Source organism: Stenella coeruleoalba (genome assembly GCF_951394435.1).
Source record: "Stenella coeruleoalba genome assembly, chromosome: 5".
Taxonomy (NCBI): Eukaryota; Metazoa; Chordata; class Mammalia; order Artiodactyla; family Delphinidae; genus Stenella; species Stenella coeruleoalba.
This window is the reverse complement of record NC_137150.1, coordinates 142466338-142585620: the sequence shown is the minus strand read 5'-3', so window position 1 is coordinate 142585620 and position 119283 is coordinate 142466338. Positions and strand designations below refer to the sequence as shown.

The 119283-nt window shown below is 47.9% G+C and overlaps 2 protein-coding genes across 14 annotated transcripts in view; both read right to left on the bottom strand.

The window, feature by feature from the left end:
- Positions 1 to 1391: 1391 nt before the first annotated feature.
- TRAPPC10 (trafficking protein particle complex subunit 10) lies at positions 1392 to 88490 on the bottom strand. Of its 7 annotated transcripts, XM_079922540.1 has the most exons (25): positions 88245 to 88490; positions 61736 to 61817; positions 57975 to 58110; positions 49058 to 49254; positions 46541 to 46732; positions 44699 to 44894; positions 42418 to 42529; positions 39724 to 39971; positions 31941 to 31955; positions 31707 to 31853; positions 30988 to 31102; positions 29921 to 29997; positions 29051 to 29142; positions 26615 to 26755; positions 26209 to 26321; positions 22905 to 23419; positions 21947 to 22088; positions 19686 to 19844; positions 18643 to 18872; positions 11307 to 11407; positions 10080 to 10206; positions 8855 to 9025; positions 5141 to 5318; positions 2485 to 2679; positions 1392 to 2170 (listed from the first exon to the last, which is right to left on the bottom strand). In XM_079922540.1, the coding sequence occupies exons 1-25, from the start codon at positions 88309 to 88311 to the stop codon at positions 1932 to 1934; spliced, it is 3987 nt and encodes a 1328-aa protein (XP_079778666.1). In that variant the 5' UTR covers positions 88312 to 88490; the 3' UTR covers positions 1392 to 1931. The 7 variants fall into 7 exon arrangements, with proteins under 7 accessions (XP_079778666.1, XP_079778660.1, XP_079778662.1 ...); XM_079922534.1 differs by lacking the exon at positions 46541 to 46732; XM_079922536.1 differs by lacking the exon at positions 46541 to 46732 and having other exon boundaries at positions 18643 to 18749.
- A 14081-nt stretch (positions 88491 to 102571) lies between these two features.
- AGPAT3 (1-acylglycerol-3-phosphate O-acyltransferase 3) overlaps positions 102572 to 119283 on the bottom strand; it is a 107693-nt gene continuing 90981 nt past the window's right edge. For 4 of the 7 annotated variants that reach the window (XM_079923192.1, XM_079923194.1, XM_079923195.1 and 1 more), the window contains one exon: positions 116324 to 118661. In XM_079923192.1, the coding sequence (XP_079779318.1) occupies positions 118573 to 118661 (89 nt within the window). In that variant the 3' untranslated portion in view covers positions 116324 to 118572. Of the gene's footprint in view, positions 103210 to 108491; positions 108648 to 114040; positions 115747 to 116323; positions 118662 to 119283 lie in introns of those variants that run through there. The other 3 variants (XM_079923197.1, XM_079923198.1, XM_079923196.1) reach the window with 3 other exon arrangements.

Below are 119283 nucleotides of genomic sequence, written 5' to 3'. Positions count from 1 at the left end.
AAGTCAACCAAAAATCAGGGAAGCACTGACTCACATTCCCACTCCAGAAGGTGAGAGGGAACGCTACATCACACACGGAGCAAGGGCGCCTTCCCTGGGCTCCGGGGCTCACCACGTGGATGAGAGGCTTTTCTGACAGAATCAAATATCAAAGATCTCTTCATTCACAAGGCTTGGTGGATCTGTAGGGCAATCATCAATTTTTACAATAAAACAAACTTACGTAAGAAACCCTAAACTATCATTAGATTCTGAACTTCTAATTTGCCTAGTTTATTAGTTTTAAACTGTACATAAGGAAGGTAAATTTCTGAAAAGTTTAATTAAACATACAAGCATTTATCTTCTTTGTACACTTCTCCAATTTCTACAAATGAAAACCATGGTGGGGGGCGGCAGGGATCACCACCTTCATCCGTCAAGCGAGCTAAGGACCGCGCACAGAAAGCAGCTGCTCTGCTCTACGTTCACTTTGCCCTGCGCCTTCCTGCTCCACACCTCCAGCAAGTGGCATATATGCCAGGACAGTGGCAGCTGCTGCAGAAGGCTCCTTCTTCCCTACCGCTCACATGTCTGAGGTTACTCATGAGGACCCACCCTCTGCTGGACCGGCTACATTCGCATTAATCTGGTCAAGTTCAATTTCAACCACACTTTCCCAGTGAATTAAGAGTTCTCTAATTCTTATGTACAAAAATACATCGCTTTGGAGAGCTGGAAAAGGTTTAATACATACAACACTTATTTACAAGCTGTGACTTTCACACCAATAAAAACAAACACATGTTTATTTTGTCCTTGATTTTTGGTGCAACTTAAACATTACATCAGTTAGTTTGTACTTTTAAAAATAATAAATCGACCATATGTACAATTAAATGTACAACCTAGAGCAAAGTAATCCTTTTGCATGGTATGACTGCAATGTAGTGGACAGCAGAGAATAACAGTCCAAGACTTTCGTCCTTCCTACACCCAGACTAGAAATACACTGAGAAGACCCCTCTAATCGTCATTGAAATGGAACCTCTTAATTTCTGAGACTTAAGGTGCAAAAGAAAAATATTCATCATACAGTTACATGTAAAGACTAGGTTTAAAGGCGAGAGAAAAACAACGTAGTAACCCCCACAGACACTATGACAATTAAAATAAATACATACTTAATTCCATGTGCACGTAATACCTAACCCACATCGGGGGAGGAGGGAGAAAGGGTTCCAGAAACACTTACTTCCGAATTATTTCAACACCGAGTTCCTTCTCGTGCCCTGGTCTAGTCTCAAAGTACCTTTAACATGGCTCCAGCGGATGAATGCTCCAGGTCCGCCCAGTCTGACATCCCAAGGCACAGAAGGGGTTTTGTTCTTTCCCCACCCCCCCCCCCAGCGCCATCCCCCTGCCCAGAAAGGGTGTTATTCTAGAAAAGCACAACTAGAGGATCTGGGGTAAAGGACTGTGTTTTACCCCTTAGGAGACATACAAATCCACCTGGTCCAGAGATCGGGCAGCCGTGTGACCAGAAAGGCACACACGTGTCACTAACAGGCCTGCAAGGCCTGCTGCGCGCCTACCTGAAAGAGCCCTGGGCTTCCACAGAGAACCAGCAGATGACAGGCTGCTCAGGGGAGAGCGCTAGAAGCTCTTTCCTGAGCAGAGGGTGAGGGAAAAGGCGGGGCTCTGGGCAAACACGGGAGGACAGCAGCACAGGCACGGGGCGATGAGAAAATAACAAGGCATCTTACACCCCAGACAGCACACAAGTAACGATGCAACCCAGCTGACCAGCTGTACACTGCAATTCTCTGATGCGTCCACGGCCAGACAGAATCACCAAAAGTCTGGTTAGAGCGAGACAGTTACAATCGAGTCAGGATCCCTTCGGCGTGCACGCGCACGCGGCCGGTCTGGGGACTGAGCCCTGGGCGTGGTCACGTGACGCTGACTTCGAGAACATGGTCGTCTTGGCTGGGAATGACCAGGACCTGCGTGCCCGCGCTGGCGTTGAAGGCCTGACCGGGGGGCAGCGCCCGGAGCCGGGGCATGGGCAAGCCCTTGTGCTCGCTGCTGGCCACCGAGCGCGTGCTGCCCCTGCTCTGGACGCTGCCGCTGTCCAGCTGGTCGTCCACGTGCTTGTCCACCGAGAGGCTGTCGTTTTCTATCCAGCTATCTGGAAAGCGCACAGGAAGTGAGATGGAGGCCGCCCCACGCCGACCTCTCCCCACCCCGGGGAGCCGCCAGCCTCCCGAGTCGCCCTTCAGGGCACAAGGATGTCGAAGGCGGCCTCGCCTTTGAAGAGAATCCAGCGCCTGGGCCCTGGGCGGACTGCTCTCCAGGCCAGGGCTCAGGACGTGTAGCCCTGACTAGCGTTTGGCCCTGGACACGGGCTGTTAAGCAGCAAGGCTGTCCCCATGCTCGTCTGCGGCCGCTCCGCACGGAGCTGCCCCTCCCACACGGGCGGTGCCCTCACCGCACAGTCCTTACCAGCATCCAGTTGTGACGAGTGCGCAGAGTGATGGGGCAGGTATTTAAACAGCCTGACGTCGGGGAGGGGCAGGTAACCCGCAAAGAGGGGCATCACCTCCATGCGGACTCTGTGAGTGGCCCGAGCAGCCACAGGCATGGAGATGACCCCGGAACTCTTCCCGCACACCGCCCAATTGCTGCTGTTGTCGACAACTGAAACAGAGAGGGGAAGCACCGTTTTCACCCCAAAAAAGGACCTTCAGTGCTCACACCAAATAAGGAACATCAACAGGCTCACACTCCACGATGAGAAGTCCAGAACCGGAGCGTATACTCTGTGTCTCGACGCCTTGTAACTGCACCTCAAGGTAAAACACATCTGATTTAATAAGGAAGATACAGGTGGGGTGCACAGGGAAAAGTCACTTTTTCCCCCTCAAGTTAATAAATGAGCAGCGATTCCATTCTGCATTCAAATCCCCCTGAACGCGCCGTGTGACGCTTCAAGAGCGCGGTCGCTCCGGCTGCAGAATGGGGGCGGGGCAGGGACGCTGGCTCCTCTGGGGGTGGGTCTGACCCCAACCCTGCCAAAGGCAGCTGTGATGGGATGGGAAGAAAAGATGCAGGTAAGCACTTAGCTCCTCTACGCGCACCTCGGAGAGGCTTACTATATGGCAGGCGCTATTACGAACACTAACTTAAACCACAGCTGGGATGTAATTCAGTGCGACTCGAACACCTAACTGAGCAGTCATTCAGAAGTTAAGGAGGACAGCTGTTGCTTGTCCTCGAGCAGCAGGTGACCTTGCACAGAGGTCAGAGCATCCCTGCCATGGGACACAAAGCAAGAGCCCAGAAGCCCATGACTAGACGCTCCACGAGCAAAGAAGGGGCGGCAGAGGGCGAACTTCCCACAGGTGGGGCCGGGGGGCCTTGGAGGACGGGCAGAAGCCAAAGCAGCATCGCGGAGGGGCACACCGGAGCAGCGGTTCTCCGAGCTGGTCCTCGGGGCACCCGGGAGGGCACGTCCCTGCCCTCCTCAGTGTTGACACGCCCTCTGGTGGGAAACGCGAGGGCCTGAGTGTGAGCTGGGGCGCCACGTGCACCCAGAGTCCAGGCATTGTGTTCTTCGCCACCACAGACTTGCAGGAAAAGACCGCCAGTTTTAGTTAAGGATGCCCTCACGAAGCAGTCAAAATCAATTTAATTTTATTAATTCAACCCTTTCGTACACATCTCTTTTTCTAACTTTAATTTTGAGATGATTAGAGACTCACAAGAACTTGCAGAATAGTAGAGAGAGGTCCGTGCACCCGTCACCCTGCTTCCTGTAACATGGGAAGCAGGCCTGGCCACAGCACAGGCCGCCAGGCCACTGAGCTCCCTGGGGCCTCACCAGCGAGCTCGTCAGCCTCAGGCATCCGGCAGACGCCTGCTTATAAATGAATGGCATGAGCCGGGCACTTCTAAGAAGTTGCCCATGATACAGTTCAAAACGCTGATCAAAAGTTAGCATTTTGGAAAACCTGCCTTTGCCACTGTGAGCTTGGCAGGGTCCCGGCACTCCAAGACTCTCGTGATGGGCCCAGCGTGAGCCTGAGACCAGCACAAGTTTGTGGCCCTGAACAACGAAAGGGGCTGCACAATTCAGGAACCGTGTTTCGCAAGTGACGGAGGCGCGGGGCTACGAAATGTGCCCGGGGAAAAGATCCTTCCAAAATGCGAGGCAGATGAAAGGACTGAACGAGACAGCACGAAACGCTCCCTCGTGTGATTTCAGATTCCACGTTGTGACCAGGCTGTCAAAAACGACCGCTTGTTGAGTCTTGGTGGAGTATCAGAGAACATCCACAGTTATCTGAAGGTTGTTCAGAGAGTGCTGCCTTTACCAATTACGAATCTGTGCGAGACTGGAGTTTCTTCATCTACCTTAACCAGTACGGGACATCACCAGACTGAATGCAGCAGACAGGAAAATTCAGTACCTGCCATGAGCCAGACATTAAAGAGATTCGAAAGGCTGCAAAACGCCATTCTTCTCGCTCTATTTACTGTTCTGGAAAATAGTTCTTTTTCAAGAGTATTATCAGGTAATGGCTTCCCTATTATTTTAAAATAAGTAAATAAATATTTGCCTCCTTAATTACTTTTAGAGCATTAATGTTCTGACGCCAATACCTGAGAACCACTACTGAAGAAGCCCAGGCCCAGGAGGAGGGGGGCTGCAAAGGGGTGTCTGGCAGAGACTGGGGAGGGTGGAGGGCCCGGGCATGTCAGGGTCGGGGTGCAGGTGGCGGGTGAGGGGAAAGGGAGTGAAAGGAGGCTGGAGGGAAAGGGCAGGAGCATGACTACAGGACGCCTGGCCTGCTCAGCGACGGGGTCTGGGCTCTGCTCCGGGGGGATGGGCCTGACTCACAGGTAGACAGGACAGGGCAGCTCTAGGCACCGCTGTGTGCTCAGCCCTGAGCCCCAAGGCTGTTCGAATGGCTGTTAGGAGAACGACTCCACAGTAACCAGGCTCAACATCCTGTGGGCCCAGGACCATATCATACACTGGAATATTCAAACGTGCTCTTTCAATTCTAGAACGTTCTGTCTTCAGACGAGGAACACTACACTTTGTGGATGGCAGGGATGAGCACAATAGCCAGTGGAAAGCAGCCTCTAGACCCACCTTCGTACATAAGCTTCGTTGAAAAATAGTCCTCACGTTCCGTCAGCGCCTCATCCTTGTCCGCGTCCGAGAGGTCCGAGAGCCGCGTGATGGACACCTCCAAGGAGCAGAGCGAGCCTGTCTTACAGAGCTCTGTCCCTGGAGGGGGCGATATCTCCGCTCTCACACTGTACAAGGTCTGGGCGAGAAAGGAGAGAGAAGGGCACAGGAGACATAAGCCATCTGAAGAAATGTTGTTTGGGGCCACCACGGTGCCGCCCGCAGACTCGAGAGAGAACGGACCAGAGGAGGAGCTGTGCGTTCGCTGCCCCTGACCGCTGACTCCCTGTAGAGATGATGCCCTCAGGAAGCCCCACCTCAAGAGCCTTAAGCTCTCTTCCTAACGAGAACGCGTGCAGGCATCTCAGGAGGAGGAAGGACGGCCCGTGACCCTGCATGGGCCTGTCACCCACAGTCAGGGTCAGATCCTGCTTCAGGAGCCTCCGCCATCCATCGATCCACACTGATTTATCTGCCCAGGCTGCTTTAAAGCCGATTCCAGACCTGTCACTTCACCCGTATATACTTCAGGATGTGTTACTAAACAGTACGGACGTTTTCTTAACAAAACACAATGCCATTATCACAACTAGCAAAATTAACAGGAGTTCCTTGGAAAGGTCCATAATGAACCTTCTCTATAATGCTTCTTTCTCCGTCACCTGTCTGGTAGTCGCACGTGTTCACACTTGCCCACCACCCGGGACAAAGGCCTCAAGCCCGCACAAGGGATCACAGCCCAGGCCCCCCACACGTGGCTGCCCTCCTTCTGAAGAAGAGAACAGCAACACCAAAGGGGCCGATGGAAGAGGCCCTGGCCCGAGCAGCTCACGGCCAGAGCCCGCACGGTCCGCAAGGGCTGCGAGGGCAGCCAGACGAGCGCGACTGTGCTGAGAGCTGGAGAGGCAGCTCCAAGTGACAGAGTGACGAGGCGGCTGCGCTCCTAAGTGCGTGTCCTCGCACACGGCTTCCTGGCTGCTCTCGGGAAGGAGGGGCGGCTGAGCCTGCGTCAGCAGCAAGGGGCCTGCTGACAGCAGCCGCAGAGGCTGCGGGTACAGTGCCTAGAAGTGAGCTCCCCAGAAATCAACTCGGCAGATTTTCAACAAGGGTGCCAGGACCATCCAACGGGGAAAGAAGGGTCTTTTCAACGAGCGGCATAGGGGCACCACATGGAGAGAATGAATCTGGACCGCCACCTGTCACCATACATAAAGTTACCTCAAAGTAGATCGTAGACTGAAATGTAAAAGCTAAAACTATAAAACTCTTAGAAGAAAACATGGGAGGAAATCTTTTTGAACTTGGGATAAACAATGATTTCTTAGATCCTACACCAAAGTACAAGAAATAAGAGACTAAGGTTGGACTTCACCAAAATTAAAAACTTTTGTGCTTCAGAGGAAACCATCAAGAAAGTGAAAATACAACCACAGAATGGGAGAAAATATCTGCAGATCGTATGCATGATAAGGGACTGAACATACAAAGAAACACTTACAACTCAATAAAAAGACAACCCTACTGAAAAATGGGAAAAGGATATGAACAGACATCTCTCCAAGACGACACACAAATGGCCAAAAAGCACAGGAAAGATACTGAACACCATGGGCCATCATGGGAGACCAGCTCACGCCCACTGGGATGCCTGTGATCAAGGGGCAGCAAGAACAAGTGTTGGTGTGAGTGTGGAAACTGGAACCCTCACAGGTTGCCCGAGAGAATATAAAGTGATGTTTCTTTAAAAAACAGTTTAACAGCTGCTCAAAAAGTTAAACCCAGAGCTACCATATGACCCAGCAACTCCACTGAGGAATCTACCTAAGAGGATGGAACACACACATACACATAAAAGCTTCCACAAGGATTCTCACAGCATTATTATTCATAACAGTCCCAAGGTGGAAACAACCCAGATGTCCAGCCACAGGTAAATGGAGAACAAAATGTGGCCTATCCACACAATGGAGTATTATTCACCCACAACAAAGAATGGAGTCCTGAACATGCTGCAAAATGAATGAGCTCTGGAAACATCCTGTCACGTGAAAGCAGCCAGTCTTGAGAGGATCGCACATAACACGACTGCACCTGAACAGGCGAAGCCCAGGCACACTTGCCTCTGGGTCAGCGGTGGCCCAGGGCGAGCAGAGGAAGGAGGGGCTGAGTGTGAACGGGGCACAGGCTTCTTGGGAGGACGAAAAGGGCGCTAAGACACGACCATGGTGCCGGTGGCACAGCTCTGTCAACACGCTAACTTCCCTGACGTGCACACTCCAAATGGGTGAACTTCATGGTACAGAAATCAAATCTCAATGAAGCTTTTTAAAAAACGTGGTATCTGGGGACTTCCCTGGTGGCGCAGTGGTTCCGAATCTGCCTGCCAAAACAAGGGACACGGGTTCGAGCCCTGGTCCGGGAAGATCCCACATGCCGGGGAGCAACTAAGCTCATGCACCCCAACTACTGAGCCTGCGCTCTAGAGCCCGCGAGCCACAACTGCCGAGCCCACGCGCCGCAGCAAGAGAAGCCACCGCAATGAGAAGCCCGTGAGCAGCAACGAAGAGTAGCCCCCGCTCGCCGCAACTAGAGAAAGCGCACGTGCAGCAACGAACACCCAACGCAGCCAAAAAAGAAAGGTGGTATCTGTATTTCTTATCCTCAGAATACCGGTTTTGAAGAGAGCAATCCACCAGGTATTTTTCTCTGGCCTTTAACTAAGCTTGTTCAGTTCGAAAGGAAAATTTTTCCTATGCTCAATGTGAAAAGGAAGCAAGAAAGACAGAAAATAGTGGAAACTGCTAACTAGTGTTAATCATCATCTGCAGTAAGGAACCCAGATTAAATTTATGCAGACTCTTTACCATACGAATAACTTAATGTTCAGCTGCTATTAACAACACAGCAAAAAGGCACCTGTTTGTCCAACAAAAAGAGGAACTATGCTAGTGATTACGTTTAACTCTAAGGCTAATAAGGAGAGCTCAAGGAAGCAGGAGGGTGGAAACAAATAGTCTTCTGGTTGGAAGGAGGTGTTGAAAAAATTGCTAACGTCAAGAGCTATACAAACACCTTCTCAAATAAAGTGTTTGACGATCTCAGTCGTAAAGAGAAGAAAAGGGAACACCCCAAAAGTTGTGTATCCACATTTTGATTTACCTAACACCAAACCCAATCATCTCAGTACAGAAACAAAACACAACTACTGCCTTTACTCACCTAGGTCTAGGCTGCTTTTAGCTCCACACCTAATGTGCGGGTTAAAGAAAATCTGCTTTAAGTAAGTTTCCATAATACTTTCAGTTTTTCTTCTAAAGAACTAGAGACACAGCGGCTAATGCTCAAGATAAAAGGACTCTAAGAAACGGGTGCAGGACACAACTAAGTCAGCGCTAAGGCAGAGAAAAGGGAGGAGAGGTGGGGTCCTGTCTCTGGAGACGACCGCGCCCAGCGGGAGCCGCGCAGGAGGGCACGAGTGTCAGACCCGCCACCAGACCGGACCTCGGGCTCTAACTAGCCAGTCAGGGCCTCCAGGCCCCAAGTGCTGGGTCTTTTCTGCGACTGGTTGCTTCATTATATTGAAAGCTTTTGTCTGATTTACAGAAGGTAAAGAATATGATGCCTTCTTCCATCTCGCCACCACACAAGCCCACCAGAAAATAAGGCAATACATACCAAAAAATTGTCCACTTGAAATTCGTAAGTATAGGGCTTTAAGGAGACAGACAGCCGCTCCTCAGAAGCTGGGGAGAATCCAACGGAGAACCGGCAGTGCAGGGAGGGGGGAGGCTCCTGCGTCCACTTCAGCTCCCAGACAAAGAACACCGCCTGCCTGCTGTGGATGCGCTGCAAGGGAGTCGGCCGTCACTGCCCGCGCACGCGACACAGGCGCTCAGTCCCGGGGGCGCCTCCCGCCAGGGGGGCGAGAGGGTCGGGGGAGGCGGTCCCCCAGGGCCCGCTTCCCCACACGCCGCCTGCACTGCCCCGCCCGCCTCCCCAGCACTGCCCTCAGCTGCCCTCGAGGAAGACTGCCTCGAACTGGTCAAAAGGGTCTCAGCCTTTGTGATTCCATAAGCTCTACAGCACAGGGGATTATTTTAAAAAGCATAAAGAGCGGTTACTAGTATTCAGTATCCCATACATTCCCAAAGTGGGAAATGTCATCAAACAGTTAAAGGGACATCCTTACACCCACGCCAACTACTGTGTATTTGCCACTAAGTGAAGTGAGGAAGGGAGCTGGCGCCACCTCAGGCAACAGTCCATACCTGTAAGCACAGTGACAGACCTGGGAAGCATTTGAAATGGGTCAAATGCTGGGAAAAACCCTTTGAAAATGCTAAAGATCAGACATCCGTTAAGAAAACCTTTGATCTTCTAAACACTCAGCACTGACTGTCTAAAAACACACGCAACCAATGAACAGAAAAAACAGGGCCAGGATTCAGCCAGACAGTGTGAACGTGAACGTGACTCCTTCACAAAGCTACCCCGACACCTGAGAGCCCGTCGCTGGGCAAGGCAGTCATGTACGCGGCAGCCACTGTTTCTGGCGGTGATGGCGTCCACGCAATCAGCATGAGACTGATCAGGACAAGCTTGGAATAAATCTGTGTGTGGAGTCTGACAAATGTAAGATTTAATTTTTCTAAAAATACAAATATCAACCTATTTCTTACTCCATGTGCTGTGCCACTCGGCCCACAGCGAACCGCAAACATGCACATCGCAGCAACACAGCTGCATGTCAGTGCGTGCTTCCCACTGACCACCAGCAAGGTCGTTCCCTACAGGGAAGGGCTCAGCTGAAGCACACGGTCACTTCCATCAACATCACTACACTCTTGTTCTCCTCTGTGTTCTGCTGAGAGGTTGGTGCTCGGTTCTAGGAAACGGTTACCTGTTCGGATTCCGTGTTCAGCGGTACTAGTCGCAGGTCGGTACTATCACCAGTATCCACGAGATGACTATCTGACAGCTGAAAGTCGAGTTCTGACAAATTCTGGACACACACTTGAACATATTTCCTAAAGGAGAAAAACAATAAGATTTTGCCATTTAAGAACTTTATTAAATACAGTTTGGCTGTATTAAGAAGATGTTCTGTAAGGAATCAAAAAAGTGACACAGGAAAATAAGAACCAGTTGTTAACATGTACTTCTACTTTTAATTTCACGTGTAAAAGTGTCAGAAAAAAACCAAATCTTTCTATGCAAGCTATCTCTTAGGAAAAATGGGTCTAAGAATATTCTGTTTTGGATACTTTATTACACGACTGTAAATGATTTTCCTAAACATACAATAGCTTGCAATGAGTCATGGAAGAAAGAGTAACGATTACTCTTCATCTATAGAAGTAACAATTACTCACTGACAAACCAGGTCAGTACAGAATTCACTTGAATTTCTGTTACACGTAAAGAGGAGTTGTGAAAAGCCAGGCTCAAATAAAGCAACCCAGATTCTCTGTAGAGCTGTTGGTGTTTTTAACCACCACACACTGAGTCTCCTGAGGCGGGGACAGGTGAAGCACAGGATGACACCTGCAGACTTCCTTGTCCAAAAACTGAATCTGAACCTAGTCAAGCCTCTAAAGCAGCAGCTCTCAACCGGCGACAATGTCTGGAGCCATCTGTGGCCCACACTAAGGGTACGGAGGGCGAGGAGTGCCCCTGGCAGAAAGCGGGGGCCAGGGGTGCCGCCAAACAGCCACAACACAGGGACCTGGCCGAGCGTCGGGAGTGCGGAGACCGCAAGCCCCCCTCTAGAGGTGACAGACAGCAGCCGACAGGGAGCTACTTACACAAACCCACGAGGACGTGACCAGGGGAAGCCAGAATGGCAACTGACCCAAGTCTGGCAACGGGCCAATGGCTTGAAAACAGGGGGAGGAGGGATGAGAAGGGATCTCAGAAACAGAGGGGACTGTGTTTGAATCCCACATCCTACAAACCAAATCTGAGTATGGGCTGGGCGCTATAGGACCCAGGGAATTACTGTGAATTTTAACAGGTGGACAGTGGCATCATGGCCATGAGAAAACATGCTCAGCGTCACCAAAGCCAAGCTCTGAACAGTAGGGCCTGCAGGTAGGGGAGCCTGGGAAAGGGGCCTGAGGTCCTTTACCGTGTCCCGGATGACAGCAGGGAGTGCGTGGTCCTGAAGGGCATGCTGAACGTCAGCGAGATGACGGTGGAGTAGATGGACCACGGGCAATCGATGGACACCTGAGGAGAGACGGGGGACAGGCGTTCAGACCCCTCATCACACGGGACAGGCACCGCCACCACCATCCATCCAGATCTGTGGTGGCTGCCCATTTCCTAGACATTTGATGTCTTTACCATTTCTTATCCAGAGAGATAAACCCCATTAAACATATACACAAACAAAGGAGAGAGAAATGAGCCATCGGCACGGTATCAACGGCTCCGAGCAGACGCCGCAGCCCGCAGTGCAGACCCTACCCCGTTATTCTCATGGGCGTGTGGCCATAACGCCAAATGTGTTTTTAATGTGCAGGAGGTTATGACAAAGTGCTTTTAGTCACTCATGTGCAGATTATACTAATCAATCATTAACTATTACAAATCAAGGGAATTACCCAAACTCTTAATCCACAAGACACTGAATACATAACTGCAAACCAATTTGGGGCTGTCGTGTGGACCAATAAGCTATTAACTTCCTTAAGGGCAGAAACCAGTTCCCAAGCTTGTATTTTATTTCCCCCCACAAAGGAATATACTGAGTACAGAACGTGCGCTTATTGTTGTAAGTAGCATCTTTGCCTCCTGAACTCTGTATCAGATAAGGAAGGAAGAAATTTCAAGGACTGAAAATTAAGACATTCTTTTTGAGATCCTGCCTTGCCTGGTATTCTATGCCATAATCCCTTTGAAATGACTGCTTCGATTAGCCTTTTATCCTACTGCTTTTGTGCATTCACTTCTTTTTTTAAAATTGTTCAATTTATTTAAACTAAAAAACAAAATAACAAAAAAACAATTCATCCATTTCTCTCAACCCCTACTCCACGCCTCGGGCAGCCACCAATATGTCCTTATCTATGAGCTTGGTCTTTATTTTTACTTTTTTAGATTCCACATATAAGTTAGATCACATGGTATCTGTCTTTGTCTTCTTTCACTTAGCATAATGCCCTCTAGATCCATCCACGCTGTCGCAAATGACAAGACTTATTCTTCTTTAGGGCTGAATAATATTCCTCTCTCTCTCTCTCTCTCTCTCTCTCTCTCTGTGTGTGTGTGTGTGCATGCGTGTGCGTGCGTGTGCGCGCACGCGCGTTCATCTTTATTCATTCATCCCTGGTGGATGTGTAGGTTGCTTCTATATCTTGGCTATTATACATAATGCTGCAATGAACACGGGGGTGCAGGTATCTTTTTGAGTTAGTGTTTTTGTTTTCTTCAGAAAAATACCCGGAAGTAGAATTGCTAAATTGTATGACAGATCTATTTTTAATTTTTTGAGGAACTTCCACACTGTCTTCTACAGTGGCTGCACCACTTTACATCCCCACCAATAATACATGAGGGTTTCCTTTCTGCCGACACTTATTATTTGTTGTCTTTTTGATAATAGCCATTCTGACATTTCCCTGATGATTAAGTGATGTTGAGCATCTTTTCATGTACCTGTTGGCCTTCTGTATATCTTCTTTGGAAAAATGTCTGTTCAGATTTTCTGCACATTTTTAAATTGGACTGCTTGGTTTTTTTTTTGCTATTGAGTTGTATGAGTTCTTTATACGTTTTGTTTATTAGCCACTTATCAGACATATGATTTGGAAATATTTCTTCCATTCAGTAGGCTGCCTTTTCATTTTGTCAATAGTTTCTTTGCTGTGTAGAAGCTTTTTAGTTTGATGGAGTCCCAGCTGTTTATTTTTGCTTTTATTGCTTTTGCTTTTGGTGTCAAATTGAAAAAATCAACATCAAGGCCCATGTCAAGAACTTACTACCTGTGTTTTCTTCTAGGAGTTTTATGGTTTCAGGTCTTACTTTCAAGTCTTTAATCCATTTTTAGTTCATTTATGTGTACAGTGTAAAGTCCAGTTTCACTCCTTTCTATGTGACTCTCCAGTTTTCCCAACACCTTTACTGAATGTCCTTTCCTCATTACACATTCTTGGATCCTTCATCATAAACTAATTGACCATATATGTGTAGATTTATTTCTGGGCTCTCTATTCTGGTCCATCGATCTATGTGTCTGTTTTCATGCCAGTACCACTCTGTTTTGATTACTATAGGTTTATAATATATTAATAGTTTGAAATCAGGGAGCATAATACCTCCAGCTTTGTACTTCTTTGTCAAGATTGCTTTGGGGACTTCCCTGGTGGTGTAGTGGTTAAGAATCCACGTGCCAATGCAGGGGACACAGGTTCAATCCCTGGTCTGGGAAGATCCCACATATTGCGGAGCAACTAAGCCTGTGTGCCACAACTACTAAGCCTGTGCTCTAGAGCCCGCACGCCACAACTACTGAAGCCCGCATGCCCTAGAGCCTGCGTGCCACCACTACTGAGGCCCACGCGCTCTAGGGCCTGTGTGCCGCAACGACTGAGCCTGTGCTCCACAACAAGAGAAGCCACCGCAATGAGAAGCCCGTTCACTGCAACAAAGAGTAGCCCCCACTCACCACAACTAGAGAAAGCCCGCGGGCAGCAACAAAGACCCAACGCAGTCAAAAAAAAAAAAAAGAAGATTGCTCTGGCTATTTGGGGTCTTCTGTGGTTCCACACAAACTTTAGGATTGTTTCTTCTATTGCTGTGAAAAATCCCATTGGCATTTTGATAGGGATTGCACTGAATCTGCAGACTGCCTTTTACAATATTAATTCTTCCAACCCATGAGCACAGACTACCTTTCCATTTATTTATGTCTTCTATTTCTTTCGTTAATGTCTTCTGAGTTTCAATAAACAAGTCTTTTACCTTCAGGGTTAAATTTATTCCTAGGTATTTTATTTTTTGATGCAATTGAAAATGGGATTGTTTTCCTAATTTCTCTTTCTGACAGTTCATTGTTAGTGTAAAGAAATGCAACCGATTTATGTGTACTGGTTTTGCATCCTGTAACTTTACTGAATTTGCTCACTAGTCCTAACAGTTTTTTGTGTTGGAGTCTTTAGATTTTTCTCTATATAATATCATATCATCTTCAAATAGTGACAGTTTTACTTCTTCCTTTCCAATTTGGATGACTTTTATTTATTTTTATTGCCTAATTGCTCTAAGACTTACAATACTATGTTAAATAAAAGTGGTGGGCATCCTTGTCTTATTCCTGATCTCAGAAGAAAAGCTTTCAGCTTTTCACCATTGATCACAATGTTGGCTGTGGGCTTGCCATATATGGCCTTTATTATGTTGAGGAACATTCCCTCTGTTTTTATCATAAATGGATGTTGAATTCTGTCAAATGCTCTGTCTGCACCTATTGACGAGATCACATGATTTTTAACCCTTCATCCTGTTAATGTAGTGTATCACATTATTTTGTGGATGTTGAACCATCCTTGCAATCCTGGAGTAAATCCCACTTGATCATGGTGTATAATCCTTTTCATGTTTTGTTGAATTTGGTTTGCTAATATTTTGTTGAGGATTTTTGTACCTATGTTTATCAGAGACACTGGCCTGTAATTTTCTTTTCTTGTGGTATCCTTGTCTCGTTTTGGTATCTGGGTAATGCAGGCCTGTAAAACAAGTTTGGGAGAGTTCCTTCCTCTTCTATTTTTTGGAAGAGGTTGAGAAGGACTGGTATTAACTCTCTGAATGTTTGGTAGAATCACCAGCGAAGCCATCTGTCCTGGACTTTTGTTAGTTGGGAGGTTTTTTGAAAACTGATTCAATGTCCTTACTAGTAATCAGTCTGTTCAGATTTTCTATTTCATCATGACTCAGCCTCGGTAGGTTGTATGTTCTAGGAATTTATCCATTTCTTCTAGGTCATCCAATTTATTGGCATGTAATTGTTCATAGTACTAGTCTCTTATGACACTTTGTATTTCTGTGGTGTCACTTGTAACATCTCTTTCATTTCTGATTTTGCGTCCTCTTTTTTTCTTGGTGAGTCTAGCTAAAGGTTTGTCAATTTTACCTTTTCAAAGAACCAGCTCTTAGTTTCACTGATCTTTTCTATTATCTTTTTAGTCTCTATTTCATTTGTTTCTCCTCTGATCATGGTATTTCCTTCCTTCCACTAACTTTGAGCTTTGTTCTTTTTCTAGTTCCTTGAGATATAAAATTAGGTTGTTTATTTGAGACATTTCTTGTTTCTTGAGGAGGGCATTTATTGCTATGAACTTCCCTCTGAGAACTGCTTTCACTGCATCCCATAAATTTTGATATGTTACATTTCCATGCTCATTTGTTTCAAGGTAGATTTTTATTTCTCTTTTGGTTTCTTCTTTGACCCATTGGTTCTTCAACAACATGTTGTTTAATCCCCACATATTTGTGCAGTTTGCAGTTTTCTTCATGTAATTAATTTCCAGTTTCATACCTTTGTGGTTGGAAAAGATGCTTGATATGATTTCAATCCTCTTAAGTTTATTAAGACTTGTTTTGCAGGCTAACGTGATCTATCTTGAAAAATATTCCATGTGTACTTGAGAAGAATCTGTATTGTTGTTTTTGGATGGTATATCCTGTAAATGTCTGTTAAATCCTCTAGTTTAACATATTTAAGGCCTATGTGTCCTTATTCATTTTCTGTCTGGAGGTTCTATCCATTTATGTAAGTGGAGTATTGAAGCCCGTACTATTATTACACTGCTATTCTCCCTTTAGATATGTTACTATTTGCTTTGTATTTTAGGTGCTCCTATGTTGGGTGCATAAATACTTATGAACATTGTATTTTCTTATTGGATTGACCCCTTTAGCATTACATAACACCCATCTTTGTCTCTTACTACAGTCTCTGATTTAAAGTCTACTTTGTCTGATGTAAGTGTAGCTGCTCCAGCTTTCTTCCATTTCTATCTGCATGGAATACCTTTTTACATCCCTTTACTTTCGGTTTGTGTGTCCTTACATCTAAAGTGAGTCTCTTGTAGGCAGCTTACAGATGGGTCTTGATTTTTTAATCCATTCAGTCACTTTGTCTTTTGAGTGGAAAATTTAGCCATTTACATTTGAAGTAATTATTGATAGGTGTGTGCTTACTGTCATTTTCTTAATTGTTTTCTGGCTGTTTTTAAAGTTCCCCTCTGTTCCTATCTCCTTCTCTTGCTCTCTTCCTTGTGCTTTGATGACTTTCTTTAGTGGTATGTTTATATTCCTTTATCTTTTGTGTATTTACTATAGGTTTTGCTTTGTGGTTACCATGAGGTTTATATGTAGTAACTTACATCTATAACAGCCTATTTTAGTTAATAACAACTTAAGTTTGATCCCATTCTAAAACTCCGCATTGTAACTCCCCCCTCCAACATTTTGTTTTTGAGATGTCACATTTTACATCTTTTTATCGTGTGTATCCCTTAACTAATTACTGTAATCATAGCTATTTTTACTGCTTTTTTTTTCCACCTTCATACCAGCTTTATAAGTGATTAATCCACTACATTTATCAAATAGTTACCTTTCCAATGAGATTTATTCTTTCATGTGTTTCTGTTACTAATTAGCACAGTTTCTTTTCATCTTAAATAAGTCTCTGACATTTCTTGTAGGGCTGGCTTAGTGGTGATAAACTTTAGTTTTTACTTGTCTGGAAAACTCTTTATCTTTCTTTCAATTCTGAAGGATAACTTTGCCACACAGAGTATTCTTGGTTGGAAGTTGTTTGTCCCCCACCCCCTCCCCCAGCAAGGTTAATATATTGTGCCACTCCCTTCTGGCCTGCAAAGTTTCTGCTGAAAATCTGCTGATAGTTTTATGGGGTTCTCTTGCACATAACAGATTCTTTCCTTGTCTTTAACTTTTGACATTTTACCTATAATGTGTCTTTGTGTGAGTCTCTTTGGGTTCATCTTGTTTGAAACTCTCTGAGCTTCCTGGATCTGAATGTCTCTTTCCTTCCCCAGGGTAGGGAAGTTTTTAGCCATTATTTCCTCAAATAAAATTTCTGCCCCTTTCGCTCTCTCTCTTCTCCTTCTGGGACCCCTATGATGTGAATGTCTGTCTGTTTGATGTTGTCCCATAAGTCCCTTAGGCCATCTTCCATTGTTTCCAACCTTTTCTCCGCTCTGATTGGACAAATCCCCCTGCTTTGTCTTCGAGTTGACTGGTTCTTTCTTTGCTCCATCTAGTCTGCTGCTGAACCCCTCTAGTGTATCTTTCAGTTCGGTTACTGTGCTCTTCAGCTCTGAGACTTCTATTTGGTACTTTCTTATACGCTTCTCTCTCTTTGTTGAAGTTCTCACTGTTTTCCTCCATTCTTCTCCCCAGTTCGATGAGCATCTTTATGAACATTACTTTGAATTCTTTACCAGGTAAATTACTTATCTCTGTTTCATTAAGGTTATTTCCCAAGGTTTTATCTTGTTCTTTCATTTTGGAACATACTCCTCTGTTTCTTCATTTTGCTGGTCTGTGTCACTTTCTGGACAGTAGATAAAACGACCACCTCTCCCAGTCTTGAAGGAGTGGCCTCGTGTAGGAGATAAACCTTGTTGTTCAACTCTGCCCCAGCTCTTGGCTGTCTCTCAAACCTTTGTGCTTGTCCAAGCAGCCTATTGTATTTCTAGTGGCTCCCAGGAGTTGAGGGTGTGCCAAGACCTGTCAGTGTCCCAAAGGGGAGGGTCTCAGCAACTACCTTCAGGCTGTTTGGAAGCCAGACCCTCAGGCAGCAGCTTTTAACAGTATGCAAAAAATACAGTCCCATGGGACCACAAGCACACACTTCTACCCTTGGGTTGTTCAAAAGCCCTCGGAACTGATATCTGTATTGTAAGACATGGGCAAACGCAGAAAAAGCATGATGCTAGTGCCTGGTTCTGTGAGCTGACGGACTGTGGATTTAGGATCAAAGTCATGGGTCTCTCAAATAACTGTCAATAAATACCAGCACCAAAGCATAAAATCTAAGCACTTCCTCCTTGCTAAGTATGATGTGATGTTTCAGGGAACAGAAAGTAAAAGCACACCGAGACACAGAACCCCCTCCAGCCTAATCACCAGGACAAATGGGCCACAAAGGCAAGGTCACTGCCCTCTAAGCAAAAACTGTGTCTCTACAACAAACCGTCCTTCCTCGAGTTGGGACAGAGAAGTTAAGAGCCTGTCTTTGTCTTTCCAAGATGCACCCCTCATCTAAGAAGGGGTGATTCACAGCCATAAATGCTAAACCCAACCCGAGCTTGTGGTACAGGGACTGGAAACCTGCCACCCCAACAGAAGTCATCTTGTATGTACTGTCTTTCAAAGCAAGTGGGACACGCAGAGGCTGCCCACAGCGCTGCACCGTCCCAGCCCCTCCTTACTTTGTGGTCCATGGTAGCCATGCAGTGGCCAGCTTTTTGTGTGTCCTTATGCTTCCCATGGGGCTCTGTCATCCCCAGCATGGTGCTCTCCCCTCCAGTTGCTGGAGCTGAAGGTAAAGAGAGAACTTGCAGTTCAAATTCGATCATGTGGTATGCAGGCGCAGCCGGCAGGCTGATGCTCGTGACCTTGTCAGACGACTGAACCCGGAGCGCAGCGTCAGAAGCCTTTTCTAGGGAAGACAGGAAAAACCACCTGTGACACAGTCCCCTGTGTCCTGGCTCCCTCCCCTCCAGCAGGCGATGGGCCCAGCGGTGAAGTTCCAGCCCAGCTCCTGCTACTCATACACACACGGAAGAGTGTAACTGGGAAGGATCGCAGAGGGAGGGAGACAGGAAACTCAGGAGCAAACCCCCGAAGACAGAGAAGCACTGCACAAAGGCTGTGCAGCTGAGCTCGGCTCAGAGAACCGTCACCGTGCTCAGTCTGAAGGCAGAAAGGAGACACTTCGCACAGCCCGCCCGAGACCACAGGTGTCCCCACAGGACATGCTCCCACTCCAACCCACCACCAGACCAACTCCCACTGAGAAAGAGAGCTGCATCCTCCCCTCTCCAGACCTCGTGGCTGGGGACTGCGGGAGATGGGACTGTTTTAGGGCTTCCAACCAGTGTCTTAAAAGGCTCATTTGCTTTTTCTTTCTGCTGAGGAAAGTCGAGGAGGGTGGAAGGAGGCCGGAGGCCAGCAGGGCATCGCCATGGAGCGTGAGCCCAGGCAGTAACGCTGCATCACGAGACCACAGCGAGGTCAGCACCGCCAGCCACTGAGCGCGTGCACAGCTCTAAGTCTATTCCCCTCCAAGGTAACGCCCCACCTAGGGGAAGGGTTACAATCCACCTACAGGTGGAACATGGCCATGAAAGAGCTGCAAGGAGAAGCGGGCCTCAGATGCCACCTGAGGAAGGCAGGGATGACAGGCTCCTTATATCCTCACGGTGCATGACAACGCCAAGAATCCACCTTCGCCAGGTGACTGCTGCCTTACCTCTCATGTTGGAGTAGATCACTGCTCTGTTCTCTTCATGACCCAGGATAAGCATGGCTTCTACATTGCTGAGCTGAAGGCTGTCCCCGTTTTTTACTGTATAATGGCCAGTAGTGACAGTGAACTTGACCTTCTGAGGAATACCAGCCAAAAGGCTATCTAAAGGGAAGAAGACAGCAATAAGCATCACTGCCAACCAAGAGCGCCAGTGGAAGGCCTACCGTGAGTTAAAGAGCGCTGCTTCTGCTGCTAGAGGCGACCTGTTCACTGCACACTCTCCATAAGGTCGCCCAGCGTCCACCCTCGGCGCTCACCTCAGTTACGCGGTCTGCAGCGTTGAGGGGGCCTCGCTAGGCACAAAAGGGTCTGAGAGCCTCAGGGACCTTATCACCACTTCAGTTTAGAGAGTTAGCGATTGTGGTGGCAATCGTGTCTACGAGGGTCTCAAAACCTACCCGCTAGCCAGTTATTGAGAGAAACTCAGATAACGACACTAAAGAAAAGCCTAATGAAACCGCATGTGTTGCCGCTATTCAGATTTCCCTCTGGCCTTTCCAGATCTCTGGTTCCCAGCAGCTCGACAGAAGATACGGTACACTTCCTCCTGGATGGAAATGGGGGGCGGCAATGGGCTGAGGCTTTCTAAGAATCGGCTCCAGGGAAGGCAGAAGGAAGAAGGCAAAAGACAAGACACAAGGTGGAGGAATAACAGAGAAGAGAGAGAGAGGGAGGAGAGGCGGGAGGTGAGAAAGGGAGTGCGGGCTGGGGCAGGGCGGGGGCGTGAGCCAGCACCTCCCAGGCTCTCCCAGCTGCAGGGCTCAGCCTTTCTCACAAAAGGTAAAAAACTACAAATAGAACTACCATATAACCCAGCAATCCCACTACTGGGCATATACCCTGAGAAAACCGTAATTCAAAAAGAGTCATGTACCAAAATGTTCATTGCAGCTCTATTTACAATAGCCCGGAGATGGAAACAACCTAAGTGCCCATCATCGGATGAATGGATAAAGAAGATGTGGCTCATGTATACAATGGAATATTACTCAGCCATAAAAAGAAACGAAATTGAGCTATTTGTAATGAGGTGGATAGACCTAGAGTCTGTCATACAGAGTGAAGTAAGTCAGAAAGAGAAAGACAAATACCGTATGCTGACACATATATATGGAATTTAAGGGGAAAAAATGTCATGAAGAACCTAGGGGTAAGACGGGAATAAAGACATAGACCTACTAGAGAATGGACTTGAGGATATGGGGAGGGGGAAGGGTAAGCTGTGACAAAGCGAGAGAGAGGCACGGACATATATACACTACCAAACGTAAGGTAGATAGCTAGAGGGAAGCAGCCGCATAGCACAGGGAGATCAGCTCGGTGCTTTGTGACCACCTGGAGGGGTGGGATAGGGAGGGTGGGAGGGAGGGAGACAGAGATATGGGAACATATGTAAATGTATAACTGATTCACTTTGTTATAAAGCAGAAAATAACACACCATTGTAAAGCAATTATACCCCAATAAAGATGTTAAAAAAAAAAAAAGGTTCTCTGAGGGAAGAACCACTGAGATACTGCTGTGTTCCGCACCTGAGGGCCTTTCCAGGTAGCCAGGGGAGACGCTTAAAAGCATAGAAATAGGTAGTTTAGAGAGATTAGATAGAGAAAGCGCTTTCTTGATGTTTTTTCCTCAAATGGAAGCAGCAAGCGAATAAATCCATTGTTTCTAGCCTAAACCACAGCGCCACTCGCTCCTTAGTGTTTTACTGAAGTGCCACGTGGTCTTCAATAATCTGTTTACACCAACTCCTCCTAATTGTAGGACTTAACAGAAAGGACAGCAGCACTGAATTTCCCAAATGCCAAGCCCGGGGGTCAAGGTTAATCAACACTTTCAAAGGAAAAGCCTTTTGATCCGAGCACAGACCCTAACTACTGTAGCATCCGGCCTCTGAAATGGAACTCTAAGCAGGAAATTGCATTTACTTATGAAATTCTCTGCAGTAGACATCAGCTGAGATTTAGCTCCTCTTTCTCAGCTAATGTTTAGTAAACATGAAAGTAGCAATTACGGAAAAGCAAATATTCAGATGAACAAAAGAGCCAGAGTCAGTTCCCAGGCAAAATCGCCACGCTGCTCTCCAAACTGTCTCTTACAGAGGGCCGCAAGCGTGACGCTGCAGAGAGCCCTCCTTCCACGTGCTCCCTTAAAGGAGCCAAGTGCAGCGCAGAACCCCCGCAGAGCCCCCGCGGCCCACTCACCGGCCAGCGGCTCCACGTGCAGCTGCGGCTCCTGCGAATACACGTCATACTGCACCAGCGGGTAGATGTGAGGAAGGACGAACCACACCGGGCCCACCGAGGCGCACAGCTGCCGCAGCGTGTAGGTTCCCGGCTCCTTGGCCTGGGGGCAAAACCGAGCATTTGCACAGCCGTCCCCGTTCCTGCAGTGACGAGTTTCTCAAGGGGAAGCTGAGCCATAATCTCTGAAGTGACCGCTTTTCTCACCCTCTTTATCCTGCTGCTCTGTGCTAACACGTCTACACGCGGGCTGTTCAAAAGATCCCTCAGCATCTCTCAATTGAGGACTTTCTGAGTAACTGATGCTTAAGTTTGACTTTATGCTTAATAATGCATTCTCAATTTAATAAGCTTTATCTGTGGCTTTCTCTTCTGCAAAAGGTATTTAATGGAGGCAGGGAGCATGAAATTTAAAACCTGCTCTAAGACTAGACTAAAAACACACATGGCAAATAGCTGCACTTTCCACTGGCCTCTTGGGTCAGTGGAACTAACAGAAGCCGCTGCACTGGAGGAAGATCTGTATCAGAACGGGCCAGAAACAACTGTTTTGACATCCATCCGTGCAGCCACAAAAGGAGAAGAGAGTTGAACATGAAAGCGCCACCTTCTCTGAAACTTCCTCATTTTAGCAAATGAGGGTGTTTTCTAATACAAAGGGAAAAGTCTAACTAAATCCAGTGAGAACACAAATAATTACCCATGTCAAGAACTTCATTCAAAATTTATCACCTGCCTTACAATTATATAAGTACAAAAGGTTTTTTCAAAACATCAGTCTGTTTTTCTTTAAGGATAAAAATCAAAGCCAGGTGAACAGGACAGAGACGTCTACTGGATTCCCAGCTTCTTCAGAGGGTTCCTGCACGTGCCACCCGCTCCGGCCCCCCCTGAAGAAAACTCCCCGCCCAACACACACCTGCGTCCTGAACGTGATTGCGTTGGGCCCCGGCTCCAGGGTCACGGCGGTGCACTTCAGCACGTGGGCCCCAGACTCCAGGGCGGCACCCGAGGGCGCTTCCAGGGACGCGCCACTCTCCTGCTTCCTTAGGAGCACGTGGACATTTTTGCAGATAATCCCTGTCGTGTGCAAGGAATTGTCGGAAGGACTTCTCTCAAACATCTCGCAGAGCTCCAGCGCGGGCAGGCTGTTCTGGGATGTGGGGAAAGGCGAGGTCTCTGCCGGGAAGCTGACAATCCCGTTGGCCGTCTTGTGCTTGGTGAGCCACTCGGCAGTCTTCCGGTAGTTGTTTTTCTCGATGCTGAAGTGGACGTTGATGGCAATCTGCTCCGCGTGGACAGGCACGGGCATCTGACTGCACACGGTTATCTCCACGGACAAGACACCACCCACGTGGACCACAGCATTGGAAGGGGTAAAATGGAGGTCTCTCAGTTGTGCGAAAGGATGCATAGGGAGCACTATTTTGTGACCTGTAAACACACAGTGCCATGTTTTACTTCCTAAGTCACACTTCCAGATGCTATAGAGACTGCAGGACTGGGCACCATCGGGCCCGTGGGAAGCAATAACGTGCAAAAGAGATGGTTCAGACCCTCCCAACCTTGTGCCATCTTCACACACCAAAGAGTTATTTGTCAAAAAGAGAACAGAAACACATGCCTAGATAACTCCTGGAAATCATAAGACCTGAAGAAATTAAGGTTTCTAACTCCTGTTTTGGCAAACCCAAGAGAAATACAGGTCAACTAACTCCTCAATTTCAAAACAAGATTTGTAAAGCCCAATTCCTAGAGCTGTTTCAGGGGATCCCACCACCTTCCCACGCACAGAAAGATTCTCCAGTAAAGATGCCCAAACCCCCCTGTACATCTGGAAATGAACCCAGGTGTGTGCCACCCTGTGAGGCCAGCCAGTGAAGTGAGAAGCCAGGAGGGCAGCAGGTCCCCAGCCCCAGAGGCACCGTCAGGGGAGAACCCACTGCATCCTCCAACTTCCTTTCCACAAGCACTGGTGTGTCTAGAACATCCACAAGGCCACTGGACTGACCAGTAAGGGAGACGGTGCCGAGACTGATGCCATAAAATCATAAGAAAACAGGGACAATCATGGAGTATTTTCTTCACGGAGACGCCATGGAAAGCTGGCAGGAGAAGCGTAACCGCACGGTCTCACGTGTGCGCCACACACAGCAGATCCGGCACACAGCTCTACAATGACCAGCCTGGGCACATTAAAGGCTCTAGAACACAAATCAGTACCACGCTGCCCCTGAGAAACCCATGCAGGCGGCTTGATGTGTGTGACGCGCACCCCAGCAGGCAACGACCACAGCAACCCGAAGCCAAAACCTCTGGAAACACTGGCTTTCAAGCAGTTAGCAACCGCTATGGACTGAATGCGGTCCCGCCAAAATTCTTAAGTGGAAGCTCTATCCCCCAGCGGGCCCTCTGGGAGAGAGTTAGGGTTTGATGAGGTCATGAGGGATGCATGCCCTTGTAGGAGGATGCACCAGACAGCCCTCTCCGCCTCTCCCCCCACCTCCCTTCCCCCCACTTCCTCCCTCCCTCTCTCTGAGTCTCTCCATTTCTCCCCCATCTCTCCCTGCACCTCCCTTCCTGCTCCCTCCCTCTCTCTGAGTCTCTCTCTCCACCTCCCTTCCACGCCACCCCCACCCCTTGCCTTGAAGGGACAAGCCAGGAAGAGGGGCCTCATCAGAAACCCACCCTGCTGGCATCCTGACCTCAGATGTCAGCCTCCAGAACTGTGAGAAAATAAACACCCGCTGTTGAAGCGTCCAGTCTGCGGCATTTTGTTATGGCTGCTCGAGCTGACTAAGACAGTGACTATTTTAAATAAATACTCTTCTTGATAAACTGAACACGAGAAGCTAAATATTACAATAAAGTTAATCTTACTACGCGGCAATTCTTAAAGTATATTTGCCAAAACATTTAGCCTGAACCTAAGGCTTTGAGATCTACCTTGCTGTTGGACATTCCCATAAGGAAATACTCAAGAAACTTCAGACGGTGAGACAGTCTATGAGACAAGCGGCTCGATGTCTTTAAAAAGTCAGTGCCTTACAACCCTGTTGTCAAACAACCGCTGAAGGGATGAACACAGTGTGGTCCATCCATACCACGGAATATTATTCAGTCACAAAAAGGAATGAAATGCTGACACGCTACAACACAGTTGAGTTCTGAAAACACTGTACTGAGTGAAATAAGCCGGTCACAACAAACACATGTTGTATGATTCCATTTACGTGAAACACCCAGAGCACACATCTTCAGAGACAGGAAGTGGGTCAGTGGTTCCCGGGGACTCGGGGTAGGAAGTGGATCAGTGGTTCCCGGGGACTCGGGACAGGAAGAGGATCAGTGGTTCCCGGGGACTCGGGATAGGAAGTGGATCAGTGGTTCCCGGGGACTCGGGGCAGAAAGTGGATCAGTGGTTCCCGGGGACTCGGGACAGGAAGAGGATCAGTGGTTCCCGGGGACTCGGGGTAGGAAGTGGATCAGTGGTTCCCGGGGACTCGGGACAGGAAGAGGATCAGTGGTTCCCGGGGACTCGGGATAGAAAGTGGATCAGTGGTTCCCGGGGACTTGGGGGGATGGGGGGTGGTAGGAGGAGGTTGGGAGGAAATAAGTGTGGGGTTTCTTTCGGGTGATAAAAATGCTCTAACACTGACTGTGGGACGGGTACACATGTCTGTGGCGACACCAAAAGCCGCAGGGTCGTATACTGCACGCTGTGAGCCTATCTCAATAAAGCTGTTGTATATTAAAAGGTCAGTGTCTGGAAAAGAGGAAGAAAACAAGATGGAAAGACTGTTCTAAGTTAAAGGAGAACTGAGATACAACAATCAAATGCAGTGTGTGACCCCTGACTGGACAAGTAGGGTCCAATTATTTTGAATATAAAATAAGTTGTAAAAACACTTTTCAAGACAATGGGGTAGATCTGAAAAGGGGCTAACTTGGTAGCCCGACTTAGAACCTTGTCCGTCTGTGGGCAGGGTGGTTAGGGGATCACCTTTGTTTTCAGAAGATGCTACACTGTTCCAGGGTCTGGAGCTGCTCTGAAGTTCAGCAAAAAGAAAAAAGAAAGATATAGACACACATTTGCTACACAGCAAAATGTTAACAACTGCTGAATCTAGGTGGTCAGTATAGAGTACACACGCTGTATTATCGTGTTTGCTTTTCTACGACATCTGAAATTTTTCATAGCAATGTTTGAAAACAAGCCTTACCTGGGCTGTCTGCCTGCTGGCTGGCGAAGCTGAGAATCTCTCTGCAGAAGTACTCCCGCTCGTTCCCAGTCAGGTGCCGGTCGCTGGCCAGGAGGCTGCTGGTCTGAAGGTAGCTGGGTGCAGGGTCAAGGGGCCTGAGAGGACCACGCGCTGGGGCACTGCGCACACAGCCCCTCCAGTCCCCAGAGGGTGCATCCCGACGGGTGTTCCCCTTTTTCTAGGGTGTCAGGAACTCAAGCAGAGGTCAGATACGCTGACTAGGCAGCAGCGTCTATCCAACACAGTACGCGTGTTGAGGCAGGCTTTTCTCTCCTAGTTATCAGGTGCTCCTTAAACCCTCAATGGTGGGCCATACAGAGAGAAAGCAGTCCTCCTACTTCATGAACATATTCAACGTAAAGGATACTTTTCAATTTGCCCAAGGTGTTTCTGACATTCAGCTAGCTGCTTCCTTGTGTGTGTGATAGGCAGTGCCCAGCCCTCAGCCAGGTAATTCTTCAAGGCTCCCTGAAGATAGATTTCTGCCTTCTGGGGAGACTTCTTCCTCCTTGCAAATCAACAAACAGAAGCTTTCATTATGGGGCGTGATAATCAACCAACTCAGACATGACCTTCCACGGCCTGCTCTCCACCCTTGACAGCCCCACACCATGAAGCTGGCGCCACCTGCAGACAGTCCTTCTCTGGCCACCCCTCCATATAAGAAAGAACAAGAAATGAGGAACACCTAACTGGACCTGAGAACTGCGCTCAGGCTGAGAACCCCACACACGCTGTTTGCCCAGCGTCCTACGCGGCCAGAGAGCCTTCAGAGCTGAATCTCCAGATAAGAACGTGAGGGCACCATTCACGATTCCAAGCTGGCCTCAGAACACCAAGCGTGAAGAAAGCGGACGGCTTTGTCCACAGGCACACAACCAGTTATGGAGGAAGCTTCGAAACCTGGGCTCGGGGCCACACTAACTGCTGAGGACAGGCCAACACAGAGTGGCCTACACAGGCCAGACGACAGGGGAGCTTGACTCAAGTTGGAAACTCAGGCAAAAGCGCTGAGCAGGTTTCAAAGATTTACAGAGAACTATGAGGAATTTAAATATCAACATCTATCACCCAAATTTAAACCCTCAAGACGTTCAGAATATAACAAAGTTTAAAACCCAATTAATGAGAGCTTGCCAAAGCTTCAGTGACAACGTGGATGCCCCGGGCTTTCCCAGAGGTTTGGGGCTACTGACTTCACGGGACGAAGGCCAACACCAAACAAGCACTCGCCCTCTAAGCATGCTGGGACAACATCCCAGGCTTACTTCTGAAGCAATGAGAGTTTCCAAATTCTCAAATAAATTTTAAACCTATCAGTTACATGTGTCGGTTTCTATAGACTTTTATGGTCCTCTCCCCCATTATTTTATTTTATTTATTTAATTAAAAAAATAAATTTATTTATTTTTGGCTGCGTTGGGTCTTCATTGCTGCAAGTGGGCTTTCTCTAGTCGCGGCGAGCAGGAGCTGTTCTTCGTTGCAGTGCACGGGCTTCTCATTGAGGTGGCTTCTCTTGTTGTGGAGCACGGGCTCTAGGTGCACAGGCTTCAGTAGTTGTGGCTCACGGGCTCTAGAGCGCAGGCTCAGTAGTTGTGGCGCACGGGCTTAGTTGCTCCGCGGCATGTGGGATCTTCCCAGACCAGGGCTCGAACCCGTGTCCCCTGCATTGGCAGATGGATTCTTAACCACTGCGCCATCAGGGAAGTCCTCCCCCATTTTAAAGGGGTCAGAACCGTCTATATACTTCTTCAGTTACCATCTCCAGCCAAAGATTCTTACACTGTAGAGCTGGAAGGGAGGGCATTTGTCATCCAGTCGCCGTAGACCCAGGCCGAGGGTCACCTGGCTAGTCCATGGTCAAGCTAGAACCAGGACCCAAGTCTCCAGGCCAGCATCACCCCACTGCAGCTCCAAGCCTCAGCTCACAGCACCTGAGGACATGGCTACTGATTTAGTCATCAGATACACTAGCTGGAGACTAAGGAGAGCCGACCTCCAGCCCCAGCATTACTCAGCTGTGCAACTGACTCCCTGCTCCAATCACACCTGAAACACTAGGAAGTTCACTTAGATGATCTACAAATCCCTTCGGAGCCCTGCAATCAGTTAAAGTAAATTATTCTTCCTTGTTTCATCTAATGAAATGACTAACTACAGATTTCAAGATACCATTTCAAACACACATTTCTTTTGAGAAAATGTAAACCTCTTTTCCCTCATAATCTGTATCTCTTCCCAGTGCTCTGAACTAGCAGTTACACTGCCAGCAGGGGTTCTTTATCAAACACGTGAGAAACATGCCACGCTTTTAGTCTTTTCTCTGGAATCCACTCCAAAGCTGGAGCCAGACTAGAAATGCTCAGTGTCTGCACACCCCAGCTCACAAGCACTCAAGGCTCAGCCCTCCCTCATGGACCTGACACATCACGTGCTTCACGTCACTGACCTCGAGGCTTTCAATCCTCTGAGGAGGCATTTAACAGCAACTGGAGAAAATGCTATAGGACACAAACTATGTATCACATATAACAGTACATATATTATCTACATGTGTATAATATTTACATATAAGTTCATTAAATTAATTAAATGAAAGAAAAAGATCAGTAACAATTATTAAGGGTAATAAGCTGAACTCACTCTGGTTTTCAAAGAAATTTTCTTAAGAAGTGATGACCGGTTAACAGTTCACATTTTTTGTTCTACAAGGTTATGTACACTTCACATTAGCTCCTACATAACAAACCTCTTACTACACGTGAGATGTCTGAAATTCAAAGAAAAGTCCAAAATCAATTACATGTAAAACTCCGCCAGATCCTTTCCAACGAACTTAGCGGATCGAATTCTCCCAATACTCGTATACATTTCAATGGTGGCATGGGACAAGTCCTGCGGAAAAGCAAAGAACCAAATAATTCTACTTTAAATTTAATGCTCGACAAATCCTACATTTATTTACCCAAGGCTGAAGCAAAAGACTTCCTTATTAATATAACATAATTTTTTACTTTGTATCTCTTTTTGTGTTATTTGATTTTTATGTAATAGTGATTTATACAAAGTCATTAACTTGTACATAAACTATAAATCATAATAATAAAAGAAACGTGAACTCAGCAGGCACAGAATAATTTTTTTCAAAGTATTTTCCATCTGTGGGTAACATTTTTAATATTTTTCTCACATTCTGGATGACAGAGACAGTATTACAGACTACTGTCAAATGCTGTTGAATTAACCATGACTCGGGAAGGCAGACGGTCCACCGACGGTCTACTGCACTGCTTTCTAAGACTGTCCAAATTTAAGTCCTTTAAAATGAAGTACAATAGCTCTGTTCAGGTTCAAATTGTTCCTCTGTACACAGAAAACCATTCACTATCCTTTCTTACAATTTCTGTTCTACTGAATGAGCAATACCATTGTGAACAAAATTATAAATATCCGAAGATGCTTTTATGCCTATTTATGGCGCCATGGATACTAATAAACCAACTATTCCAGCTTTCATGCACAACTCCCTAGGGTACCAAAGAAACTTCAAAGGCCAACAAGAAGGAGGTTCCAAATACCAGCTCATTCCCAACTCAAAAGGTCACCAAGTAGCAAAGTCTAGTAGAGGGGGGCTTTCTGCCATGGGTAGGCAGGGAAGATTTGTAATACTTACTAAGTAGTGTTTTTCAAAAGCTTCTACTGATGATAACGCTTCTTTGAGTTTCTTATACGGACTCTGAGCAGTGTTGGCTTAAACAGAAAGAAATAAGAGCCCTTATTCATCTTCATTATGTCCAGTCATATGAGTTTACATTGCGCCTCGAAGGTCACAGGTGAAGGACTTTGTCTGATGTTTATGGAAATCACAGACAACCCATTCCAACTGAAACTACGTTATTACTTACATTCTTGCCTAATTAATATACTCATGAAATAGTCTAAACCCTTCAAGTAATACTTTTATCTTTAATTGAGACTAGAATTTTTTAAGTACGTGTTACAAATCCTACAATGAATTAAATTACTTCCAAAATGATTTGATGTGGTCTCAGGTGGAAACAGTGTAATACACACATGGCGCATTTTCCCTGACAAGCGGATTCAATCCAGCAAGAGGCCTCTCAGGCCATTAGGTCCGCTCTACTTCAGCAACAGCTTTGCTAAGTCATACTCATCACGGTGTTCCCACCCAAAAGAATTAGTAACGTTCCTTTCAAAGTGCTTTATTACCTAGGGGGTAATTTACTCAATAAAAGGATCCGTCTGGCCATATCATTAGAAAAATAATCATCTGTAATTCAGAGGAAGCCTGGTGCATTTAAACTTCACTGTGGTCTGTAAAAAGGCATGATCAGCTCATTTACGCCTACAAGAAACTCAGACACATTTTTAAGAATCGCTGCAATTTCTTTCTTTCTTTTTTTTTCTTTGGCCACACCGCACCGGCATGCGGGATCTCAGTTCCCTGACCACGGATGGAACCCACGCCCCCTGCAGTGGAAGCGCGAAGTCCTAACCACCAGACCACCAGGCAAGTCCCACAATTTCTTAAACTATTTCTGACATTTTTTTATGCTATTAAAAGCTAAAATATCCTATGTATTAATCTGGTCAGCTAATAATGAGTGTAATTTCCCAAATGGTGAGTAACTATATCACGGAACCCAAATTATATGTGCCAGTTACAGCCGACATTCTCATTGCTTTCCACCACGTGTACGGGGACATCTCAAAAAGTACCTGTTTCAGGCCGTTCAGCTCCCAAGCCCGCCAAAAGATCAACCGTCCTGTTGAGGTCTTCTGAGTTAGGTCCCTGTTCTGACACAAGTCCACACAGATAGCCCAAGGACTTTAGCTGTTGAGATAAACCCCAAATTTCAATTAATTTGCCGTAAGAGTCAGCAGAGAATTTACAAATTTAAATATGAAGTTAAAACCATCTAAATACTAGAAGAAATTTAGCTTTCCTATCCAAATGATTCTCATCTGGATATGAAAATATATCTTACTGGGATCATTTCCAACTCAAACCTTCTACGTAATAATCCTCAGAGCGGCTGACGTTGGTCACCCCCAGCCTGTGCTGTTCGCCCACGCTCTCCCAAGCTTGCCCCACCTCAACCCCTCCCCCGGCAGGCCTTCCTGCTGCGCGCTCGGGACTACTGTCATTTTCTGCACTTCTGCACACGGCTGCACGCTCACCCTGCCTTGTCCCCCCACCCATTCCTGGAGCAGAAGCCTGCCTTTAGCACGAGCGCAGCGAGCGCCTGATGTCTGCCAGATACAGCGATACTGGCAGGGAACGACTGCATCCACGCTGCTCCTAGACGCACCCTGAAGTAGCCAGAGCTGCCTGTGCAGGGACCAGGTGAGCAGCACTTCTCCAAACAGCTAACTCCGTCCCCCAGCCCCGCAGGCAGAGCCCTGGCCGAGGCTCACATGGGCGCTGGGGCAGTTACCTTCTCTGTGGCGTAGCTCCACAGACCCACGGTGTGGGCGATGTTTGAGTCTATCTGTGCCCGGTCGCAACACCCTTCTATCCTCTGCAGCACCTCCAAGCAGCTCAGGAACACCCAGCAATCCAGGGCACCGGGCGGCACGGAGACCTGGGGGCACAGGCGCGGGCGTGTGAGGAGAGCGCTGGGGGAAGCACTTGCGCCCGCTCGCCCTCCTTTGCCCCTCCAAGCAGCTACCCAGTCTCTGCAAAACTACAGGAAAGAGAAACGGGACCTGTAGAGCAGGCCACCCACGGGAGGAAAGGAGCGATCTGTGTCCAAATACACTATTTGGTGTCATATTTCTGATGATACTGAGTGACCTGGCAGGGATGTAACTTGCAATCATGTACTTTAACAGCTTATTAACAAAAGAAGCCTACAAAAAGGCGACTGTCATCACTTAGTCTACGTTTGAACACTGGTCACCTCTCAGTTTAAAGAGCATGTAAGGTGAAGGTGGGAGGCTAAGATCTCAGATGACCACTTGATCACATTTCAGAAGATCATGTTCAACGCTAGAAATCTAAATATTAAGTAAATATTAGATGATATTTAGGAATTGCTATTAATTTTTTAAGTATAATTATGTTTGTAAAAAAGAGCACCTGTTGCTTAGAGATACAATAAAATGTTATCAGAAATTCAAAAGCATCTACTGTATGTGACTGATTCTAAAATGGACTTCTTTTCTACGTTTCAGTGTTTTTGACATAGGGATGCCTCACAGTCAAGGGCATCTTAACACTCACACTCGGCAGAGTAGACTGTCTTCTTGGTGGCACTAATATCATGAGGTATCTTGCAACTGGTGTCCTAGCTTTGGTGAGACATGCTCGTTAGTCCTATTCAAAGTGGGAAAGCAAGAGGTGCTGCTACATCAGGTGCCAAGGGAGGAGCCGCATGAGCTGCTGAGACTGACTTATGTAAGAAGGGCTCCTTCCACACACCCTGAGCACAAACAAAAGGACGTGGCACCAACTGGAGAGAACAGGGAGTGCTAGTAAATGTTCCTATAAACGCTAAATTGCCCAGTCTTTGAAAAATGAGACAAACTGCTTAGATCCTTTGAAAAAAAATCAGTATAGAAAAAAAATTACATGACCAGAAGCAACTTTCATCAAGTGGTACAACTGACTCTCTTGCCCAGAGTGGAGCGCCCTCAAAGGGACGCACAGACAGCTGGTGGTAGGATGCAGCTCGGGGACCCTGGACAGAGCACGTGCCTCCCCGCAATCAAACTGGGCGAGCTCCGCAGGGCGCGCAGCCGAGGTGGGCGCACGCACTCCAACAAACACACGAGGGGTGCCAACAGCCCACAGGGTTCTCACCCAGGAGCCACACATCTACAGACAGCAGCAGCCCGTGTCCCTGGGAAGGCCGCCCACCCCAGCACCCACGCTGCCTGCACCTGGCAAAGAGCAAGCCCCGCCCCCGCGTGAGGGCCAAGCCCCAGCCGGAACCGTGCGGCGCGCTGGGCGTCTCACAGCTCGCACACCCTAACAGGAAGGGCGCGGGCGCCTTTCCCTGGGCTCCGGGTCCCTCTGGACAATTTCCTTCGTGAACAACAGACATTTCAAAACTGATTCCTTATCACGCACCGTTTAGTTTTCTCCGAGCCTCTCTCTTCTTCTGCTATCAGTGTTACTGGTCACGGCAAGAGCCGCTTTACCATTTTCCAAGCATACAATTAAAGGCATTCTTTTCATTCTCTTTTGCTAAAACTACCTTTTTAAACATAACCCAAATACCGAAAAACCCAGCGTCCTAACGTGAACACGGAGGGGCCGCCCCGTTGGAGGGCCGCGGCCGCCACACGCTTCCCGACACAACATCTGTGCGTCCTCTTGCACCTGTACACGAAATCAACAGGTGGGTATTCTTCGGTGTCTGACTGCTCCAGCTAAACTTTACGTTCATGAGACTCCGGGTTCATTTGTTCCCACTGCCAGACGCCAGTCTGCTGTCTGAACAGACGGCAGTCACCGTTTCCCTCGTACGTGATGGACATTTGGGTTATTTCCGGTTCTAGCAGTCACGAACAACGCCACCACGAGCATCCCGGCACTGTCTCCTGGACACCTGTGAACACCCTCCGTGCAGACCTGGGGGGAGACTGCCGGCTCACAGGGCACGCACAGGTCTGGCTCCAGCAGACACCGCCGAACCGTTTTCCAAAGTCGTGGCGCCAACTCCCAGTCTCCTCGTCAAGGAGGGAGTTCCAGCTTCTCCCCCGTCACTAACACCTGTCAGGTCTTTCCACTTCAGCCACTGGGGGGGCTTCACTGTGGTGGAAGTTTGCATTTCCCTATAATTAATGCGATGGGGCACCTTTCATATGCCTACTGGCCATCTGGATAGCTTCATTTGCCTATTTTCTATGCGTCAGTCTTTTAAGCTGATCTGCAGGAGCTCTTCCCATATCCTGGGCGAGAGCCCTTCCTGACCGCACAGCTTGCGGCCCCGTCACCCCCTCTGCGGTGCTGACTGATGAAGAGAAGCTCTGGTTTCCATGCACTTCCTTTCTGGCCAGTGCCTTTCTGTCCTGTTTCAGAAACACCTGGTAACCTGAAGCATGTAAAGGTGCTCTCCCATATTATCTTGCAGAAGCTTTGTTGTTTTATCTTTCATAGAGTAATAATCACTCGTGGCTGGCGTGAGACTCGGCTGACCCGGAACCGTGTATTCACTGAGCGAGTTTCACCTCATATACCCAGGCTCTACCCCAGCGCCTGGGCTCAGGCCTCGGCTTCCCCTCGGACTCTTCTCCGCGCCTCCTCCTAGCCCTTCGCTTCTCTCCGCCTCCACCTCCAGGTCCTAACACCTTGCACGCGCCCCGGCTTCAAACCCAGCAACGGCTTCCCAATAGCTACAGAATAAAACCCAACCCTCCAGATGACGCGCACTTTCCAAACCTGGCTTCCAGCACCTCTGGAGCCTCCCCTCCAAGCCCTGGCTCACCCCTTAAGTTCTAGCAAGACTAAGCTCCTTCAGAGTTCTTTAAGTGACAGTGAATTTTCTCTGCCTGCAACGCACTCTACTCTCTCTGCACCTGCCACCCAAGCCACGTCCACCTGGTGGATCCCGACTCAGCCCTCCACAGGGCAGGGGTTGGTCTGTCTCGCTCTCTGCTAAAAACACGGCGCCTAGAATAAATGCTTGCTTGGCACAAAACAGGTGCTCAACGAGTAACTGCTGAACGAATGCATCTTTAAAACCTAGCGCACACGAGACCACCTCTGCAGACCTTCCCTGGCACACGTTAGGCGCTGCCGACACGCTCACGCAAGCTGCCCCTCCCTGCTTGACGCCCCGCCACCTCCGAACATTCCGCTCTCGCTGCCTGGCAGCCCCGGGCTCTGACGGCTGCTCACCTGCCGGCCCCACGCGCCCCGCTGTGGGTTTCTTGAGGGTGGGTGGGACCCATTTCTTCCGCATTTGCGGGCCCTCCCCCCACCACTGTGTTTACCACAGTGCCCAGCAGGTTAGCAACTGTTTCTTGAATGGAACTGGGCAGTTCCTCCTCAAATGCTTTCCCCGTTCCTGCGAACCACTGGCTCTCACCGGTGCTGACACCTTGGGCCGCTACCTCCTCCTGTCGGCTCCCGCTGCTCTCCCGGTTCAGGTTCTCAGGGCTCCAGGTCCCACGAGGACGCCACCTATCCCCGTGGGGAGGAGCCCGGCAGAGTGTCTGCTACACAGCAAGTACTCGACGACCCCGAGGCCCACCCCTCGGCTACACCTCTCCTTTTGTCCTCTGCGGGGCCTGAACCTTGGAACAGCAATGCCAGCTGGGCCAGTGGCCTCTCATGCCCGGCACTGGCCTGTGTCTCTAGGTCCTGAAGAGTCCCGATCCCCCTTGGCCTGCCCTGTCTGTGAACATAATGAGAACCTAAGCTCATAAAAAATAAGTCAGTACTGAGGCGAACACATCAAAACAGAAATCCTCTGGGCAGTCATTGTAACAAAAATAAAACGGCCTTCTAGAAAGTATCTTCCTTGTATTGTTCTCGTTTACCAATCTGGTAAAGATTAAAATATACACACAAATTACTTTCTTTCTTACCATAGATGCAGGAAAACAGCACTGCTAGTGTGACTAAAAATGGGAAGATCTTTCTGGAAGGCAATTTGGCGATGTACACTAGAAGCGTTAAAGACACATGCATCCTTGAACTGGCCGTTCTACTTGTATGAATGCACTGCATAAAGATGCCACACAAGGATACACACTCCTGCAACTGCAGACACTGCTGAACAATCCAAATGTCCGAAACAGGACCAATTAAATAAACAGCAGCTCTTCTCCAGACAGAAACGTCACAGACCAAAAAGGGAACCTCTTGCTTTAGAATAAGCAATGACATTTTCTTCTGTATATCTGTCTGTATTTTCCAAATTTATACAGAGAATATACTCAACTCTTGGTAAAGCGGGGGGAAATCTTTTAAATGTTGCAGACAAAAGAAATACTCTGGAATGGAGTCACTGGAGCTCACACAGAACTGACATAGCTTTCCAGGTGTTACTCCTTGACCCCAGCAGCTGTACGGGGTAGGTACAATTTCCATGCTCACACATTTGCAATCGGGGAGCTGGTCCCAGGCCTTAGGTGGCACCCCTGGGGTGTGACTCCAGGCCCCACCCCAGAGCTGGCATCTGGCCACCACAGTGCCTCCTACTCAGAGAAGATACTTTAAATCAACCGATAAGCCAGCCAGGAAGCTGCCAGGGCACGCTTTACAAGCCGCAAGAGCAAACACACACAGCATTTTCTGCAGAAGAAATGTCACAATGAGAAACACGCAAGACGGCTGCAATACTTAGGCTTTTGGCTTTAAAAGGATGAACAACCGTAGCCTAACCCTAGAAGAACCATGTACCGGCTCAGCCTGCGCGTTGCCTGGCGCCCTGGCCTATGTGCCGCGCGGCTCTGCCCGGCCCTGTGCAGCAGAACCCAAGGCTCCATGCCGGCCTCTGGCCGTGGACGTGACCGTGAACAATAATCACCAGAAAGCTAGCCAGACATAGGAAACGAGTCTAGTTTTGAGGGTACAATCAAATGTACATTTCCTGTACATTTAAACAATTCTGAGTCTTGAATTTTCATTGTTTCCGTAAAAATTTGAAGAAACTCTAAGAATGAACTTTTCGGGTTAACTGCCAACTGCAAAGCTTAAGATGTAGCAGCCCCCGCCCCCACACTACCTAGACAAAGAATCTCAGCTGAGAACGTTGAGAGAAGAATGCTGTGTGCGAAGCTCTGCGTGCCCTCTGCAGTGTCATCTTTTGAAAGAAAGAGCCAAGATGCCGCCAGTAAGGAGTGTCCTCACTTGCCTGAAGGATGACAACAGGCTGACCGCCCTGAACTCGCGTCACCTCGTGGGCCCCCGACCCACAGGCAGCCACTGCTGGGCGCCCATCCGCAGGGCCGAGCGGGAAGGCGGGGGGCATCCCGTGCAAGCGGGCTGCTTGGGGCCCAAGCTGCTGGCCTCCGAGCTGCACTGTCGCCCTGCAGCTTGCCCCTCACAAAGGGTGCCTGACTCGGGACGGGAGCCAAGCTTGGGGCGAGAGCGGAAGGCACCTCTGAAGCACAGCAGACAGGACAGGCGGCCCCACAGGAGCGCCACGCCCAGGGCATGCCAGGCGCCCGCCGGGACCAGCGACGGCGGCTGAGGAGGCACCTCAACGGGCCCGGCTGCCCCGTCTGCTGCCCTGACACCAGGGGACACCAAGCGGGGCACGGTCACACAGCACAAGGGGGACAGGGAACGGGAAGTCGTGTCCTCGGGGACCACAGTGTGGCTCCCTCCCCAACTTCAGCACCCTGCTCGCCCTGCAGCAGAAGCAGACAAGCACCAAGAGAGGGGGAGCGCCTTCACGCAGGGAGCGAGGAAAGGGAAGAGCGCCAGCCGGGACGGGATCTGCAGGGAGCACCCGGGACGGCAGCAGCCGCCCTGGACGACAGGCGTCCCGGCCGCTGCCCCCGCCCGCCACCACTCACTCGGTTCTCTTTCCAGCCAAGAGGGTGAAAACTGACCCATTCCAGCGACTTCTACAGAACTCGGGACACAGGCCAAGCCAGGGGACCCACTGCACGGCAAGTGAGCAGGACACCGTCCCCACACGCGGCAGGCAAAGATGCTAGTAGCATCCGCTCCACGCTGGCTGTCCCGGCCGCCTGCCTGGGAACTGAGTGTACCCCGTCCCCGGGCGCCCTGCCTTCCAGCTTCCTTAAGGCCTGGAGGGGAGGAGAAAGAAGTGTGGGCGGCACCCTGCTCCTTGCTGCAGAGCCAGAGGCCCCCCGGTGCTCCCTCATCTCTCTGCAGCCTGGCAGTTGACTGACTAGTCAACCGTCTAAGGCAAGAAACAGAATTTGAAAAAGAGTTTGTGACTGGCTGGGCCCAGCACTGAAGAGGCTGGCTCCGACCACTGTCTGTGGTTTCCCACACCTGCCCCCCATCTGTGCACGTCCGAAAAGTCCCTCCTGGGGTGACCCCAATTTGAAAGCGCCACGGCTGAACTGCTTGGACTCTAATACACATCCCATGTTTTTCCCCAATCCAGTAACAAGACAAAATCTCTAAGTCAGTAAACTCTCTAGGCAGCCATGAACACAGGCGGCCCTGCCCCACTGATGAAGCAAAGCCCCCGCCCACCCCCGTCTGTACAGCTACACAGGAGTAGCCAAAGCAGATTATCGAAATCTACTCAGTGACAGGCAGCCACAAGAATATCATCTCAAGGTTGAAAATGTTATTTTTCCTCATACACTTGATTAGATGTCCAAGGAAAAAAAATAATTCGATAAAAAGTCTTAAATTCTCAAGTTTGTGACTCAGCTAGGCTAGGCATCTCTTCTTTAGAAATTAACTAAAACAGCTTCTCTTCATTTGGGTTTTAAACAACAATGTGTAGACCCCTAAGGCCGTTTCGCACGAGGTGCTGAGCCTGTTATTTAGTTTTCCAGGGAGTGCAAAGCAGAAATTACTACAATATGAAAACCATCCCTAGCGCCGGTCACCCTGGGTCTTCCGTAACTGTGCCCCCGCGAGCCCTGGTGTGGAGCACGACAGAAAGGACAGTAGCCGGGCTTGGAGGATTTGATTCTGTGCCTAGCTATGTTACTTTTAAGTCATCTAACCACTTCCAGACCCACTTTCCTCATTTTTAAAATGGAATTAGACCATCCACTTAGTTCTTTACCAGGGAATGGGGGTGTCTATGAATCCTCTGAAATTATATGTAACATTTTGTATGTGCGTATGTGCATTTTTCCGTGTAAAGAGGTCACTGAAACAAAAAAGGTGAGAACCCTCAGGCTGGACAGCCGTTAACGTTCCCTTACCTCACTAAAATGTTTATGATGCTGTGGCAAGAAAAGAGTTCAGTAGCCCTGGGGGATATTAGTCCATAAAGACAGTATTTCACTGTAAATAAACAACTTAAAGCGCCGCTGACTGTCTCTTTCATGCACACACGCACACACGTGTTCATACGTGCCTCCGTTAAGCTTCCTGCTACTAATTAACACGGCACAGCTTGCTGCGTGTCACTCACATTGTTACCGGCATGTTCATGTGCAAAATCATTTATCTGAAAAGACAGTTCTGAAATAAAACAAACGTCTACCTAAAAACCTAATTCTGTGTGTCCACCAGGTACATGTATTAATCTTTATCGGTGAAGACCAGCTCCCACAGAATAAGCCAAAGTTACCTTAAAAAGAAAGTGATCTAAGAGGCTCGCTTTGGGCCAACGTGAGTGAGCTCCACCGTGTTGAGAGCAGAAATTACATTTTCGAGCAATTAATTAATCAGTGTAAAGAGTAAGTATGCAAATAATATAGTAAAAATTAAGGACATTCACAAAAAGAAAACTCTTTCCTAAGCACATACAGTTCAATGCCTGGGATGGAAGGTTCCGCGTTTTCTACGCCAACAGTCAGGAAGCGGGTAAATGGGGAAAAGAGACCACTCACTTCCAAGAGCTTCAGCTCCTGCACACAGCTGTGCAGCAGCTCTAGGGCGCGCTGAGCCACCTCCCACGGCCTCTGCAGGAAGAGGAGCAGGGTGCACTGGCGAGAGAACAGGTAACTGCGCAGATCTAACAGGGTGGCTTCTTGCCTCTGTATCAATCCGCGCTTCTCCATATCTATGGGCTTTCGGAGGATCAATCCATTCCAGCTCTTCACCGGCTGGCAGAAAAAAGTCAGCCAGTTGGCACCATCTAAACAAACACACATCGTGAAAGGCGCTGACTGCAGATTCCTCCACCTCACTGCGCGGGACCGTGAGCCCTAGTGGACCGACAGGCGGCTCAGCTACTGGATAGGCCCGAAGCGCCGGCCCACCCCTCTGTCTGCGGGGACCCTGTCTAGGGATGCGGGACAGGGTGGTGACCGCAAGGACACCCACTGGGTACCTGGCACCGAGTGATGGGCACTGGGGGACAGGATGTCGGCCACGGGGCACAAGGCCGTACCAGGCCCAGAAGGTCCTGAGCAGGTCAGGATGCAATCAGAGGCGGCCAGGCTGAGGGTCAGGGACACCTCAGGCTCTGCGGTCAGCCGGCCCCAGGAGGAGGGGCGAGGCGCGGGCGGGAGCATGCTGAGTGTGCTGTGCGGCTCATCTTCCTTCATTTCCGCACTTTTCCTGACTTATCTAAGCCTCACGCCTGTCTCAACTCAACCATGTCAATACCTGAGTCATGCTCCTACAGGAAGGGACGGCAGGCACAAGGAAGACGTAGTGGCAGGAAGCAGAGGAGAAAAATTCTTTAACTGTCAAAAATTTCCAATAAGACTCCTCGATTTTAACTTACAGCCCTAAGACTCAAATGTGATCTTAAAATAAATATAAGAATCTACAATAACAAGTCACTCAATCTTTATGAAAATTCTTTTCATCTACCCATCTCCCTCCAAAAGAGAGGTGTCACAGCCACCTAATTCTACGTTCTCTTCAGGAAGTGACTCACGCTGGCACACTTACGTTACCATATGGCTGAAGTGCCAAACACAGCAGAGCATCCTTTACTGATCTGAACTCAGGCTCAGCTGATTCAGGGCCCACTAAGCGAGGCGTCCCCTCCCCAGCAGGCCCCTCTGCCGGGGCCCCCATCCCCAGCACTCTCCTGGCTCCCCCCACATTTCAGGCAGGCCTCTCCTCGGAGAGCCTCCCAGGCCATCTGTCTGACACTAAACAGCACCTACGTCACCCTACCCCTGCACCCGTGTCCTCTTCTGCAGGCCACACTTACTAGTCTCACTACCTGACTTCAAGTCACACTTTTGCTTTTCTGTTTCTGTTTCCCCTTCATGTAAACTCCATAAAAGAAGGAATTTTGTTTTGTTCCCTACTGTATTTAGAACAGGGCCTGGCGCAGAGTGGGCTCTCAGGAAGTATCTGTTGTATGAATGAACAAAAATGAACAATATTATTTAGCTGCTAAAGTTGGTCCAGGCTTACTTTTGGTTTTAAATTGCCCCAGGTTTATTTTAAAACTGAGAGAACAAAGAAATTATGTAACACATAATGTAAGAAACATGTGAGCTATCTGAGATATATATGTATAATATGGATATGTAAGATATAAGAAATGGAATTTTACCTCTTCTAAATTTTTAAAACTTAATTGGTGAATACTTTGCTTTGGTTATATGCTTATGTTTGTGTCTCAGCAAAGTAAGGAGATCCAAACCTGAACTGCATAAAAACTGTTTTGGAGTGGGACTCAGTGGGTGACATTTCATCACTCCCAGAACAAGGGCGGTGCCCACAGCCCACGCTGACTGTCCCAGCACCTCACTTCCTACAGGTCTCCTAGCAGACACTACGGTCGCTCCTTGGAATCATGCCTTTCTTCAGACACTGTGACAAGGGTTCTCAAAAGAAGCCCCAACAAAGATGTCTATCACAGCACTGCTTGTGGTAGCAAGAGCGGAAACAACCCAAATGTCCAACACCAGTGGGCTGAACGAAGTCTAACGAATCCACACCATGAAGCACTCTGCAGCTCTTGTCAGAAACAACTGAGAACCTGATCTGTTAGCTTGAAGAGATGCCTGTGATGGACTGTTAGGAAGAACAACAAGCTACAGACAAAGGTCATGATAATATGATGCCGTTTCCTTCAAAATAAATATCAAGCAAAGAACAGTGAGCACAATTATAAACTTTTTCTTTGTATATGGGTCACTGTGCTAGTTTTGTATTTTTAGAAGACTTTAAGACATCATTTAAAAGTTTAAAAGGAAGATGAACACCCTTTACAATGGTGTCATGTAGGACTCACTGTAATGAACTCTCACATATTACAAAGACAACCTCTCAACAGAAGAAAAAGATTCCCACTCTTATGCTAGCAAGGAGGCACAGAATCAGAAGCATCACTAGCCAGCTGTAGGTTGTAGAAATGACACTTCATATCTAAAAAACAACTTCTTAGACACTTTCATTCCTCAAGATTCTTCTACAAGTGTAAGTGACTAATTCTTAATTCTCATTTCATTTCCTATAGGAACCATGGGAATATACTGTATACAATGTTTTTTAAAAAACAACAACAAAAGATGATTTAATCATTAGGTAAATAAACAGCAGCTTCCATACTATTCAAAAGTGGGGAAAGCTATGTTGAGAAAAGAATTTGTTTCTAAAACTTCATTACTCACCCCCAGCACCAAAGTTGACAACATACTGAGAAAACAGAGCGTCCAGTTCATCGTACTGCACCAGGGCATCTTCAAACTGCTGTAGCATCTCAAAAACAAAGGCAAGTTCCTCCTATTTACCCAAAAAAAGTTAAAAAACAAAAGCAAAAATATAAATCAGTGTTTTGAAACAAGTAGCTATGAAAGATTACAACAGAGAAAAGCATGCAGCATAATGAATAACGCTTGTGCTATACCAAGAAAAGATCAATTTAATGACCACACATGTCAACATTTATGCACACACAGAGAGAAGACCAGAAAGAAGCAGGGAACGACCAACATGATCCCCGGAGTCTCTGCGTGACCCACCAGCAGACTGGGCCTGACTGGTCAGCCTCTCGTCCTCGGTACTTCCCTTGCCCCCAGACACACACGTTTTCAGTAGAATTCTGCTGTACGGAGGAGCAGAATCTTCCCTCCAATTACCTATTTATTTATATCTATATAGACTCATGGACATGAATTTTACCCCACAGGTTGAAACCCAAGTCTGTTAGTACTTATTCTGCTGCACAAACTGCTCCCACTTTGGCCACTGAGGGGGCTCCTGGAGGTGGTGCATACCTTCCGCTGACAGACCTCCACCTTCCTTGTGCACCTCTTAACTTTCTGGTTCTACACGATACTGTATTTTCCCTACACCAGCCCTGGAATCAACCACTTCCACGGAGCCCTGGCACCTTTTATTGGAGAATGCAGTTTAGAAACCAAGATCTTGGCACCGAGTGTGTTCATTGCTACTGAGGTGTCATTTTTTCTGGGCCCCATCAGAGGGGACAGCAAGGAAATATGTGTGTGTGCATTAACCCTCACCTACACGTACCTCTGTATTTGTGACTCTATCTAGCCAGCAGCCATCCAACCATGGGTTCACACTGATTCTAAACCAGCACCACTGGGTTCATTTAGACTCCCTCTTTCCTGGTTTGTTACTCTTAAAAAATAAGTTTAATAAGCTTGAAGGGTAAAGAGACAGGGAAATCTGAAAGATCTGTCATTGATCAATCATACAGGGAATTATGAACACATTCAAATTCCCTTAAGTGACCAAAATCATCCAAATACCACTAAGACAGAAGCATCAGAATAAGAGATAAACTTCAAAATTTCTAATGAGAATTGGTCTTTTATTTATTCAAAATGCATTATTTCTTCAGTGATTAATATACAAGTGATGTTTAAATATGAAAATTACACTTTTTCAGTCAAAACATGGTAAACAAGAACAAGGAACCCAAAGAGCAACATTCTTATCACTCCGCAGTGTTAAGAAGGTCTCCTCCCCCAAACTACTCTATTACACATCACTTTGTTCTCTTAAGACTTTTCTTCTTAAAAGAGAAAGAGTTGAGACTTCCCTGGTGGCACAGTGTTTAAGAATCCACCTGCCAATGCAGGGGACATGGGTTCGATCCCTGGTCTGGGAAGATCCCACATGACGTGGAGCAACTAAGCCTGTGAGCCACAACTACTGAGCCTGTGCTCTAGAGCCCGCGAGCCACAACTACTGAGCCCACGAGCCACAACTACTGAAGCCCGCGCACCTAGGGCCCATGCTCCACAACAAGAGAAGCCACCACAATGAGAAGCCCGTGCACCGCAACTAAGAACAGCCCCTGCTCGACACAACTAGAGAAAGCCCGCACACAGCAACAAACACCCAACGCAGCCAAAAATAATAATAATAAAAAATAAATAATTTTTTTTAAAAAGAGAGAAAGAGTTGATTACAGACCATACTTTTGTAAACTAGAGTAAAGAAACCAGCTTAAGACAATCTTTTATTGGAACCCAAGGTTATAAAACAAAACTACAGAGGAAACGTTCTTGGGAAGTCATAATTTAATCACAGCGCCAGGCACAGAGTGGACGTCTTTATCATCAGGATCATCACGACTGCTGGGACTCCTCTGCCTAAGCCATGTCCACGGGAGACACCCCAGGAGGCCCGAGACGCTAACAAAACCAGAAGGACTCTGAGAACAAGGCCACTTCATAAAAGGCTAGACGCCAAGCTCTGAAGCAGCAGGCAGCTGACAGAATGATTACTCAGCAGACCTCTCTGATCCTCTGCTTAAGAAGCCAAGAGGGTGAAGCATCATTTGTTACCTACCGTATTGTCTTTTGGTTTTAAAAACTATGTCAATATGAATTACCAAGAGAGCTGCCTTATTCATAAAGAATGAAAGGGAACGAGAGAAGAAGGAAACAGCCTAGTTCTATATAATCAGCCAAGTACCTGCACCATGAAATAGTCACAGAAGCTCCAGCCTGGCTCAGTCCTCTTCTCCCTCAAGGTTCTCATGTCATCCTCAAACTTGCCTAGGTTTTTGGTAAAAGACATAAGAAGCAATGTCCTGAGTTTGGTCAGGAAAGCATTCCAGGATTCCTGAGTTCGGGAGGAGTCCTTCAAGGGGTCGGAGAGCACGACACACCTGTGGAGAGATGAACGGACTGTGGAGAAACCACCGCAAGCACAGAACCGCTGCCCCCCCGGCTACCACTTTCCTGGGGCGCAGGTTGGCATCCTCCCTCCCCTTCCTTCCTTCCTTCTTTAATGGGTAGAAAACATTAGGCAGGTGGTGAGAAATCAGATCGGGAAAAGGCTTCATCGTGAACTGATCTAATGCCACATGAGCAGTCAATGCTGTTCCCAAGAGTGCTGCTGTAGAATGGACTGGAAAGGGGGAGAGGGATTTACGATGAGTCTTGAGTCTTAGATCCTGCCCCCAGGGCTCTCTGGAAAATAAGCTGATCGTATCTCACTCAGTTCCCAAACCCCATTTGCCCTGCCCCCTCCAAAAACCTTTTGGTTCCTTGCAACTGACAGACTAAAATTTAGATGTTTTCACATGGCACACGAGGCCCATGACAACACGGACCAACCCAGTTGTCCAGCTTTGGTTCCTACTATCTCCAGCTCAAGCCCACTCAGCTTCTCATGCTCTCCCGTCTTTTTACCCAGCACCTTCCCCGCACAGCCTTGCTCAGCTGACACACCCTCACTGAACCTCTCCCCCAGCCTCGCCCCTGCTGCTCTGCGCTTGGACCCACTGCGATTCCACGACCACAGCAGTCAGTGCGCCCTGGAAACGCCTCCTCTCTTTGCTGGTCTGTTTCTCCCACCAGACTGTGAGCGCCTCGAGACCAGCGTTAATAAATACTTCATAAATAAAGGCTTAGAAAGATATTGCTTAACGTGTAGGTATAATACAATTTCACTACAAAAAGACTTTGTACGCATGGTGCAAAAATATCAAAGGCATAAAATTACAAGTGTTTCCAATGGATTTGGAAAAGGCAGCACATTCATCCGAGAGACTGGAAAAGGTAACTTTCTTTATCCTTGATAACAATAATTCAGAAAGATGAATAAATCTGAACTCAGAAATAACTTTTAAATATTGATGCTATGAGTTTCAACACTCCTCCTCTGTAAATATTTTACCTGAACTACCAGCAAGTAGCAAAATGAACAGATTCTAAGTTTCATTTTCTCTGAGCTCCATCATACCTCTTGGAGGGAGGACTAAAGCTACGGATTATAAATCAGTGGACACAGGGTGAAACAGCCATAGTCTAGGTGGTCCACCAGGTGAGTAACCAGCACCAAGAAGAAGATTTTTAAGTCGGTGGCCGGCTTTAATTCAGTCATTCCATCCCCACTAGATTCTGTTTCTTCCCCTGAAAGATAAAGGGGTCCAGTCAGCTCACTCCTAAGCCCCCTCCCTCAAAGGACTCACATGTGTTTATTCACTATATGAGCTGCGAGGGTCTATCAGCTCAGCAGTTTCTCCTTAAGGCATTCTCAAGGATTATAATCCCTGTTTATTCCTGACCAGACACAGAGTTCTCTACACCTACAAGGGGTAGATGAAAAAGGAAGCTGACACAAACACCAATCACCAAAACGATGTTTTCCTTCAGTGACCTGGTGCCTATCAATCAGACAATATATTCATTACACTCTCTATCCCTTATTATGCCCTTCAACATTTACTGTTTCTACTACATCTTCTTCTTCTCTTATTAATTAATACAACAAACTATGCTTCAGAAATTCACATCGAGCGTAGTTAACTGAGAAAGGGAGAATCCAGAACAGCTCCTCAAGTCAGGCGTGGTGGAGTCTGAGCTGGAGTAGAGCAGCGTCCACATGGCATGCGGCTGCATGGCAAGGAGCTCCAGGCTGGGGTCTCCACCAGTCACGGGGACGCTGCTGGCACAGACAATTAACACACGACCCTCTGCTTCAGCAACACTTAGCAAAAGCCTGAAAATGCACAAAAACTTTCACCAAGCAATTTTCCTTTTAGAGAGTTATCCTAAGGAAATAATTAAGGATGTAGATAACATCTGAGCTAGAATGATGTTTACAATTTTATAATAATAAGTAAGCAATAACTTATAAGTCCAGTGGAGGACTGTATAAATAACTTATAGTGCATTAATACTATGGACTACTATATACTAACTAACAATAATAGTGTAGAAATACATTTACTGTTCAAAGAAAACATTCTGTATTAAGTGAAATCTATACTTTTAAGTACAGACTTGTCAAAGGTGGCTTTGCAAATTCATGAAAATCAAAATGTTAGAAGGCATCTCTAAATACTGAAGATGAAATGCTAAAAATTTTAGTAAGTTAAATTTTTTGTATAAAGAATAATCATTAAAAGCAAGTTAGTTTTAAATGGGCCTAGCAGAAACATACTTTTGGAAATTAGATAAAATTATAACGTAGACAAAAACAATCAATAAGCACTTCAAAAAAATTATTACACAATTTGAACTTTTCGTAAGCTTAGACTAACACACCCCATTAGTACCAATTTATTTACTTAACAAAATCCCAAACAAATATGATTTCTTTTGTTATATTAAAAACCACTCAAGGACTTCCCTGGTGGTGCAGTGGTTAAGAATCTTCCTGCCAATGCGGGGGACACGGGTTCGAGCCATGGTCTGGGAAGATCCCACATGCCGCGGAGCAACTAAGCCCCTGCGCCACAACTACTGAGCCCACACACCTAGAAGCCCGTGCTCCGCAACAAGAGAAGCCACCGCAATGAGAAGCCCGCACACCGCAACAAAGCGTAGCCCCTGCTCGCCACAACTAGAGAAAGCCCGCGTGCAGCTACAAAGACCCAATGCAGCCAAAAAATAAGTAAGTTAATTAATTAAAAAACAAAACAAAACAAAAAAACACCACTCAGAGGCCATTCGGGTTTGACTTTGGGCTCCCCCCGTCTCAGCATTCCCTGTGGCCCACTTCCCCTCAGATGGTAAAGCTGCTCTCTTCCCTACAGGCCTTACGGCCGTCCACTCTTCTTTCAGAACAAAAATGTTAGTACACCTAACCACAGAGAGGAAAAGGACACTCAGTAATGGAGCACCTAGCAGAATGTTAAACTGATTCCTTTGAGATAACTAATGTATGAATAACAGACCACAGAAAAAAATCCCCGGAAGTCCAGATTGAGTGAGATTTCCCTAAGATGAAGTGTAAGCTCAACCATCGAACTCAAACTTCAAATACAGCAGGTCTGAACATGACTGTGCACCCAGCATTGTGTGGGACACAGAAAGGAAGCCCACACGTGGCTCCCTCCCCGGAGAACTGTCAGCTCATCAGGTGGACCTGACACAGGATGTGGTCAAGTGGCAGCCACGTGGCAGGGTCTGGTTGGGACTCCTGGCCGCACACACCCAGGATCTCTTCCCTTAACTCCTCGCACGTCCTTCATTTCTTAGCCCCCAGAGCAGGCCCGCTCCCCTCCTCCCAGCTCTTGCCGCACTCTGGAACCTTCTGTCTGAGCATTTGCCACTGCAGTGACCACAAGTGTGATGACTTGGGTGTGAAGTAATGCCCGCCCCTGCCGCTAGACCACGCAGTATCAGAGCAGGGACGAGGCTCACCACCGCATCCCCAGCGCCTCGAGTGCTAAACTGCCAGATACAGACTAAACTGGCCAGGTGCTGAGATGCACTGGCCGGCACAGCGAGGCATGGACTCTTCACTTCCTCAAGAGACAGGAAGTGAGCTACCAGCAGGAGAGAACAGGGCGCAGACACGGCTGAGCAAGAGGGGAAAGTAAGTCCAGGTGCTGAAGTAGCCACCAAAGTCTCAGGTTCCCTTTTAGAGTTTCTGAGGAAGACTAAACCAGCATTTTATAACTACTTCTGTCTTAAGGAGCTCTTACTAGGTGTTAAGGTAAACAAAACACAGGGTCCCAGCACCAAGAAACGCCCAATGGCCTGCTGTACACAGGCTGCAGACTTCTCAGAGCCCTTCCTGTGCTAACACCCATCGCCGGCCTTCCAAGGGGACCCACCGTGGTCTCTCCCACGGTCACCAGGCCTCGGGGCCTCCCGGCCAGGTAACCCGTTGCAGATGACTGTTCAGAGCTTCTCGCCAGCCGGCCAGGAACTCCACGAGGAGAGGGACCTAGTCTTCTCCTCAGCACCCATCACATGCTCAAGTGTCAGGCATCGGACAGGTGCTCACACAGCAAATATTTACTACCACCCGGAAGCCAGTAAACTGTAGCATCCAGACATCAGCCCAAAGAGGTGAAATGAAGCATACACTTACCTGTCACTCTGTTTATTACAGAAATCGTTTCTTATTTTGTCCACAATAGAGGTCCGGGGCAGGATGTTGGTTTTGTTTCTTTTCTTGGCGTCGTTTTCAACTACCACTATTAACCAGTCCACAGAGCTATGAGCTTTGAGAACATTCTGCCACTTGGTGAGGTCGTCTTTTACTGTAGCTTTATACACTTCAGTATCCTGAAAATAAAGAATTCACTGTGAAAGCAGGTTAATTAATATCCTTTAGTGTATATGGCAAATGTGTCCAATAACAGAAGACAGCGCGCTTTCCTGCTCCGGGATGGGGACGCTGCACAGAAAGCCCGGCGCTGGTCCCGGCTGCTGGCACTCTGGGCAGGCTCACACCACACCCCAGGTGTGCGCTGTCCCCAAGACCAGGGACGCCGGGGGAGGTCTTCCAGCGTTACAGAGGAAGAGGTGGAGAGGCAAGGGCCGAGCAAGCTGCCCACAGCAACACAGTCTGCTAACTAAGTTGGGACTTTAAAACCCAGGTCTGCAGGGCCAGAGGCCATGGGCCCAAGCACAACAGGGTCCCAACACGGTCACAGCCCCGCCTTGATGGGAGAGGCGAGTGGCTGTGGAGCCCTCAGAACCACTCTAACCTCAGTGCCACGTGCAGGCCACGTCAGGGGCAAGGCAGCTTCAGAGGCGAACCCGAGTAAAGAGGACACTCTAGGGCTTTTGAAAGTTGTTCTCATTCACATGGAGCGATAGGGGAGCCGGCCTGGGCCTAACACTCAAAGCTGCTCCTGACTCAGAGCACCACACACCAGCCTGCTAAAGAGCGCACCCCGCCTGCGCGAACGCCAACGAGGCGAGCCTCGGTTCTCTCCCAGGGAGAAGCAGGGAAACAGAAGTGTTCCTTGCTTTGTAACTCTATTTACAACTGACGTTACGCTCCATAAATCCACTAAGCAGATTCAGAGTGAAAAAACCAAGATGCTTAACTCATTTCAATATCAGGCACTTAAAAACCTCTGGAAACTATACTTAGCAGCTACTGTCTAAATACATGCTTTCCCCTCTTTTAATAGAAAGATTCCTTACTATCCTGCTTATATTTTCTCTGGATTTTTTAGTCTCTCTCGAGTAACACTCGTGATTGATCCATGAACGAGTTAAATCTCAAATTCTGTATCAAGTCCCTCCTTTCGTTTAATTAATAAGTGAAAAGTTCCAAAAGGCAGTACTTAAAAATTTTTTAAACTGCTATGTCCTCAGTTTAAATTTGAAATAAGTACAATCTGAAAAACATCTCTGGGTTAAAAATTAAAAGGAAAACCATCCTGCAAAAATCTCATTTCTGTGAATTAATATCAAACAATAACATACACATATACTGCGTATTTTCCATGCAATGGCAGTGCTTAGGACTGGAAGCTTAGATTTTACAATGCTGGTGTCTGTCGAAACCCAGATGCATGACGCCTGGAAAGTGAAACCAAAAGGCCAGGGGGCTGCAGCCACAGAGGCCGGCAGCTTTAAAATCAAGGCGCAGACACAAATCGCAGGGCGGACAAGGGGCGGTGAGGAGCCCTGACAAGCTCCAAGGCCGTCCCGGGGCCAGTTCAGGGCACCCTTCACCAGAATCCACACTGAGGAGAGGTGGCCGCACCCCAAGGGGACACCAGCCCCTCTCCTGGGGACATTCTGGGGCAGCTTGTGGGGACTCTCGGGAAGAGGCCTCGTTGAGCGGCCGGCTGGACAGAGTCCCCCAAAGTTCTGGTGGAATCGGAAGGACAGAACCCAGTCCGTCACTCACGACGGTGAGCAAACAGCAAACATTCCTAAAAAGACTCACTGACTTTGCAGAAGAGGAACCCAAGCTGAGCCACTGAGGTTAAGGGTCTCTCAGGAAACCACAGCCAAGAGAGGAAGACGCCATCACAGGGAAGGAAGGGGGACGAGGGGGTCCTAGTGGGGAGCAGCCGCCTCGGCACCAGAGTCAAGCCAGGTGAGGAGGGCATCACAGCGCAGATGACGAAGGACTGGGGGCTGGCTTGGGGTGTCCCAGGACAAGCAGGGCAAACAGGGCCTCCGAGGCGGGTCATGGGTCACATGAGGTGGGGAGCGGGTGATCCAGCAGAGCATCAGCCCCAGAGCGGGGGGGCACCCACGCCACAGGGCAGCAGGACAGCGGTGACAGGAGAAGGTTCACAGGCAGCGATGATTCCAATAAGCAAACATATGGAGGATATGAGTGCCTGGCTTCTCCAAGCCGGAGAAGGGAGTTACAAGTATGGAAAGGGAAGGAACTATGTCCCAAGTAGTATAATATGACTTGAAGGAAACAGGTGTAACTTACAGTGTATACTATAAACCAGAGTTGCCCAACCCCCCGGGCCAAGGACTGGTACCGGTCCGCACCTATTAAGAACCGGGCCACACAGCAGGAGGTGAGCGACGGGCGAGCGAGCGAAGCTTTGTCTGCCGCTCCCCATCACTCGCATCACCACCTGAACTATCCCCCCACCCCACCCCTGGTCCTTGGAAAAACTGTCGTCAACAAAACCGGTCCCTGGTGCCAAAAAGGTTGGGGACCGCTGCTATAAACCATAAAGCAACTAGTGGAATAACATAACAAAGAGTTTTACTTTTAAATCTAAACTCCTAAACATTGTCAACTTGCTCCAAAAAATTTTCTTAACAGATGGTAATCAAAACTATCAATAGGAACTTCCCAGGTGGCGCAGTGGTTAAGAATCTGCCTGCCAATGCACGGGACACAGGTTCGAGCCCTGGTCCGGGAAGATCCCACATGCCACGGAGCAACTAAGCCCATGTGCCACAACTACTGAGCCTGTGTGCCACAACTACTGAAGCCCACGCACCGCAACGAAGAGTAGCCCCTGCTCCCGCAACTAGAGAAAGTTTGCTCACAGAAACAAATACCCAACCCGGCCAAAAAAATTAATTAAGTAAGTAATTAAAATTAAAATTTTAAAAAACTATCAATAAAACAAAACAAAAGGGCTTACCTGGTGGCGCAGTGGTTGAGAGTCCGCCTGCCGATGCAGGGGACACAGGTTCGTGCCCCGGTCCGGGAGGATCCCACATGCCGCAGAGCGGCTGGGCCTGTGAGCCATGGCCACGGAGCCTGTGCGTCCAGAGCCTGTGCTCCGCAACGGGAGAGGCCACAGCAGTGAGAGGCCCGCGTACCACAAAAAACCAAAACCAAAAACAAAACAAAAACAAACAAAAAAAACCAAAACAAAAAAACTAAAACAAAACAAAAAAACCCCACAGGCTCCCTACTAGAAAACAAGTTTAAGGAAAACAGAACACCATCATCCATAAGGCCCACAAAAACTACACCCAGCAAACAATGCAGGACTTTTATGAAAAACATTATGACACGCTACGAAAACATAAAAAAGCCATAAAGAATGGAGAAACAAACCAGGTTCCCGGAGGAGAAGATTCATGATCATTAAAATTCTTCTCAGATGAACGTGTAACTTTTCCAAGACAATCCCAATCAAAACACCTCAGTCTTTTGCGTTTTTCTTTTCAGTCACTGCTCCAGTTACCTATGGCTTTGTAACGAACCACTACAATACGCAGTGGTCCAGAGATTTGCTCACAGACCTGCACCCTGGAGATTTGGTGGACAGCTCGTCTGCCCCACGTGGTGTCAGCTGTGGCACTGGAAGGCTAGGAGAGAGAAGGCAATGACATGTCTGCTGATGGACACTAGCTTGTTGACAGCATCTGCTGGGGCTGGGAGTGCACACCTCCAAATGGCCTTCCCACAGGGGCACTGACTTCCTCTGAGAATGGTGGCTGGGATCTGACAGCAAGCATCGCAAGAGGACGCAGCAAAAGATATATTCCCTTTTAGGACAGTCTCAAGAGTCATAGTTTCTCTTCTGCCAGTCAGACCCACCCAGATTCCATTGGAGGAAACACAGACCCAGGCTCTCATGGCAGGAGTGTCACTGCCGTGCAGAGAAGAACACGTGGGATGGGAGATACTGGTACAGACATTTTTGGAAAATAAAATCTGTACACCTAACCATCGGATTCTAAAATTCATATGAAAGAGAAAATGCATGCCAGCCAAGAGATTTATTTTAAAAGGACAGATATCAATACATATTATAAAAATGTAATTAAATGTAATTAAAAGTCTGGTACAGGCATAGAACAGACAATGATCAATAGAACTGATGTGTCCAGAATATTGTGCATAAAGGATTCTGCTTTAAAATAAAGGTGATGGGACTTCCCTGGTGGTGCAGTGGTTAAGAATCTGCCTGCCAGGGGCTTCCCTGGTGGCGCAGTGGTTCAGAGTCCACCTGCTGATGCGGGGACACGGGTTCGTGCCCCGGTCCGGGAAGATCCCACATGCCGCGGAGCGGCTGGGCCCGTGAGCCATGGCCGCTGAGCCTGAGAGTCCGGAGCCTGTGCTCCGCAACGGGGGAGGCCGCGGCAGTGAGAGGCCCGCGTACTGCAAAAAAAAAAAAAAAAAGAATCTGCCTGCCAATGCAGGGGACATGGGTTTGATCCCTGGTCTGGGAAGATCTCACATCAGCGGAGCAATTAAGCCCGTGTGCCACAACTACTGAGCCAGCGTGCCTAGAGCCCGTGCTCCACACAAGAGAAGCCACCACAATGAGAAGCCAGTGCAACCCAATGAAGAGCAGCCCCTGCTCGCCACAAGTAGAGAAAGCCTGCGTGCAGCAACGAAGACCCAATGCAGCCAAAAAATATAAATAAATAAATAAAAATTAATTAATTAAAGTTGACATTTTCAGTAAGTGGGGAAAAGGTAGACTATTATGAAATGATATTAGGTCAAGTTGCTCCCCATTTAGACAACAAATTAGACACTGAACCCACACTGCTCCTATCATATACAAAAATAACTTGAAGCTATACAGATCCAAATATAAAACACAATTATAAAAATATTAAAAGAAAACATAGGAGAAAATCAGTTACTATCTTCAGATAGACAAGGCCTTCCTAAACATGAAACACTACTCAGAAACCATGTTTTTGATGACATATTTCACTCCATAAAGATTATAATAGTTATTAATATTCATGCACTAAATAATACATCAACTACCTATATAAAACAGAACTACAGAAGATGCAGGAGAAATAGAAACATTCTAATAATAGAAGACTTTAACATACACACTGTCAGTTAAAGATAGATCAAGTGGACAAAACAAAATATAAATGACTTCAACAACATAATCAGTACAAGCTCTTATGGGTACATATTTAATATTACAATCTAAAAACAAAGAAAATACATTCTCAAGCACACATGGAACATCCAGAAAGACTTTATTAGGTCAGAAAGAAAAAAAATTTTCCTAATAGCAGAAAATATTGAAAACACCACTCTAATCACAATGCAATAAAATTAGAAATGTTAACGTGAAAAAATTTTTAAACTTCCTTCTGGAGATTAAAAAACTTTCTGTTAAACTATTGAGCGTAAGGGGCGATACAAACAGAAAATAGAGAATTTCTGAAAAATAGTAACAGAACACGGGAATATATTTAAATTTACATCTTTAAAGACCTATATCACTAAAAAAGTTTAGAATGAAAATAAATGCATTCCCAACTTAAAAAAACTAGGAAAAGAACAAAGTAAACTATAAGAAAACAAAAGGAAGGAAATAATAAAAATGGAAGCAGAAATTAATGAGATAGAAAACATGCTAATAGTATATCAGATTAATAAATAAAACTCCTGTTTCTCTGCGGGGGGGGAGAAACAACTAATTTACGATGGGGAAATAACTATTGACACAGAGCATTTTTTTTTTTTTTTTTTTTTGCGGTACGCGGGCCTCTCACTGTTGTGGCCTCTCCCGCTGCGGAGCACAGGCTCCGGACGCGCAGGCTCAGCGGCCATGGCTCACAGGCCCAGCCGCTCCGCAGCATGTGGGATCCTCCCGGACCGGGGCACGAACCCGTGTGCCCTGCATCGGCAGGCGGACTCCCAACCACTGTGCCACCAGGGAAGCCCCAGAGCATATTTTAAAAGTTGAAAAAAGACCACTTCATACACCTCAATGAAAAAAAATTTTTAAACTGAAATGTATAATTTCTAAGAAAAATATAGTTTATCAAAATTGACAAATGGCTGAAACAGATCAATTTCCATGGAAGGGACACAGAAAGTGATCAAGGAACTATTCCACAAGAAAGTACCAGGTCCAGATGGTTTCTCAGGAGAACTCTAGCAAACCCTAGAGACCAGATAGTACTAGTGCTACGTAAATTGTTTCAGATAGAGAAAACAAACAAAAACTTCCAAGTTATTTTTATGAATCAAGTATAACATTGATACCTAAACCTGATAAACACAGCAGAAAAAAAAGTTATAGACCAATCACTTGTGAATATATTGATACATGCAAAAAATCCTAAATAATGTGAACAGACGCCAATACCACATTAAGAAAATAATACTCTGACCAAGTGGAATATACCAGGAATGCAAGTATGGTTCAATAATTAGAAACCCATTAATGTAATTCAACAAATTAGTAGATATAAGTGGGAAAAATCATGATTATCTCCACCAGGTATGAGAAAGGCTTTAACAGGATTCAACAGTGTATTCCTAATAAAAACCCTCGAGAAAATAGGAACGGATGCAAGTTCCTTCACACACTCACTCAAATTTACCTTATTCCCATAGCCAGCGCCCTACTGTGGGGAGACACCACAGGCATTCCCACTGAAGTCAGGAACAAGGAAAAGATACCCACTGTCTCCGCTGCTACCAGACAATGTCTTACAACAGGAAAAGCAATTTGAGGCATAAGAATTGAAAAGGAAGAAACAAGACTCTGCAGGTGACAGGATAGGGTATCTGGAAAACCCTAGACTTTGGGGCCTAGAGAACCAATGATAAAACTAACTCAAACAATAAAAGAATCCAGTAAGGTTAACATGAAAAAAAATCAACGTCTTCATATACAAAAAAAATAACCAACTAGAAGATACAATGGGAGAGAAAACCCCGTTGACAATAGCAACTAAAAAGTAAAATACTTAGAAAAGTAATTTGATACTAAAATCCATGTGGAAAAATAAACATGCCAGAGCAACTAGGCAAACACTGAAGAGAATGACCCCTGGGAAAGGACCAGCCCGACCAGGTACGAATGCGGACTGTCAGTCTAGGGAAAGCACGAACTGCAAACAAAGTCTGCACTCTTCATAGCAGGTTTGTTTCTGGCTGTAGCACAGGTGTAGCAATTCTGAAACTACGCTATGCATATTGCAGGACTGAGCAGGTGAGGGAATGTGTTGATGCGTCAGAGCCAGGGTAGACATAAACACGGAACAGGGTAAGGCAAGAAAGAGCCCTGTGGGGTTAGAGGCTAAAATCAGAGGCATCAGTATCAACTCATGATTTCTAAGACACGTGCTTCCCTAGCCCCGTGTAGTCAAAAGGCATAGAAGCGGGGACCCTCCCACAGTGCCAGGGAACCAGGGCTCTGTGAAAAAATGGCTGATTCCAGCACAAGGGTAGCAAAGGGACAAGAACCCAGAACACCTTGCTGTACCAGAAAGCTAGGAAGTGCTCAAAAGGCATAGGAGCCAGCTTGAAGTGACTCTCGCTGGCCAAATCTGGGACAACTTGAACACCAAAATAATAAGGATAATTGACTATAAAGCACTAAATAAAACAGAAGCCCACACAGGCTCTTCCCCAGAGTAGAGCGCTGACTGATAAATTGGGGGGAAGTGGTATGTGCAAGCCTTGGTAATGACTGGTGCAGGAAGAATCATCACTGGGGGCTAAATCTGGTCTGGAGTTTGGAGGGGTTCCCGTGACTGTGTGATAGGGGTGCCTCCCTGGGCATAAACTGTGCAAACAACATGGCTTATGCTGAACATCTGCATTCCCCCAGGAGTCTAGCCACCCCTGGAGTTTTGCTGTGTGTCAGGCGGAGGCTGCCTATGTGCCCGGTCCAATAAAAACCCTGGGCGCCAAGTCTCCAACGAGCTCCCCTGGTGGACAGCATCTCACATGTGCTATCACACTTGTCCTCGGGAGGAAGCACATCCCACGTGACTCCACTGGGAAAGGCTACAAAGCAAGGTCAGCAAAGGCAAAAGGCGCACGGGGTGAAGGGGAGAACAGGTGTGAGCTCTGAGTCCTCTCTCATTAAAACTAGAAAAACTACTTCTGCATCCTCAGTTTCAAGTTAAAATGTCACAGCATGTAACGATTTACGTATTTTGTATACTGCTAAATGCTTGTTTTATTAGAGTCAAACAGACAGGAAGAAATGACCCACAGAATTTTCTATTCGTTCATGAAACAATAATTCCATCAAGAATGGGTTCACAAACACAGAACTGCCAAGTACGAGTGAAGGCCACAGTGCCCGCAGCTGCAGCGTCCCTCACTCGATGGGCGTCCCAGAGCGCCTCCTGCACCAGACACGGATCGTGAGTTAGGAGACACAGTCCCCTGCCCCCAGAGAGCCCGCAAACCAGAACCAGAGACAAACAAGGATTTGTAAGTACAGTAACTGTCATGATGGTGAGTACAGGGTGTTATGAAAACAAAGCTGAGTACAGGGTGTTATGAAAACAAAGCTGAAAGTAAATATTAAAAAGACCTAGTGCCCACTAGGCTACAGTGAGATGGCTCACAAGAACTGGAAACACAAGTAAGACTATATTTGGTGATCACCACGAGTGCCCCGCGCTGGGCCAGAGCAGAAAATAGGCCACGGCAAAGCCACATCCTTGGCTGAAGGATGGAGAAAAGAGAAGACTACCAAAAAATTAAAATTAAAAAGTAAATTTCAAAAAGTATAGCTGTCTTGGCAAAACCCAGACCTCTGAAACTTAACCCCATTCCAAGACACGTTCTTGTAACTTTCCCTTTAAATGATACTTACACAGCATTCCGTCCAGTAAATGTGAAGAAAGGGGAATGTGAGCAGAGCCTTGTTTCCTTCTTTGGGCAGCAGCTCCTCTTTGAATTGAACGAAGTTAGATTCCAGGTGAATCATCTTTGGAGCTCGGCCATAGGACCTATAAACAATTTTTAACAAGTCACTGAGAAAAATGAGAATGTTTAGCAGAAAGAAAAGCAGAAAACGACAACAACAATTTAATCACATCTATGAGTTCAGAAGTACAGATAGGGCACTAAGCCTGAACTGTAGCGATTACATACGCTATCCGAAAAGACGCTGTAACTTATTTAAACACAGCCCACATGGACATGTCAAGGCTCCCCATAAATCTGTCGGCTTTACTTTGCTTGCAACACCGACTTCTGGGAAAAATGGATGTTAACCTACAGTCACTATAAAAGAAGATAAGAGTCTCCCAATTGTCAAAAGTGCTGTGTGAAGCTATCAAAGCTTTAAACTGCTCTAATACTTTTGTGACAAACCGTATTATCCAAAAAAGAGAACTGTCTGGTGAAAAAGAACAGGTTTCGTTCACGTAGCATAAATAAAATAGTGGTAACCACCCTCCTCCATGTTTTCTCAACCCAAGAACAAAGGACACACAGAGCAATCCCACAAGCTGCGCTCATCTAATCTACGGCTATCAGAGGGCATGGGTGCTGTTTTTATTGTACTTGTAGAAATAAATTATGCTACATACATCTTTTTTCCATACCTCTATTCTTCACCTCTAGTAGTTGTATCTCTTTTAAATATCTATAGCTGGATTTTGTGCTTTTTATCCAATCTAAGGAGTGTCGGTGATTAATAAGCTGAAACCAACCAAATTTAATGTGATTATGCTTGAACTTGTGGATTTTCTATTTCAGGCTATTTTTTTCTATCCTTTGAGAGATTAATCAAGTTTCCTTTTTCTCTGTTAGTTTGAAAGCTTAACCATCTATTTCTTTTCTGCTGTTGGTTACATTTTAATTTTTAACATGCATAAACTTACATTTCCCTCTCAAAGACTGCAGTAAACGTCTGCCTCTCCTTGAACAAGACAAAGCTAGTGCACTGTCTGCTCTCTGCTTCCCTCCACAATCTGACATTTTAGATCGTTTGATTCGTAGAAGCACTGACACCACAGTGCAGCACAGCACTTATGACTTGCTTGCTGGCCGCTGCTTCCTTTATCCTGTGAATTCATGGTTCATTTTCCTTTTTCTTGAGATACATTCCTTAATTAGTTCACAGAGAGTAGCACAGTTTCTGATCATACATGTCTGAAAATGTTTCCCAACGATCTCCATCCGGTGGCAAGCAGCAAATATACGACGTGAACAGCACCCTGGAGAGAACACGTGTGGCGCCACGCGGCCAGAGTGGCAGTTCAGGGCCCCCGGCCATCCTGGGCCCAGCTGGCATCCTGTCTCTCCCAAGGCCCGGGGGAGGCTGAGGCAGTCTTCCCGCTTGTATGAGTATGAGCAATACAGAACTCCAGATTCAGAGGTGCTTGCCCTCCAGGCCCTGCTTCAATGCTGCATTTCATGCTGCACTTTAAATGCTCTTAGAGGCTGCAGATGCGCTTTTTCTTTTCTCCCGGTTGCTTGGCGTGGCTTTTTGTTTGCTTTGTTTTGTCTTCATTCTGCTTGACATTCAGCGGCCCCTGCAATCCCCGAACTCACTGCTGGAAGAATTTTGATGCCAGTTCTCCAAGTATCGTCTGTGCTCCGCCCTCTCTATACTCTCCTTCTGAAGCATCTTCTACAGGGACATTGAAACTTCTGGACTTGGCCTTCGCGGCTCAGCTCTCCTTTCACGCCTCCAACTCCAGCTCTCAGCATTCGACTCGAGTTTCCAAGCGCAATCTCCCAACTCACTACTTTGCTTTTCAGCTACACAGCAGTTCACTGCATCAAGTAAAGTTTCTGCTTCAATCTTTTCCCCCCAAGATCTAATCAATTAATTTAAAATTTTATCAAAGTAAATATATATACACTTTAACATGTCAAGTAGTACTAAAGAGCTTTACACACACACACACACACACACACACACACACACACACACACACACACACACACGGCAGAGGGAACCCTGCCCAGGCCCTTTCTACCCCTCGCCTACCAAGGTCCTGGGCCCCGGGGCCCTATCACCTGTCAGGGACTCGCCTGCTTCTCAGGGAGCCACCTCTGCAGACACAAGGGCTCGGCTTTCCCTCCTATTCCTCTGTCCATCCTCCTTCTCCCAGAGAGGCGTCCACGTCTCTGCTGCTGCCACTTCTGCCCTCCTCTGTCCTTGAACATTTCTCATTCTCTTTTCTCATTTAGTTTTCAAGAAGGTGAAGAGATGAAAATACATGTTAAATCTATGCAGTGTCTCTATTTCATTTTTTTCCTCATAACCCCCTTTCCTGTTTCTTCTATCTTTCTGAATGTTTAAATAACGTATACTATTGGAAACCCTTTACAGATTACTCCATTTCTTCAGGTATTAAACTCTTCCGTTTGCTGGACTATTTTCTCTCATTCACAGCACTGGGCCTCTTGAGACGTTGAATAATTTTTCTGTAAGAGAATTCTCCCACATTCTGTACACTCTTCATATTACATGTAGGTAATTAAATACATTCCTTGTAACACTATAATCGGGCACAAAAATTAGACTAGATTCAACAGAGAGCCCGGGTAAGTCATCTAGAATGTTAACTCTTCAAGTTAGTAGATTACAAACTGGTGATCAGAAAGGAATAACATAGCAAGAATCAGAATTACATGAACATGAGTAACAACAGGAAATTCTTCATACACCTTGGTTAAAATCAGATTACCAGTATTAACAAGTCACAATCCAAACATTTTCTACAAATAATATCTAATCTTACCAGAAATTAGTCTTCCAGTAAGATAATTCAAAGTCAATTATTTCCTCAGGACAAGTCATTAGAGGAACAATTACAAACAACAGGGCAAACGGGAGGATTGATCTGGTTTCCCTCCTAATTTTTTTTAATAAATTTATTTATTTTTAATTTTTATTTTTGGCTGTGTTGGGTCTTCGTTGCTGTGCGCGGGCTTTCTCTAGCTGCGGCGAGCAGGGACTACTCTTCATTGCAGTGTGCGGGCTTCTCATTGCAGTGGCTTCTCTTGTTGCAGAGCATGGGCTCTAGGTGTGTGGACTTCAATAGTTGTGGCACGCAGGCTCAGTAGTTGTGGCACGCGAGCTCTAGAGCGCAGGCTCAGTAGTTGTGGCGCACGGGTTTAGTTGCTCCTTGGCATGTGGGATCTTCCCGGGCCAGGGCTCGAGCCCGTGTCCCCTACATTGGCAGGCGGATTCTTAACCACTGTGCCACCAAGGAAGCCCCTCCTTCATAATTTTTAAGTAACATCTTTCTGTGCACTTTCTCACCCTTAAGAGAAGAGCCAGGAGGTCAGGGCAGAGAGAAGGTCTCATAAGACAGCAGACAGAGGCACATGCTCTAATGTGGAATCGGAGTGTGCGTCTCCTTTCCAAAATGCCATGAGGAATCAGAAACCATTCCTACAAAAGTGGGCCTTCAGCTCAGAAGAAGTGTCCCATTTCTACCATCCTATGTCTTGTCAAGAAAATCAACACATTCCTTAGAGAAGAAGGTCCACAATTACGTGGCTCCACTCAGTTTCCTGAGAACTTAGCCTTTAACTCTTACTACTTCACTTGCTCACACAAATGCCTACAAAACGAGGAGGGAGATGCAGCGAAAACCAGAGGCACCATACCTTCTCCATTCCATTGGTTCTCTTGGAAGCTGCTGGGAGAGCGTCGGATAAATAGAGGTAAATAAATTCTGATCTCCAGCACCTACAACAGGAATAAAAATGGCATTTTAAGGTAAATATAGGAAAAATGGACTCTAAAATTTATTAATTGGTATTTTTAGGCAACTTAATAATTTAGCAGAATGACATCACAAAACAAGATTTTTTCATATCTTTAAATAAGTGGTCTCAAGAAAAGCCAGCACTCGACATGTGACCTAACTAACCCTCGCCCGGCCTCTCTGAGGTGGGTATGATTCTCCCCACGAGGAGGAGGGGGAGGGTCAGGAAAGTGGAGTCACCTGCCAGGGTCTGACAGCTAAGGAGGCGGAGCGGGCCCAGCTCCAGCCAGCCTCACCCCTGCGTCAGCTCATACCGCTGCTGCTCTCTTCAACTTGGACAAAACAGCCATGAAACTCCAGGCAGAATAGGAAACCCGGACAAGTGAACATGAGTTTCTTCACCAAAATAAGCTCGATACGCGTCCAAATGCCACTAGGAGCCGAGCCGTACAGTACGCTCTCTGTGCCCGTGCCACCCAGGACACCGGACACGCCTGCTCTCGTCGAGTCCACACAGGAAGTCCTGGAGGCAGACCCGACCTCATGGCCAAGAAGGGGGAGCACAAGCTGGCTGGCTGCGGAGACCAGTGAGGAACCCAGGAGTGTCTGAATTCACATGCTAAGCTGTTAATTCAGCTCTTTCATCCTAGCTTTGACGGAACTGAAAAATCCACTTAGCTCTCATAAAATTATAGCATAACCATTTCGCACTTAGGCTTAAAAAGTAGATGACTCAAATTCTTATACTCAGAGGATCCTCTAACTTTAAGCAAAACCATTTTCCATTTGCTTTTCTACTGATCTTAAAGAAATCATTGGGGATTGATGTAGGCCATTAATACATTTGCTTATTTTGCTATCATGAGCCCCCCCAAAAAACCAAAACAGGGGCTTCCCTGGTGGCGCAGTGGTTGAGAGTCCGCCTGCTGATGCAGGGGACACGGGTTCGTGCCCCGGTCCGGGAAGATCCCACATGCCGCGGAGCGGCTGGGCCCGTGAGCCATGGCCACTGAGCCTGCGCGTCCGAAGCCTGTGCTCCGCAACGGGAGAGGCCACAGCAGTGAGAGGCCCGCATACCGCAAAAAACATGTGGTTTTTTGTGGTTTTATTTTACTTTGTTGCAGTTGTTTCAATTATAGTTTTATTTTTCCTAATATATCTTTTATCTTTCCAATTTTATTTTTTTATTCTTTGATATTGTACTGCACCTCTTTTTTCTTTCTTCCTTCCTTTTTTTTTTTTTTTACCGTGCCACAAAGCTTGTGAGATCTTGGTTCTTGTGGTTTTATTTTACTTTGTTGCAGTTGTTTCAATTATAGTTTTATTTTTCCTAATATATCTTTTATCTTTCCAATTTTATTTTTTTATTCTTTGATATTGTACTGCACCTCTTTTTTCTTTCTTCCTTCCTTTTTTTTTTTTTTTTTACCGTGCCACAAAGCTTGTGAGATCTTGGTTCCCAGGCCAGAGGTCAGGCCCGAGCTCCTGTGGTGGGAGCTCCAAGTCCAAACCACTGGACTAACAGAGAAACTCAGACCCCTGGGAATATTAATTGGAGTGAGGACTCCCGGAGGTCCTCATCTCAGCACTAAGACCCAGATCTATCCAACTGCCTACAAACTCCAGTGCTTGACATCTCAGTCCAAACAACCAGTAAGACAGGAATACAGCACCACCCATCAAAAAAAAAAAAAAAAAAAACGACAAAAAAATGTTACAGATGAAGGAGCAAGGTAAAAACCTACAAGACCAAATAAATGAAGACGAAACAGGCAAGCTACCTAAAAAATGAATTCAAAATAATGATAGTAAAGATAATCCAAAATTTTGGAAACAGAATGGAGAAAATACAAGACACATTTAACAAGGACCTAGAAGAACTAGAGCAAACAAACAGTAATGAGCAACACAATTACTGAAATTAAAAATACTCTAGAAGGAATCAATAGCAGAATAACTGAGGCAGAAGAACAGATAAGTGAGCTGGAAGGTAAAATGGTGGAAGTAACTGCCAGGGAGCAGAATAAAGAAAAAAGAATGAAAAGAATTGAGGACAGTCTCAGAGACCTCGGGACAACATTAAATGCACCAGCATTCGAATCATAGGGGTCCCAGAAGAAAAAGAGAAAAAGAAAGGGTCTGAGAAAATATTTGAAGAGATTATAGTTGAAAACTTCCCTAACGTGGGAAAGGAAATAGTCAATCAAATCCAGGAAGCACAGAGAGGCCCATACAGGATAAACCCAAAGAGAAACACGCCAAGACACATATCAATCAAACTATCAAAAATTAAATACAAAGAAAAAATACTAAAAGCAGCAAGGGAAAAGCAACAAATAACATCCAAGGGAATCCCTATAAGGTTAACAGCTGATCTTTCAGCAGAAACTCTGCAAGCCAGAAGGGAGTGGCAGGACATACTTAACTAAAGTGATAAAAGGGAAAAACCTACAACCAAGATTACTCTACCCAGCAAGGATCTCATTCAGATTCGATGTAGAAATTAAAACCTTTAGAGACAAGCAAAAGATAAGGAAATTCAGCACCACCAAACCAGCTTTACAACAAATGCTAAAGGAACTTCTCTAGGCAGGAAACACAAGACCCACAAAAACAAACCCAAAACAACTAAGAAAATGGTAACAGAAACATACATATTGATAATTACCTTAAATGTAAATGGATTAAATGCTCCAACAAAAAGACATAGACTGGCTGAATGAATACAAAAACAAGACCTGAATTTGTGCTGTCTACAAGAGACCCACTTCAGACCCAGGGACACAAACAGACTGAAAGTGAGGAGATGGAAAAACATATTCCATGCAAATGGAAACCAAAAGAAAGCTGGAGTAGCAATATTCATATCAGATAAAATAGACTTTAAAATAAAGACTATTACAAGAGACAAAGAAGGACGCTACATAATGATCAAGGGATCAATTCAAGAAGAAGATATAACAATTTAAAATATTTATGCACCCAACACAAGAGCACCTCAATACATAAGGTAAACACTAACAGCCATAAAAGGGGAAGTTGACAGTAACACAATAATAGTAGGGGACTTTAACACCCCACTTTCACCAATGGACAGACCATGCAAAATGAAAATAAATAAGGAAACACAAACTTTAAATGACACATTAAACAAGATGGACTTAATTGATATTTATAGGACATTTCATCCAAAAACAACAGAATACACTTTCTTCTCAAGTGCTCATGGAACATTCTCCAGGATAGATCATATCTTGGGTACAAATCAAGCCCTGGTAAATTTAAGAAAATTGAAATCGTATCAAGTATATTTTCCGACCACAACGCTATGAGACTATATATCAATTACAGGAAAAAAAATGTAAAAAATACAAACACATGGAGGCTAAACAATACGTTACTAAATAACCAATAGATCACTGAAGAAATCAAAAAATACGTAGAAACAAATGACAGTAAAAAAACACAATGACCCAAAACCTATGGGATGCAGCAAAAGCAGTTCTAAGAGGGAAGTTTATAGCAATACAATCCTACCTCAAGAAACAAGAAAAATCTCAAACAAGCAACCTAACCTTATATCTAAAGCAATTAGAGAGAGAACAAAAGAAAACCCCAAGGAGGGAAGAAGGAAAGAAAAGAAAGAAGGAAAGAAGGAAAGAAATCATAAAGATTAGATCAGAAATAAATGAAAAAGAAATAAAGGAAACAATAGCAAAGATCAATAAAACTAAAAGCTGGTTCTTTGAGAAGATAAACAAAATTGATAAACCATTAGCCAGGCGCATCAAGAAAACAAAGGGAGAAGACTCAAATCAACAGAATTAGAAATGAAAAAGAAGTAACAATTGACACTGCAGAAATACAAAGGATCATGAGAGATTACTACAAACAACTATATGCCAATAAAATGGATAACCTGGGAGAAATGGACAAATTCTTAGAAAAGCACAACCTTCCTAGACTGAACCAGGAAGAAATAGAAAATATAAACAGACCAATCACAAGCACTGAAATTGAATCTGTGATTAAAAATCTTTCAAGAAACAAAAGCCCAGGACCAGATGGCTATACAGGCGAATTCTATCAAACATTTACAAAAGAGCTAACACCTATCCTTCTCAAGCTCTTCTAAAATACAGCACAGGGAGGAACACTCCCAAACTCATTCTATGAGGCCACCATCACTCTGATACCGAAAGCAGACAAAGATTCACAAAAAAAGGTATCTCTGATGAACACAGATGCAAAAATCCTCAACAAGATACTAGCAAACAGAATCCAACAGCACATTAAAAGGATCATACACCATGATCAAGTGGGGTTTATCCCAGGAATGCAAGGATTCTTCAATATACACAAACCAATCCATGTGATACACCATATTAACAAACTGAAGGATAAAAAATCATATGAAAATCTCAATAGATGCAGAACAAGCTACTGACAAAATTCAACACCCATTTATGATAAAAACTCTCCAGAAAGTAGGCATAGAGGGAACTTACCTCAACATAATAAAGGCCATATATGACAAACCCACAGCCAATATCGTTCTCAATGGTGAAAAACTGAAACCATTTCCTCTAATATCAGGAACAAGACAAGGTTGTCCAGTCTCACCACTATTATTCAACATAGTTTTGGAAGTTTTAGCCACAGCAATCAGAGAAGAAAAAGAAATAAAGGGAATCCAAATCGGAAAAGAAAAAGTAAAGCTGTCACTGTTTGCAGATGATGTGATACTATACACAGAGAATCCTAAAGATGCTACCAGAAAACTACTAGAGCTAATCAATGAATTTGGTAAAGTAGCAGGATACGACATTAATGCACAGAAATCTCTTGCATTCCTATACACTAATGATGAAAAATCTGAAAGAGAAATTAAGGAAACACTCCCATTTACCACCGCAACAAAAAAAGAATAAAATGCCTAGGAATAAACCTACCTAAGGAGACAAAATACCTGTATGCAGGAAACTATAAGACACTGATGAAAAAAATTAAAGATGATACAAACAGATGAAGAGGTATATCATGTTCTTGAATTGGAAGAATCAACACTGTGAAAATGACTCTACTACCCAAAGCAATCTACAGATTCAATGCAATCCCTATCAAACTACCAATGGCATTTTTCACAGAACTAGAACAAAAAAATTTCACAACTTGTATGGAAACACAAAAGACCCCAAATAGCCAAAGCAATCTCGAGAAAGAAAAATGGAGTTGGAGGAATCAGGCTCCCGGACTTCAGACTACACTACAAAGCTACAGTAATCAAGACAGTATGGTACTGGCACAAAAACAGAAATATAGATCAACGGAAAAGGATAGACAGCCCAGAGATAAACCCACACACATATGGACACCGAATTTATGACAAAGGAGGCAAGAACATACAATGGAGAAAAGACAGCCTCTTCAATAAAGTGGTGCTGGGAAAACAGACAGCTACATGTAAAAGAATGAAATTAGAACACTTCCAAACATCGTACACAAAAATAAACTTAAAATGGATTAAAGACCTAAATGTAAGCCCAGATACTATCAAACTCTTAGAGGAAAACATAGGCAGAACACTCTATGACATAAATCACAGCAAGATCCTTTTGACCCACCTCCTAGAGAAATAGAAATCAAAACAAAACTAAACAAATGGGACCTAATGAAACTTAAAAGCGTTTGCACAGCAAAGGAAACCATAAACGAGACGAAAAGACAACCCTCCGAATGGGAGAAAATATTTGCAAATGAAGCAACTGACAAAGGATTAATCTCCAAAATATACAAGCAGCTCATGCAGCTCAACATCCAAAAATCAAACAACCCAATTCAAAAATGGGCAGAAGACCTAAATAGACATTTCTCCAAAGAATATATACAGATTGCCAACAAACACATGAAAGGATGCTCAGCATCACTAATCTTTAGAGAAATGCAAATCAAAACTACAATGAGGTATCACCTCACACCGGTCAGAATGGCCATCATCAAAAAATCTACAAACAATAAATGCTGGAGAGGGTGTGGAGAAAAGGGAACCCTCTTGCACTGTTGGTGGGAATGTAAATTGATACAGCCACTATGGAGAACAGTATGGAGGTTCCTTAAAAAAACTAAAAATAGAACTACCATACGACCCAGCAATCCCACTACTGGGCATATACCCTGAGAAAACCATAATTCAAAAAGTCACGCACCACAATGTTCATTGCAGCTCTAATTTACAATAGCCAAGACATGGAAGCAACCTAAGTGTCCATCAACAGATAAATGGATAAAGAAGATGTGGCACATATATACAATGGAATATTAGCCATAGAAAAGAATGAAAATGAGTTATTTGTAGTGAGGTGGATGGACCTAGAGTCTGTCATACAGAGTGAAGTAAGGCAGAAAGAGAAAAACAAATACCATATGTTAACATATATATATGGAATCTAAAAAAAAAAAAAAAAAATGGTACTGATGAACCTAGGGGCAGGACAGGAATAAAGATGCAGACGTAGAGAATGGACTTGAGGATACGGGGAAGGGGAAGGGTAAGCTGGGACAAAGTGAGACAGTAGCATTGACATATATACCCTACCAAATGTAAAACAGATAGCTAGTGGGAAGCAGCTCAGCTCGGTGCTCTGTGATCACCTAGAGGGGTGGGACAGGGAGGGTGGGAGGGAGACGCAAGAGGGAGGGGATATGGGGGTATACGTATAGCTGATTCACTTTGTTATACAGCAGAAACACGAGGTTGTAAAGCAATTATACTCGGATAAAGATGTTAAGGGCAAAAAGAAAAGAAAAGAAAAGAAAAACCTATGTAGAGAGTAAACAAATGAAGTGCCTCTTACACACCCCCTCCCAAGTGTCCCCCACAGGAAATCCTGTTATACGATATAAAACTTATAAAACTTGTCTAAGTGGAGACTATAAAGTAAAAATTTTTCTCATATTCTATCATAAAATAAATCTTTAATCTGTGTCCTAAATTTAATTTTAAAAGATTATAGGTCAATTAGCACATCTGTCAAGGGCAAAGACGTCATCTGACAATAACTGGGGACTTAACAAGTGACCATTCGATCTCAGCGCCTATTAGGAGCTAAACCATGTCCCTGTAAAATTCATATGTTGAAATCCTAACCCCCAGTACCTCTGAATGTGCCTGTGTTTGCAGATAAGGTCTTGAAAAGATGATTACGTTAGAATGAGGGGTTTAGAATGGGCCCTGATCCAATCTGACTGAAATCCTTATAAGAGAAAATGTGGATACACAGACTCTGGGGTGGGAAAAGACCGCATGAGGACACAGCAAGAAGAAGGCTGGCCACCTCCAAGCCAAGGAGGGAGGCCTCAGAAGCCAACCCTGTCGACACTTTGATCTGGACTTCCAGCCACCAGAACTGTGAGAAAACAAGTTTCTGTTGTTTAAGCCACCTAGCCTGTGGTATTTTGTTATGGCAGCCCTAGCCAACTGATACAGCACCCCTGATTTACATTTGAAGGTCAAATTCTTCTCACCCATTGAAATTCTACATTGATTGAACATGAAGAAAAGCCTCCATGATTTTCTCAGAATATATAGCTATTATTAATGATAATACTCCTAAGTCTTTATATTGAGTATTATGAAAAATAGAGATGTCTTTGAAAATGAGCTATAGAGAGCCAGAGCTCTAAAAGAGAGAGACAGGAAAGAGCTTAGGTGTAAAACCCCGGAAGAATTAAAGCTAGGCTTATGTGATAGGTAATTAAATTAACAGTGTATACTTTGTAGCTCCCCAAAATAGCCCAACCACTTAGCAGAAAAGCCATTCGAGTTCTGAGGTCTGAATTGTAAGAGCCACTTTGTTTTGATCCCATGGGCAACAGGGGCATGAGAAAACCCAATAAGGATTCAGTTGTTAAAAAACAGCTACTAGAAGCAAAATTGAGGCTTAAGATTGATGTGTTCAGAGAACCCTGTTCAGAAAATTGCTGTGTTTATTTTTCTTACTCAAGAGGCCTATTAAAAGAGTCAACTCAGACTATTTATTTCAACAACTAAGATTTCTTTCTTTTTTTTTTTTGGTGAGAGAGGGGAGACATCAAAATAATTTGTAAAGGTAATTCAAAGCACAATCCCATTAATATTGGGCTGGCCAAAAAGTTCCTTCAGTTTTTAAGTAAAAATAAAAGACATTTTTCATTTTCACCAAGAACTTACTGAACAATGTATTCACTGTTTTGTCCCCATTACCTCTGCGATTTTTCAGGCAACTTCATAATTCCATCTTTCTAAAGATTTTATCTTTTTTTTTTTTTTTTTTTTTTTTGCGGTACGCGGGCCTCTCACTGTTGTGGCCTCTCCCGTTGCGGAGCACAGGCTCTGGGCGCACAGGCTCAGCGGCCATGGCTCACGGGCCCAGCCGCTCGGCGGCATGTGGGATCTTCCCGGACCGGGGCACGAACCCGCGTCCCCTGCATCCGCAGGCGGACTCTCAACCACTGCGCCACCAGGGAAGCCCCAAAACTTTTTATCTTTTTGAGCAAAGAACTGTTGCAGGTGCCTTTTACAGTCTTCCAGGGAATGGAAATTTTTTCCATTAAGAGAATTTTGTAAAGACCGAAATAAATGGAAATCTGAAGGTGCAATGTCTGGTGAATATGACGGATGAATCAGAACTTCCCAGCCAAGCTGTAACCGTTTTTGCCTGGTCATCAAAGAAACATGTGGTTTTGTGTTATCCTGATGGAAGATTATGTGATTTTCTGTTGACTAATTCTGGACGCTTTTCGTCGGGTGCTGCTTTCAGCTGGTCTAACTGGGAGCAGTACTTGTTGGACTTAATTGTTTGGTTTTCCGGAAGGAGCTCTTAATAGAGGACTCCCTTCCAACCCCACCATATACACAACATCACCTTCTTTGAATGAAGACCGGCCTTTGGTGTGGTTGGTGGTGGTTCATTTCGCTTGTCCCATGATCTCTTCCATTCCACATTATTGTACAGTGTCTACTTTTCATAGCCCATCACAACTTGTTTTAAAAACGGAACGTTTTCGTTATGTTTCGGTAGAGAATCGCATGCAGAAATATGGTCGAGGATTTTTTTCACCTATGTGGAACCCAAACACCAAAGCGATTCACATAACCAAGCTGGTGCAAATGATTTTCAATGCTTGATGTGGATATTTTGAGTACGTCGGCTATCTTCTGCACGGTATAACGTGGATTGTTTCTCAATTATTGTTTCGATTTGGTCACTATCAACTTCAACTGGTCTACCCGACCGTGGAGCAGCGTCCAGTGAGAAATCTCCAGCACGGAACTTCGCAAACCACTTTTGGCATTTCGATCAGTCACGGCACCTTCTCCATACACTGCACAAATCTTTTTTTGTGTTTTCAGTTGCGTGTTTACCTTTCTTGAAATAATCTAGCATAATATGCGGAAAGTGCTGTTTTTCTTCCACCTTCAATATTAAAATGGCTACACAAAAATTCACCAATTTTGGTAAGTTTTTTTTTTTAAATGCATGCCGATATGACAGCTGTCAATACAACCTTACCAAATTGTTTCAAATGAAGTTAAGACAACTAGGCGCTACCAGAGCCATCTTATGGAAAAAAAACGGAACGAACCTTTCAGCCAACCCAATATAAATCTCTCTCTCCCTGTGGGTGTGTGCGCGTCTCGTCACTCACTTGGGGACACGTGGATATGAGGATGGGGCAAGTCAGGGCACCCACAGGCGGCTCCAGGGGCGTCTGCGGACCATCAGCACCGGCGCGTGGCAGCACCCAGGCAGGAGCAATGGCTGATGACAGGCAGAGGGGCCACTCAAACGTAAAGGGAAACATCAGGGGACAGTGGCCTTGCTCTGCAGAGGGACGCAGGCACTCCGTCTGGATGGTGCCCAGGTTTGCTGGCACCTGACCCCAGGCTGGGCCTAAGTCCAAAGGCTGAGGAGAGCCCAGCTCAGACGCTCCCCAAGAAAGGGGGGCAGAGCCCCGGGTTTCTGATTATCTGAACCTGTTTTCTTACTTACGCCAGTTGTGATTAGATTTGCTGTTCCATGCAGTCACATGACTGATGCAGACCTTCGCTATTTCCTGAATTATGACTGCATGCTCTGAGATTTTTAGAAGCATATATTCATGTATTAATCATGTAATTTTAAACTTTCTTTGTTAAAAGCAGATAAGAACTAATTAAACACGGGGCGGGGGGAAGAATTCAGAAAGATGATTTCAGTGACTTAAGCATAAATGGATCATATTTCAACAAACTCAGCTTAACATTTTCTTAAAATTTTTAAAACAGAAGGACAATTATAAAGTAGTTAACTTTTACCAACGTAAAAAGACACTAACACGTGTCCAAAGAAACATAAATAACTACAGATAAAGATGTATCATTCAGGTTTTATTTATTTGTTTATTTTTGGCCACGCTGTGTGGCTTGTGGGGTCTTAGCTCCCCGACCAGGGATTGAACCCGGGGCCACAGCAGTGAAAGCGCCGAGTCCTCACCACTGGACCGCCAGGGAATTCCCTCATTTGGATGTCAGATGACCAACACCAAAGCAGTAAAAAGCTGGTTATTTTTGAAACAACTCTAATTTTCAAAGAAGTCGATTATAACTAAAAATAGAAACGTGTAGGCTAGACAGTCTTTCAGACCCAAGATGCTATCACTAAGATGAGAGTCTAAGCAAAGCTGAGTAACAGGCCCAGACAGACCCGCGAGGATGCGTCAGACCCACCTCGGCCGGCCGTGGCCAGGGCCAGTCACAAACTGTCAGTCACACATCATCTGTTGCACCCTTCACCATCCTAAAGAGCAATGAAAACTTTCAATCATTTTATGCACAAAACTTTTATTTTAGGGTCCACTAGAACTGCAAATCCACAAAGTTACTTAGTGTCAAAGCATTTTTAAAATTCAGATTTTCAATTCTTAACAGTCAATTGCAACCAGAACAGAATCAGTCTTACGTTGATACTTAAAGAGCAGAGAACTGAGTCCACAGTCCTGCTCTGTGTGAAAATGCCTCCCGCAGATAAAAAAGCAGTGAATGCTTCATCCTCCTGAAAATCTACATCCAAACCAAACCGTGCAAAGTGGTTCCATTAGCGGGAGGAGATTACAGAGGGGCTCACAGTCTGCATCTCAGGAATGTGCGATGTCTAAACTAGACTAAAATAAAGGCACATAATCTCTTAATCTAGAAGAAAAATGTATCTATGTTCAAAAAGCCATACATTCGTTGTTGCTAATGTTCCTATAATGTTTATGTAATAATTTTTAAAAGATTTTAGCACTTGGTTATGACATAAGATTGAATTTGGCACTAAACAGTCTGCAGAAAAAGTAGCGTAAGTTACCAAATGCGGTTTGAATGCTCCAGAGCTACCAATTATGCCTCGGGGGAGACTGAAAAAAGCCACCTCTCATTTGGGAAAGACACAGGGTTTCCATACTTATAGAATCATTACTTCCAATGCTTCTCTCCCAGACACATGTTACGGGCAGTTGGAAATCTATGTAACTGGCCTACTCCCTGGGGCCTGGGAACATGTTACATTACATGGCGAAGGAGAATTAAGGCTGCAGGTGGATTAAGGCTGCTGCTAGTCAGCTGACCTTAAAGAGATGATCCTGGATTACTGGACAGGCCCATTGTACTCACAAGGGTCCTTAAGTAGCGAAGAGGGAGGCGGAAGAGCCACAACCAAAGAGATGGCATCACGAGAAAGACTGAACTGGTGTCACTGGCTTTGAAGGCGGAAGGGCCCAGACAGCCAAGCACGTGGGCACCTCTAGAAGCCAGAAAAGGCAGGAAACGGATTCTCCCCTGGAGCCTCGGGAAGGATCAGCCCTGCCCACAGCTTGATTTTAACCTAAGGAGACCCACGTCAGCCTTCTGGTCTCCAGAGCTCTGAGAGAATATCTCTATGTTACTTTAAGGCACAAAATCTACGTAATTTGTTACAGCAGCCGCAAAAAACTGACACAACTATGAAAGGTGCATGACAGACTTAAAAGGGAAAAATAAAAGCATTTGATTTGCGCTGCTGCCCCCCGCCCCCCCCCCCAAAAAAACCTATGTAATCTGATCTGATGATCCGGGAGGATGTGCTAAACTATAGAGAGAGAACTAGCTAACAAAGGTTAAAAGAGGGCCCATCTGTTTACCGTGCATTCTCGGACAGCACTCTGCACAGGTGCCCTGAGCCCTCACAGCAGCCCCGGGACCGAGGGCCACCCCACACGTGGAGGCCCAGGCCCCCAGCACCTGCCCACCCAGCTGAGTGAAGCGGCTCCCAAGCACCAGAGCTGGGCCAAGCCGCACCGGGCAGCCCGCTCTGAACTCAGCATTCCTGGCTGCCGCTATGAGGTGCTTCTCTGTTTCCTCATTTTACTGTTTCCCAAGGAATCTGAAGTGGCTGTGTTGACACAGCTTGGCTGAAAACACAGGTTCCAGAAGACCTTCCACCAACAAGAGTGCACCTTTCTGCCACTGGCATCCGACTGTTACCAATACTTAAACATACAAACTGTGACGGTCCTAACACAAACGTATGAAAGGATCAGGGGCTTCCCTGGTGGCGCAGTGGTTGAGAGTCCGCCTGCGGATGCAGGGGACGCGGGTTCGTGCCCCGGTCCGGGAAGATCCCACATGCCGCGGAGCGGCTGGGCCCGTGAGCCATGGCCGCTGAGCCTGCGCTCCGCAACGGGAGAGGCCACAGCAGTGAGAGGTCCGCATACCGCAAAAAAAAAAAAAACAAAAAAAAACAGCCATTCTTTGAGCACGCTGTTAACAAAATAAAGCTACACTTCACTGTTAGCCAGCTGACTCCTATTTGAAAACAAGAAGTGTTAAGGAGGGCACCGTCTTTAACCCTAAGCACACGTGCGCTCACTCTCAGACCGTACGTTCCTTAATTTCTCCTCAACAGCTTCTAGTACAACAGACCTTCAAATGGACAAAAAAAAGTCCAAAGTCACAAACTGGGAAGTCATTGCAGCCTATTCAATAATATGTAAAACGTACTTGCCATAATTTATGTGTAGTGTCAATGTGGTAATAAAAGTGAATTAATGCCTCAAATTGGTAGCTCTTTCATGGGGAAAACTATTATCAAATGTGTACTCCTGGAATACGGAAGCCCTCCCCAGGGGTCTTCCTAGAGTATCTGTACGTGAAAGGCTTCCACATTTGGGGGTGGGGGCACGGAGCGAAGGCTAACAAGAAAGAACAAAAAAGACCCAGATGGTATCCAGATTCTGCAAGGATTAATAGAAATTAAGGTTTGGCCTGTGCCCGAAAATGACCAGGCAACTGATGGCCCATTTCTACACATAAACACTGCGCTCCCTTTACTGGAAGGTGGATACTGAGAAGAAAAGCAAATGAACCCTCCCACAGCTCTGAGCCGCAGAGGCCAAGTTGAAAGAAAAGTAATTCCTCCAGTCGACATGATGGGAATCGCCTACACTTGGTCGTCAGTTGTCACAGATCCCCTGCGTCAGGCCTTCCAAAATAACGGTGATTTTAAATCACAACTCAGCACACCCTGCCGTGTCATCACTAGCTTTCCTGTTAGGCTGCTCCATCCAGCCTTCCCCCGAGCCTGACTGTGACAGACACACCTGCTCCCCTGCCCCACCCTGTGTCCCTCACTCCTGGAACCCAGTCTACGCAACAGTCACCACCCCGCAGGTGTGACCAAAGGGACAAAGTACAATGTGTGAGTGTTAATCAAGTTTCATACTGTGGGAGTTTGCAGAAAAGGAACTACAACCAATACATAGAGACCACTCACAAGATAGAAAGTCCCGAAGTCTGAAAGACAAGTTAACACACATGCCAAGTGTTAAGGAGGTCTGAGTACACACTTCTAAGCAGGGGGACAGCAGTCAGCTTCTCTAGCACTCGGACACCACACTAGACTTAAAACTGAAGAGTTCCAACAGAAAAAGAAAGATCGGATGAATGCATCAAATTACGAGAAGACTGAAGAATCAGCCTTTGAAGGTTTACATATTGTTAAAATGAAGGAAATACAGTAAGACTGTAGCAGTTTGAATCACAGCATTTGCAAGTTCAGGAAGAGGTCTTTTGCTCGCTCCAGGCACGCCCCTGACCTGAGGCTTTCGATAGGAGGGTTCCCAAACCGCTCTCTGCCTGCATTTCCCCTTCACCTCCCTGAGGTCTGTGCAAAGACCACTCTCTTTCTCAATGTGGTCTAAGTGCAGTTTTCAAAAGGCGCGCCATTATGAAAGGGGTTTGAAAACATCTAGCAAGACTAAGTGTTTACCACAGTCCCAGCAATCCTTGCAGCGCTCTACCCCGACAGGTACACAGGGAAAATGAGAAGACAGACACACACGCGAGGCTATTCAATGCAAGACTATGTCAAACAGCAAGAGATGAAACCATTCAAATTCCACTGATGGGAGACCGGTGGAATAAACCACGGCACATGGACATGACAGAGTTCTAGGGGACTATAAAAAGCAATGGGAGCGCTTCCCTGGTGGCTCAGTGGTTGAGAGTCCGCCTGCCGACTGATGCAGGGGACATGGGTTCGTGCCCCGGTCTGGGAAGATCCCACATGCCCCAGAGCGGCTGGGCCCTTGAGCCGTGGCCGCTGAGTCTGTGCATCCGGAGCCTGTGCTCTGCAACGGGAGAGGCCACATCAGTGAGAGGCCCGCGTACCGAAAAAAAAAAAAAAAAAAAAAGCAATGGGAAAGATCTCCACATGCTATGTCCACCAGGAAACGCTGAGGGAAAAAAAGCGAAGCGGGAAAACTGTGTGTGTAGTTTGTAATCTCTTACCTAAGAAAGGGAAATACAAATATGTATGAATGTCTCCTATAGAAGGAGACTATTTAGGTAAGGGCAGGGATACGGTAGAGAGGACAGGGGTATACGCTAGATTGTTTTAAATGTATCGTATTGGTAGATTTGCCTTTGGAAGCATGTAAGTATTTTATATAATTATAAAACAAATTAAATTTTAAAAAAGCTTTCCCTAAAAATATCAGGAAAAAATAAAACAAATGAGGTTATTAAATATATGTGCAGTTAGTAGAAATCTGACTATTCATTCCTAGTGGGGTAACATATCCAAACGCCACAAAGAACTACTAAAAAAGTTTTAGGTCTATCTTCACGAGTCACATTGTTGACGGCAGAGTTAAAGTGTTATTCAGAGGCTGTGGAAGGTGGAGTAAGCAGTTCCCTGGAGCTGCAGCGCCAGCATCGTCTGGGTGTTTGTTACAAGTGCTGGTTTCCAGGCCCCACCCCATACCTGCTCAGTCAGAAACTCTGCGGTGGGGCCTTGCCTCAGGTTCCAACGAGCGCTCCACTGGATTCTGATCCAGTCTGAGGACCTCGCTCTAACACTATCATCCCCAAGCATCCCTGAAAACTGGAAGAAAGAAAATATAAAAGAGCAGGAAGAAAGCAAATATAGAGGAAAGAGTGGTTAAATAAAACCCTGAAGTGCTGAATTTGAATTGAAAAGATCAAAGTGAACTCAGGATGTGCTTCCGCCTTTAAATTCCTAGCTCTGCCCCCTGAAAAAGCCCAGCAGCAACTAGAAGCCCAAGCACACAGACTGGGGTCTCCGAATACCATCTCCCACTAGAAGGAATCAGGGCTCCCTGGAGAATGGCTACTCCAGGTCCAGGACAGGAAATGCACAAAATGAGTCTGGAACATTGCCTCATACCAGAGAGCAAGGAAACTAACAAAGATTCCTACACTCACAAGCCCGCTGGCAAAGAGGGAGCCTGCCCATCAGTAAGGATAACAAGTGCGATGGACTGAAACCAACCAAGTGTGTTTAAATCCTTAAGTTCATAATGATACTACAAAAATAAAATAAAAATAAGCAAAAGCTAATTGATCACCAATGAAGAATACTAGTGAACTAACTCATTTTGAGAAGTTATGTAAAGAAGAATCAAGCATTTGGTCTGCCTTTCCTACACAAACTATACCACTGGGTAACCGAATAACATAAACAAATGTGTGTGCGTGTGCGTGTGTACAAACACACACTCTTTACAGAAATCTTTCAGATAATAAATGAAGAAACGGTAAAATTAGAATAAATAGCACAGTTTTGCAACCCTTAGGGAATTAATGATGTGAGAATAAATATCTGCTAACATCACGAAAAGAGAGACCACCAGACATTATTGCGCCTGCTGACAGAAGAACACACCACCACCTGTGCAAGTCTTGCCAGAAAAATCCAAACTGCATTCTGACCCAGACTCGGGCTCTGACACCCTACCGGAAACAGAGGACAGAGGATGGTTCAAGGACACCACAGGACACAGCTGGCACAGTCCAGGCAGGGGACCACAAGACACACCCCCTGGGCTCTTCAAGAAGCTGCAAGGAACAAAAGAGGGATGGGGGGGAAATCAAGATTGCAGGAGAGACAAGACATTTATCTCAAAACCTTATTTGGATACTAAATAATTCAAAGAATTTAAAAAAAAAAGACACCAGACATGTTGGAAATGTAAACGCTGAATATTTGATACTAAGGAATTGTTTTATTTAGATGCCATAAAAGTTTTGCAGTTATGTTTTTTAGAAGTCCTTGTCTTTTAGAGATCATACTGTCTTAGCTCAGGCTGCCATGACGAAACACCCCAGATGGAGTGGCTTAAACAACACAATTGTTTTCCTCCGCGTTCTGGAGGCTGGAGTGCAAGGTGCCTGACTGTGTTCCCAGGGAGGGCTCTCCTTCCTGACTTGCAGAGCGCAAGTGCCCCCCAATCTCTCCTCTTCTTATGAGGTCAGTGACCCCACCATAAGGTACCCACCCTCATGACCCAAGCCAACCCTGATGACCTCCCAGAAAGACCACCACATTAGGGGCTTGGGCTTCACTATATGAATTTGGGCGGGCACAAATATTCAGTCCGTAACACATACATTTACCGATAAATGTGTGATGCCTGAGATTTGCTTCAAAATAACATAGGATTGGAAGGAATGGGGGGTATAAAGAAGCAAGATTGACATTCATTCAATTGTTGAAGTTGAGCGATAGGTTTGTAAGGTTTCTTCACCCAATTCTATTTCTTTTTACATATTTGCAAGTTTCTGTAATAAAAAGTTTGAAATGTTAACACTTCTGCCACTTCTCTTACCCTTTTCTCTTTCTCCTTTTTGGCCTAGCACGTATCACCTATTACACTACATAATTTACTATGTATGTAAGCTCTAAGAGGGCTGGGGTCTTTGCTCCCAGGTGTAACCCAAGCACCTGCAACAGCGCCGGGCACAGAAGAGATGCTGAGTACACCTTCGCTGACAGCAAATCTAGCCCAACTCCCTCATGTTCTACACTAGACAATTCAGGGCCCCCAAAGGACAGGATATCCTACAGCAGATGCAATGACGGTGCTGGCTGTCAAGTTCTCAGAGTATAAATTTAATTTTAGAATGAGTAAGATTACACTAAAATTTTCCAGTACGGCTGCCCTACTCAGTTCTTCGACTGCTGAACTGAAGGAAGAGATATTTTTATCTTACTTAACTCTCTGGCAAAGGCTTTCTCTCAGGGGTAATTTCAGGGACAATCCCCCCTTCCGTGTGGGTGGGCAGCGTCTGACGCCCCGACCACTAGGTAAGGTGGTGGGGGCGGAGGAGGCGCCACCTTGCTGCAGGTCCTCGCCGCGCTCCCAGACACTGAGGGGTCCTGGTCAGGCACAGCGAGATTGGCCCTCGGGTCTTCAACCTCAAAATGACCTGACGGCCCTTCCCACTGTGCACCTCAATGCCTAGAAACTTTTGGGCTGACCCAGCCAGACTAGGAGTGCCTACAAACAGTGAGCTACGGATGTAGTAAAAATTGTTACCACAGGTGTTATTGTTAGTTCCAAGGCTCTACCTAAAATTTCAGCTCTGAAACTTATGCAACACCTTCCAAACACTAAACAGATCTGTTAAAAACAAGAAAACTTCCAAACATATCCCACTCTGTGGCGAAACCAACCTCTAAGCCTACTGTCAGTTTCTTCATAGTTTCTCTGCTCACTTTTTAAAAAATTTTGCAAACAAAGGCCTAAAATAATATTGAGGAATGAAACATCATGTAACACCTGTGCAGGAATACAAAAGCATTTACTTCCCTAGGGGAAAAAAGAGGGAAAGAGAGATTGCAGAAAACGTTCATCTTTTCCTAAGAGAACATCCCACCTTGTATCAACATCTCAAGCCCAAAATTCCAGATACCAGGGACCTGCTCCTTGGTCAGGAGCACAATGAGGACAAGCCTCCAAGGACAGAAGAAGTGATATAAAACCAAAGACACACGATGGATGCCGGCCGACGTGCACCTGAATGCCAGTGCAGACACTGTAATGAAGGAGCTGAACAGGGCGCCCAAAAGATCTGTCCACGTCTTGACACCCCAGAACCTGAGAATGAACCTTATTTGGAAAAGGGGTCTTTACAGATGTGATTAAGCTCAGGCTCTCAAATAAGATCATTCCAGATCATATATGGATGGGACCTAAGTCCAATGACAAGAGGTCACTTGTCAGGTCAGACAAGAGACAGAAGGGAAAACCCAGGGAGAGAGAAAGCCGTGTGAAGACAAGGAAGAGACTGGAGTGATGTGGCTACAAGCCAAGGAATGCCAAGGATTTCTGGGAGCTGGGAAGAGGCAAGAAAGGGTTCCCACCCCACCCCACCCCCCACAAAAGCCTTGGGAGGGAGTACAGCCTTGCTGATACTCTGATTTTCAACTTCTGGTCTCCAGAACGGTGAGAGAATAAATTTCTGTTGTTTCAAGCCATCCCGTTTCTGGTAATTTGTTACAGCGGCCCTAGAAAACTAATACATATGGTATAAAATACAAAAATAGAATGTACATCTTTCCTAGTGCTATACCAATTCATCTTTTAGGTATGTTTTTGGCCACACTTCTCATATGTCAAAGTAAACCCAGATGAACAGGCAATTCAGAAGAGGTCCAAGCACGAGTAAACACATAAAAAGAACCTCACTAATTGTCAGGTATATAACACCAAAACAACTCTGATGGCCTTGGGCTGGGCAAAGAGTTCTTAGGCATGATATTGAAAGTACAATCCATAGGAAAAAAAAAATTGGTAACTGGATTTCATCGAAATTTAAAATGTTTGTACTTCAAGATACATTAACTGAAAGACAACCAAAGATCAGGACCAAGCATTTGCAAATCACCTACCTGATAAAGGACATATATCAAGAAAATACAGTGAGACCTTACAACTCATGCAGATGCACAGAGCAGCACTACTCATGACAGAAGGCTGGAAACGATCCAAACGCCCATCAACTGGCGAGTGGATAAACCAGACGTGGTCCATCCACACGGCGGAATACTAGTCAGCAATAAAAAAGGAGCAAATTATAGTTGGTGCAACACGGATGAACCTCAGAAACTGCAGAGTGAGAGAAGCCGGACAGAAGACAGCATATTACGTGATTCACTTCTTTGAAATGTCTATAAAACGCAAATTTATAGGGACAGAAAGCAAATTAGTGGCTGCCTAGGCCTGGGGATAGGAGCAGAGACTGACTGCTAACAAGTTCTTGGGGTGATGGAAATGTTCTAGAACTGAATTACGGTGATAGCTGCACCACTCTGAATATTTACTAACAGTCAGAGGACTGCACATGTACAATGGATATTAATTTTACAGTATGGAGATTAGAGCTCTTAATAAAGCTGTTCAGAAAAAGTCATCCATCAGATTGGCAAAGATTAAAAAGATGACTCCCATCCAGTGGGGCAGAGTATATCTCAGAGGACAGCTTTTTCACAGGGTGATTCAGGGGCAGGTTTCAAAATGTAAACTGCTCCCCCCTTCTGACCCAGCAATTACACTTCTAGATTCCATTCTTTATAATGAAAATGTATTCCTGCTTTTATTTATACACATTTAAGGTTAAAGTTTCTTTTCGAAGAGTTACAGCTATATCTTCTTTCAAGGCTTCATCCAAATGTCAGGTTGACAGTCCCTCAATCCTAAATGTTCCACAGCAGAAGCTGAATCATCGACCTGAGAATGCTTTGTTTTGGTCATAGCTAAATTTCTACTGACTTATAGTAAAGAAAACATATCTGAACACAACTCCGAAGGACCACGTCAAAGATTATGGTCCCTACCATACCACTGAGCTTTGCTTTTACTGGATTAACATGTATTTCCTCAATTCAAAAACTCCAAACAGAGAATGTCCCAGTATCAAAAAGAAAAAAAAAAAAACTAAGTGCACAGCAGTTTACCTAAAAACAAGTCTGAGTAATCAGGATTCAAATTCATATAACACAGTCTTCCCTTTACAGTAGTGTTCACTCATTTATTGATTTGATTTCTTCAACAAATATGCACTGAGCACCAACTACGTGCTCAGCACCGTCCAGGTGCCAGAAACACAGCAGTGATCATAACAGATAAAGTTCCCGCAATTCTGAGCCTCACATTCCAGTGTGCGGGCAGCCTGGGTTAGGGGTGAAGAGAAACAATCGACCATGAAAAAACAAATGTTCCATCACGCGGGAGCTGAGCCAACAAGACTGAATAAAGGCGACGCGACGCCAAACCCTAAGCAGGCCTGGGAAGTGGCACATGCGCAGCCCAGGGAGCGGGAGGGAAGCACCCAGCAGGTCAGGAAAGCAATGAGGGCACCACGGGAACAGGGGCTGTAGGGACCAAGTGGTTAAAGGCACAGCCAGGAGGCCAGTGTTGGGGCCAGGGGGCGGTAGGCCGCAGAGGGTCTCAGAGCCCATGGGAAGGTCTGGGAATATTACGCTGAGAAGGTGGGTGGCCCCTGGAGGGTCCTGAGCAGAGGAATTACATGCTGTACTTCTTTCTTAGAGAGACTGCCTTCAACCCCAGAGAGAACGAGCTTCAGGGGCCAGGCTGGAAATGGCGTGGCCAGCTGGGAGGCTGCTGGGGTCCCAGGGAGAGATGAAGGGGGCTGGGGTTTGGGGGAGCAGCAGTGAAGGTGGGGAAAAGGGGCTGAATTCTAGATCAATTCAAAGACAGAATGCTATTTGCTGGTAGACTGAATGTTGGTTGTGACAGAAAAAAAGAAGTTGGGAATGACTACAAGGTCATCAATTTTAAATTTAAAAACCAAATATTCTCTAAGTGCAAAATACTGTGAATACATTTAAAATTCACGTTAAGAGCAGTTCCAAAGGGACGATTTGACTGACGGCAGGGGCAGCAGGGAGGAAAGGACAGGAGGAAAGGCGGTATAAAGGGAGGAGAGAAAGCCCAGGAGGCTGTGGGCAAACGCCAGCAGGGAGACTGTGAGAGAGAGGGGTGATCAGGAGAATCTGAGGCTGCGCAGTCCCCCTCCCGTGGTCTGTCATCTAGATCCGAAGCCCCCAGGCCAGAGCAGAGGGCCCCGAGATCAACAGGGAGCCCCTGGGAGACCACGCGCCAAGTTGTGCGATCCACGTGGAAAGAGACTCCACTCCGTACTGGCAAAAAAGTTTTTTTAGACAAAAAATTCTTCAGTAAGTCACTGGCCTTTTCAATAAAAGGTAACCAAGTGGCCTTTCCTACCTCCTGTTGTGTGGACCAACCACCATGCTGTCAGTTCCTTTCTAGGGAAAGACCGGCTCATGCGTTATGCCTGCCATGCTTGATTCCTTCAGAGATTCATCAGTGCTTAAATAAAAACAAAATCAGACCCCTGAGTCTCACTGCATAAACCAAACTTTACTAGAAACTCTTCAGAAACACATCTTGTAAATCAGGCACACGAGCTGACGTTCAGGTGGAAAGGGAAGCTTTTCACTTCTGAATTACTGGTTCAATTGAACCACCCTAGAGTTGGGCTAACATACTAGTAACATGGGTTCCCAAATGCGTGCCCAGGGTACCGCAGCAAACCCAGAGAGGGCCCAAGGGGTGTTCCAAATTTTTGAGGGGAAACAGCAATACTGAAGATGTCCCAGGCCCCAGCTGAGTTCATCAGTTTCAATACTACATCGTGCTACAGTTCTTTCAATGCCATCATTATCACAAAACAGGGTAACTGCTGTAATAAAAGGCCAAGAATCACCCCCTCCACAGTCAAATAAACAAAGCAGCGGCGTCCAACCGGATTCCCAGGCTAGAGAAGCTGCGCAGCGCCCAACAGGTGTGGCCGTCCCTAATATGTTATTGTGGTTATACCTAAGAATGAAACAAAAATTTTCCTCCAATTTATGTGTATTTTTTTTCAAATAACTACTGTTAGGACATAATACTTAATAAAATTATTTGAACCTAACTACTTAATAAATGAATTATTAAATATTCTTTTCAGCCTAGAGGTGCCATGAAAAAATTACTGAAGACACTAAGACCACCGTGAACAGAGAAAACTGAGAAGTCTCTCCTGAGTAGCTGACATTCTTTCTGCACAGCCATCACTCTTCCGAGTGCTTTACACGTACTCATTCAATCCCCACGTCAGCCCTCTGGGACTGGTACCATCCCTGTCCCTATTTCACAGACGAGGAAGTAGTCACACAGTAAGTCCTGCCTGTTTCTATCCACACACAGATAGAAGCGATTTCTTCTTCTTCTTCTTCTTTTTTTAAATATTTATTTATTTATTTTTATTTTTGGCTGTGTTGGGTCTTCGTTGCTACACGCGGGCTTTCTCTAGTTGCAGCAAACGGGGGCTACTCTTCGTTGCGGTGCACGGGCTTCTCACTGTGGTGGCTTCTCTTGTTGCGGAGCGTGGGCTCTAAGCATGTGGGCTCAGTAGTTGTGGCTCCTGGAATCTAGAGCACAGGCTCAGTAGTTGTGGCGCACGGACTTAGTTGCTCTGCACCACGTGGGATCTTCCCAGACCAGAGATCGAACCTGTGTCTCCTGAACTGGCAGACGGATTCTTAACCACTGGACCACGAGGGAAGTCTGAAGTGATTTCTAAGTCAAAGGAAGTACGGATACTAATGCCTTAGTCCCTGCCCTCCAAATACACCCCATGGAACTGCGGTTTCCTAAGGAGAAATGTTTCTGCCACTTCTCAACAGCTGATTCAATATGGACCAAGACCTGCATTTATGTGTATCAGTTTAAAAAGAGGGCATTTTAAGTTACTTTTCTGGCAATGAAATTGAGAGTGGTTAAATCACAAGCACCATACTTTCACGCTTGATAGAAAATTGCAATGTACAAATTTAAAAACTTTAACCTACAGGGGGAAAAAACAAAACCCAACCAGGTAAAAAGCATTACGGATCTGCTCACTTTTGTTGCCTTTTCCCCCCTTTGAAAATTCATGATGTCAGATCTGGAACCCTAAATATAGAGATTGAGAAAAATTAAAGCAGCACCATCCGATGTGACTGGGTGAGAACAGATCATTCGAATGAACACTGTTGTTTTTCAGATACTACATAGTTATGTGCTATCTTAGGTAGGATGCCAACAGCCAATAAAGAAAAGCCACAAATCAGTGGAATTATAATAGCTTTGTCTGCTAATGAGATGGCTGGGAAAGGAACATCTCTTTCCTAACATACCCTTGGGTCAGAAGCCTCGGTCTTTATTCCAAAGCAGAGAACTGATCCAGTGGTTGAAAAAAAAAAATCTAAGCTCTAACTTAAATTTAGATCAAGTGGATCTGCCGGATTTGTTTGTTTCACTGTGCATCTTTCATGATTAGTCAGTTATACTACAGGTATTCACATTGCTATGACCAGGTGATTCATCGCCCAATGTCATCACACCACTAGCACCGCAGACTGCACGGTGGACACCCCTGTGCATTTCAGACACATCCTCCAGTATTCAGAAGCTTCACCAGGCCTGGAGTCTAAGCAGATCCTCCACAGAGGTAGTCACTCTGCACCAGAGGCAGTCAGGCGGCAGCTTCGGGAAATTTTAATTACGGACTAAAGGCCATTAAAACTCTTAGGTATCTTCAGAATACTATTAAAATAATTTAGCAAGGTTTTCAAGGAATGATGTATTCTGTTTACCCCTAATCTCTGGGGACCTTCCACTCTTCTCATGGCCACAAATGAACAGTTCCTAAATTTACCTGAACTGGTAACATTCTACATTCTTCTCAGAAAGGCTGATGTACAATTCGCTTTCACTCAAAGTAAAACATTCTAAATCCTATGAAAAAAATTGAAAACGAGCACAAACTCTGCTCTCATTTTACAATGAACAAACACAGACCTCCTCAGGGTGCAATGGCTGGAAAAGTATTAAACAGACTTTTGAAAACTAAAATGCTGCATACTAAAGGAGCTATGTACACAACAGCAAAGCCTCCAGATGGATTTTTTTAAAGCAATTTTCCTACTACCTTTGTCTACATTGCTTACACTAGCGGCTCCCTTCAACACATGTGCAGCTGAAAGAATGGAACAAAATAAAGAAAGTATAACATGAAACCAGGACAGCAAGTGCTCTACCGCAGCTTCAGTCCCAGACACACCAAAATGAAGTCAGCCTTCCTAAAACTTAAAAAGTCTTTAGCTTTTAAAGGGATCTTTTTAAATTTTTAAGGTAACTTTCTCTGAAAGTTTACTGAAGCCACTTTCTTTTCTGAGACTCCAATGAATGAATGGTTGTGCCTTTTAAAACAGAGATACCATCAGTACAGACAACAGTTTTAAACACCGGAAAAACCTCCACCAACACAGCTTTTACAATAAATCTGTAGGAAAGGAAACTATTCTTTAGCTGTCTGTCATGCATGCGCGTATGAAACTAAACACTAGACCCACATCTCAAACACTACTAGGCTAACGATTTACCTGTTTAGTCAAGGTTGAACCCAACCCAAGGCTGAACTTTCTCTTCAGATATGTATTTACATAACGCCCATAGAAACACTGCTATGAGATGTAAGCTAAGGGGTATGTATGAGATATAATTAGACTTGTTAATGTTTCTACAGGCAACACTGATCCAGCACTCACAGTGTGCCGGGCACATGGGGAGGAGTCTCCAGCGTCTGGAAGACACTGAAACCTAACAGGAAGACCACTCCAAGCCTGGCTCCTCTTCCCTGAGGGTACAGAAGGCACCTGGAATTAACCGCAGGGCCTCCAGATCAGCTCTACACACACCTGTTCCCTCGACTAAAGTGCAGTCTTGAGCAAGACCTGCAGCTGCCCTGGTGAAAAGAGAAAACAGCTTCGAACTATGCAAGTGTCCAAATTTAGATGTGACACCGTCCCTTTCCCTGAGAAAGTGTATCACCTAAAGATAAAGCAACAGACTTCAACTTTAAATATACAATTTCTCAGAGATCTGACAAGAGAAAGCATACAAGGAGAGTAAAAGAAAGAGAGAGAAAGAAACAAGAGAAGGCTCAAGACCTACAGAACCGTCTACTAAGGGCTAAGTGCCTGCCTGGATGTTGCTGTAGAAAGAGTGCTTCCTTTCAAAGTGTGGAACACCATCTGAAAAAAATAACTGAAGATAAGAACACTGTCAGAGGTCAAAAATCCTAATAGTCTGAAACACCTGTCTGCAAGTCATCAAAATGTCAGCCAACGTTTCAACACTTTCCATAAGCTCGGTGTTTTTGAAAGTATTTAATTCCGAAGTTATGCTTGTAAAAGTTAGAGGAAATTTTTCTGTAACAGGAAAACAATTCCTTTGTGGATGAGTAAATGTGGCGCCAAAAAAAAAACCCGACACTCAAAATGAAGAGGCACCAGGCCAGTGGTCCAGAGCGCGGATGAGCTCATCGAACCTTCGCAGCCTCATCTGTGAAATGGGTTTCTGCTCTGTGCCAGCGTCTCGGAAGTGCCTGAGCGGCCTGCGGGGAAGAGCCCTGGTTCGCGGTCCCGGCCCGGCAGAGCCGCTGTGCCCAGGCAAGTGCAGCTGGGCACGGCCGACGGGGCTCCTGAGTCTTCCACTACTTAACACGTTACTGAGTCCAAACCCCCGTCTCCTAACAAACACGACAACCGCACGCAAACTTCGTCCACGCTCGCAGAGCCGGGAGACCCTCTGCGGGACCGGAGGAAACAGTGCGCCTGGAGAAGACCGTCCCCGCCGGGAAGAACCGGCCCGAGCGGGGCAAGCTGCCGAGCCTGCAGCCGGACGGGGCGCACAGCGGCGCCCCCTCGGGGCGCGCCCCAGGCGCTGTCCAACTGCAGCCGGACAACCAGAAGAGCGTCCCTGAGGAGGTCAGAGGTCGCCTCCAGGAGAGAGAGATACGAGGTCGGCCCCGGGGAGGTCGGAGGTCGCCCGCGGGGTCAGGGCCCCGCCGCAGCCGCCGCCCCGGCCACACCTCCATTCCGGGAAGCGGCCCGGCCGGGAGCGCGGGGGCCGGGCCGCGGGGGCAGAGGGGCCGGCGACCTGGGCCGGGCTGCACGCCGCGGCTGCCGCCCCCTCCCGCGCCGCCGGGCACTCACAGGTGACGATGGGCTTGTTCTCCATGGTGTAAATCACCGGCGGCACCGGCTCCTCAGGGGCGTCCATGGGCGTCCGGCGTCACCGGCCCGGCCTCCTGCGCCCCATGGGCAGCCCGAGGCCGCGCCGGGCCAGCCCGAGCCTAAGCGGCGCCGCAACCGCGACAGCGACGCCCGCCCGGTCGCTCGAGGTAGCTCCCTAGCCGGCCGCCCGCAGTCGCCGGCCGCCCGCCGTCGCCGCCCGCCGGCCGCACCCGCTTCCGGTGCCGGCGCGCGGTGGTACCGCTTCCGGGGCGCGCGCCTTAAAGGGGAGGCCTTTCCGCCGAGCGGACTCGGTCCTCCGACGGAAAGGCGATCCAGGCTGCGCGAGTGTCGGCGGAGGTATTCTCCGCGTCTCGGCGCCGAAATCCGCGCGGGCCGGACGTGGGCCGCTGTGGGTCCCGCGTGGGTCCCTTACCGTAGGGACTGGACGGCCGGGAACCGCCCCCCAGGCCGGCGCCCTCGGACGGACAGGGCTGGCGTGGGGAGGGCAGCCGGGACGCCCACAAGCATCGCCCGCAGGAGTGCCCGACGTCGAGGACGGCCCCGGGGGTCGCTGACCCGGAGCCCGTGGAACCACCCGGGGTCGCTGACAAAAGCGTGCGGACACGGGGACCACCCGGGGGTCTCAGACATCCGGACAGGGGGACCACCTGGGGGTCGCTGACACCGACACATGGACCCCGGGAGTCACCGACATCAACAATTGGACACGAGCGTGTCCATTTGTCACCTGTGTGGGTTGCCGCCCGTAGCGTAGCATTGTTATTTCTACCAGAGGCCTGATGCCTCGGGGGAATCATTAGGACACCGGGTTAATTCCCACCACTGAGCGAATGGCAGTTACCCCTTGCAACACTCTTGGTCTTGTGTTTGTCGTTACATTGGTTTTATGAAGTAATATTGCTGCCATGAAGTAGAACAAGATTATATACCTTCTCCATACAGCCTAGACTCTCCGGCACCACTGTCCTCCTCAAGGCGCACCTGGGAGGCCGACTCCCACAAACTCTGCCCCGCGGTTGCAAGCAACCACCTTTCTCTGCATTGCCACAACACTAGTTTCCTGTCTCCGTGACGCTGTAAAATTCTTGAACTGGGGGCTGCCTTTTACTCGTGTCCCCACCCCCAACACCCAGCCACACAGGGCCTTCCCGGAGTAGGCACCTTCGGGGAATGCCACAAAAGAAAACCTTACTTCAACTGCATGTACATTTCTTACGCAAGGAAAGCAGGTTTGGGGAAACTTTTGCAAATGAAATAAGGTAAATATGTGAAACAGTTTGAGTGTGAACACAGCTGCTAAATGCGTGTGCACAGGGCAGCGCTGTGCTTGGAGGCTGGGTGAGCAGGCAGAGGTCAGGGTCTAGGACAGCTGGAGCCTGTGAGGCAGGGCAGCAGAGCAGGAGGTACGGATGAGAGCCAGAAGTCTGCGTGGGGCTCAGCGGAAGGCTCGGCCTCAGCTGTGCTCAGCACTCACTGGATGAGGTGCCACAGGGCTTACCAGGAAGACAGTGAGCAGAAGGCAGAAATCCACAAGTTTGATGGAAACCATTGAATTCTGGACTTACAGATCGAGAGACTCAGGAAAACCTCAGTAGAATACCTACAAAGAGGCACTTCCCTGGCGGTCCAGTGGTTAAGACTTCACGCTCCCAATGCAGGGGGCAGAGGTTCAATCCCTGGTGAGGGAACTAGATCCCGCGTGCCACGCGGTGAGGCCAAAATACAAAAATAATAAAAGGTAAAAGAGAGAGAGGACAACCACGAATGGGCAGTTATCACATGAAAAGATGCTGAGCATCCGTCAGGTATCTGGGAAGCACAAATTAAAGTGACAACGACATATCGCTTTACATCTACTCAAATAACAAAAATAAAATACGAAACAGAAGATACCAAACGTAGACTCCAAGGCCAGGTCTCCACGTCTTTAGTCTATTCTAACAGAGAACTAAGTCCAGAGAGACTCTGAGAAGACAGACACTAACAATTCTTCCTTCACGGCGATGCTGTGGCCTGGCCCCACTGGCCAACTCTTGCTTGGAAGAATTTTCTTTCTGGGTGGAGGGAAGGGGAGATCGAAGATCTTGCGCTCTATCCCAGGCAACACTCTGGCTCAAGGGCAGTAAGGGGGCTCCTGGGCTATTTTTCCCCCAAGCAGACCTATCAGAGATTTCTTTTTTTCACATGGGAATTTAGAAAACGCTTGAATTCAGCATACATACTGGCTTAGCAATTCCTTTCAATATTGGTGAAAATGATGCTATTTCTATTAATCGATGTCCATTCTTCTTTCTTTCAGATCCTTTTCTGCTGAGACAGCATTTGTTTTTTTAAAGGTTGCTGGAACTTGAGCCCAAATGGTCTTTCCTGGTAGCCCATTACAGTGTCTTCAGGCTGCAGAGAGCGTGTTCAATTATGTATTGGGATACTGCAGATGCTTTGTCTAAGGGAACACCGCCCTGGGCTTGCTCTGCCCCACTGCTCAGGCCCTCTCCACAGAGGGCTGTGCTAAAACCGAAGGTGGGCCAGCACATGTTCACAGCAGGTTTATTACTGGTAGCTGAAACTGGAAACCACCCAGGTGTCCTTTGACGGGTGACTGGTTAAACGATGTGTGGTCCATCGGTACTGTGAAAGACCACGCGGCAACGAAAAAGACTGAACTACTGATACACACAACCACCTGGATGGATCTTGACAGAATTATGCTGAATGAAAAAACTCTAGGACTTCCCTAGTGGCGCAGTGGTTAAGAATCCACCTGCCAATGCAGGGGACATGGGTTCGATCCCTGGTCTGGGAAGATCCCACATGCTGCGGAGCAACTAAGCCCGCGAGCCACAACTACTTACCCGCATGCCGCAACTACTGAGCCTGCGTGCTGCAGCTACGAAGCCCGCGCACCTAGAGCCCGTGCTCTGCAACAAGAGAAGCCACTGCAATGAGAAACCCATGCACCGCAACGAAGAGGAGCCCCCGCTCACCGCAACTAGAGGAAGCCCGCGCACAGCAACGAAGACCCAATGCAGCCAATATTTTTTTTAAAAGAAGAAAAAAGAAAAAACTCTAACCCCCAAAGGTTATATATTATATGATTCCATTTATGGAACAGTCTTGAAATGACAAAATTATAGATGTGGAGAACAGTTTATTGGTTGCCAAGGGGTAAGGGGCGTGTGGGGTTAACGAGGGAGTGGATGTGTCTGTAAAAGGGCAGCAGGAGGGACCTGTGTGCATGGAATGTCGTGAGTCTGGACGGCACCAGTGTCGGCATCCGGATGTGATATTGCGCTAGAGTTTTGCCAGACGCTGCCACTGGGGGAACCTGGGTAAATGTTACCAGGTCCAAGCTTGTACTGCTTGCCACACACAGGCCAATAAATCGAGGGATGAGGTGTTGGGGCAGGAATAGCGACTTTATTGGGAAAGCCAGCAGGCAGACGAGAGGGTGGACTAGTGTCCCAAAGAACCGTCTTGCCCAGGTTTGGATGCTAGTTTCTTTAATAGAGCAAAGAGGGGGAGGTGAGGAGGTAAAGTTATAAAGGCCCTAAGTTGTTGCAAATATTTCCTGGTTCCAGCCAGACTCCCGGAGGGGATGTGTCAATTTCTGCTTTCCTGCAGCCATTTACAGGTGGGCCTGGTCAGGGTGTTTCTGGTGAACTGAAGAAAAGGTATTTTAGCTTAAGCTCATGCATGGGAGGCAGGGTTCCCAGAGATGGGCCATTATGTTTACCTTAAGTTATAGGCAACATCCTTCTACTGATTAACTTGTGGCAAAAGCAATAGAACATAAAGATTAAAGTAAAAGAAAGATCCAGTATGAAGTCAGATTTGTTTTTCCCTATTACATAAAGGGTGCATGGGAGCTCTACATACAACTGCGTATGAATCTACACGGTCTCAAAATAGAAGTTTGATAAACTCAACTGACTTTCAAGATGTAACACACGAGTTTCCAAAGAATCCACCAGGTAAACTGTGTATTGCTTTTACCGTTCCACAGCATGCCAGCTCCTCTAACTGCACCTCCTTCGCTCACCAGATGTTCAGGAACATCGCCACGGGCAGCGCTCGGCAGGGCAAGGCAGAGTGGTCCTGAGCCTCTGGGGCAGGTGTTTCCTTACATTTAACCAAGCCTTCCCTAAATGGTAGCCTCAGGGGAGCAAATAGTCCACAAAAGGGAAATAGGAGTAGTAATGATTATGTGGAGAACTAATCTCCCTCATGAGTCATAGAGGAAATGCCATATAAATTTTTTTCTACTAAGTTAATAAAAACTTGGTTGGGGGTGGGGGGGGGGCTGAGGAAGGTGAGGGTGTGGGAAAGCAAGCAGCCCAGCACACCTGGACAGTGGCTTCTCTGCCTCGGTGGATTCTCTGAGATGCCACCTTTTTACACAGCAGTAGCGCCCTTTCATCCTCTGACCCAACAATTCCATTTCTAGATCTCTTTAAGGAAACAGTCTCTCCCAAACCTTTATGGATAAAAACACACGTGGCAGCGTTGTTGGAAATAGCCAAAAATTGAAAACAGTGAAAATAAATAATAATGACTATGTTATATAAATTATGCTGTGTTTATTTGATGCACAATTATGTCACCATCAAAATAATGTTTAGAAGGTGTTTATGATAGTCTGGAAAATCGTATAATGTTGATTGTTTTTGTTTTTTGCGGTACGCGGGCCTCTCACTGTTGTGGCCTCTCCCGCAGGCTCAGCGGCCATGGCTCACGGGCCCCCCCACTCCGCAGCATGTGGGATCTTCCCAGACCGGGGCACGAACCTGTGTCCCCTGCATCGGCAGGTGGACTCTCAACCACTGCGCCACCGGGGAAGCCCTAATGTTGATCGTTAAAGTGGATTCCTGGATCATAAAACTTTCTTCCTCGCCATGACGATGATTGCTACTAGCACTGTTTTCCCCTCCTTATTGGCGTGGTACCTTTGGTGAAGTATGCTGAAAATTGGAGGAATCCGCCACTCCCCAGCTGGAAGAATCTTGGAGGGATAGAATTAAACAGGTTGAAACTGAAGCTTTAGCAACAGAGAAACCGACAGTCAGTGCCTGCCTGTTATCATCTGAAACCTGGATATCTTTAAGGCCTTTGGACCTTTTTAAAGTCTCTGGAGCCTTTTAAAAGGAATAAACATTGGCTTTTAAAAAACTAAAAAAAAAAAAAGTCTTTAACAAACATGAAGGTGTGATATGATCACCACTACATAAAAGTAAAAAAAAAAAAAAAAAAAGAAAGAAAAACTATTTCAAAAGAGATTGGATGGAAATGCATCCAACTGTCTTGCCCTGGCGGTGACTTCGCCCTTTTTCCACCTTATCTGCATTTCCACTTGTCTGTAAGGAGCCCGACTGTATACAAAAAAGAACAGAGCCGCACTGCACCGCTGGCTAGGTAGCTGATTCTGAGCAGGATACTTGGTTTTCTTCCCTTTTCCTGAGCCTCAATTTTCTCAGCTGAAAGCAGGGATCATGATAGAATTTTCCCCTCCAAAACATGTGTGCTATGCAATTAATTCCCTCAGAACCCTTGAGACAGGTATTCCTATCTCCATTTCACAGATGGGGAAGTAGAGGAACAGACAAAGGAAGTGCTCACCCCGTGGCAGCTCAGAGAACAGCCCCTGGTGCTGGGCCTCTCCAGGAACACGGTGAGTGCGCTCGGGAGCCCCTGGAAGCCACAGCTCCGGGAGGTGGCGCCTCACCTCATCCCATCCCTCCCTCCGGGAGGACCCCGAGGCACAGCGGGTTAAAGGGCAGAGCTGGGGGACAAACCGGGCGGAAGCCCCAGCCCACCTGCCCTCCTCGTAGTCTCAATAATGGGCTCAGGTCACTGTTCACTGTTACTGGCTTTGTGCATCACTTTCCACATTTGTTTGTCTAGACACAGTATCCTCTTCCCAGGTTTTATTCTGCATAATGTGACTTAAATAATTAGCAACAATGAAATCAAACCTGGCACTGTGGATGGCATTTCCGGACATTCTGTTCAATGCGCCTATTTTTAGCTCAGTTGCTTCTTTCTTGGCTTTCTGACAGGCTGGATTCTCGCCCTCTCCTTTCAAGCTGAGGTTATCCCCCAAGAGGCCTTTCCGTGCCCAAACCTCCCTGGGTCCCTCACCTGGGTCCCTGCCGGATGCGGACAGAAGGCAGGGGCAGGAATGACCGCTGTGCAGGAGGTCCCCACACGGCCTCCCTCCACCTGCTCCACCAGGGGGCCGCCCTCTTCCCCGGTGGCAGAAGTCAGCTCTCGTGCCAGCTACTGGCACACCTAATACCGGGGGCCGGGGGCAGAAGAGAGTGGTGGGCGGGAAGGCTGAGCCGCCCAGAATGCCAGCCTCCAACGACACCAAGCTCCACGGGCATAAGCAGGAAGGGCGGGGTCAGCTAACCCAGATCTCCGGGTGTGTCTCTTCCCCCATAAGCCTCCGCTCACAGTGGCCTGCGTGGTGACTCAGACTCCAGCAGCCACGTAGCGTGCCCCAGGCCCCATGCCCACAGCTCGCTCTGATTCAACTGCAGCTGGGCGGCCCTGGCACGGGTAGGGTCCCGCCTCCAGGACCCGCTGGGGCCTCCAGTGCAGCCTGAGCAGGAAGTGGTGGGAAACCGATACCATCAGGCCCTCCCTCAATGAGCTGGGGGATCAATGTGCAAACCTCACAGTGTGGGGTGCACGGCTCCCAAGCGGGCCCGGTGGTGGGTCGAGCCCACGGAGACAGTGAGCTCAACGACAGTCACCGTTGCGCGCCTGGTCCTTGCCCCCCTCCCCCACGCTCTTCCTCCTCTTTCTGGGGCCACCGACAAAGAAAACCCACCTGCACCAAGTCTGGCTCACGCCCGACCTGACCTAAGACGCAGCCTGATCCGTGTCATGAAGGAGGCGTGCTGCCCTAAAGTCTGAGATGGACGCATCTGTGGCCTGGTCACTGAAAAGCAGTGATTCGTTGATTACCTAAATGTTACATGTTTAGTGTGCTGACCAGGAACTTGGCTGGCTCAGAAAAATCACGCGTAATGAATGCTTTGTTTTTTAATTTAAAAAAAAATTTTTTTTGGCCTTGCAGCTTGTGGGATCTCAGTTCCCTGACCAGGGATCAAACCCATGCCCGCAGCAGTGGAAGCACGGAGTCCTAACCACTGGACCACCAGGGAAGTCCCCAAATGCTTTGTTTTGAACATCAAGAGTACTTAATAAATAGAAAACGCTTTTTCCCCTTGAATCCTTTAATGAATGTGGAAGCAATATTTGAGGACCATGGCCCTGAAGGAGGCCTGGCAGTTGGCATGGCCTGGCCGCCCTCATGTCTCTGCCAGCTGTCCCTGACCGGACAGGCCAGGAGCTCCAGAACAAAGGTGACAGAAGGCGACAGAGCTGTGCCCACACAGTGTCGGTGGTGAGCTTGCCAGTGTCTGTCTGCCCTGCTCTTGCCACAGCTGGCACAGAGGCCCCAGGTAGGTTTTCTGAACGAGGGGCTCGCTGTTGTCTCTGGGGTCCTTGCTGCCGTCTGGGCCCCAGGGCTGCTTCCCCAGGCCCAGCGGCCACCTCTGACCCCCGGCTCCTCCTTGCCCCTGCCCTTCCTTTGCAGAGATTTCTACAGACCCAGGCAGCCAGATAAGATGGCGAGGGCGAAGGAAGATACGCTGTCCTCCCAGAAACCTCAGACAGGGCATGTTCTTTCTTCAAGGCTACTGCATGGAGGAAAGGAGTAGACGGTTGTTTAAGATACAGCCTCAGGACTTCCCTGGAGGTCCAGTGGTTAAGACTCCACGCTTCCACTCCAGGGGGCACGGGTTCCATCCCTGGTCAGGGAACTAAGATCCCACATGCCGCGGCATGGCCAAAAAATACCCCCCAGAAGATACATCCTCATGTCGGGAGACACAGAGAAAGGCTGGCTCTGTTGGTAAGAGGGGCGTTGACTCTGCCTCTTAGTCCATGGCAGAACCAGTGCCAAAGCAACCATATTCACAGCCCAACAAGATGATCAGTAAGGCAGACGTGAGGGAGGCATTTCCAGCATAGCTACAGGGACAGGCACCACCTCTCCACGTGGCCCTGGAACATTCACAAATGCCGACCGTACACTTAGCCACGGAGAAAACCTCAGTAACTTTCCAAACTGTAGGAAAATACAAGATTTTCTGATCATAATGCAATAACACCAGAAATTGATAACAAAATAAGGAAACAGAAAAGTCATCCTACTTGGAAATCTACAAATTTTTTCCTAAACAACTTGGGTCAAAGGGCAAATAAAAGCCAACTGCACAATTCCTAAAAATCAAAGATAATGAAAGCACTACATGTTAGGACCTGTGAGCAGTGCTTTATGGAAAACACATCGCCTTAAATTCAAATATATCAATTTTTAAAAGAGGAAGAATGAAAACAAATGAATTCATCACTGAATTAAAAGATTAGTAAATGAAAAACAAAAATAACTGATAGGAGAGAAGGAAGGAGTTACCAAAGAAGGTATACAGAATGCCAACAAACAGATGAAAGGATGCTCAACATCACTAATCATTAGAGAAATGCAAATCAAAACCACAATGAGGTATCACCTCACACGGGTCAGAATGGCCATCATCAAAAAATCTACAAACAATAAATGCTGGAGAGGGTGTGGAGAAAAGGGAACACTCTTGCACTGTTGGTGGGAATGTAAATTGATACAACCACTATGGAGAACAGTATGGAGGTTCCTTAAAAAACTAAAAATAGAACTACCATACGACCCAGCAATCCCACTACTGGGCATATACCCTGAGAAAACCATAATTCAAAAAGAGTCATGTACAACAATGTTCACTGCAGCTCTATTTACAATAGCCAGGACATGGAAGCAACCTAAGTGTCCATCAACAGATGAATGGAGAAAGAAGATGTAGCACATATATACAATGGACTATTACTCAGCCATAGAAAGAAACGAAACTGAGTTATTTGTAGTGAGGTGGATGGACCTAGAGTCTGTCATACAGAGTGAAGTAAGTCAGAAAGAGACAAATACCTTATGCTAACACATATATATGGAATCTAAAAAAAATGGTCCTGATGAACCCAGGGGCAGGACAGGAATAAAGAGGCAGACGTAGAGACTGGACTTGAGGACATGGGGAGGGGGAAGGGTAAGCTGGGATGAAGTGACAGAGTAGCATTGACATATATACACTACCAAATGTAAAATAGATAGCTAGTGGGAAGCAGCTGCATCGCATGGGGAGATCAGCTCGGTGCTTTGTGACCACCTAGAGGGGTGGGATAGGGAGGGTGGGAGGGAGACGCAAGAGGGAGGGGATATGGGGATATATGTGTACATATAGCTGATTCACTTTGTTATACAGCAGAAACTAACACCATTGTAAAGCAATTATACTCCAATAAAGATGTTTAAAAAAAAAAGGAAGGAGTTAATAAAGACAAAAGAAGTGAGAAAATAGAAAGCTGTAGAAAGAAATAATCTGGCACTTTGGAAAAAGTAAGTAAGTGACTAGCTAATTGGGTGACGGAAAAGGGGAGAGAAAGTACAAATACACAAAATAAAAATGACAAGGTGAGAAATAACCACAGAGACAAAAAAATGTCTTTCATTTAAATGACTAATTTGTACTAATTAATTTAAGCAACTATTTGTTTAAAATAAAATTTAAACCATGATGAAATTTAATTTTCTAGGAAAAAATTGACTCATAAACATAGGAAGACCACACAGATAATTTCCAAATAAGAAATAGAAAAAGTAGTTTAAGACCCCCCCGAATCCCACCCAATCAGACAGTTTCCCAGGGAAAGTCTACCCATCTTTAAAACTACTCCATAGCATAGACAAAGAAGGAAAACTTACAGATTTTTTTAACTGAAGAAGTGCACTATTGATGCCAAAACCTGATGAAGACTGCATACAAAGAGAACTCAGTGTAACTTACAAATATCAATGCTAAACCCTTAAATAAAATATTAGCAAATAGGATCCATCAACTCTCTTTTTTTAAATTAATTTATTTTTGGCTGCGTTGGGTCTTCGTTGCTGTTCACGAACTTTCTCTAGTTGCGGCGAGCAGAGGCTACTCTTCGTTGCGGTCCATGGGCTTCTCATTGTGGTGGCTTCTTTTGTTGCGGAGCACAGGCTCTAGGTGCGCAGGCTTCAGTAGTTGTGGCGCACGGGCTCAGTAGTTGTGGTTCGCGGGCTCTAGAGCGCAGGCTCAGTAGTTGTGGTGCACAGGCTTAGTGGCTCCGCGGCACGTGGGATCCTCCCCGACCAGGGTTCGAACCCGCGTCCCCTGCATTGGCAGGCAGACTCGTAACCACTCTGCCACCAGGGAAGTCCGATCCATCAACTCTTAAAGAATAATCTATTACCAAGTAGAGTTCGAAGCAAAAGTGAAAAAGCAAGTTAATATTAGAAAATCTATTCATATAACCCATAATGTTAATAGATTTAAGGATAAAACCCTTATGATTATCTCTATTCATTCAGAAAAAGCATTTCCCAAATTCATCAGTCATTCTTGAAGTTAAAAAGAAATGCTTCATAAGATAGGAATTGACGGATTCTTCCTTAATTTAGCAACAGTATAACATTATACTCATATAAATACCAGCCCCAAACTCAGCACTGTACGTAATGAGGAGACTCTGGACTTCCTCCCGTTAAAGTCAGAAACAAGACAGGACTCCCCAATACCATTACCCCTGTGTAACACTGAACTAGATACCCATCATCAGCGCCATCAGGCAAGAGAAAGAAATTAGAGGCATAAAAACGATCACTATTTTGGAAATCAGATTCAATAAAGAATCCATTTTAAATGAGCACAAATAATAAGAGAGTTTAGCAGATTTCTTTTAAAATTAAAATAAGGACTTCCCTGGTGGTGCAGTGGTTAAGAGTCCAGCTGCCGATGCAGGGGACATGAGTTCGAGCCCGAGTCTGGGAAGATCCCACATGCTGCAGAATGGCTAAGCCTGTGTGCCACAACTACTGAACCTGCACTCTACAGCCTGCGAGCCACAACTACTGAGCCCACGTGCCACAACTACTGAAGCCCGCGCACCTAGAGCCCACACACAGCAATGAAGACCCAATGCAGACGAAAGAGTAAAATAAAATAAACTGGAGCAAGTTAAAAAAAAGCCCCCCCAAATAAATTAAAATATATTAAAATTAATCAATATTATGTTAATATACAGTAGACTTCATATATGTCTATAGTGATCGGCAGATTGTGTGTGTGTGTGTGTGTGTGTGTGTGCCGTGTAGAAGATATGGGAGAGAGAACCTCACAATAGCAACAACAAAAAAGATAAAGTATCTGTGAATACCTGTAACAAGGAATGTGCGAAATACGTGTGAGAAAGACCTTCAAAGACCCCAAAGTTGATTTGCATGCTCTTGGCTGGGACAACTCAACATCGTGGATACGCCAATTCTCCCTAAATTGACTTCTAAATTTAATGCAAGCCTTATAATGAAAAGTACCAACAAGCTTGTTTCTCTGCTTCTAGAAAAGCTGATTTCAAAAAAATGATATGAAAACTAAACAAAAGAGGACAGCCAGGAAAACCCCGTAAAGAAGAGTAACGAGCAAACCCTAAAGCACCCTCGTAAAGCGTTCCACGAAGCCTTAATAATTAAAACGAGTGCAAGGGACTACGTGCTGCCCACAGAACAGCAGAACAAAATTAGAAAATCAGAAATAGACCCAAATACGTATGGGGATTTAGTATGTGATAAAGTTGGAATTTCAAATCAAAAGGTAAAAAAATGGACTTAAATGAAAATCGTTTGGAAGTGTAAGGAGAGACTGAGAGGCACTGAATAAAGAAATACAGATTGTACTTTGGTTCTTTTTATAACTATTTTCAGCAATGGGGCCGAATTAGTGCAACAACACAAGCAAGAAGACTTTCCTGTTCATTTATCTGCCTGCTGCCCTGTGGCCGCCACACTACCCGGGCTGATTCTGTGTCTCAGGGGATTCTCATTGAGTGCAGTGATTTTTAAAAATACCATCTATTAGCAGGTACTGTGTGCTAAGGGATTTACATACATGTATCTAATTGAATCCCAGCCACTGACAAAATAGCTCTTATCTCCATTGTATCATTTTGGATCTATTTATCAAATAGAATCAATACCAATTATAGAGCTTCTGGGAGGCTTATCAGATATTTGAAAAAGAGTCATCAAATAGACAGACATTTAATAAATTATGTTGGGACAACTAAGTACCCAAGTAGAAAAAGATCAGATTAAATCCTCGCCTCAGGGAGATCAAAAATTTACACGTAGAAGGGACTTCCCTGGTGGTGCAATGGTTAAGAATCCGCCAGGGATTCCGTTTGATCCCTGGTCCGGGAAGATCCCACATGCCGTGGAGCAACTAAGCCTGAGTGCCACAACTACTGAACCTGTGCTCTAGAGCCCGTGAGCCACAACTACTGAGCCCGTGTGCCACAACTACTGCAGACTGCCTGCCTAGAGCCCGTGCTCCGCAGCAAGAGAAGCCACTGCAATGAGAAGCCCACGCACCACAACAAAGAGGAGCCCCTGCTCGCCGCAACTAGAAAAAGAAAGCCCGCGTGCAGCAACAAAGATCAATGCAGCCAAAAATGAATGAATGAATTTTTAACAATGTACACGTAGAAAGTGAAACCACGAAATCATTAGAAGAAAACACAACAAATTTCTTTACGACCCTGGAGTGAAGAAGGCCTTTCTAACATGTGTCAAAATCCAGAGACCAAAAAATAAAAGGTTGATGAATTTGGGTAAAAATAAAAACACATGCCTGGGAAAAGATATCATAAGCAAAGTCAAAAGATAAAAGACAAGCTGGAAAAAAAATGGTAACATATATCATAAAGGACTAATCTTCCTAATATACAATATATAAAGAGCTCCTACAAACCAAGAAGAAAAAGAAAAACCCAATAAAAAGAGGTGAAGACGTGAACCACTCCCACGCCAGTTTGTAAGAAGTAGGTCCTCAGGTTACCCATAGCTTTTGCCCAACTTGGCCACCAACTGAAAGTTTCCGTGACCCCCTCCTGGGTCCAAATAATTTGCTAGAGTGGCTCACAGAACTCAGGGAAACACTTCTTTTCATTTACCAGTTTATTAAAGGATATGATAAAGGACACAGATGAAAACCCAGATGAAGAGATACACAGGGCGAGGTCTGGGAGGGTCCTGAGTACAGGGGCTTCTGTCCCCGGGGAGTTGGGGTGCATTACTCTCCAATTATGTGGATGTGTCCACCGAACTGGAAGCTCTCCAAACCCACACTAGTGGGATTTTAGGAGCCTTCCTTCCATCAGCGTGACCGATTATTAACTCCATTTCCAGCCCCCTCCTTCCTTAAGAGGATGGGAGGCAGGGCTGAAAACTCCAAGGTTCTCGTCCTGGATTGGTCTTTCTGATGACCTGCCCCGACCCAGGAGCCACCCAGAGTCACCTCATTGGGACAAAAGATGCTCCTGTTGCTCTTGTCACTTGGGAATTTACAAGGGTTTCAGGAGCTCTGTTCCATGAACCCAGGACAGAGCCCAATATAAATTTTCTGTTATCTCACACCCATCAAACTGGCAAAAATCCAGTCTGACAACACACTGAATGGGTGACAGGGTGGGAAACTGGCCTCCCGTGCAATGCTGGTGGCCTCCCATGCAATGCAGCCACTTCTGCGGGTGTGGACTCGCAGTGTCCATCAAAATGACAGGGCCTTCAGCACCATCGGGTCAGACCGCCAGCTGCTCAGAGGAGGGGTGTGGCCGCCGGGCCTGCCTGTCCATGGGGAGTAGGGGAAGGAGACACGAGTAGACAGGCCCTGGGAGACTGGGACCTCTCCATGCGTGCTGGGTTATAGGGCGAGTGCATTAAGTACTCAGAAAAACTGGATTGACTGTATTTAACCTTTCCTCTCATTGAAGAACCCTCCTGGAAATGGAGGGATTTTTCTCATCTGAACTTTACATGCAGACAGACATCCCACTCAATAAAACTGGGTGGGTTTGGGGTTCTTTATAATAAAGCGATGTCTTAAGGACTGTCTTTGAAAGCAGGCAGGCCCGGGGCTTCCCTGGTGGCGCAGTGGTTGAGAGTCCGCCTGCCGATGCTGGGGACGCGGGTTCGTGCCCCGGTCCGGGAGGATCCCGTGTGCTGCGGAGCGGCTGGGCCCGAGAGCCGTGGCCGCTGGGCCTGCGCGTCTGGAGCCTGTGCTCCGCGGCGGGAGAAAAGCAGGCAGGCCCCTTCCTCAGTGGCGCGGCCCCTGTGTCCCTGGCAGAGGATGTATGGTAACCACGGCAACTGCTGCACCCGGCCTTTCTCAGGCAGCTGTCACTTCCTGCTGTCACTCACTGGAGGGTCCTGGGCCCACGGGCCCCTCACTTCCCAAATTCCTCGCCAGCCAGTTTGCTCAGGACTCACTTCCACCAGTGGAGGTCCAGCCTAGGGGCCTTTGGGCTCTTCAGACTCCCTCCAGGCAGCCCTCCTGAGAACACAGGTGCTGGGAGGCCGTGCACGTTGGGGAGATGGTCGGCTGACACCCCACAGCCTGTCACGGCCTCTGCCGTGGACGCTGCCAGGCCAAGTGTGCACGTGTCCAGCTACCCTCCAGCCTGCGCTGGCTGCACAGACGACGCGCTGGCCCTGACCTTGTCAAGCTGCAGAGCGGGTGAGCACGGACCTGGCTGTGTTCTCATCGTGGGCAATGACTCCCTCCTTGTTTAGGCCGCTGTTAGGGTTCCCATCACTTGCAGCTAACGCCATGAGGGTGGGCTCTGCTCTGTGATGACTAAGTACTCAGACAAGGCGCCACCTGCCGGGCTTGGGTGCAGGGCACGGCTGGCTGGAGCCACGAGGTGAAGGCAGGGTGCTCTGGGCTGCGCTGGTCACGGCAAAGTCCTGCAAGAGAAGGCTGGACTCAGAAGAGAGGGGCCGCTCTGAAAGCAGAGGTGCACAGAGACAGCTCCTACCTGAGAGGAGCCTCCGTCCCCGGCCTGGGAGCTGCAACCCCAATCCACACGGTGGCCCATACCCCGGCGCCTTGCAGGATTGCCAGAGCCAGGTCCTGCAGCCTAACCTGAGGCTGGGACTCGCCGGGAGCCGCTGGGGGCGGGATGGGAAACGGTATGTTTGACGCGCTTGGTGCACTTGGGTGGGAAATGGGCCGAACGGCAGCCTCAGCCCTGGCAGCCCGGGGTCCGTCCTGGTGCCGTGTACCCGTGCAGACCCTCAAACCCGCTCGCTCGGCAGACACCCCTGAGATGAGAGAAGCCGGTGACAAAGCTCAGGGCGGCAGCATTTGCCCCCGGGGCGGGGGGGGGCAGCGAAGGGAAGGCGGCAGGAGGCGGAGTACATGCTGATTCCAGGGCCCTTGGGAGAGACCTCAGGGATCGATCCTCCCAACACCACCCAGCACCTGGCCGGAGCCGAGGTCATGCATTTTTAAGTGGCCATTAGCCTGGGCCACCCCCTAAGCGGGTTGCGTAGCCGCGGACGCGCCAGCTGCGTGCCAGGAGGGCCCTGCGTGGCTGCAGGATGTGGTTTCACCCCTCCAGAAACAGGCCACTGTGTTTATCCTCGCTCTGTCCACGTCCCCACATGACTTCTCAACCTTTGCTGGCAAATCAGGTTACGAGTGAGAGGAACGCTGGGCCTGGGACACAGTCGAGTCCCCCGGGTGCATCTAACCTCGGTTCCTGAACTAACCAGTCTCACTCCCTGTACGTTTGTTAATTCTTAATTACTCTTGGGGTCCTCGGGTTCCCCTTGTTTGAACATAGTGTTAGTGATGAGATGCTTCCCTGATTTAAATGATGATGGTTCCGGCCAGTTCTGGTTTCAGGCAGCGCACTGGCCCGGGCCCTCAGCGGGGTTCTCGGGTTCTGTCCCTGGACAGTCAGTCACCCCACTTGTAATTGGCCTGTCCTGAAAATCGGGCCCAGGTGACTCACTGCCCATGACCAAGGCGTTTGTTTCCGAGGATGTGGGACTTTCAGGGCTAGAACCAGGACAGTCTCAGGAACACTGGGATGGTTGGTCCCTGAATCACGAGAGAGGCACCGCCTCAAGGCGATCTAGCCACGCGACTCTGACGGGTCTCCTGTGCTGACAAGGCATGGGGTGGGAATGGGACCCCGAGACTTAGGAGGGAAAAGCGCACCAGACCTGCCCGCAAGTCGTGAACTCCAAGCTGCCCCGAGCTCTGGGCCGGCAAAGCAGCCTCCCTCTCCCATATGAGAGAGAGCACCCACCCTTCCCTGGAGGCCTGCAGAGGCCTTCCCTGAGTCAGGCGTCCCCCAGCTGCCACCAGTCCTTGATTCCAGAACAGCCACAAGGGCCAGGCCTGAGCCCGGCCTGAGCCCTGCCTGAGCCCAGCCTGGGCCCGGCCCGAGCCCGGCCCGAGCCCGGCCTGGGCCCAGCCTGAGCAGGGGAACACGGGCTCTGCTCGCTTCGGTGCACCGTCTGGCTCCCGCGTGGGAGTGGTCCTTGGGGACTGGACAGTAGGGGCAGGGGTGCAGAGCATAAGGCCAGGGAGGGAAGAGGCTGCGGAGCTGGGCACTGTGCCCCAGAGCTCGGGATCACCAGCGTGCTGGGTGGGGTGTCTGGGGTGCTCCTGACGTGCTGTGGACGGGCTGCCCAGGGGCATGGCCATGGTGACGCCCTGTAGCACATGGAGATGCCAGCGCTGCCTGGGCAGGGCGTGGAGGAGGGGCCTGGAGGCTCAGGAGGTGAAGAGTTCTAGCAGATTCACACGTGTGGTTGGAGAACCCGCCATCTGACTAGTGTTCTGAGGAAGGTCAGAGGTCCCCCCCACTCCACTAAGGCAGAGGAGATGCGGTAGCGTGGGGCACTGCCGTCGTGGAGAAGCTCAGGTGGCCGCCCTCCACGGCCAGTATGGTGGTCGAGGATGCTCCCACCAAACTCAGCTCCCTGGTGGCAGCGGGAACAGCCCCACAGGAAGGTCGCAGCCCAGGACCCTAGGATTCTGCAGTGATGCCATGCCTTTTGCATCAGGGAACTAAACGCTGTTTGCAAAGCGGGTCTTGGGTCCTGGTACATCCTGATGGCCTCAGCATGGGATGTCAGGTGTGACCGGAACCGTCCTTCCCAAGATAGGTGCTCTCAAACAACTGGGTCATAGGACGGGCAGGGGCAGCAGCGTCTGTCCCAAGATGGAAATGGGATGTTTGGTATCAAGCCTGAGCACGAAGAAGTTACACAGACCGTGGTCCCGCCCCTCGTGTCACCTCTGTCACCCTGACACCTCCCTCTCAGCCACACCTTGCCCCTTGGGGGTGTCCCCTAAGTCCCAAGACGCTACTAGAGGGAGCATCCTGGGTCTGATTCACGAGTGGCTCAGCCTCGTATCACGGCACCAAAGGAACATGCCCAGCGACTGCAGCCCAGCCCACGCAGGTGGCCCTGAAGACCAGTGGGCAGAGATTAGAGAGATCGCTGCGCCGCGCCTTTGGACAGAGGGAGGGGTGGCTTGAGGTGATGCCACGGGAGGACTTCTGGGCAGCGATGAATGGCTTGGCTCACTCACTACTCAGCTGCCTGGAAGCAGCAAAATCGGAAAACCAGATCCAGAAGGTTCGGGGGAAAGGCAACCATGGGATGCCTTAGGGAAAGTGGATTGGTCTAAGGGGCGGCACAACACGTGTGGATCTCTGTGTCCTGCCAACGTCCACAGAGAACATCCATCGCAGAGAAAAGCCAGGTGGACAGATGGCTCATCGGGCCATCGGGCAGGCGTCAGCATCTCGCTCACTGGCCACTGCACGAGACAGCTCGTGCCCCCGATCTCCGAGGATGACGTGGCCGAACGTCCAGCCCGCCAGCAGAAGACTGATGCGGAGCCCATGACAGTGGCCTTTTCCCAAGGCGCCCAACCAGCCAGCTGGGGGTAGGTTGGTGACAGGAGACCTCCAGCCACACTGGAGAGGGCAGTGAGTCGTCACCACCAGAGGCGACATCAGCTCCAGCCAGGGGCTTGCTCCCCTGCCCCCAGGGCCTGGGCCCGCTCTGCTATCCAAGGGTTCTTGAAGTGCCGAGCTCACAGTCAGGAGACCTCACGCATCACAGCCTCAGACCGGGGACTCACTTCACAGCAGAAGAGCTGTGGCCACAGGGACCACTGCTGTGTCACGGGTTCCCCATCCCCCAGGGCAGCCAGCCCCAGAAAACGGCCTGCAGAGCCAAGGCTCAGCGACTGCGGGGTAGGGCGTTAAGCTCCAGGACACGGTCTATGTATTTAACCAAGAGCGGAATGTACAGTCATGTCTCCCCACAGCCAGACTCCCCAGTAACACGCCATCGGGGACCCACGGTGGGGGGCAGGGTTGGGTCCTCTCACCATCGATCCCAGAAACCCACTTGCGAAATGTGTGCTTCTCATCCCTGCGACCTTAGATCCTGTTGGGTTAGAGGTTCTGGTTTGGGGGAACCGTGGAGGATGCTCCATGGGGGTTACACTAAGTACTGCACAGAAACAAAGCTATGGCCACCTCCGGTCACTTAGCGTTCCTCACGCCAGTGGCCTCATAATCAAAGAAAGGCGGTACCTCCCCGGAGAGCGGCCTGGCCCTGCGTGTGCTGGGTGAGGACGGGTATGTCCAGAACTCAGGGACTCTGGGTCTTTTAGCCATTCGTGGTTTCGTGGGTACAAAATGTTTCAAGTGTTGAAAGAACAGCAAAAGCACAAGGCGGAAACGTGATACTATATGAAAAAGAGAAGTGTTTTTTCCCTTTTAAAAAACATAGTGATGAAAATGTAAATTTTAAGACTCGGTGGACAGTTTAGAGAGCAGATTAGATGCGATGCTGAGAGAATGTGCAAACGGACAGATGGACAGAAATGCCCTGATGCAGTGCAAAGACCCAGAGGTGGAGCACGGCAAAGAGGGTCTGAGACCTGGGAATGGAAAGGCAGGTATAGCTCGCCTGGCTGGAGCTGCAGAGAGAAGGCGAGAGGGAATGGGACAGAGGCAATGCGTGAAGCACGGTGATGGCTGAGAAATTTCTAGAACAGATGAAAGACTATCTTCTCAGATGCAGGTCAAATTTCAAGCCAGATAGAAATAAATTCATGCTCAGACATATTCTAGCGCCGCTACAGACGGCGAAGACAAAGCGGGCAGGATTTTACATCAGACAGAGAGAAAGGACGGACTAGCAACTGGTGGTGGGGGGGAACGATAAGATCCTGTCCGCTGACCTCCCGGCAAGAAAAGTGGAAAATGTCTTAAAATACTGAGAGAAAGCAATGATGCCTTGTAATTACCGCACAGCTAAAACTCCCATTTCAAAACCAGGATGAAATAAAGACATTTGCAGAAAAGCTACAATTGAGACGTTTACTACCACTGGGCCCACTCAAGGAAGTTCCCAAAGGTTTGTTTCGAGGAGAATGAGCCCAGGGTGGGGTCCTAAGATGAAACAGGGCCGAGGACCCCAGAAGCTGCAGATGCAGGGAAATCCAGGCAAATGGGAACTCACTGAAAATAGCAACAGTGACTTTGGGGGTAAAAACGAGAAAGACGGCTTCCCTGGCGGCGCAGTGGTTGGGAGTCCGCCTGCCGATGCAGGGGACGCGGGTTCGTGCCCCAGTCCGGGAGGATCCCACATGCTGCGGAGCGGCTGGGCCCGTGAGCCGTGGCCGCTGGGCCTGCGCCTCCGGAGCCTGTGCTCCGCAGCGGGAGAGGCCACAACAGTGAGAGGCCGCGTACCGCAAAAAAAAAAAAAAAAAAAAAAAATCTATCTATATATATATAGATATATAAAGACACAGATCAGTTAAAAGGAAGGAAAAATTATACACTAGGCAAGAAAAGTAATATGTAGCTGTATTAACATTAGATTCGATTTAGAGCAAAAAGCAGCTCACCCAGAAAACAACTGTAAATTCCTAGGCAGCAAGCAATAGAAAACAAAAATGGACAGAACTTCAAGGAGAAACGGACAACGCCAACTTTGTGCGGAATTTTAATATCCTTCTCCTCCTGATAGATTATCAGGTAGAAATGAGCAAGGATATAGAAAATTGCAAAAATGAAAGTAGCGCGCTTGATTTAAGGGACACACGTAAGACTCTACAGCCCAGAGTGGGTGGCCGGTACTTCCGAACAAGAGGTGTGCACCATCTGTACGGAAAAATCATAAAACTTTATTGTAAGACGTGAAAGAGGATTATATGAGAGGAGGAACAGAATGTTCACACACGGGAAGAATCGATGCTGGAAACGGCCGTCCTCCCGAGTTCATCCAGCCTCGTGCCAGTGAAAGTTCCAACAGGTTTCGTGGGTTTTTAAATAGTACTGAGGAGCTGATTCTAAAATCTGCGTGGAAGAATAAAGGTTGTTGAATAACCAAGAAAAATTTGAAGAATACAAAACAAGGGCTTGCCTTACCAGATGCCTGGACCACTTGTGACGCCACAGCCTTCAGAAACGCGGGGCCGGTGGGCCAACCGCACGAGATAAGGGCCCAGAAGCAGACCCCGCACGTCAGGTCAGGAGGCCTGCGGTGACCCTGGGAGCCCTGCTGACCAGTGGGGAAGGGCAGGATCTTCAAATGGTCCTGGGGTGACCTGTTCCCCAGGCAGAAAACGTAAAATAAAATAGGATACTTCCTTCTTTCTTTTTTTTTTTTTTTTTTTTTTTGCAGTACTCTCAACCACTGCGCCACCAGGGAAGCCCTAGGATACTTACTTCTATTTGCCATCCCCCAGATTCAGTTCCAGGTGGATTTCGGTTCAAAGCTAAACATTACAATTTTCAAAATAGAGTGTGAGAGAATCAGTTATGACTTCAGGAAGGGAACGGATTTCTTAGCAAGGCACACAGTGTCCCAAACCACAAAGGAAATGATGAATACATTCAGTTCCATTCAATGACAAAAATTCTGTGCATCAAAAGACACAAAAATAAAGGGAAAAAACGAACAGAAATGAGAAGACTTTGGTAATGAATAACACCACCAAAAACATGAGTGCTGCCGACTTATATAAAGAAAGTCCAGGAATCAATAAACAGAAGGCCAGCAACAAATTCGAAAAGGGAGGGAAGTTACAACACTTCTGCAGAGGAAGCTCCCGCGGCTAACACGCATGTGCTGGGGCTGGACCCGCCCCCCCCAGTGGTCAGGGAGGCGTAGGCTGAACCACACGGGACCCCTCGCACCCCTGAAGGGCAGCACTTACACTCGCCGTGGACCTGTGACCGCACACCCATGGGTGGGGGTTGGGAACAAAGGGAAGATCTGGGAAAGCAGGGCCTCCTTCCTCCTCGATGTAGCCGTTCCAGCCCCAAACATACGCCCGAGGGTCTCGCACCAGAACCAGAGCGCAGAGAAACGTGGACGGAAGATTCACTGCAGCCAGAAATGGTGCACCTGTGAGTCCAACAGGAAAATGGACTCTGACGTGTTCGCACAAAGAAGCATGATACGGCAGCAACGCTGGACCATGGCTCCTGCGCGAGTCCCCCCAGCAACGCTGGATGAGGACAGCAAAATGCAGGGTGACCCCTCAGTGCGACCCCCTTCCGCTCACCTGGGTGACGTCCTGAGAGCCATCCCGTGGAAGGCAGGGGCTGCAGGCCCGGGATACCACAGCCCGGCCCCTCTAGCTCTGCCACCTACTGCGGCAGTGTTTCCTCCTGGTTTGATGTGACATTTGAGTTGCCACATGTGAAGCGCCCAGAACACGGCCTGGCCCACGGATATCACCACGATGGGCCCCCGGCGAGGATGCGCGGGACGCCGAGGCTGCACGGCTTAGGGACGGGCACGTGGGCCTTCTTTTCACTCTTCTGTCCATCTTTCTGTCTGTTTCAAGCGGTTGATTGCATGGTTGCTTTGCTGGGGGCGCCTCGTTTTCACTTCAGCTCTTTTTCCTTCCCAAAGTTCATCTTGGGGCTTCCTTTCCAAACCACGCCCCCACCCCGAGCTCCAGGCCTTTAGGGCGACTCAGCACGGCCCTGGGAGAGTGAGCGCACGGGCCACGCGTGCTGCGGGGGACCTCCCCTGTAGTGCAGCGATGCCCCTTGGAAATTCCCCGCCTTCCCACTCTGCTGTGACCTTCCCAAGTTCCCTCTGGCAGCTTCTGTGCAGGTTGGCTTCCCTTTGCTCTCTAGCTCCGGTGACCCCGCATCAGGGCCTCCGTGCCCCTATGGGCCACGCCAGGGGGCAGCTAGCAGGACGGCCCTTGTCCCCCAGCTCCTTCCGCAGGGTGGTGAGAACTGCAGACTCTGGGACCAAGGGCTCTGTCCAAACCCCACAGTGAGCCTGACCCTGCTCTGCTGGCCCCTGCCTGTTCCAGCCCCGCCTGGCGATAGGCGGGGGCCCCCCAGAGCCCCTCTCAGGGCGGTTTCTCTAGCCGGCTTGTGATTACAAATCCTCCGCCCTTCACCTTCAGACGTAAACCTCCCTGCCCTGCGCCGTTGCCCTGAGGACCAGGGAGCAAACGCTCAGGGCGCCCCACGCTCTCCCCTTCCCGTCCCGTCCCGTCCTGTCCCGGGGGAGGTCAGGGCCTACCCTCCGGGCCCCTCGCTCCAGGCACAACACGGCCTCCTGTCCGCAGGGTGCCTCCGGCACGTCCAGTTAGCTCGCCCAGGTGGCCTGGCCTCACGGCCCCAGCCCTGCCCTGCGCCCTTCCTTTGGGGCGCCCAGCCTTCCGGAGCCTCCTGCCTTGGCGTGGGGAGCAGGGCTCGGGTCTCCCTGGCTCTCCCCCTCCCGCAGCAGCTGTCGCGGAAGAAGACCTGCCTTGGCCGCCTTTGAGTGATGACCGCCTACCACCGTGTCCGGGAGCGGCCCCCCTATTAACCCCTCCTGACTGGGCGGGCGGGTCTCTGTCTGTCTCCTGCTGGGACGGAGCCGACAGCACAGGCCTCTCCAGGCACGCCCGGCACGAGGCCAGCTCTCCTGCTTCTCTGGGTGCTGCAGGCCTGAGGCACCCGGGAGCCATTTGTTGGCTGAGACCCAAGGTCCGTCTCCCAGCCCCCTGCTTCCCCCAACCCTGGAGACCCGGATGTCCTGGCCGAGAGGCATCCGCTCTGCTGGCTGCTGCCCTGTCCTGGGGGAGGGCGGCCTTCGACCTCCAGACTATAGTCCAGCGCCCGCCTGGGGTGGGGTAGCAGCCCTTTCTGGGACGAGCAGGAAGAACGCCCAACGATGCCGCGCTGGTCACTTACATCCTACAAGTGCCAGGAGCCTTCTGGAGGTCTCCCCGGGAGATTCCACGCGCTGATCTGTTAACACGTGGTGGTGACAGAGGGCGGAATTCACTCACGCTAAGGACACTGGAAAAGGAACTGCAAAAGGTCTAAGTGGGGGGGCTTCCCTGGCGGTCCAGTGGTTAGGACTCTGCGCTCTCGCTGCCGAGGGCGTGGGTTCAGTCCCTGATCGGGGAACTAAGATCCCACGCGGTGCAGCCAAAAAACAAATCTAAGTGGGAACAGCGTTCAGGACAGTAGAATGAGGTTCCCTCCTTGGGGACAGGGCGTGGGAACAACTGAAGGGTCAGCCCCACTCCGGATGGCCCTGCGCAGGGCTGGACTCTGCGGCGCGCCTGCCGTGCGGGCTGGCAGGCACGGCACGTCTGTGCTTTCCCCTCCACCCCCAGCAGCTCTGCGGGTCATCGGGTCCCGGAGAGTGTGCAGCAAACTGAGCCGCCACGAAGAAACGCTTCTCCTTACGCTTGTCCTGACTCAGCGCCGTTGGGGCGCCAAGGACACTGGCAATGTGCGGGGTGTCCCAGGGGAACAGCGGGGCTGAGGAGGGGCGTCTGGACTACGTGTCTCCCACGCCCAAGGGCGGGCGCCTCTCCAAACCCGGAGTCCTGCGTGACCCCAGGGGCAGCCCCATGCCGGACGCACCCCCCCAAACCCTGAGCCTCCCCGGGGCCCGTAGCGCCCACCTCCTTCTGCACCAAACCTTTCCCTGGAGAAGGAGCCGATGCAGGCTGGCCCCAAACCCCATTTTCTGTTTGGAGCCGCAGAAAACGGGGTTGAGGGGGAGGGGTGGCCGACAGCGCCTACCTGCCCGGCTGACTCCGGGCACTGAAGGTCCGTCCTGAGCCCAGGAGCACAGCTCCGTGTTGTGTCCGGATGGCACAGTCCCAGGGGGGCAGCCACCGCCCTGCCTTCCACGGCCTTGGGCTGGCCCAGTGGGTCAGCCTTCTTACAAAGTCCTGGGCAGGTGGGACCGACCGTTTCGTCAGACATCAGCGGAATCCTCCACCAGTAAGTGGAGATGTTCTAGCACCGTCTGCGGGGCAACTATGTCCCAGAGGTCCTCTGGTCCTGAGCCATGACTGAGGAGCTTGGGGTGGGGGGAGCGGAGGACCCCTGGGGCAGGCGAGCAGCGCCTTCTCAGACAGTGCACCCCTGCCCCGCAGCCCCCGGCCTCACAGTTCTTGGAGTCCCTCCGCGTCTCTGACCCCTGGCAGGATGTCGGGGCTCCTGTAGGTGGACTATGCCCACCACCTGGTGGGTCTGGAGCCCAGAGCACGCAACATCGCCCCCTTCCTCTGAGCTGTCACAGGACAATTCCATCTCCCCACTGTGGGTTCAGCCTTTGGGGAGCACTTTCAGACCCGCTGCTGGGCGGCCACTTGGACCAGGCTGTGCTCTCAGGCTCCACGCTGGGAGAAGACACGGGAGGCGAGCCCCCAGCGCAGGCCTGGGGTGTCATCCCATTTCCTAGTGGGGCTGTTCCTGTATGACCACCCCAAGCTCTCCCCTTGCTGTCTGGGGTGTGTATGTGTGCGTGCGTGTGTGCCAATACACGTGTGTATGGGGGGGGGGCGCCTGTAGGCATGTGCTGGTACTCGCATGCTCTGAATTCAGGATATATTTTTAAAGCTACATCGTGGGTAGACGTGTGCGCGCCAGGAGCGCCGGTCCCAGCCCGGCTTTCCCAGGTCTCAGGGCGGACGTGGGCCCATCCCCACTGCCGGCACCGGCCCCAGAGCAGAAAAGCACATACTCAGGGGCCGTTCCCAGAGCAGAAGTGACACCATGGTTCTTTTAGCTCGATTTATTTTCACAAGACAGACAAATCAGACCCTGGAATAGCTCTTGGTTCTGACAAGAGTTCTTTTCTTTATAAAGAAAAAGCGTTCCTGGGTTTTCTCCACAGAATGCATTTGTTTTTACAAAAAAATAGTTTTTGATATATACATGCCTACTTTGGAAACCTTGAGTCCTGGATGGCTTTTAAGACCCGTTTTTAGGCAGAGGGTCGCTTAGCATGCTTTACGCACCAACAGACTTTCCTCCCTTGTTTCCGCCTGACGGTTGCTCTCCTTCTCGATTTCCCTTCCGAAAGCAACTGACATGAAATGGAAAGGCTCAGAAAGTGTCCTCACGACAGCCTCGGGAGGGTCTGTTCAGGCGAGGACCCCGCGGGCCAGGATGTGCCTGGAGGGCCTTTCCTTCCCTGGGAAAACCCTCCGCAGACCAGAAGCAAAGGGACAGAAGGAGGCAGTCAGTCACTTTTTCTTGTAGCGGGGTTATTTTATCCCCCTCTTTCACAGCAGCAATTTTAATCAACGAGTATGATGCCCACAGCATTTTATCTAGAAAATACTGCCACTCAGGCAGGCTCAAGCACGCCTGCGTACAAAGTGACCTTCGCAAGCGCACGGCAAATGCAGCCAGTTTTACGGGATACAGGCTTTTAGAATCGAAGTTATAGCTCCCCCCACTCCCTCCCCCACAAGCTCCCACAGACCAAAAATACCGCTCTCCTCAACTACACAAAGCTGTAGCAAATTTGTAAAAATGAAGTGTACAAAAGGAAGTGCCCGTATAATACATTTGCACCCTGCATACAATGTCTCACCCTTCGAAGCTGGCCAACGGTCAGGTACGGCAGAGGGTCGACAATAGAAAAAGAACCCCGACATCTGTCCCACACATTTGAGTCGATGGTTGGTGTGATTTTCCAAAGAGAGATATTTTCATTTACAGCTACAGTACTTGCTGACGACCCTTATGATTAAGAAGCCAGGTGAATTTCCCGGCGTTTAGGCAAGTATTATTTGATTGTCACCACGTACAATTCTGAGACAATAAATACAAGTAGATCAGATGCATTTCTTCATGGTATCAAGTAACTCCAGTTTAATACAATTTAGTGCATTTCAGCATCTCGTTCACAGTTCAACTTCTGTCCAAAATACTTTTGCAACAAAAAGTTAAGAAACGGAAAAGTTTATGGGAAAAGAAAACTCCAAGTGAACTTGTCATCACAAAGCTTAAAACTTTAAAGTGATTCAATTGTCTTTGAAAAGAACACGCGGCTGCTGCCAGGTGTCAGCCACCCTGTGATTTCCTGGGCTCCCCGAAGCGCTCTTATGTCCAGAGCGTTTTGTGGGAAAGGCCACCATTGCCAACGAGTTAGCTAGTGGCTGAGGCCTGCGGTGAACTTAATTCACGTGTGTCCACCCCTTCCGTCAAGCAGAGTGCAGTGTGACATCTCCTACCCAAAACACGCCCTGCATTTTCGTGTCCTGGCCCTGATACGCAAGGATGCAGAACCCGCAGGAACATCTGCACACACCCGGCAGCACCTCGCGGGACCAAGGCAGGGCCGTGGCCGGGGTGTGGCCGGCGCCATGGGCCACGCCCAGGTGCTGGGGAGAGGCTTGCCTTTGCTTTGGGAGCTAACTTGCTAGAGAGAGGGGCAGACACGTGGGCCGGGGACATGCTGTCTCCAGACGGAAGGCAGGTAGGCACGTCAGGCCCATGGTTTAACCCTAAGCCCGGTTACACTGCAGAGGGTTGAAAGCCACGCGGCACCACTGCCCGCTGTGTCGCATGCCGGGGCTGCATGCAGCTGTGGGTGAGAAATTTGCAGCACGAATTCACACACAGGGTCGGACAATTCAGCTGAGAATCAGTTGGGCTGAGAAGATTCTATCTGGCTTGTCTACAGGTGTCTTGGGCAGAGACAAAGCAACATGCAGAGAGATACTTATTCTTCACCCCAAATCTAACACAAATGGGGGTCCCATGGGCACGGACAGCTTGGAGACGGCTCTTGGCCTACACGTGACTGCACGCACCGCTTTCTCCCCAGATCGATTTCGGTGCTCAGTAACTAGTGTGACAAAGAGCGTGTACCACGGTGCACACGGGGGGGACGGGGCAAACGGGGTGGAGATTCCAAACTGACTGGCGATCATGCCTGCACTGCCTTTGCAAGAAAGTTCTGTTCACGCCGCTGATTTGCGTCATTGCTGAGTGGTTTGTGTAGAGACCACTCTTCAGCCTGACTCTGTGCTTCTCAGGCAGGGGCTGTGGACAGACAGGGCCATGCATCCCGTACGCCGTCACCAAAGACCGGATGACCGGCATCACTTCTTTCTTTGGGGTTAAAACTCTTGTCAGTGGTCTCCCCGACCAGGTAAGCCTTTCCCCAGCGTCTGCTCACCTGCAGGAGTGAAGCCATCTCTGCTCAGTGCTGTCACAAAGACCCCGAGAGGGGCCAGAAAGTCCCCAGGTGCTGGTAGCTGTCAGAAGGTTACCATGAAATGCCACAGGCACCCTAGAAGCCCCCTGGAACTTCCCAGAGGGGACTGCTGGACACACGGGGAGGGCCCAGAAGCCAAACTCTACTCGCCAGGCTGCACCAGGATACGTGTGCAGGTGACAAAAGACATGGCACCGGGACCTGAGCTGAGAAACACGCCGGCCAGCAGCACCCCGGCTCAGAACTCAGCCTGTCGGGCACTTGTGGGAGGGGCCCAAGGCCTGGGGCCCCGCCCTTTGTATATCTCCAGTGGGAGGGGGGCTGGCCCTAGAGGCTGCCCCTGCAGAGAGGTCAGCAAACACCACAGAAATTCCTTGCCCCGCCCAACCCAGGGCCTAGCATGTAGGCTGCCAACGACTTCAATCTAGAGCACACCCTCCCGGACTATGACAAGCACGACTGTCCCAACATCCAGCCTGAATTTGGACAATGGTAACATCAGAAACAAAAGGGGGTAAAGGAAAAGAAATAAGAAAAACACTGTTCTGAGATTTATTAATTTAAAAAATGAAAGGAGCCTCCCCTTCCCTTCCGAAGTGCAGGAAAAGCAAAATCCACCCTCCAAAAAAAAAAAAAAAAAAAAAACCCAAACATTCATGGTGTAGTTTTTATTGCTCTCAGAGGGCTTGGTATTCAAATGCACAAGCTAATCTTTGTTAAATCAGAAGGAAGTCACTGAGATTTAAAACCTACACGTGGTCTCAATCTCCATTCATCTAGGAGTCTTCACAGCTCCTCACTGACTCAATATAGAATTTACACATTGTGTACTAATTTCAAGGGGAGGGAACGTAGCTGGGAAGCAAGAACTATTAATTCAATGGTAAAAGACCTAAATTTGCATTTTCCAGGTAATATGCCTTCACGGTAGTACCCTTCAACTTTTTCCTTTAAGATTTTTAGGGATTAGTGAATTAGCAAATGACATAAACACACAGAGACAGATGAGCAGCATACTGTGTGAGGAAAAGTAAGATCGAAGGCAGCCGCTCACCGCAGCCCCCCTGCTCGGTTGGGCTCCAAGGGAAGGGGGAGACGTGCTTTGTGGCAGAGGGAAGCTCTCTTCTGAGAAAGCACTTCGAAGCCGTCTTTCAACCTCACGAGGACTGGTGTGCACCCACTACCACTCACGAGCGAGCCCAGAACTGTGATTCGCTTCCCTGTGACCTTGGTCCCTTCACCAAGGTCACCATGCACAATTCAGTAGTGTCATTATGAAGGGTATATGCTGTTTCCATAAGTCTCCCAGAATGCATACTTAGGGTCAATGCATTGTTCCAGTTTAGTTTATACTGTTTTCCATGCCTCTTGCTTCCATCTTTTCCCCTAGAAAATTCAACCTGCCTCTATCCTGAACGCTGGTTACAGTATTATCAGAGATAACACCCATTATTTCTCTTTCCCTTGCTAAAAAAGATGAGGGGAATGTGACTTAAAAAAACCAAGTTGAACGTTTAAGACGAAAGTCCGATGCAGGCAGGGTGACGGTGGAATGGCCTGGCGGAGTGCGGGGCTCCAGCGGGAGCGGGGAGGGCGTCCCAGTCCCCCCACTCTGCCCAGCAGCCCGGCCAGGCCATTGGCCAAACGCGCACGAAATACCTCCCTCTGAGGAAGAAACGGCTCCCACCAGGGCAGCAGGCTGAAGGGGACGAGGTCAGGGCACTCCGGTCACCCTCCCCCAGGACAAGTGCATCTGCTCGGAAGCGGGGTGGCAGCGGAGGGGAAGGCTCACCACCTCTAGCTTCCATCAGGAAGTTGAGCGCCATCAACAGATCAACTGTGAAAATAAAATCTCTAAAAGCTCCGTGTTAACAGTCTCCTTTAGAAGACAGGGTGATGGTGACACTGCCTTTTCAAAAATCCAACAGTCCTGCGGGCTGCGGGCGGAGGTCTCCCCGGCTCCGGCCGGCTGGGGAGGGGGCCGCCCTGCACCCGGCGGGGTGACCGGGTGGGACAGAGGAGCTGAGCTCCAGGCACGGGAAGGACTCGACGTCTCACCGCGTTCTCGGGCTCCACTCGCTTTAAAACCGATTTAAGGTGTCTCAGGCAGGCTTAGGTGGGAAGCGCGAGGACGCTCCGGAAACGACCAGGGGGCGTGTCCCGCCGCCAGCCCCGCCCAGTGTGCTCATCGCCGAGGGGACGTCCCCAGGCCCCGCCCCCATCGCCTGGAATCGAGGTGCCAGCAGGTCGGGACCGGCGGGTGCTCTGGGGACGCCGGGACCCGCGCACACCGTCCCGGGGGCGACGGGGGAAGAGAGTTTGCAGGGAGAACAGGGGAGGAGGCGAGGGGCAGGGGGAAACTCCCGAGATAACGGATAAAAACCAAAAACTGGATCTAAGTGTGAGAAGAGAAAGCATCCAAAAGTTCCCTGTCAGGCAGAGCTCTAGAGAGACGGCAGCGGCGACACCCGTTGTCCCGGGAGCAGCGGCGACACCCGTTGTCCCGGGAGCAGCGGCGACACCCGTTGTCCCGGGAGCGGGTCCCCCGGGCCGCTCTGCCGGCAGCGGACGCGCAGGTGCGAGGCTGGCGTCTGTCTCCGTCTGCAGGCCTTCCGACTGCTTTGCTCTTGGCTCAAGTTTTATTGGTCAGTATTAGTCACCAGTTAATAAGAAAAATAGTTTCTAAGTGTCTTTTTTCCCCACCCCCGCTCTGTGTGTGTTGTTGTTTTTAATTGAGTTAATTGGATACCACGGTCAGGTGTGTGTGTGTTCAGTCACAGCCGTTCATTATTCCTTTTTCTTAAATTCTTGGTTTCCATAGCTGGAGCCTTTCTCTATCTCAGTCACTCCTATCAGTCGGCGGACTCCAAAGGAAGCTTTAAAATAGGAAACAGGTGAGGTTAGACCGATTGCTGGCAAGCTGGAAACATCGTCATGGGGGCGGGCGGACCTTCGCCTCAGACTTCCCTGGGGGGGGGGCAGGCCGGCCTTCTCCCCTCCTCCACCCCCCCTGCCCTGCCCACTCAGCCTGTCCCGGGAGGCGGCCAGCTCTGCTCCCCCACCAGCCCGGGGGAGTGTGCGCCCGCTGCGGGGTGCAGTTCTCAGCCAGGGCTGAGGGCCGTAGTGCCCAGCCAGGTGCCCGACAGACCGGGTGCCCAGCAGTGCACTCAGGGCTGCAGGGCCTCGAAAGCGTCCCGGGAACCTCAGCCCATCACACCAGCCCACGCCCCTAACTGCCCGAGCTCAAACCGGTGGCCCAGGCCCTCCCCACACAGCTCTTAGAAGGAGATGCCAGGCGGGCGGATGGCCGGCCAGCTTTCTGGACAGATGGCCCTGGAATCTGGCTGTGGCCTTCACGGCCCTGTGGCTCAGTGGCCAGAGCAGCTCTCTGAGGCCGGCAAGGCTCAGGTTGCATCCCGGCTCCCAGGTGACCATCTCCAGGCCTGGGCGCCGCAGCCGGCACATGGAAGGCTCCCAACCTCAAGCCGCGCCGTCACG

What these genes read in the sequence shown, in the direction of transcription:
- TRAPPC10 (XM_079922540.1), bottom strand. Translation starts at nt 88,311, where the DNA reads ATGGACGCCCCTGAGGAGCCGGTGCCGCCGGTGATTTACACCATGGAG. An exon ending in GCACGTGGAGCCGCTGGCCG is followed by an intron (nt 19,845 to 21,946) that starts GTGAGTGGGCCG and finishes TCTTCCCTTTAG; the next exon opens with ATAGCCTTTTGGCTGGTATT. An exon ending in GATCTACTCCAACATGAGAG is followed by an intron (nt 18,873 to 19,685) that starts GTAAGGCAGCAG and finishes TGTCTTCCCTAG; the next exon opens with AAAAGGCTTCTGACGCTGCG.